This window comes from Tympanuchus pallidicinctus, unplaced genomic scaffold (genome assembly GCF_026119805.1).
Source record: "Tympanuchus pallidicinctus isolate F22 unplaced genomic scaffold, pur_lepc_1.0 scaffold8, whole genome shotgun sequence".
Lineage (NCBI taxonomy): Eukaryota > Metazoa > Chordata > Aves > Galliformes > Phasianidae > Tympanuchus > Tympanuchus pallidicinctus.
In genome coordinates this window covers 20,920,774-21,064,952 of record NW_026294802.1, presented here as the reverse complement: position 1 = coordinate 21,064,952, position 144,179 = coordinate 20,920,774, and the positions used below count along the sequence as shown (strand labels likewise).

At 38.8% G+C, this 144,179-nt stretch overlaps 3 protein-coding genes across 9 annotated transcripts in view; all 3 read right to left on the bottom strand.

The window, feature by feature from the left end:
- POC1B (POC1 centriolar protein B) overlaps positions 1-38,895 on the bottom strand; it is a 40,401-nt gene extending 1,506 nt beyond the window's left edge. Inside the window, exons 1-11 of the mRNA XM_052668544.1 lie at positions 38,769-38,895; positions 38,608-38,692; positions 26,474-26,645; positions 25,542-25,721; positions 24,336-24,443; positions 23,596-23,711; positions 23,161-23,294; positions 22,351-22,419; positions 20,329-20,481; positions 16,213-16,299; positions 787-969 (exon numbers count right to left, since the gene is read on the bottom strand). Coding sequence (XP_052524504.1) covers positions 787-969; positions 16,213-16,299; positions 20,329-20,481; positions 22,351-22,419; positions 23,161-23,294; positions 23,596-23,711; positions 24,336-24,443; positions 25,542-25,721; positions 26,474-26,645; positions 38,608-38,692; positions 38,769-38,783 — 1,302 coding nt within the window. The 5' untranslated portion in view covers positions 38,784-38,895. The remainder of the gene's footprint in view (positions 1-786; positions 970-16,212; positions 16,300-20,328; positions 20,482-22,350; positions 22,420-23,160; positions 23,295-23,595; positions 23,712-24,335; positions 24,444-25,541; positions 25,722-26,473; positions 26,646-38,607; positions 38,693-38,768) is intronic.
- GALNT4 (polypeptide N-acetylgalactosaminyltransferase 4) lies at positions 33,507-38,378 on the bottom strand. The gene has a single exon (XM_052668541.1). It carries the CDS (start codon positions 38,157-38,159, stop codon positions 36,408-36,410), a length of 1,752 nt encoding a protein of 583 aa, XP_052524501.1. The 5' UTR covers positions 38,160-38,378; the 3' UTR covers positions 33,507-36,407.
- Positions 38,896-57,348: 18,453 nt separating the features above from the next.
- ATP2B1 (ATPase plasma membrane Ca2+ transporting 1) lies at positions 57,349-117,517 on the bottom strand. Of its 7 annotated transcripts, none has more exons than XM_052668531.1 (22): positions 117,428-117,517; positions 89,489-89,899; positions 84,794-84,991; positions 83,734-83,988; positions 83,529-83,654; positions 83,059-83,196; positions 80,064-80,102; positions 79,551-79,712; positions 78,450-78,664; positions 77,631-77,873; positions 75,853-76,094; positions 73,066-73,303; positions 71,987-72,166; positions 71,819-71,906; positions 71,444-71,550; positions 69,472-69,663; positions 69,059-69,272; positions 68,695-68,906; positions 66,927-67,034; positions 64,889-65,071; positions 64,482-64,568; positions 57,349-60,294 (listed from the first exon to the last, which is right to left on the bottom strand). In XM_052668531.1, exons 2-22 carry the CDS (start codon positions 89,691-89,693, stop codon positions 59,983-59,985), a joined length of 3,744 nt encoding a protein of 1,247 aa, XP_052524491.1. In that variant the 5' UTR covers positions 89,694-89,899; positions 117,428-117,517; the 3' UTR covers positions 57,349-59,982. The 7 variants fall into 7 exon arrangements, with proteins under 7 accessions (XP_052524491.1, XP_052524488.1, XP_052524489.1 ...); XM_052668528.1 differs by lacking the exon at positions 117,428-117,517 and adding an exon at positions 116,613-116,726; XM_052668529.1 differs by lacking the exon at positions 117,428-117,517 and adding an exon at positions 116,419-116,525.
- Between the last annotated feature and the right edge of the window lie 26,662 nt (positions 117,518-144,179).

Below are 144,179 nucleotides of genomic sequence, written 5' to 3'. Positions count from 1 at the left end.
AGAGACCGTCTTCCTCAAGAAGGGTGGGTTCCTAGACACAGGCTGACAGTTTCTTCCCAATGCAACTTACCTCACAAATAATCTTCAGCTGATGCCTTGACTCCAAACTTTTCAAAACATATTTCTTCAGTTAAGATACACGTTGCAGAAGAATTAAGAAAAAATCCTAACCACTCCTATTACTGATTAATGTTAATACATTCCAGACCATAAAGTAATGTATTAAGACAAATTGTCTGAATTTGGATCAGCAAAAATAAGTATTGTGCTTTTGCAAACAAGCAACTCAGAGTTACTGACAGAGACTAACATGTGTGCTGTTTCACTGACACTTGGAATTATCCACTGCATAGATTCCTACCTAAGCCAATATCTTGAGCACTGAGTTTGAAGAAGGATTTAACGGTACATTGCCAATTTACTTTGTTCATCCCCTACTAATGCATGACTGTTCAAGCTGGAATTTGACAATGTCAACACAACAACTGGCTTCTGGCGAATCCACATTAGATCTCACTACTGAAAAATAGTGAATTTTTTTCTTCTACAGTTAAAAACACAGTAATAATCTTTACGATTTCATAGCAGGAAGCTTTGACTTTAGGAAACACAACACATGCAATCAGTGTTTGCTGAAAGGCAAGAAACAAAACAGTCATTTGACTATATAATCATTGAAGCCTACAGACTTTAACATTCTGATTTATGAGCATAGTTCCTGTTTTTTTCACCACTGATAAAATTGTTATTTTCCACTGTGAGTGCTATCTGTCCTTGCATACTTACTAGAGTCAAAACATCCAGCTGTTCCACAATGTTCTCCAGAGCATTACCCAGGGATGGGGAGATGCCCATTTTCTTGTCCACATTATGCATAACTGATTCGCTCTCATTCTCAGACTTCCTCTTTGAACTTGTTGCCAAGACCGAAGCAGAGGGATACTGCAAATCTTCATTGCTGACATCATCCTTAAATAAAGAAACACTGTTTGAATATTCAGTTGCCCTTGTCTTCGTTTAATTGGAATAATACACGAAAATCAGCAGAAAGATCTGTTTTTATATTGTTAGAAGTCTTTACACATGTACACACAATGGCCTTCAGATTTGCTTCTTGTACCACGTCCAATTCATAACACTTCAACTCCTTCTGACCTAACAGGTAATTTCAGCTGTGATAGATGAGGCAATAATCACACACGATGTACTGAGAAATCTCAGCAGTCTTTACGAATGATTTCAACACAAACAATTTTCAGGTACTTGATTGAAGAACTAAATGCATTACTACTAGAGCTTGAATTAAAGCTCAAATACTATTGCTGCCCTGAGTTTAATTCAAAAAGATAGCTCTAGCTCACAAAGGAATTCATTCAAAGCAGTCATATGGATGAAAATTCCATATGTGACTGGATGATCACAAGGGTTCCACTCCATGGTATGAAATTTCTCTTTGGTATGAGTTTTCTGCTAAAAGAACAAAAAAGTAGCTTTTAGATGTTTATTTAGTTGCATTACTTTTTTAAGAACCAATTTCTTCAGGAAACAGGAAAAGAAAACAGAAAAGATCCACACCATGTCACGAGGGAAATAACTTTGCTGTATAAATATTGCTTCAGGGTAAGTGAAAGAGCATGATCTTCCCAATCACTTCTGCTTTTATTTGTGCCTTGAAGATTTAAAGGCCCTTTTGAGTCAGGATAGGTTAAATCATCACTAATTCTTTAGAGGATCCCTCATAAAAACTTTTCCTGATTTATTAATCCTTTTGCAATTTCTCCGAACTTCTACCTTCGGATAGTTTAAAAATAAACAAAAATTGAAAGAAACAGACAATCACATTTTATTATCTCTAATTATGTTTGCAATATCTGCAACCGTTATAAAATAAGTAGTTCCAGTTTAGCAGTTTCTCTGAAATATCTTGAGTGCTGATGAAAGTATTCATGCACTGAGCAAAAAAAAAAGGAAATTTCTATCTTATCTGATGAGTTTAAAATACACAATGTCTACAACATAGTCAAAATACTTACATTGTAACGCTGAATAGATTTTTCAAGTGGAAATCTAAAAATCATTGTGAACCATTAAAAATTGCCTCTTAAGTCTCTAAAATAATTCTGTAGAATGTAAATTATTAGATGGAATTAATGGCAAACCTTTATAAGATTATCAAGGCACGTTGATGAGTTGCCAAGGGCATGGGAGACTTAGAAGCAAGTTGGGTGATTCTCTGCCAAGAATGTTTTCTCTAGAGTACGCTCAGCCTGGAGACAGTTTAGGTGGGACACACTGCCTGCTTGATCATCACGTGCCTTATGAAATGCAGACAAATGAGGAAGGAAAGTTGAAAGTGCCACTGAAAAACATCCAGTTGGTACGATGTTTTTTTTTGTAGACATCCTTTGAAAACCTCCATGCTAGTTTGAATACCATGAAGCATATTGCCAGCCTTGGCTGGACAGTCCTTTCACACCTACAGTATAGTCCAGATTTGGTGCTTTCTGACTTCCATCTGTTAAGGCCAGTGAAAGACAGATTGTATGGGCAACATTTTCAATGCAACAACGCGGTCATAGCAGCTGTGAAACAGTGGGTTGCCTCTGCTGGTGCAGATTTTTATGAACATTGCATGCAGGGTCTTATTCATTGCTGGTGAAAATGCACAGCTAATGGTTGTGACTACCTTGAAAAATAGGGTTTTGAGGCTGTCTTGCTCTATCAAACAATGCTACTGTGTTCTTGGTATCTGTTGTAGTTACTTTGGGGGCAACCTAAGTAACTATATTTAAACACCAGCCAATACTGTTTGGCTTTGGTTATGGCATACTGCTTTGCAAATTCAGTGTCCTAAGGAATAGTTAATTCTCAAGTACATAAAAATAACATAAATTGCCAGGAGTGTTGTAAAAATGCCTTCTAATTAAAAAACAAAAGAAGACAAAAACAAAACAAAAAAACCCGTGATATTCTGTAAAACTTCTGAGCTGTTCCTTATTGTAAGAGAATAAATTTGAATAAGGTAACAATTTAAAATTGTTACTTTGGAGCAAACTAAGAAGAAAATTAAAATCTATACATTGTTTCCATTCATAGCTCTTTAGTAATAAAACAGACTCACATTTGGACAAACTCATGTGAGTTATAAACAAGGAGGAGAAGGAGCAGATTTAATTAATCAATAGGAAGTTATTACCATGACATTACCAAGCGGATGTTCAGTAGAAAATTAAATTCAGCCTATAAATGATGTCATAAGCAGCAAACCATAATTGCTCATCTTTGTTTTCTGTTGAGCAAAATAAGACAAAACTCTGTGGGTGGTACTTAATCCATTTCTGAAAAATCCTTACATGTGATCTGATCAGCTCTGCATATTCCAAAATGTTTTCCCACGAAACATTCACAGATCATGTATAAGAATAGAATTTGAGCAAAATGCATCCATATATCAAGGCGCCCGAGTGGTTTTATTTATAGAGAAAAAAAAATTAAGAGAAAGAAGGTAGGAAATAATACATGTCTATGTCACTCAATTGAAAATCATTAGGCTTCAGCCTTCTAAGAGCTCTATGAATTCAGAAAATATACACAACAGCTTCCAAATGAATACCCTAATGATCTTATAATTAAGATGGGCTTATATGAAAAAGTGACATTGGTAAGCTTCCTAATGAATCACAAAAATTGGCATGGCCTGCTTTTTAAAAATAATGCTTTAAATTTTGAACACATGGCACATTTGCCAGCTAATACTAAAACATTTCTGATACTGTGATTAAAACAACTACAAACAATTAGTCATAAATAGGGCATTAGAGCTCAAAATAGACCAACAAGCAAAGACTTGACAGTGCGGTCTCCCATCTCACCATAGCTTGACTTTCTGGGTTTTCTCTTTGTTTGTTTGTTTGTTTTTAATCATGGGAAGTTTCTCAGGAGAAGTAATGATGGTATTGTCATCACTGTTTTTTCCTCCATCTTGCGAACCCACCCCTCAAACTAAAATGTTTCACTGTGGATATGCTGAAGTGAACCATACCGGGGAACGTACGCACGTATGTATGTATGTATCTTTGGCAGGCCATAACTAGAGGCAGATAGTTTCTAGTGCTTTGAAATTATTTTCTGAATGAAGAAATGATCCACAAAAAATAAAAAAAAAATAAAGTTCTCTAATCTAGTAGACTAACACCAAGCATGCTAAATCACAGTCTGTTTTATCAGTTTCTACTGCAGGAAACTTCCCCTTGGTTTCAGCTGATGACAGCACTCATGGTTTCCTCTCTTCTCTTGCACGCACATGAATCAGCATTAAGCACAGCAAAAACTTGCCATGTGTCAGACTGCAGTTCTCTGCCCGTTGTTATCTGATGTGGTTGTTCTGATATATATTTTATTTGCAAACTTTAATGGAAGTTTTGTGTTCAGGCAATAATATAAACTATGCAGCTTGTCTTGAAAAAGTTCAACCAAACATTTCTAGTTTGAGCAGAACGCTTTCAGAACAACTCACAATACAGGATTTCACATTTAATTCAAAGGCTTTCATAGTTTCTTACACACCTTAATCTTCTCTAGATCTTAAAAGAATGTCCAATCTAAATGAATCCAAACATATAAATTGAAAATACTTATTGTAAATGCAACTGATCCAATTTAGCAAGCAAATATTCACTCTTCCATGCAAATGCCATCACTACTGGTAGTACGTGGAATCCAGTCATGGCTGCTGGTGCTATCAGGATACAAATTCACGGCTGGCACACCAGGCAAGACTATCCAACTACGTTCCTTAGCAAAACGTGTATTTTCACTGATAGCATTTTCTTAACCATGAAAACAGCAAATTCCATCTGAAGCCAGCTGAGTTTATAGAGGTCAAGAGGTCAGTACAATACAATAAAAACTACCTGCTGATTTGTTTTTAAAAACATCAATGCAAAATTAGTGGAAATCCTGATGCCCTTACAGGAATGAACTGATTCATCAGATTCATTTTTACCAGGATTACAGTTATGTTAAATTTAGCATTGCTGTAACAGTATAAAAGACTAAACATTTCTGTTCACAGGCTCGACAGACTAAAGTTTTATGTAAATAAATCACATTGTGCATTACCAGTGTTTTATCAAACATATACTGAAAACTGGCTATGTTGTTTTGCTATGTCAGCTTTTCCCCAATAGCTTTATTTACCATTGCTGCTGGTCAGAAAAAAAGCTGAAAGACAGTAATTCCACATGTTCAGAATCTAGTAAACGAATCAAATAATTCGTTCCATATTCCCTTCTTGTCAAGAGAACATCGAAAAAAAAAGCTTTTTTTCCAAAGAAGTACAAAAAATTAATTTAAACTGCTCAATAACAGATCATAGCAGTCCATTAATATTTGCGTACATGCAGCTAGAAGCAAATAATATTTCCCTGAGCTTTTCCTAAATTCTTAGATTATCAGAAATACTTAAGCTGTAAAGGCAGAAAACATTATTTTTTGAAGTTTCCTTTTTTTTTTTTTTTTTAATTGAATTTTATTTCTAATGTCGACAATTCCCTGCATGGTCGGATCCACTAAAGGGATCCACAAAAACTTAATAGCTAAGCTGTGTTTCCCTGGATTTGGATAAACCTAACCCTTAACATGAAATTCTCATAGTAGCTAAGTTCTGTAGCTATGCAATTTGTAAAGGGAGAACCACTATCCTTTAAAAATGGTCTAATTAAGGAGTTGGCTGGCATTTAGAGGAAACTGAGGATTGTTGCTCTGTAAAATAAGCAATAATGCTAACAACAGAAAAATAACAACAATAAAAAGCAATGAACATCCTATGCCAACTAGAGATGCCACCTCTCCGGGCAGGTTGTGCCTGTGCCTCACTACCCTTACTGTGAAAAACTTTCAATTGCATTGAAAGAAAAATATAGAAAGATATGTAGCTGCCACTAACGAAAAACTGCACTGGGATATACAAAAACAACCATGCTAAAAGGCATGTAAACCAGACAAAGGTGTTATATTCCCTTTATTATTTTTATTTGATTCAGGCCAACTGTATGCTTTCAGCAGCACAGGAGAGCTAAACACTGAGTAATCAATTGTATAGTATCAGTTATGACAGGTAGTGGTCTAGTCAGCATGTGCGATGCCACGCACTCTGGAATATGGAAGAAGACACACAACACTGCTGTGTACCACATACTGTACATGAAAGGATGTTAAAATGAAAATAAAAATGAAAGTAGTTAGCACTATAATCCCAGATCAATAGCTAGCATTCCAATCCTAAATGCCAAGTTCCTCTTGGGGAGTTACAGTCCTCACAGACACATAAAAAGTATTGTTGGTTTTCACAACTTAGCAGAATCACACAAATGACCATAAACTATAAATGACAAAATGCAGCAGACTGGGATAACTGATGGCATCAGCAAGAACTCTATAGCCATTAGAATTAAGAGCAATAAAAAGGACATTTTAGTCCACTCATTTCTGCCTGGCTGTCCCCACACTTCATTTCTACATTTTGAACTTGTTGCAGACTTTAAAGGGTCTGACAGAGGAATATGATAGTGGTATCTTAAAGAACTGATTTCAGATAAGTTTCCTAAGAATAGATTGCGAGCTAAAGGAGAAAAATCAATAAGTACTCCCACTGGGAGAAAGGATCTGGCACAAGTTTACATATTATTGGAGACCAGAGAATGCATACATGAGAAATAGAACTTACAATTACTGCAAAACAAGGGGAAAGCATCAAATACAACATTTGCAACATAGATATGTAGGAAGTTGGCATACACTGTTTCTGTCACTCAAAGAGTATTTGTACTTTACAAATATCAGAACCAAAAGAAATCCTAGCAATAATACCCCTAATAGCTAGAGATGTTAGAGAGTGATGCAGAATTTTTTTTGAAGTGGTTAATAAGGTAATTTAACCTTCTTTTTAGTCAGAACATGAATGCAGTAATTGCACTTATGGTAAAATACTCTTGATTTCAACCATAATCAGAATAACTGTTAAACAACTTACACTGCATGCAAATATTTTTAAAGCTTGGGTTACACAGTTTGTACTCAATGGTTTTAAAATAACCTGACAGGTAGGCTAATGGTATTGCTTTTTTTTTTTTTTTTGCTTTTATCCTGGAAAAATACCAAGAGAATGGGGAGGCTAACAATCCATCAATATTTAGAAAGGATAAACAGGATAACTGTGCTGTCAGAGGTCACAATTGGCTTGAGAATAATGTCAGGGAAAACACTGAGAAGTTGATTTACAACATAACTAGCAAATACTTAAGACATAACATAATACAAATCAATATGATTTGAGAAAGAAAAAAAAAAGACGAGAAACAGGAAATTAGCAGATGATGTAAAAGAGATATACTGGAAACTGCTATCTAAAACAGTCAGGGCTGTCTGGCAAACGGATTTCACTGAACCATCCAAATGCAACATCATGTTCAAGGGTAAGATCGCAGAGATGAAGGTGCTATCAAATCATAGACTGGAAAGTAGACGTTTTGGAAAAGAATTACAGTATCATAATATGTAACTGATTGAAATGATAAAATCAAATATGATTAGGTGATTGAGTGAGATGATTGAGTGAAGAACTACAGTAGCCTCAATATAATTTTAGCTACCTGAAAGTAGCTAGAGCAAGAGGTAGTATTATACTGTTACATTACACTGGTAAAAACGTGACAGAAATTCTGTGTCTATACTTCCAAAGCAATGTGTAAGAAATGGCAAAACATCTGTAAGAACAAATCACTGCTTGGAAAAGTAATCTTTTCCATTCAGTCTCTGTCTTCATTTCTTGCTATTTAGGTAGAGCCACACAGATGGAAGAAAGCAGGCTGAACCCTCTAAAGCTGCAAAGGAGAACTGAACCCAAGTCACCTACTGCCTCAACAAAAGGAAGCCACCACCACCACCTGCTTTGCTCATATCTTCTCCCTGGCAGTATCTTAAGAAAGGTTATGCTCAGAGGTGCCATGCATATAATACATCTGTAAGTGCTACAGTACAATCACTTCAGCTGGTCTTTCTTGAGACTAAATACATGGGCTCAACAGACACTCGTTAACTTAAACTGAGTTACAGCCAGCACTAACCTATTTAATATCCACATCATTTTTCCCACTATTTCTTTTGTGCTGATATTAGTGTTTGGATAGCTAAGCAGATCAGGGAATTGACTTGGATGCAACTGAACAAACAAAAACAGTTGTTAAGATAAAATGACTGGGAGATCATCCTTTAGCATTGTTCTACCTAATTTCCGACCTCAGAACTGTTTAAATGGAAGATGAAACCAAAAGGTTTTCACACTTTTTTCTGCATCAAACATCTGCTGGATGAGACCTGTATGAAAAACATCTCTGCTCTTGTACTGAATTTTATTTTAAAAGTCTCTGCAAGTCCCATTTTAAGCAACTCAGTGTTTCCATAATCTCACATGGAGCAAGAAACTCTCACAGCAAACTAGCAGAAAGTATCCTGTTTAGATATCACTGTAATCTCAGTGATAAATAGAATTTGGTAGCACTCATTCAAGCCCCGTTATTTAGAAAAATAAGAAGAGATTTAAACACAATTAAAGCATTTCCTTTAGTAACAAACTTGCATTAATCACTTTAATAGCATATTTATTATAAATACTTAATTTTATATTCAAGATTGCACAACTAATTTGAAAGCACACTGTGCCAAACTTAGATTCCAGTAATACTTAAGAACATAGAATAAGTCAAGAGCATAGTATCACCTTTTCTGTCATGCTTCATCTGTGGCACAAATTTATTACTCAGTTTAAGATAAACAAAAATAAAACCTTGTAACCTTTTCTAAGGGAATCACACACTATGAATCAAGCCAAACATTCCTTTGTTTCTCTGTCTTAGAAAATGTGGGATCTCAGAATTATTGAAGTGCCATGAATACTAAGAAGTTCAAAACTTAACTTGTGCTAATGAATGAAAAAAAATTATAACAGATGTTTACAGTAGTAGAGCTACTGAATGCTAACTTCATTTACTTCCATTAAGCTAAATGATTCACAAATGGCACTCAGATCAGTAGTAAATCATCATCTAGGTCAGCAGGAAGCTCATTATAGACTGACAATCCAAGTGACAGAGACACTTTTCTGCAAGTGCAATAGTAGCAATTTCCTGTGTGAAAGGCTTGCTTGCTGTTCGTGCATTCCTCAGGGGATAGTTCTGCTCAGAGGATGTTACACTTCCCCAGGAAGAGGAAGGAACCAGTTGTTATTGGATGTGGGGGCTGATAGCTGTCAAGCATTTTCTACATGCCTCAGAATCAGCTGTGAGAACCGTGAATACAGCTTGGATTCCCAGCAGATATGAGGGGGAAACATGACTTTGGCAGACAAGGTCAGAACAGACAAGTACAGTATCTCAGGAAGTTGAAGCAGAAATAACACCTGGAACTTCCAGGCCCCCAGTTCCCAGAAAAGTGCTGATTTGCTGAAAGAACAATATAAAGACGTGGATCAACCTGAAGCATTCCTGAGGCATTGTGCTGTTGCCATGACTAAGACCTCAGACAAAGCAAAATACTGCCAGTTTTCAAAGTCATCTACAGCAAGCCCATAATGTCAAAAAATGGTACCAAAAGTCCAGCAACAGCACCTGTAAACAATATCACTGTGGGGCAATGGAAACATAATTTAACTGCTTTGTGAAAAAAATAAATACTGAAGCTTAATCTTTTACAGTGGAGTGGTGAGGAGGGATTTCTGTTAGGTCCATCTTCTGAACTTCCTGTCCTACTGTAGCTCCCTCCATATGTACAGTGACACTCTTACAGGACAGTTCACCTGCAGTTAGCCCATGCTTAGTCCAGCATCAGTGGGTTCAGAGCATCCCACCTGTTTTTAATTTAGTGGCAGCACTAACTTTAGTTTCTTTATTCTGCCGGCTCCTGATTTCAAAACTGGTTCATAAAAACATTTGATTCAAGAATTATTAGGGAGATGAGACACAGATAGACAAATAAGCAATATAAACTCATAAGCTACATTTCCCTGGGAAAGCAGGTTAAAAAACAGTATAAGAAATATTATATTCTTGCACTCTCTAGTGTTCAGAATTCTGTCTCCAGTGAAAACTCAACTCTCTGAAGCTCCAGTTCACTCAAAGAATATAATGAATCCTATTAGGGAACATCAAGACATATATTATTACCTAATTATGTAGCACATTAGCACATTTCCTGTTCTATCCCTGTAAACCTGCAGTTACATGCTGTGGTAAAACATCACCACTGCAAAATGCAAGGGCCACTTGAATCTTTTTCTTCTTTTATTGCGAACACTGAGTTCACTTTTATGTGTCTTGACCTTTGTTATTTTAGGTTAGTATTATTAAATCATAGTTCCTTTAGGATTAAACACACATTTTTTTCTAAACATACCTGCACATCTATGAAGACATTTAAAAGTTTAGAATTTCACTGGTCAATATACCATTTGCTTCATTCTTTTGGCATTTGTGTTGGAAGATTCTTTTAAAGTTTAGTATACTAACCTACATAACAGCTGCATCTAGCTGTAAAAATTCTTGTTTTCTCATTTCTTCTTTTTCCCTTTTCCTTAAACTTATTGAAGAGGGCTGGTGTTTATTTCCACGTAAGACTAGAGCTAGGAAAGGATGTAAATCACAATATATTTGAAGTTGTACAGTAAGTAAAACATGCAGTGTTTTTAGGTTTTAAGATAAATTTTCTTTTGTCATTCTCTTTGTTAGAATTCTAAAGTTGTGTTAAGGAAAGTACAATATTCCATGAAGATTTTTTCAAAAGAAGTTGCCACGAAAAGGATAGTTCTGTAAACCTTAATATACACAGAGATGGAAGAACTAGATGCAAATTTTGCATTTGTAATTGCTGACACACTTCACAACTTACATGGGGTTGTTTATTTTTTGGTTGTACTCAAAATACAGTCATTAAAAATTTTGTCAAAAATACCTAGCCACTGAAATACATACCAAGGAAGGCACGTGTATAGGATAAATTGAGAATATAGATACTTCTTTTTGCATCCAGAGGCCTACTACATAGGCAAGACAGCTTAGCTAATAATGTCTGATCTCAAGGAATAAAAATTACACATTCTTATTTGAATATTTTACAAGTTTTGGGGAGAATTTATTTGGTCACTTCCTATATTAAAACACAGCATGTTCCTTTTGTCTCAAACAGGAACAATCTTTCCCCTTCTAATAACTAATCTACAGTCTTAACAATCCATACTGCAATAAATAAAAAGCACATTTTTCTTTCAGTGTTAACCAGTACTGGAAAAGAAAGAACAGCAAACGTCTCACAGCCAGTGCAGACTTTCTGACTTCCACATTACAGTACATTGCTTTGCTTCCTCCAAATCCTGTTTACATGAGCAAGGTCAGGGGATGGAACATTAGAGAGCCTCTACAGTGATTTCCTGCTGCTGTCAGTAAAAACTACTGAGACATCATCAACTTTCACTTGTTCCCAACGGCTTATCAGGGACCGGAGGTTATGAGTGTATTGGCTTACATACCAAAAGAAAAAAAAAAAAAGGGAAACAAGACCTCCATTTTTTCCTTTTCAATAGCTCAAAAAACAAAGGCAATGTTAAGAAGCTTGACACACAGAAAAGAGTGGTTGGAAGAGGGGCAGTAATGTTTTCAGGGTCTTCAGTGAGATAGAGGTGAAAAAGAACCCACTCACGTAGCCCCAAAAACATTGACCCCAGTTCAGGGAAAGTTTTCACAGCGTAAAAGGCTAGCATATACCTCAGTTTCAATAACTGCAACATATAAACACTCTTAACATCAGAAAAGCCAGGGCATTATGCAAACTAGCTACGTAGAATATACAGCTTGTTTGCTTGTTTTTATATACATTTCAGTAACAGACGGGAAACAAGTAAATCAATCATCAAATTAGCTAAAAAAATAGCTTAAAAAAGCCATTTTGCTGAAAATACCAGTATATTGACTTAATTGACTATATTGAGGATTTCTTAAAATGTGATTACAGTTCAAAAGAAAGTAGCTCTGTACTGATAATTACATTTAAGTTATTACACTGACACAATGACTATGTTCCCATTTCTATGTTCACGAAGTAAGTTGCTTCAGTTTGGATCTTAGACAAAAGCATACTATTCACTATGTTTGAAAATAACTGGCCCTATACCATATAACTTTGTACAAATATTGAAAAGATGTGCTGCTTGGAGTTTAATAATTTGCGTAGTTGTAAATAATTAACAACTATAGTATGAAGCTGCACCTTAACAATCTAGAGTTGTGTCCAGTTTGGTATTTCAGTACAAGATTGTATGTTGACAGATACTGACATTCTGGGCAAATCCAGAGGGAGAAGAGCAAGACAGATAAGAGGCTGAAACACGTGAAATTCAGGGAGAGGCTGAGAACCAGGTTTGCTCAGCTTCAAAGAAGGCAGGCCACATGGAGATCTCACTGCCACCTAAAATATCTAACGGGTGAAAAGTGAAGAAGATTGAGCCAAAAATTTATGAGAAAATCACTGTGACAGAATTAGGGACAACAGATAAATTGGAACATGGGAAACTCTAGCTACATATTATGACAAATATTTTCACCAGTATAACATCATAGCAAACTGCCTGGATGGGTGGCATGACCTTCATTGTTACACATGCTCACAAAAGAACTGGACCAGGCCCTGCAGAACCTCATCCAAATTAGCCTTGCTTTAAGGCAGGGGACAGATGAAATTACTTCAGATGTCCTTTCCAATCTATCTGTACAGAAGGGAGGAAAAGGTATACTTCTCTGCTTCAACAAAACATTACACAGTTTGGTACAGATGTCCATTCTCTCTGGAGATCGTTCAGGGATCTAGGGGAAACTCATCACAGATCCTACACAAGCTTTTCATTTGTTCTAGAGAAGTCTGTCTTTAAATACTTAAGACAGTGATTTGAAAAAAGGCTGGCTACCACCAGTGGCCCAGGGAATTGCCAAAATATTGTGCAAATTCTCCTTAGGGCCCTGCCATTGAATCACAGAATTGCTCAGGTTGGAAAAGACCTTTAAGATCGAGTCCAACTACAACCCATCCATACTACCTTAACTCTAACAACCCTCCACTAAATCATGTCCCTGAGCACCACATCCAAATGGTTTTTAAACACATCCAAGGATGCTGACTCAACCACCTCCCTGGGGAGCCTATTGCAGTGCTTAACAACCCTTTCTGTAAATAAGCTTTTCCTGATATCCAACCTAAACCTCCAATTGCACTGATCAAGAATCTTTAAGGATACGTAAGTACAGAGTGTATTTTTTCCTCTCTAAATAAACCAGAATGGATGAAGAATTGCTTAAGCTAAATAAAAATGACTGAAAAAGAATAAAGTAGGTAAACGCCGGTCTTTTGTAAGATAATCTGATAACCTGATCTAAGAACTTCAATTATCAGAAGAGCAAGAGCCTAGAAAAGAGTTCTTCCAGTGAATGTAGGACCAAAAACCACAAGTGGATTTGATACGTCTTGACAAGTTTCCAAAGAAAATAGTATACAGTTATATTATCTTTGATAATCAGTAGGAAAAGAGTAATCCAGAGGTTCAGCATGATGTTGGAGGTAACACATCAGGGAAGAAAATGAGCTTCATTAGAGGCTGATGACGTCTTCCAATACACAGATACACAAACACAGTACCATTCACACGATGCCAAATAGTATCCAGGAGGGAGAGCTGGCAGTGAAGGTGGGATGGGAAGAAATCCAGTATCTCCCTTCTGCATTTGACTTTTAGAAAGAAAACATGAAGGCTCTACATACTAGGGAAATCGAGATAGCTTCAGATGAAAGCAACCAAGAGATTGGATGGTTCACCCAATTAAGAAATAGGTAATCATTCCACAAACAACAAATGTAGGTAAGGTACACAGATACTGAATGGAATGATAACTCAAAAGGTAAGATGACATACAGCAGGGAGGACCAGATAAGGTTGCCAGAGTCTTGCAAAGTATTACTTACTGTGCTGGAGGGGAAAGTTAGCTGAAGAAAAAATACGGAAGATAAAGCAGTTGTCCTTATGTCTGTAGTCTGAATTGCAAGGATGCAGAAATAACACTAGATAGACAAAATATGCAGACTGAATACTGAGATGCAGAAAGGTGGGAACCAATGCTGAATAGGAGATGAAGATAATGCAAAAACAAAAACATAGTGATTACTGCCTGTCAAAAGAGATGAATATGAATTTTGAAGCAACATTTTTGTAATAAAAAAACGTAAAGCCAACTATACTGAAATGAAGAGAATGCTGTCAGTAGCGAGTCAAGTTAATCCCAGAATGAGTTCTGGGCATAAAATTTTATAAACTGCTTTCCTATTAAATGGATTAAGGAAGGAGATTAAATGATTGGTAGATTTATAGGTACATAACAAAGAATTACAGTGCAGCTGTACATTTGGATTCTGTGATCAGTATCAAGAACAGGAAGTAGTAAACAAGGCATATTTTGAATTGACAATCAATAAATTTTATCCACTGCAATCCTTAATCTGTCAAGCCTCCTAAAGAGACATCTGTGAGTCCGCAAATTACTTTTGACTGAAATTATCTCAGAGATCCATATTGTATTGTGAAATCATAACACATCAACTACAGCAACTTAAAATATATGGAGCTACAGGGCTGTTCCAAAAGTAATGCCTCCTATTTTTTTATATTGACCCACAACATCAGAGGTGAATGTTGGTGGTATATAGCATTAGAGGTTGAATCTTCCCACCAATATTCCATTACATTTTGTTGCCATATGACAGATGGCAGAAGAAGGGCAGTCTGACAAAGTCATATCTGACACAGAAGTGAGTCTGAAGCAAAGGTGTGTCACTGAATTCCTCAACGCAGAAAAAATTGCACACATTGACACTCATCCATGCTTGCTAAATTTTTATGGAGACCAAACAGTGGATGTGAGCACAGTGAGGCAGTGGGTGGTGTGTTTCAACAGTGGCAACAGCGACATGAAAGACAAGCCTCATTCTGGATGGCCTTCCACAGCTGTCACACCATAAAATGAAGAGCGTGTCAACCAGCTCATCCATGTGAATTGCCTAATGCTGGTGACTACGTTGAAAAATAGTGTTTTGTAGCTGAGAATCTGCTTTATCAAATAGTGTTATTGTGCTCTTTGTATCTATTGTGGTTTCCACAGAAATAAATAAAAGGCATTACTTTTGGAGTGACCTGAATACCATCTCTCACATTGAATTATTACGTTTATTTGTTTTTGAAGGAAAGGTTTATTTTAGGATGTGAACCTCTATCATGATTTTCACTGAACAACCTTAAAGCATTTTATAAACTATCCTCACAACGTGCCTTTTTGTAAAGCATTCACAACAAAGGAAAACAGCAGAAACCACACCTGCTGCCCACTCATATGTATTGACCCCTCAGCTACACAAATTCTTGTTATGGTAATTAAAATTGCTCAAGATACAAATCATACCTTCCCATGAAACGATTCAGAACGAAAAGATGTTTTCATTTAAATTCTAGAATAGTACATCTTCTAGGACTTCAAACTAGAAGAGCATATTTCTACTCCCACATGCAAAACTATGGTTAAAACATTTCATCCTTCTCCTCCCACATGCTCTAACAATGTCATACAAAAAGCTAACACTAGAAGGAACTAATCCTATGTTTCTCTCCTAAAATGTTACTTTTTTTTCTCCCCTGGAAAAACTGGAATTTCTACTGGATTCTCATCAGTGAGGCAACTACTCTATGTTTCTCATTATTTGAAGCTCAGGACAGCTACAAAAATTGTCTGAGAAAAAGGCAGAGATTTTAACAACAATATCTAGATAGAATTAAGATGGGCTTCTAATTAGAATTTCTGCTTAGAACATTAATGAAATTCCTAGTATAACGTGGAAGCTTCACTATTACACCATCTTCTGGTTAGCCTTGGGAACTGTGAAAAAAAAAAGCTTACATTGAGAAGGTGGAATACTGAGCTCTGAACAGTCAACAACTTATTAAAACTGCACTTTATTCATACAAAAAAAAAAAAAAAAATCAGTAACATCTTTAGTTAAAGCTAAGCTAGCTAAGCAGTGTTATTTTTTCCTTTCTTTTTTTCTTTCATTCTGGCTCAGAAGGCAACTTACCGGAGTACCAAAAGATGGAGAGGAACTAATCTCTACAACAGGTGGGTCAACTGTTTGTGTATCAGCCACATCAAACGTAGGGTTGACCTGTTGAAAATTAATTACAGTCTTCATTATTTCCAGCAGTACAAGAAGGGAAATAAGACTGAAAGCTTCAGTGAGGAATTGCTATTCGCCACAAGCTGAAAATAAGCCTTAAGAATAAAGGAAGGATGCTGATCCACAACAATATAAAATGCAATCATATAGTACAGAAAGAGAATCCAGACATGCATTTATTAAAGATGTTATTTATATTTTATAAACATCTGTTTCCTCAAAACTAGCTCAAACATTCTTAGCTTAAGCAATAGCAGATTTAGTTTCATGATAAATCAAGAAAAAATAAATCAAAAATACCAGCTTGACATAGATTTACCATGATCAGCTACCTCAAAATCATTTAATATTAAAAAAAAAAAAAAAAAAAAAAGTGACCAATGCTGCTGTTGAAATACTGAACAATAGGAATTATTCATAAAAATTCCAAACTGCACAACTCATTTGAAATTGTTTTTGCAAGTTTTGACATGTGCTACTGCTAAGTTATACTGCTTTCTTTTTAATTGACACAGACACTTAAGAATATATACCGTATCAAAACGTGTTCCATAGAGCAATAAACCATTTTAGGCAGCTGAATCAGTGTTAGTTCTGTAGCACAGGGTAGAAATAGAGTGAAGCTAGTCTTATATGGAATACCAAGTTAACGCTGCCAGTAGGTTTTCAGTTCTGGAGCCAGTTTATGTTCTCCGTAACGACAAATAAAGAAACTATAGAAAGCTTTAGCTGTCATATGTTTGCATCACCCATGCTGTCTGCTCTAGTTTGTCCATGGTTCTCCAAATTGTTCCCACTTCACTACAGCTGAAACATACAGACTTAAAAATTATTCTGCAGATTTTTACTTCACCAAAACAGAGATTTGCAGCATGTACACTGCTGGTATACTTACAGCATTCACACTATAACTTACCTTCATGATTATCACAGTTAAAAAACCTTATAGTTCAGCACCACATAGCTAAAAACCTGCACCATATTAATACAGGATACTCTCTTTGCCCTCAGATAATCTTTTCATATATGGAAAAATTAGTATACATACGCATTATAAGAAGGCCAAATATTTTGTTGGCCAGAAGTTGTGCTGCCAGTTATGGAGATTTACAGCCCAATGCATCCAGCTTCTTGTGCTAAATATGTTAAGTGAAAAGGAAGCTTGTTTATTTTGTAAAGACTGAAATAAAGAAGGACTAGATGACTTTCAAAACACCATGAAGTCTGGTGTAGCAAAGAGAAATGCATTTTCCCTTTTTCAACTTTTTATCAGTATACCAACAGCAGCCTTAGCAGAGGTGGCATTAATTCTATCTATTTCATTCTAAAGTGCATAAAAATCAAACAAGAAAAGAAACAAAAAATGTTCATCTTTCATAAGAAGACATTGATGCTAAATAAAAAGATAGCAAATTGATAAATTAATTAAGTTAAAAGATAAAGTTCTAAATGACTCATGCAAAACATTTCCTAGAAAAGTGATACAGCTAGCTGTTAAATAGTCTCTCCAAACATACAGAAAAAATTTTGCTTTGAACTTGATTAACCCTTGTTTTTTTCATAGACTGGAATTCTCAAGGCAAACAAGCAGTAGCCATATATTCTTATTTCTACTGCCATCTAGTGTACATGTGGATTTCTAACATCTGTGAAAATATCTGCAACTGAAAGTACACTGACATTTTAATGAGAAACTAAATTAACATTAGATTATCGTGCTGAAGATGGAAACTCCACATATCTTTAAAAAAAAGATAGCACTGGGATTTTTACATGTTAATGGAAATTTCACTTTCTATAATTGCCACTTTTCCAAGTGGAACGCATCTTTCAGAATACTGCAGTAAAACTGTGCTACTGATTGAACACACTATTTTCAAATACCCTCAAAAGCTCCTTAGCTCATAAAGGAGACAGTGACTGGGGTTCACCTCATTTTAAACTTAGACATACTGTTGTATTTGAACTGGTCATCCAAGATTACCTCTATGGTCAATGGAGAAAAGTGAGTACTTCAAGTCACTTACTTTTATTTCCGAATTGTCTGAATAATTGCAATGGTCACAAGCTTTAGAAAAGTGAAGCAGATCCTAGTGCATTGTTTCCTGAATAATCAAGAATTGCATAGATGCAGTGCAACTGAACAACAGCCATAAAGATTTATAAGTCAGGAATATGAATTTCAAAGCTGTGTCTTAAAATTCAGACTACTACATTCCCTAGGAGCAGCTTACCCAGAAGCCTGTAAAATGCTACAAATGTTACAACCATGCAGAAATGCAGACAATAGGTTAAACTAAATCCATCAAAACAGGCTTGTAAATAATTTCCTGACATTCAAATATCAGATTTCCCTTATCTGCTCTTTTAGTGAAGATAACTAGGTGCTTGTGAACCTTAGTTTGTCTGTAGCCTGAATTCAACACTTTTCCAGATCTCCTTGATTGCCTGGAATCAAGGAGGAAGATTGCTTTAGTAAATACGCATTCATTTGCTAAGCATTTGAGTAGTCTGGAAAAATCAACTTGAAAAGAACTCAACCAAACCCTGAAACTATATAAATTAACCTGTGTTCTTAGCATTTAAGTGCTTTCAAGTGTATGCAATTTGAACAGATCCTGAAGCAAGCTGCTGATGCAGGAAGGGTAGTTTAAATGTGATGGTAAATGCTGTGGCTGAGTTTGTTCAAACACTGACCCTTGATACTGAAGGCTGCTACAAACAGGACTTACACTTCATTCATTGACCTTGCAATGATTCATCATTGTCCATGAGAGAAGTTTATTTATCAAATTGTCATACAAAAAATTACCCTGCTCTTACTCTGACCATGATCAGAAAGTTTCACATCTAACTTGACAACAAACCAGATAAGTGAGAATACTTAGTGATGGATTCTTTTGGGGTTCCTGACCTCCACCAAAATATTTTCAATCTTTATAATACTCAGATTGAATATCTGCGCTTTCTACAAGGGTGTAGTGGTACTGTCTTCATGCTCAGGCCCATTCAATAGGGAAAGGCAAACATGCCTGCAGAGGCACACAGTGGCACCTCTCAGTGTCAAGTTCAAATCTTTGAAAAGTCAGAGAAGGAAACAAATACCATAGCAGCATTCTATTTGAATAAAAAACAGATAATGGTGAATTTGTATAGGTCCCTATTAGTAATGACAGAAGTCAAATAATTAATGGATCTATATACTGGACTCAACTTTTGGACAGTAGAGACATCTGGAGAATATCAAAGATATAAAAATGTACGTAATCGTCACCAAGTAAAAGCTATGCAGATTTACCAAAGGCAGTCACAAACATATTCATGGTGATTTATGCACAAACAATTGTCTTGTCTATAGCACTGTAGTGTTCACCTATTTAGCTTAACTATCAGACAACCTGACAATAGGATTTTCCAAACTGGCAGTATTCAACATACCATTTTGGTTCCCCAACTCCCAGTACTTCTAAAGCTTCCTAATAGAAGACCTGACAGCAAAGCATCTGCAGAACAAGATGCAGGAAATCAGACTACATGGACCTACTATGTCATAATGACACGAAAGAACTCCACTGTCCTAGAAAAGCTTGATACTTTTTCACATCAATAACGAGATCTTCTCACAACATCTAAAGGTTTTGGAAAGAGGGGCAACTTATGACGATCTAGTTTCTGAATATCAGTAACAATGCTACTTTGTGTGCTCACTGAAGATTCAGATATCTTCTGCAACAGTTTGGTATGGTACTTCAGTAGAAATCAGACTACCTGTCTGCATTTTTTTTCTAATTAGAAGGATACAGACCTACACAAGAAACGTGAAAGGAATTCTATAGGATTATATCTAGCCTAGTAATGTTAACATGAATTTGTAAGCTATGATTGCTTCCAAAATATTGTACACAGCAACAAAAAGTCTTCCAGTACATACAGACTACATTTAACTATAAATGTTACACAGATGGTGTTTATAAGTAAGTTTCCAGTTTCCTATATTGGAGCACTTATTACACTCACCTCAACTGACTGAAGCTTTTCATCATGGAGATGAGGTGATCTTGGGTAAATATCAAGAAGATGAGGAGGGTCATCAGTCTGTATTCTTCTAATGTGGTGTTTAAGAACTTCTTTATAATCAAATGAATCAAAGTTGGTTTTCCATAATAATACCTGTAAAAAAGCCACTATGTCAGCAAATAACTATTTTGAGTCTACTCACTGATAGTTGTTAGCATCAATAGATCATAACATCAGAACAAGCCTGGTCTATTCTACAATACAGACATTTCTGCATAGCATCTCTTTTATGTAACAAAATAATTGGAAATGTAAGTCATTTAATTAAATTTAGCATAAGTTTCGTGATTTCTGTCTTTAAATACTTGTCTTTAAATAAATGTTTCTAAATACTGAGAAAAATTAATTCAAAAAAGTTCATAACACTTAGCAGAAGATGGCAATTTCCAGAAGACCAATGTTGATTTCTTCTAGTTATCCTCTGAATTAGAAAAAAAAAAAAATAAAAAAGAGATTGGAGCATGGTCTATTCTGCATGGTCTGACTTAAAAATCACTCGCTTGTAAGAGCAAGAGTATTTACAGCAAATATTAAAAATGCTTTTTAGAAAAAAAGCAAAAATATGTAAACATCAGAAAGGTCAAACGTATAAGCAGAAATTCCAGTAAGACTAAACCATACTTCTAGTATAATCTTAAGTAGATGGATTGTCACAAGCTCATTTCAAGTTCAACATCTTCCACTAATCGCTTAGAGCAGTACTGAAAGGCCACAGTGAGGTCTCCCCAGAGCCTTCCCTTCTCCAGGCTGAACAAGCCCAGCTCCCTCAACTTTTCTTTATAAATAACCCAGCCCTTTGATCATCTTCCCTGCCCTCCTATGAACCTGTTCCAACAGGTCCACACCTTTCTTGTGCCAGGGGACACTGACTTGGATGCAGTACTCCATGTGGGGCCTCAGAAAGGCAGAGAAGAAAGGAACAACCACCTCCCTCACCCTACTGGCTGCTCTTTTGATGCAGCCTGGGATGCAGTTGGCCTTCCAGGCTGCAAGAGCACATTGCTGCCTCATGTCCAGCTTTTCATCCACCAGAACCCACAAGTCCTTCACAAGACTGATCTCAAGTTCTCTTCCCAGTCTGCACCCATATCTGGGGTTGCCCAGACCCAACACCTTGTAATTGGCCTTGTTGAACCCCATTCAGTTCATGTGGGCCTAGTTTTCAAGTCTGTCCAGGTTTCTCCAGATGGCATCCCTTCCTGCTATTGCATCAACTGTACCATTCAGTTTGGTATCATCAGCAAACCTGATGAGGATGCACTCAATCCCACTGTCTAGATTGTTGATAAAGATATTTAACAGTACTGGTCCCAAGAAAGACCCCTGGGGGAAACCACACATCACCAGCCTTCACTTGGACACCGTGCAATGCTCTGGCTGTGGTCATCCATCCAATTCCTTATTGAGATTGTTAGGCTCCAAGAAAGTGCTCATGAGAATAAAGACAATTCAGGATTCCTTAAGAATCAAAATTTTCTTCGGACAGAGAAAAAAATCTCATATGAAAACTTCAATAAAGAAAATAAAAGATTATACTAGTGGCTCAAGGAATACATATTGAATGCTTTCAAGTCATTTCTAGAAAGGGTGCTGCCTGAAACATCAAGCGAAAACAAAGTAGTGACTTTAAAAGAAGAGAAAAACAAATTGAGTGTGTATGAATTAATATTATTTGCAAAAAACCTATTTATTTGACACTGAACTGCAACAATTACAAACCATTTTGTTACAGTAAATCAAATGACCTGGAGAGAAATACCTATTATCTCCTTCTCATAATATCCAATCCAACATAGTTAAGCATAAGTTTTTAAATAACATATTTACCAGTTTTCTACCCAAATTTAACTTTAGGATAACACATTCTTAGACAAAATGCCAAGAATGTCAGCATACTCTAATTAACATTAACTGTAGCAAACATTGAGAAGACATTTAATTTCAAAAGACTACACTACAAACCTGACCATCTGCTCCACCTGAGGCAAATTTTTCACCACCTTTTGAAAAGGCCACAGAAAGGACAGGTCCCTGAAGGAAAAAACAAAACAGCAGAGTAAAATGCTATGACTGTAGTCATAGTATTTTAATACACAGAAAAAGAAAAAAAAAAAATCATAGTTATTTAATACTAAAAAAAAACCAATTTCAATAATAAAGGAGCAAATTAGCTATAAAAATTTTTGCATGATTTGATGGATGCATTATTGTTGCACATCTTGGTAAGATGCTTCATTTTGATTACTACAATAGATACTGAAAAAAAAGGTGACACTTTCCATAGATTTTATGTGGAATTAAACAAACAAACAAAAAAATCAAATATATATGACATTTCTCAAGAGAAAGTGTTTGAGAGATTCATTATCAAACTTAAGATTTCTTCTGCATGAGGAGGAAAAGGATTAAAAAAAAATCTATCGTTCTTCACAAAAAATATCTTCCATAAGCTTCCCCCTATGGAGAGCACTGTTTTTCAGTAGACAAAAGCCTAAAGTTCCAAATAATTAACTCTCCAAAATTAATTCATAACACAAACCATTATTCAATGTTAAGCATGCACACAATGCTGACAGATGAATTGCAGTTGTAGCCAAAACTGATGTGCTTCCTTACACACTTGTAGAAAGGTGTACTAACACAACACTTTGCCATTCACTGAAATTTAATCTTCAATTATGACAAGACATTGCAAATGTTACTTTCACTTAAAAAAAAAAAAAAAAGAGAAACTTATTAAAATCTCCACTTTAAAAGGTTTATGGTGTATACCTTGTGTCCATGAAGTGTGTAAATAAGCCTTCCTTCTAAGAGGTCCAGAATCTTAAGGGTACCATCACTAGAAGCCGTGATGAGATAGTTACCAGAAGGATGGAACGATACACAGTTAACTTCTGCTCTGTGAACTAATATACAAAAGACAACATTCAAAGTCTATATAAGGAAATACACACAATTTCTGTGATCTTTTCTACTTCCCCACTCTAAAAGAAAAGTTTGTTTAGGATAATCAGAATGCAGTTTATGTTGAGGCTTTTTCTTTTTTTTTTTTAGGGTCACTGGGCTACAAAAAGATTATTTACAAAATGCCAGCATGATCTGTTTCTCTATTTTCTCCAATAAGGAATGAAATCACATATATCAAAGCAAATGACGTTCTGTAACAGAGTCCCACCCTTTCTAAAACACAACAAATGATGTTTTTACCTTTGTAATGCTGTAGCAGCTTGTTCATTCGAATATCCCACAGTTTCACAGTATGATTAGAACCTGCAGAAGCTATACATGTACCACTTGGGTTGAAATCTGCAAAATTTGGAAACCTAAATATAATTCATGAAAATAGACTGATTAATTGTTTTGGTAGAAATACTTGTTTTTTTAAATAAAGTATTGAGTATGTAAGAAATACCTTACTTGAGTTTCCAAACAACTTAAATAAGCATGAGTGAACAAAATGTGCCTGATAAATCATAGACTCGTTAAAGTTGATGATTCTGTACAACCTGTTTGTTGTTTTTTTTTTTTTTTGTTATTTGTTGTATTATTTTTTTTTTAAAGGACAGCTTACTGACTCAGATATCCACAACTGATACTGGTGTACAAAGTTCCTAGAAGTAAATGCTGCAAAATCTATTCCTGACCATAATGGCATTGATAAACACAAGAATCAAGACTTTTTAAGTAGGAAGTAAAATAAATGTCTCCGTACCTAGATGTGGCAGATCACTGAAGCTAACAAAATACAATCCTCTTCTACACCAAGTAGAGAATTCTTAAAGTTCCAATATTAAATAGCATTATTTAGGAAAATTAATTATTTTAGCTTATGTGGGTGACAGAAGAACTTACAACCTATCTTCAAATATAGCACACATTAACAAAACAAAACACAAATTTAATCTTATTAGAACTATACACTTACATTTTTTTATAGCAACACTTACCCTCCATAATCTATGAAACTATCAATACATGTTTTATTTATTGTATCCCAGATCTTCACAGATTTGTCCTCACTGCAAGATGCTATTAGTCTTCCATCAGGTGAAAATCTGGAACGTGTATAGCAATTGGAAATGTACAGATTGTTAGTCTGAGAAGTATCAGTCACTTTGTATTCTAGACATAAGCAGCAAAACACCAGAACCTGATACGTCTACCCAGAAGTAAAATGTATAGCATTCAAACAACATTTGAATTTCTCATGTTTTTCAGGAAGTAATACAACTGTAAACTTCCCTCTATACTTTTCTTTTCCAGACAACTACAATTAATACTAGACCCATAAGTGATGGAAAGAGAAAAAACCAACAGTAACAGCAGCCTAAGGTTGGCATTTCAGATACCAATGAGATAACATTGAGATTACATGAGATACCAATGAGATTACAGAAAACTGTGATTTCCGACAGCTTCCATTTTTCTTTTCAAGGTTAGATACTTTGGAATTTTATAGGGCCTCAGTGCTTTACAAGTATCATGTTTCTTCCCCAAGACGTTTAAAGTGGGCCTCTTAGCTGGAGATTTGCCATTAATATGGAAAGAAATTATGAAAGAACAATTTTTTTTTTGTCTTTGAAATCTGCTCTGCCTTAAATGGGATGTTAATCTTAGCTTTCAGTACAAAGACTTTATTTTACCTTCTCCAATTCTGTAAATGTAACTCACTTTGACTCATGACCTTTTTTTATGCCATTATTGTTTGAAGAATAGTTAAGAAAATCACTGCCATGAAAAATGAAACTAAACATATGTGAATGCTGCAAAGTAAGCTGTTACCAGAGCACAGACATACACAGGATAGTGGAAGGAGACAGGACACTCAGTGATATACGACCTAAATATCCTTTACTCAGTATCTAAGACCTAAATGTCCCTTAGAGTAAAAGGATTAAGAATCAGTGTCTGATATTCGTGCACATATTAACACAAAGCAAACTTCCAGATTTTAATTTGGAGATAAATGCAAACTATGTGTGTGTGAGATATTGGCTTATTATAATTGTATTATTAGCGATAGATCAGCTTACACCATTCACAGATCTTTCCTCAATTAGTTCTGTTTTAGGAAATAAAGATCCTTTTCAAGGAGTTCTGAACACAGAATCCACCATGAAAGCCTCTTTGAGGAGAGTAAAACCAAAGCTTACTTGGCACAGCGAACCCAGTGAGTGTGTTGAAACAGTGAAAACAAAAGGCGCCGACGTTGAACGCTCCATATTTTTACTGATTTATCATTGGATGCTGAAACTAGGAGGTGGCCATCATGTGAGAAGCTTACGCTACGGACAGATGCTGTATGACCTTTCAGTACTGATGATTCACCATGACTGGAAAAAAAAATAAAATAAAATAAAATAAAAATAGGGTTAAAAAATGCAAAAATAAAAAAAATAAAATAAAAAAAATATCTACTTGGCAGACTACATGTCATCCAAACAGAAGAAAGCAATACAATGGCTAAATCATTGCTGCCAATATTTTTTTTTTGCCTTATTTGCAGATAAAATATTAGAATACAGGCTTAAAAGTGATCATATTTAAGATGACCAATATTTGGAAAATATTGCAACTATCAGATCCATTCTCCATGCAGTATTTGAAAAAGGATTTATTAAATATTTTGATACACTAATCTACAAAATGTTTAAGAGTTAAAATAACACCACTCTTCCCAAGATCATCCTGGATAGCTCATAATTACAGCTGCTTGAAAATAAGTCTAAGAAGACAAATCAATTATAATATTTTCTTTAAAAACACTTCTTGTTTCTTTCATCATTTGTCTCTCCAAAATGAGGTACAGCCATGCAGTTCTTATAAAAGAAATACACCCATTAAACTACAAGTATATTACCACGTGTATTCCTGCACACTCATGAAATTATAATCTCTAAATAGCTAGACTATTTCCTAGAAGAAAAGTAAACAGTAATGAATCACACTACCTGTGCTCTTCTGTATCTGTCAACACCCAGGCTGGGACATGAGAAGCAAACAGAAACATTTACCGTGAAAGGGCCCCAGTATTCACACTGCACATTAAAGAAACATATAGCTAGCATCTCCCAATGACACTCACATGCAAGGAATCCACAGTCTGACAGTACGATCCTGGGAAGCTGAAGCAAGTAGCTGCCCCTCTGGTGAGAAATTCACACTGGTCACAGCATCCGTGTGACCTACAAATTTGTAAGCTCTGCATTGTTTCTTCAGCTTCCATATCATAAGACACCTATCCAAAGAAGAGGTAGCTGGCAAAAAATGATTAAAACATGTTAAAAGTTTGACAATTGTTATTTGAAAAATCAGACCGTATGATTACAGATTTGAAATCACCATCAACTTGCTAGTTTGGGAGGGTATTAGAGGAGGGAGAATTTACTGGGTTTCAGTTGATAGATTGGTTTGCTCGGCCTCAACGCAAGCCTGGCAGCCAGAAACATCATCAACAGTTTATGGCAAGGATATGAAAAGACTAGGGAAGTAAAGGCAAATAATGCTTAACAGCTAGCTCTCCCACATATAGAGCAAGTAAGATGAACATTACACATATCATGAGTGTGGATCCAGATACTGTGTTACCAAATACTAAGAACGTCATTAAAAACAACAGAAACTTTTCAATGATATGTTCAGGAACTTTGTTCTCTGAGATGAATTTTTTTTTTTTTTTTTTGAGCACCTACTACTTAACTCAGAAGAAACAGACAATCTTAAACTCAGGACAACATTTCTTATACTTCATATACCTAAATCGGGATGTATATCTAAAGAACGTGCACCTAAAGATGCCTGTGTATCTAAACAGATGCCTGTTTCAGGCAGCAGGATAGCACTGGAAGCAACTGAAGAAATGAAGTCAGTTAACCTTACATAAAATACTAGACTTTGCAGCTTGGCTCAGAGATAGCATTTTCCTCCCAAAATGACTTCTGCTAGAAGGTGTGGAACTGGATTTTCCCAATACCCATATCAGTAGGTGTAAATCTGACAGAAGCATAGGATATTTAGCCACACCCCAATTCCAACTTTTCTGATCTCTTTATTTCAAAGTAAGCTTTTGCTAAAGGTACTTGATTTTTATTTTTGTCTTTGATTCAGAAAAATGTGACCTGGAGTGGCATAAACAAGAAGGGAAATAAAATGAAAAATAAACCACAATAAAATTTGAAGGAGTCATGTTGAAAACGTGGAACGTAGAAGGTGGATGTTTCCTAAAATTTAAAATGTATGAACTGCCAATTACCTATGGAACATGAATAAGTACCTCACAGACTGCAGACAGACTTTCAAATACTAGCCTTCTTCGCTTCCAGTTCTAAAACTAAGGGAAATATTTTAAGAGATGACAGTATAATAAATTTAAAGCCTGGTTTCTTGCTACTTGCACTCTCACAGGATTATTTCAAGGCTAATGACACAAGCAGTGACATTCTTGTTTTCCTGGAACACCTACAAAAACCTTTCTTTCTCTTCCTTTGGATTCCCCGCTGCCTGTGCTGAAACAGCATCCTCTCTCCATCCTTAGGGAGGTTTCTCTCTTCAAATCACCTCTTCATTACCAAGAAGTTTAAAGGCTATTTATTATCTCTGTTGCTGCAGTTCAAGCCCAGTTAACACCACTCCAGGGTCAGAAGAATGGAGGAGTTCAGAACTTGCACAGGAAAGGGTCAATAACTGGCAGACCAGATGCAGAATTCTTTTCCCGAGGCAACATGAATGCCTTCCTGAGGCAATTTGAGAAGCTTAAGCCCAGGGAAAGAAAATAAATCAAACCTTTGAACTTGGGCTGCAAAGGAAGTTAGGTCCCCTTACCAGGAATATGCCTCAGACCTATCCAAGGAAGCTGAAATCAACTTCAGAGTATATGGTTAATACCTAAGCTTTTTGCTGTAAAGTCAAATATTTTATTTTAGGAAGGAGTTCACAGGGCAATATTGTTGTCAAAAGTAATTTCTATTATCAGATCTAATCTTTAAAAGTTGTAAACGCGTTAAATGTGCGTCAGAAATCACTTCCATCAAATTAACTCTTCTATTTCTCTTTATTTCACTATACAGGATTTTATCTTCTTTGTAACACTGCTTCTCCAATTTACTCAGGCACAGAACCTTAGGAATTGTTTCTTCACCTTTTGATGTACTTTTCTTGTCTCAAGTTCACACTGTGTATACATTAAGCATGCAAAAGGAGAGGAGCAAGAGCCTTCCAACCCAGCTTATGTGGGGTCTGGCAGGGGGACAAACCAGACCTTGACTTTACCTCCTGCCAGCACTTTGCTAAATAAGCCAGTATCCTAACGCTTGGCTTCCTGTTATCATACCACCTGTACTTTGCCTATACAGATCTCCATGGCCAATTCAAAGCATCAGAAATGAAACAAAACAAACACAGGAGGTCCAGAGCAGTTTTTTTGAGAGGAGCTACATCAGGGATCTGGGGCACATTCTCCTCCCAGAAATACAATGTAACCAGAAATCCATGTAGAGAAAAAAAACTAACCAATGCTGGCTGTAGCAATGATAATAACTGACCACCTGCAGCCTGTAACTAGAAAGATAAAGCTGAAAAACACTCTCGGGCTACTTCAATATGCAACTTGGTCCAGTTCATAAACTCAAGGCTTTCTGTACATACAGCAAGTCTGAAATAATGCTAGAAAATTTGTTTTTGTGGTCATGTGTTACAATAGAAGGGAATACCAAAGAACAGAGACCTGGATTAAATGCAAAGGTCAAGTTTACACACTGCTTTGTTCCTGTTCTCTAAACAAACACCTAGGCTTTCAATAAGCCAAGAAGAATGTTTAAGGTATTCTGCAATGAAATCAAGCTCTGCTTTTCCTATAGGACACACACGCTCAATTGTGATGAGGAATGTGATGTGAAAACATACAAACAGGCATGGTACAGCATACTGAAAGGAGAAATGAAAACAGGTGAACGGGCATGCTGAGGAACATGTTGGGTCCATTCGCATATGCTGAGGTGTGATGCCAACAGGTGTATTCACGTGTGTGGCATGCACATCATACATGCTGAGCTGTGTGGTGTGAACACGCACCTTTAGGCACGCTGATGGATTTGGTATGCACACACATGCTGAAATGTGTCTGCAGGGCTCAGCCACAACCCCGCATGCAGGCTCTCACATCGTCAGCGCTACTGTTATAGAGACACTCTCAGTGCCCAACAGTATTGCCATCAGCCTGAAACCACACACAGTATCATTTAGACAGTCTGAGATGCAGGCATTCACTGCCAATTTGTCCTCACTATCCTTTACAAATCCTGTGGATACCTACAAGTGCTATCTCAAGTCCTCCTCACAATCAGTAAAATATTTCCTGAGAGGATTCTGAGTATCCTCAAGGTCTTCCAGTATTGCCAAGAAGATGCTTTACCAAAATCATGTGTCCCGACTATAAGAATCAATCAGTGACAGTAAATTAATGATGGTCTTGCATTCTGATTTGCTGAAAGAACTGGGTGGTATTCACTGACATGCACCACATGGGGCTGTGTGCATGCATAGCCAGGGGAGAATACACCCGAAAGACAAAGATTCCAATTTATTCCTATACCAGTCTGATTCTTGAAAATACTTAAAAAAGTGGAGCAGTAAGACATATTTGCAGAAATATGAAAAAATACTTATTTGAAGCAGGATTGCAATTAGATTTTCTCAAGAGTTAAGCATTCTTGCAGATACAGCTCTACTTCCAGCAGTGTTGTCAATTTTCAAGATCTAGCTGGGTAAGAAATCTATTACAAGTTATATACATCTTTCATTAGCTTCATGGTTTGGTGTTTTTTTTTTGTTTTTTGTTCTTTTTGAAGGATTTGTTCTGACTGCTGTGGTTGACCTCCTATGCAATGAGACAACTATTTGTTTGAGTTACAGGATATCAAGGAAGAAAATAAATATTTTGACTGGAAACTGATTGATGCTGAATCCATTACTTAGCTTGTTAAAAACTGAAGCATACTGCTCATTTTTATTTGAGCTTGCTTCTTTTTTAGCCTCTGAACTTGTAATGTATTTCTCTAGCGAGTGCACATAGAATAAATCCCCTTATACTTCCCCCCTACCTCTTAATCTACTTTTTCTGTTCAATTAAATATTATTAAATAAAATAATATAAAATAAATAAAATAAAATAAAATAAAAAAAGGTATTTATAACCAGCACTATCAGTTACTGTTCATTTCAAATATGCTTATGACATTTAAAAATCCCCTCCAATTTTTCACATTAAAAGCATAGTGACAGGCAAAAAGGACACAAATTACCTTGATTCTCAGTCACACTTCGTCTTTGGTCACTTTCTATCTTTCAACTTGTCTTCATCTTTGTGTTTCATTATTGCCATGAACAAAAATGATTCATGACCTGTAATAATGCACTATTTCTCTAGGAACATTTTCCAGCTACTAGGAAGGGCAAGTATTGCACTGAATAATGTATTCAAGAATGGTAGTAGATACCCATCTGATAGATTTTCAGTTCATTAATTAGAACTAGAGGATTTAACCAAACGTACTTAGAAATATTTGGCAGACCTCCACCTTAACTATTAATTCCATTTTAAATGAAACCAGGGAAAACACTCAAGAAAATCCTTTCGTCCTGGATCCCTGCTAGTATGCTGCTCTATTAAATCTATTAACTTCCAACTTTCATTTTATTTACTTTCTGCCTGATCAGATTTTCATCAGAGAACAAAGAGCAGATTTCTCAGAAGTCAGCTCAAGTCCAACTAGAGGCCAACATTTCTCTACAGACATGCACGCACAATCTGGCCGTCCAACACACGCCTCATTCAGAATCACCACTTTACACAAGAGACTCTGCCTCTTCATGTGCTTTGAACTAAAAATTCTGAAAACAACGCTCACAAATCTGTTTGAATGTTATGAAGTTAAAAAATGAGTTATAAAACTTCATAAAATCGTGATTCTAAGAGGTCTTGAATAAGCCATATTTTCAACTCTACCTTGACAGCTTGGACGTTACTATTTACACTGCACGTATCGATGTCAAGCAAAGAAGAGTTCAACTGAAAAGAAAGAAAACAAAGAGAGCACTACTCTCTACTGACCATACCAGTTTATCTTCTTTGGCAGGAAGAAGGTAAGGGAAGTTCAAAAGCATCATCTTTATGGGGCTAGAGAAGGAAAACAGTATTTTAATTTTTTCCCATGGTTCTCACAGAACACGGAGCTCCCAGCTTCAAGGCAACATCAGCAGAATTCAATCACAAGCCACGGAGGGACTCCCACTGTCTATACCCAAGGTAGTATATTATAGCCCCTTCTCCAGTTCTACATAGTATACCCCTTTTCAAAATTATAGTTTGATTACTGATCAACTCAGGAGCAAAAAAATTCCACTGAAACTGTCTTGCCAGAAAGCCAGGTGGTGACCTGGGTACAGGCAGCCCATATACTGAGGCTCCCTGCTCTGTCTGGTATCCTAACACAGTGACCTGTGCCACCTTGAGATTTGCCTGAAGTACTTCCCTATCTCTATCTTCTCTTTCTTGGATCTCCCACCCAACGCTGACAACAGCCTCACACTGATCCTCTTCAGCTTGCCACGCAGCATTCCTTGGGTGCAAAGTGCCATGAATGTGTCTTGAGAACACAGAGAACTCAGCTCATCTTCACACACTTGCAGTAAATGTTCTGGAGAAATCACAAACCCTAAATTAATGATTTCCCCTGGATTCACCTGATTGACAACTTCAGCCACGTTTAATGACAAAAAGCCCCCAAAGAATTATTATTCAATTCAGCATTCAATTCAGGCTTTTTAGTTCAAACATGGAAATCCTGAATTCCTAACTTTTTCCTAAGCCCTACTGCTCACCCACCAAGACTCTATGCAGTTCCCATCTTTTTATTTTATTTTATAGTTAGTTCTGAGACACAAACATACTCAGAGCGTTCCAGCACAGTACAGATAACTGTCAGCAGGAACTATGCTCATCATACTTAACCAAGTAAGATTATCTCTAACTAAGAATGCTTTTTGAGTTGCAGACTCATACAACAGCACGTCAGAAATTGATGAACTAAATAAAGTAACAAGTAAATTAACAAAAATTCCTTTCATGGAATTGCACTACAGAAGAAAAAAGAAAAAAAATAAATAATCAAAAGGACAGTAGAGGTGATACTTCGTCCTGAGTTAATACAGTGCAGTTAATGTGCAATTTCAGACTCCACCTGTGTGCCCTGGCAGATGTGAATACAAAGCCTTACAAAGTACAGTACTTATCCAAACAAGCTGTGCTTGATTGCCATTTTCTGTCACACCACCATGACAGCACTGAATGTTTCATTCAAAACACATGATTCCACATCCTCTGATAATACAACATGGTTCCAGCATTTTGTGTACTACAATTTCAACTCCATCAGAGGTGGTACAACATACATCAGTATTACAAGAAAGTTCAAACTGCAGTGCCTGTGTTCCATCATGAAATGTATGTATGTATATATAGATACAGAAAAATAAACACAAGGTACCTCAGTATGGAATTACGTACTACGCCTCCATTTCCTGGAACACCACAGTAGTGACTACAAGATAAAGTTGTGCAAAAGATCAGAAAGGATACACATAGCAAGGCTATCCCAGCTAAATGCACCACTTGGTCACTCTTCCTTTGCCCCTACATCCCATCTGCCCCCTTCATACTGAAACATGCCCAGCACGATTAGCTCACTCGGTGCAAAGATTACACATTAAATGGAGAACAAGAACGTGTGTGTGAATATTTGAAGAACAACAATACAAACAGGAAAATCTCACACCCTACAGCAACGTTGCAAACCACACTGTGATAAGGTGCAGCGTCACAACACAAACACAGATAGCAGCGATTCCAAAAATTTCCTACTTCAAGGAAAAGAGTTAGCAGTTAAACCTCTGACCAAGTAACTAATGTGGGATTCTAACAGTGGACTCCACATGAAGAAATTTCAATAGCTCCCACAAAGATCACAATCGTGGCAATTTCACCATGTAGCATAAGCTATTTATGCAAGTGGCAGAGAAAATAAATAAATTAAAAGAAAAAACAAAACAAAACTAGCCAACAGTTAATTATCATTCTGGATTTTATTTTTCAAGAGAAACCTCAAAGTAATCTCACATTCATTCAGTGTTAAATTTACATTCAGTTGCTTAAGTCACATAAAAATCAGTAGTTTAAAATATATACAAGTGCTCCCCAAATTTTTAAAATTTAAACAGAATAGAAAATCTTCCACAGCTACAGATTTTCCAGGAATCTGCACTGGGAGACGACCAGACTGGAAGATTTCTGTACAATTGCTACAACCCAGTTCAAGACTAGCTGAACTGGGAACAGCAAGCTTTTCTTCTCTCTTTCTTCCCTTGTCTACTTCCCCCTTTCAATTTTTTTCCTCCATTTGGGAGAAAATACACACTTTATGTCTGAAATCCAGATTGTTTACCTCAGCCAGGTAGTTTGCTTTTGCCTTTTTTGGTTTTGTTTCCCCTCCCAGTTCTATTTAGGTTTTAAATAACCACAAAAACAGAAGGGGAGGTACTGGGGAGAAGGAAGAAAGGTTCAAGTATGCATAGAATAAGTTTTTAAACTTTAAGAGGCAGATTCACTTTGATTTATTGCTTAAACAGATAAGGAACACTTCAAATGGCAGATTTAACATGAAGATTGTTCATTATACAAAATATATATTTTTGTCAAATCCTAAAAAAAGTTAATTGCATAAAATTTGCATAGTCCATATTCACGCTTTTTACTTTCATCTGAGGAAACATGCATTGCATATACAGCTGATGCTTCAGTCACGTAGAAGAACCCAGGCCTTTTTACTGTTGTACCTACTGAACATAACAGCCTACAGCAAGCTTTTCACAAAAGCATGTAACTTTGTATAATTCGTTCCTCCAGTACTTAATGACTGGTTGCCTTTTACCATTTGATACATGATTCATAACTTGTAGGTCTGCAAAACAATTCCTTACTGCAGTGGAATGGATTTTTTCCGGAATGTCTCCCTTATATAGTAAAGAAGCTCCTTTTACCCCAAAATTGTATTTGGGGGGGGAGAAAGTGAGAGGAAAAAAAAAAAAAAGAGAAAAAATTAAGTTGTAAGTAACCTCCTAAAAGTAAATTAGAGGCTTAAAACAATTCATGCCACACAGTGGCAAGCATTTTGAGCATGATTCAACATTGTATCCCCCACTCCAAATTTTCTTCCTCTGCTCCCCTTCAGTCTCAGCCTGTTTGCACGCAAACCCTTCCGTTCTTCAAAATTACTAAGATACTAACGTATATCTTTCTTAACTCTTGCTTTATTATCTTTAATATAGTCACTTCAGGTTTCACTTGCTCCCCCTTAATCCTTCTACTTAGCAACGCCTTTATTAAACGAGCATCTACTGCATAGCTCAGCTGTCTTTATCCAGATTCTTACTGCTCGAAGTTCAAGTTCCCACCAGCCCAGAGTCAAGGATTACTATACTGTGGCTACTGAAAGACATTTACTACTTCAGTGTAAGGGACCAAACAAACTTCAAATGCCCAAAACATAAAAATAAGTGTTCAACTTAATTGCATATAACTAAAAACCACAGAATCAAGATTTTTTTTTTCAAATACAAAAAACCTATCAGTCATCTACTATCTATAATCACACTGAAAGCTAATCATGACATGATTCTAGAATCGGTGTTACTCAAAGCTCAGTATAACAGGATACAGAAAACATTAATGAGATTTATTATATGGTTCACAAGACATCTTGTTTTCTTCCAATCTCTCCTTTGCCTTTCCAGCCCTCTTTACCTCAGCAACTCCAGACTAGGCCTCCCAAGACACTATGGTGAATAGAAAGAACCTGTGGATGTTGCATTATTTCCAGACTACCAAGTGTGCAGAGCATGCCAGCTGGTGACAAACATATAATACAAAATAAGACAGCTCAACTTTTCCTTTGTATTTCTCCCCCCTACTCTGCTGTCAGTCTAAAATGTGTAAGATTCATTAAAATTTAAAAAAAAAAAAAAAAAAAAAAGATACATGGCAAAGTCAAATAGACTGTGCTCTACAAAGCCCAACTTAATGAAAAACTTACACAGTGATGTAAATATTAAATACATAGCAAAGAAACAGCAGCAGCTAATGCAATTCTGTGCTTTACTTACTACCTTCCAGCAGAACTCATATTTCTAACCACTCATTTCTTCCCATTTGCAGCACCTCTAGCATGTCCTTGGTTTCACTGCTACTGTGCTCTCTTTTCTAAACTTGAGACTCATCCTGGCCAGGTGAGTTTTACAGAATAGGAGCAAGACTGCAAAGCTGTGCCCAGATCCATACACTCTAAGAAGTGCTTCCTTCTCTTCAATGCGGTATTATTGTTAGAGGTCACCCTAAAACCCTTAATAGCATGTAAATTCCCTAGGAAAAATATTCCCAGAATATTCCAAGACTTCAGATTCAGCTTTCCACATCAATGTCAATGCAGTCACATGCTATTGCAGAATAACTTAGGGCAACAGATATGTCTATTTCGATGAATCTGCAAATAGGTGAACACTGCAAGAACCTCAACTTTACTTCAGTAAGTACAAAAGTTTTACTTGCACGTAACATTACTGTGCAGGCTTAATGCGCTCATTTTCTAAGAGTAAACAATGAGAAAATCCCTCTTCAGTCCACTCAAAAGGATTTGTTTTGCCATAATTAAGAGAGACCAAAATAAGAAACTAATTGGTCAAAATTTTACAAAAATAGAAGGCATTAGAAATGTAAATCACTGTTTAAGAAACTAACTCCCAGCATTTGCTTTTGCTTTCCATACAGTTCACCACAGCAGATAGTTTCTACACCACTACAGGAAAGACACATCTGAAGACATTCCAAGGTATACAGTCAAACGTTGCTATCTGCTCACATATGTAAAAACCTTGGAGACTCTGCTCAATTTGATCCTTAGTACCGCTAGTGATTATTTCTCAAATTTCCACATCTGATTTTTATCTGCAGCATTACAAGTTCTCATTTCCACATCAGCACGCCCCTCAGCAGTACGATAAGCAGTAAGGCACTTTCCAGAATGAGGATGATAAATAGTCCCATCTTCTTTGAAATGCCATATAATAATTTCTGGGACAGGAGATCCATCTTTTGGGCAGCTCCTCATACCTATGAAATCCTCTTGCTCAGGGACTTCAGCACATAGCTCCGTCACAGAGTTAAACCTAAACTCTTTATTTGATGTGTATTCAAAAAATTGATTCCCTCCCTGACCATGACATCCAAAGAGAGAAAGGTGAGCTCCAGTAGGATTATGCTCTGGTAAAACGTAGTCAAGACACTCTGACGATATGCCTATGCTGCGGACAGCACCGTGCCAACCAGGACGATCTTCTGGTACGTGCAACTCAGAAAAGACATTTTTCAAATACCAGTTAAAACTCTTGCATTTCAAACGCTCTCTTAGTAGCTTTCTCTCAGAAATATCTCCATAGTTTTCTTTTCTCGCTGGAGGATTTCTGTTGTAGAAGTGTTCTTTATACTCATCCATCCACACCTCAGCAGCACGCGCTGTGTTCTGAAGGAAATTCGGTCTAGCATACGGAGCACGCTTTGGAAACACATGGCCTACATGAGAGCACGGATGAATTTCTAGCATGCCTCCACACTGCCACACTCTAAATGATAACTCTAAGTTCTCTCCTCCCCAGACATCCATTCCTGTATCATAGGTACCCAGGTACTCAAAATACTTCTTGCTGACAGCAAACAAGCCCCCGGCCATAGTTGGGGATCTGATTGGGTCTGTTTCAGATTTGCGCCTCAGCCGTTCGTGTTTCGGCACTGAGTGCCACTGGAACGTCAGTCGCCAGTCGAAGCCCCCGATCATGGGCTCCGCTGACTGCATGTAATACTCGAATGTGTTCCAGTCGATGGTGTCAATAACAGGACAGATCACAACGGTCTCATTCTCGGCAATTCTCTCAAGCAATGGTTCTAACCAACCGGAGACACATTCGCAGTGACAGTCGAGAAAGGTGAGGACATCACCAGTAGCAAAGGTAGCTCCAATTAAGCGCGCGCGAACCAACCCTTCCCGTTTGTTGGTCCGTATCAAACGAACTCTTTTCAGGCTGCTTATGTACTTCTCAAGGTCAGTTTTCAAATACACTTTATCACTCAAATCATCCACTAATATAATTTCTTTCAGAAGCACTGAAGGAGAAGTTTCAAGAACACTGTGCACTGTCCGCAGCAACGTGGACCAGGCTTCATTGTAGAAGGCAATTACAACAGAGGTTGTGGGCAGCTTTCTGTAGTTATATGATTTAGTTTTACAGCCACTCATTCGATTGTCTTCAATGTGCCGATGGAGAGAGATTTTATCACTCAAATAAATATTAATTGCATACTTATCGATCAGCTCTGCTTCCTGTTTCTTCTCTTCGGGGCTCAGCTGCAGGCGAGTGGGTTTGCCCCATTCTCCCGGGGCATAAGAATCGGGTGGAGATTTGTCATAAACCGGGCGAGCCAAATCCACCGCCTCTTCTGCTCCGTCCGTAAAGCGCCGCTCCCATTTCCCTTTGGAGATGCTCTCCCCGGCGAGGGAGGCACCGAAGGAAGAAACAGACAGCTCCAAAGCGAAGTAGGCGACCGTCAAGAAGCCCAGCAACGCACAGCTTCTGCGGACCCAAGTCCACCTTCTCGCCAGCCGGATCCTCATGGCAGCCCCTCGCAAGCAGCCCCTCGCGGAGCGGAGCTCGGGGAGCCGCCTTCGCCACCGGCTTCCCTCACGCCCCCGGCTGCCCCCGCGCGGGGCTCGAGCCGACACCGGAGGTACGGCAGGCCGGACCGGGGAGACGAGGGGCAGCAGAAAGGCACGGCACGGCACGGCCCCCGCCCGCACGGCCCCGCCGCTGCCCTCGCTTACTTGCTCGCCTGCTTACTTACTTCCTCCTCCCCCTCCTCCTCCTCCTCCCCTCTCATCGCGGGACAAACCCCTCCCCCGCCCTGTGGTTTGCTCAAAAACTTGTCGCTTAAGGAAGAGGCAGAGACTCGCCGCCCGGCCGGCGCGGGAGGCCGCCCCGCCCCCCGGACCCGCTCCCGGAACCGCCGCCGGAGCGACTCAGTCCGGCGGGCGGGGAGAGCCGCCTCCCGCCCCGCGCACTCACCGAGCTCGGCGGCGCTCGCGCTGAAGGCGACGCCCGTCACCGCCGCCCCGTGGCCTCTGAGGGGACGGATCAAGACAGGGTCCTCCTGAGGGAAAGCGGCGCTCCGTCAGAGCCGTGGCAAAGACCCGCGCCCTTCGCCGCCCCCCGTCCCGCTCCCTTACCAGCGCGGAGGCCATGGGCGGAGCGGGCTGCTGCGGCCGCCCGAGCGACGCCTCAAACCCCGCGCGCTCCAGGCCGGCCGGTCGAGCCCCGAGCTCCTCCGCGGCGCCCGCCTCGCGTCCTGCGATCCGCCCATTGGCGGCCTCACGGGAGGAGCGGGGCGGGGCTGTGCCCTGCCAGCACCCGCTCTCTTTCCCGCCGTCGGTACTCGATCTTTTTTTTTTTTCTCCCCGACTAAAGCCTGTCGTTTTTCTTCGCTGTAGGAGCGTCACCCAAGCAGCAGACTTGGCAAGGAGTGCCTGAGGGTAATTTCAGGAGTCAGTCTGCAGTGCGTGTTTCTGTCAGTGCTTTTATCTGCCTCTTCCTTCCTTCAGGGGAGCTGGGGAAAGGACAAAACCTTCAGAGCTGGTGAAAGTTACGGCCCGCATGTCCTGGATCTTCCTTTAACGCAGAACAACTCTAAGTTGTAAGTAACACCTCAGTGAGCGATTTTGCATTAAACAAGCTAGTGTTGGCCTCTTCTCCCCCCCTCCCCTTCTTTATTAACCTGTTTGTGCTTTCCACATCTCCCAGTTAGTGTTTGTACTGCACAGAGTTGTCTTCAAATGCTCCTTTAATGATTCACAGAATGGGTTGGGCGGGAAAGAACGTTAAAGCCTATTCATTTTCAACCCTCTGATAAGGGCAGGATTGCCATCCACTAGACCAAGTTGCTCATGATCCCATCCAACCTGGCCTTGAACCAGGGATGGGACATCCACAGTTCCCCTGTGCAACCTGTTCCACTGCCTCACCACCTTTGGAGTAAAAAAATTTCAACATCTTACCTAAATCTCCTCTCCTTTAAACCATTCCCTCTTGTCCTACCTCTGCCCACACAAAAAGGCTGTCCCCCTCCTGCTTGTAAACTCCCTTTAAGTACTGAAAGGCTGCAGTATGGTCTACTAGGAGCACTCTCCCGGCTGAGCATGCTCAACACCCTCAACTTCTCTCCATAGGAGAGGTGCACCAGCTCTCTGATCATCTTAGTGGACCCGTTCCAACAACTCCATGTCCTTCCTGTGCTGTGTGTCCCCAAAGCTGTACTCTGTACTCCAGATGGGGCCTTACAAGGGCAGAGGAGAGGGGGACAATTACCTCCCTTGTCTTGATGGCCACGCCTCTTAATGCAACCCATGATACAGGTGGGCTTCCCAGCTGCAATGCTTTAAAAAAGTACAAGTAGACTTTTTGTTCTGTTTAAACTACAAAAAAGTTACTGCTACTAGTGGTGCCAATGTTTGTGCAGCCTTTCAAATCCTTAGATACGGAAACCAATCTCAAGGGGAAAATACTGCTTCAATAGTTATACTAGGAGAAATAGGTAAAAGCAGTTGGCAAATGGAAGGCTAAGGTTGCTATCAGGCTGTAGTTCAATATGCAGGCATTCATGAAGAAATAGCTTATACTGCAATTACCCTTTTTTTTTTTTTTTTTTTTTTTTAATCTAGCCTGCATTTTTGCAGCGTTTCATCTGACATTGAACTCCAACATCTATAGAATCAGGTTAGTAATTAGGCCAACATGTAAGATTGGTCAGTTACAGAACAGCTCCAAATCAATTATATTTAACCATGAAATTTAGATTTAAAATAGCAATTTAGAATTGCTAGAAGAAGCAGGATTATCACGAGTATGTGAAAAAGGTTTCCATTATTATCTTCTAGTCAGACCTTTCATTGCATACTGGTTATTTGGCTTTACAGCTTCAGAGCTTAAGAGAAGTTTTTCAAAAAATGAATGGTGGGATACATTGACTTAAACTTTGACCTAAGTAAAACTACAGCTTTATGTCATTATTCGTTCTTGGCTTGGCACTGAATTTTTCCACACAGCACTCTAATTCATCCCTTCATGTTAACTTCCATGACTTAACTATTACAAAGTAAAAATCTAGCATTAAAAAATTGGTGATAATAAGACTTGAGTGTCCTACATTCTGCCGTGTTGTAGGAACACTGAGGTATCCTCATTGAGTTCACTTGTCCTCCTTACCACTATGGAAGTCTTCCAGCCACTTCTTTACTGTTTGTCCAGCTATCCCATTTCTCCTAAGGTTTATTGACTGAGTGAAGCCTATCAGCAGGGAAACAGCCAAGCACCCATGGGCTGTATGCATCTGGGAAGCAATTTTAGTACCAGTTCAAGTTGCTGCATTATATTTTCTGAGAGAAATTATCCTCCACTTCTGTAATTCACTGTTGCAGTATCTCAGTATTTCTTGTATCTCGTGTTCTGGAAGCCAGTGGGCAGGAGTCCTTGGCATTATGTTTACAAGCTGATATAAATGGGAGTTAAGTAATAATGAATCTTTCTCCTTTTACTGCCAGCTACATCAGCTGGCATCAGGTACATACATTTCCAGCAGATCAGTATCTTTTATTCATTTTAGAGTGTTGCCAATTAACAAAAATCTGTACCTGGCCCTAAAATTCCTGACATAGTGCCAGGTGATAGGCACAAAGTGAAGAAAGAACTACAATTACTGAAAGGAGTATGGATATCGCTGTTTCTACTGGCTGAAAGTTTCTCAACTTTCAGGGTTTACAAAGTTAATCTGTTCCTTGCTGCTTTCCCTCACCTGAGGGCATTTTGAGGACTCCCAAATGATTGTAGGAGATGAAGTACTCCCTTGTTGCAGATATATAATTAGCTATAATAATTGTAGCTATAAGGCTGGCAGGTAATAGTCTTTATGTAGATTTCTTTTTCTCATTAGCATGCATAGATTTTATTTTTAGAATGATTTTCTGATTCTTGAATCTCCTAATTATTTAGTAAAATTATGAGTTGACATGAACTTTTTTATGGTTGAGAGCAACTGTTCTGTAATACACAGCTGCAATCTGCTATACAGGGTTGTTTGTATGCCATGATGGCAATGACAAATGGTGCATCAGAAGATGCCTTCCAAGCATAATGCCTCAGCAAGCTGCTGCTTTATCATCTGTGATATTGTTCTCAGATACTGAGTTAAGGTAGTGTGTGTATGTCCAACCAGAAACTGTGTATAGAGGAACGCTAAGATTGTAGCTCAAAGGTATGTGGGTTACCTGGTCACAGTAGGGAAGGACCTGATTAAATTATGTGTTGAATTCAAGGACGCATGGACAAGCTTAGTACTTTTCTTGCATACATGTTGCAATGCATACATAAATTAAATTGAGCACATATTGTTTCATAATTACATAGGTAATAATGCATGTGGCACTAGGGATGAACTGAACATCCTTTCAAATATTGGAAGGCCACAATGAGGTCGCCCCAGAGCCTTCCCTTCTCCAAGCTAAACAAGCCCAGTTCCCTCAACCTTTCTTCATAGTAGAGGTGCTCCAGCCCTCTGATCATCTTAGTGGCCCTCCTCTGGACTTGTTCCAAGAGCTCCACATCCTTCCTGTACTGGGGCTATTTTGCAGTTATAGAACTATTGCAACTTTTTCCTTTTGCATCTTTCCAATCTGCTGCGTTGTTTTCTGCTGTGTTAAAAAGAGCTGTGAAATAAGACTGTAAAACTGTGGAGTGCTGTTGGTTTGGAGAAATTTTCTTATCAAAGTCCCATTAAAATCTCTTTACCAATGACATCTAGAACATAAAAGGATTGCAAGCTTGTACATACAGATTTATAATGCAAGGATAATTCAAAAAATGTCTGATGTAACTTATAGTCTAAGATGCATATACCTGAGAGATAACTGGAAATTACCTTTTGGGGATGACAGAATAGTTTTTTTGAAGAAAGTCACTTGAAACTTTCAAAAACATTGTTTGACCTCAAAGACTTGTTGAAGGGCACTCATAGATGCTTTTAGTGGGAAAGCTTGGTAGGTGTATTTGTTGTGTATTCTTATACTCTATGCATAAATCATTGTATCAAATTATTTCCTTAGCCTGACAGATCAGATCAGCTGAATCTAAACAAAAATTGAAATTTCAGGAAAGAGCAATGAGTAGATCAGAAGGAAGTTGTAGAGTGTGTTAAGTATCAGAATGCATATGATAAACTGAGGGAAAGTTCAGAAACATTTTTCTTGTTTTTGCGAGCAATCAAAGAAGGAAGGCATAAAAATTAGTTAAACCCCATGCATTGCTTTCCTGTCTGTTAACTCTTCATAGGACTGCAGATCAGTAGACCTTGATAAGCATCTAGATAGTACAAGATCTGTTTCCAAACAGATCTTTCTAGCTTTCAGCTAGAAGGTAGCTGCAGCCCTTTCAAAGCACCGCACTGTGCTCCTGGCAGACCTTTCATCAGCTGGTCTAAAAAACTTGAGGAGACAGCAAACACTCCAGCTACTGAAACTCTAGATTTTCTTGCTGTGGAAACGGGATGTTTTTTTTGCCACTAAATGCAAGATAGAACCATAATCAGCACCTGCTTCATGTCACAGCTTTCTACTCTTCACAAAAGGTGAAAGATGTGATAGGAGTTTTATGTTAGTGAAGTGCTCATAACAGTATTACGTAGTTCAGAACGCAGATGAGGCTCTTATCAAAGCAAGGAGGCATACATGGCAAATTACCCAATATTTAAGTACTACTAGCTTAATTAAAATATTAATTTACATTTTACATCTAAATCTGCTAATGAGGTAGCTCAGGAAACCTATTAAAATACACGAAAGTTATTGAATATTGAATGGTTTGTATTCATTAAAATCAGTGGCAGCCTCATGTAGATGGCTATGGAGTATTTCGTATTTATAATGTCTGTAATCTGTATCACTGTTCTATTTCCAAATAGACTACATAATCTCCAGTGTAAATCTTCTAATGAAAATGAGTTGCAGCTTTTTGAATTGCACTGGTTATAGCTATTCTATTAGCTAAACTGAAACATTTGGATTCATTTATTTTTGGATTTTTTTTTTTTCCATCCAGACAAGTTAGATATTGCATACAAGTCACATGTATCTCTAATTAGAAATTGGAAGGCATTGTGTTTTAGATCTACATGGTTCTATAGTTCAATAACTATATAGTGGGATGGATTAAAATGTCAAGAGCTTTGATTCCTTAAATAATTAGTTTTATATTTGCATAGATTGATGAAATGGTGACAAATTTACATACGTGGTTAAATGACTTTGTAAGGTGTCCTTGATACTTGAAGGTATCCTTGAAATAGGGCAAGAGAGGAAGAATGTGTAACAGGGCATTGCTTAAGCACAGTACAGAAATATAGTAATCTAAATATAATTTTTAATGTTCACAGTAGCTTTCAGCTGATAGATTTTTAAGATTTTTTTCCTTTTTCACTGTACAATTTGTATTTTTATTGAAGGATACATAAGAGAACTTTTAAGTGCCTGAAGGGAAACACCTGTAAAGAGAAACAGCATAATTTAAGCTACAAAACAAATAACTGTCTAGATTAGAAGCTGAGTGGCAGTTACTCTGCCAAAGAATTTGTCTTTAAGTCATTAGAATTTGTGAAAAAAAAATGGGTGTGTTATCCAAAGGGTTTTTTTGTTTGTTCCTTTTAATTAGGATAATTTGTATAAAAGAAGCGTATCTTTATAATGACTTCAGGGAATTACATTTCTTAATGTTTCTCCGTAAGTGCCTTAAAAGCACAGTGAAGATACTTCACGTAATAATATGCACTTCAAGTATGCTGCAAGCTCTGTTTAAGCCTTAGTTTCACCTCCAGTGTTCGTTATAAATCATGGTCTCCTTAACCTACACATTTTGTTGGAACCTGTGAGAATACTTGCAGCCACAGATTTTTTTTCTGATAATGAGATTGGTTTGACTAGTAGAATTTTCTGGGGTAATGGATAACTTCTATCACTGGAGAAGTGGGCCCATGGGAGCGTAATGAGGTTCAACAAAGCCAAGTGCAAGGTGCTGTGCTTGGGCTGGGGTAATCCCAGGTATTTATACAAACTGGGGAAGATCTCCTTGAGAGCAGCCCTGTGGGAAGGACTTGGGGGTCCTGGTGGATGAGAAGCTGGACATGAGTCAGCGGTGTGCGCTTGCAGCCCAGAAGGCCAACTGTGTTCTGGGCTGCATTAAAAAAGGGGTGGGCAGCAGGGAGAGGGAGGTGACTGTCCACCCTCTACTCAGCTCTTGTGAGCCCCCATCTGCAGCACTGCATCCAGGCCTGGGGCCCCCAGCACAGGAAGGACGTGGAGCTCTTGGAGCGGGTCCAGAGGGGGGCACTAAGATGATCAGAGGGCTGGAGAACCTCTACTATGAGGAAGGGTTGAGGGAACTGGGCTTGTTTAGCTTGGAGAAGAGAAGGCTCTGGGGAGACCTCATTGTGGCCTTCCAGTATTTGAAAGGAGTGTATAAGCAGGAGGGGCAACAGCTGTTCACAAGTATGGATAGTTATAGGACAAGGAGGAATGGTTTTAAACTGAGTGATACAGGGGAGGTTTAGCTTAGATATTAGGAGGAAGTTTTTCACACAGAGGGTGGTGACACACTGGCACAGGTTGCCCAAGGAGGCTGTGGATGCCCCATCCCTGGAGGCATTCAAGGCCAGGCTGGATGTGGCTCTGGGCAGCCTGGTCTGCTGGTTGGCGACCCTGCACAGAGCAGGGGTTTGAAACTGGATGATCATTGTGGTCCTTTTCCCAGGCCATTCTAGGATTCTATAATCCTGTTGTGGTTTATAGCCATAGCATCACTACCTGCATGCCACATGCAATTCTAAATTTAAGGAACATCTTTTCCTTCTCTTCTCCTTTCATAATGTTTTAACAGATGACCAATGCTAGTAATGTTTGCTGTGTTGCCAGAAACACGAGTATGTTGGTAAATAGTTTTCTATTTGCATCTACTTTTTCTAGAAATAAGCAGCATTTTCTAAATAGATATGTGGTATGATGACAGTTTCCATTGCATACAGAACCTGGGAAAATTGCATAATCAACTTCAGCAAAGTTTCTGGTAAGGGATGTTTAAAACCACTGAACACTAATGTGTTTTACTAGGTTCATGAAGTTAGAACAAGTTTTGAAGAATTTATTACAATGTAGCAAAAATTAGAATAAATGTGATGCTTTGGCAGATGCCATATGTTATGGTGTTTGCAGATTATCTCCTTTTAGTACAGCTGAATAACAACTTCATCTAACATTATGTGGTTATTAACTGCAAGAGTGAGTTAATGAAAACTGATGAACTGCCGTGTGAAGATACATAGCTTGATGAAATGTCTGCTTATTGGTACACCTCAAGGCAACGTTATTCATAAAGGAGCTAATAATGAGAAGAAACTGAGAAGTGGAATAGACAGGACTAAGAGAAACTACCATAAATTTAAATAAAGATGAACTCTTGATAGATGAACTCACTCAATTTTAGTAGCTTTTCTTGAAGTCCAAACATGGTGAAAACAAATTCTGTCTGAGGTGACGAACTGATGAATAAATGGTGGCACAACATCTGTTTGTTGGATGTTGCAGAGGAACCTGATATTTGCACATAGCAGAATTCCTGTTGGCAGGAGTTCATGGGGTTTACTATAAACCAGACCTCACTGAAAGTAGATGGGTGATGTTTTCAATGTTGCAGTGAAAATGTAGAGAATATAAGGAGTGATAAAACCTTAATGCATTTTGCTTGACTAAGCTTTTAGAAAGGAAAAATACTGTATGCTTTCCATTTAAATAGAAAATGTAGAAAAATTGCCTTGTTTTACCACCTGCAATTACAACTGATAAGAACACTTCAGGAACCCAAAAAGCTGTCAGAAACTTTTTGAGAAAATACCTTTTGAATGTAGATGGACAGCTATGAAATAAACATAAGGAAGTGAATGAAGGATGTTCAGATTTGAAGGCTGTGCAATAATCCGGAGCGTATCAGTGAGGATGGGTAGCTGATAAAGTGCCAGTGAAGAACAAAGACAAGAATGTTGGGGATTTTTTCCTCATCTTGAAGGAACAAAACAGAGCAGGATGCATAGGTTTTCTCTGAGACTTTGGGGAATTATGAGATTGAATGAAAAGATAGAAGATGTGCATGTCGTTGCTAAATCAGGTATTTTGTATTGATGCGATGCTTTTTATTCAGAGATTGTGAGATACTTTTCCAGTCTGACTAGTAGTTTGTTCTACAGGTAGGATTTTACATAGTCTTGAACTTCTGCAGAGACACACACAGTGCTGAATGCTAAAGACTGCTGTTGAAAAATACATTTCAAGGAGTCAAATTTCATAGGGAATTGCAGTAGAATCAGAACCAGAATTTGTATCTGACTCTAAATTCTTATTTCAGGGCTCCAAGAAATTACTGGCAAGCCTCCAAGGACATTTAAAAAAAAAAAAGAAAAATGTGTGGAGATAAAATTCTGAGTTGTAAGAGTTGTTCTTAATTAAAGCTACTTGCTAAAGTTACCTACTGAAGGGCATAACAGAATTTCACTTAACTAATGACATTTTCTGTTCAATAATCCTGATGTGTGCATTGTGTCATGCCGTGTTCAGATGCCTTTTCTTATTGCTCTTATCTTTTACTGAATTGAAATCCACAGAATTGCAGTTGAGAATTTCTGCTGCTTTTGTTTTCTGTTAGCTACTTGGTTTTTGTTTTGTTTTATAGTATCAGAGTCAAATTGGAAGAATAAGAGAACAGTACTTCTGTATTTCTTGCACTGCTTTGGATGTTTGCTTGAAATTTAAATGGTGAGAAATAATAGAACTCTGGATTATAGGCAGTTTATAGCAAGATATATTAGGTATGTAAACAGTACCTGGATTCATAGCATACTTTAAGACTGAGTCAGAATCCAAGGTTTGTTCTGAATGCTTCTTGCTCTTGTTGATAAAATTCTACTTTTTTTTTTTTTTGAAGTATCTCCTAGCTCAGGGTGAAGCTTAATGGACTTTCCAGTGTCAGCAAGGTATGTCAAGGTTTGTGCAGTGGCAGTGTTTAAATATGCTAGTTTGACTGGCCTGTTTCAGATGGCTTTTAAATCAAATTGTTGTTCTAACTTTGAACTTTCTTGCGTCCTTGTGCCGCATTTATGCTTAGCTGTAGTGCCAAAACAGACAAACCTAGCAGCTAGCTGCTGCCTAAAGGGTCATCATCATTTCTTCTATTTCATACTGGCATTAATGTTCATCTGACCTAGGATAGAACTGATTTAGAGTGCTAAACCAACAAGAATAGTAGTGTGTTCTTCTCTTATTTGTTCCTTAATGTGCTCCAGTTCTCCTCAGGATCAGATCGATGCTAATGCTGGTGCACAGTAAGTGGTTGGAGTTTGCTGCTAAGTGTTGCACTGTGGCTTTTGGCAGTATTTATTCTGCACGTTCCCTTGGAGAAGCTGTCAAACTACATCCTTAGATGACTCATTTTCTAGGTTTCATCAGCATACAGTGCCACCACGTGATCAGCTAGGAACAACAACCTGATCTGCATCACAGCTTGTAATGTTATGCTACTGCTAAAAGTAGGTCAACTCAACTAAAAAGTTTTCTGATTGCTGTAAGGCTTATTGACAGTAAACAAGGTATTTTCAGTAATCACAGTATAGTGCAACGTGTCCCTAATGTTTCTCACACCGGTTCTCCTTCCCTCCTGTGATGTTTACAAACTGTGTGGTTGTTTACTGATTCCCACCCACTGGCTGTACAGCTCGTCTTTTGAACTTAGATGAAGATGAAAGAACTGGAGATAGAAAGATGGATTTGTAAAATAACTTTGGCAGATCATCACGAGCATTTTTCTGCATATATAAATTGCTTTTGTAGATACAGCTTATGAATTTGCTAAATAAAGACTGTATCATAACATCTTGATTTTTCTCAGTGCTTTGTTTATACTTAAACTGAAACTTGCTGTCAGCTGGTCACCAGGTAAGACCTTGAGATTAAACTGCCTTCTACCAAGTATGCACACTAGATAATGTGGGTTTTGCCCCACAACCTTGAGTTAATCTCTTTTATTACTTCTTTCTTCCTGTCACACTGAGCTGAAATATCATCTGTTCATCAAGCTTCTCCCCTGTCTCTACATTCTGATGGGCTAAGAACACCTCTGCATTAGAAAGTTCCACCTTTTCCACAAGTTTCTTCTTAGTCTGTTATTCTTACTCTGTATGAGATAGTGGAGAGAGGCTCTGCTGTCTTTTCTGAGAAGAATTTGCTTTTTTATTTGTGCCATTAATTTCACATTTGCATTTTACAGTTTGCAGTTTAAAAAAAACACAGGTTTTGTACTTTTTTTCTTATTTGGATTTTATAGAAGTCCCCATTCATATTAGGATTTTTAACTATGAAGATGATACTCAACATTGCGCCATACATAGTTTATCTACATAGATTATTTAGATTTATATTTAGATATTACATAGATTATCTGCAACCTAAGTAATCCATCACAGGAGCAGAGATAGTTGAGCTAATTCAGCACATCTCATTGCTATTTCACATGCAAATGCCATCAGGATTTTTGACAAGGTAATACTGGCAATACTCTGTTGCTTCTAGAGCCAGCTTCAACTCGAACTATAACCTTGCTTGTTTTGTGATGAGACAGACATCAAGTTGTAGAGGAAGCAGTTATCATATCGCATCCTTTTTCCTCCAGCTTATCTTCCACATGGAATGCTGGATGCAGGCCTGGTGCCTTGGAATGTCCCTGGATAGGTACATGGTAGTTCTGTTTTCTGCTGTTTTATCAGAACGTGTACTGGAATTTAGCATTTCTGGGTGTGACACAGCAGCCAGGGTGGAACAGATCTTCTCTTCTGTTGTTCTACTGTATGTGTTTGCAAGTAACAACAGTAGCCTCAAAGTTCTGTTTCTCATGTCACATCTGCCAGGGGGTGCTATGTGCCTGGACTGTTGCTCAGTTGAGTCTTACTGATGGCTTCACCTTTGACTGTCTATTCTGCCTCAGCTTATAAGAAAGTAACCACTAATAAAAGTTGATGAGGTAACAGGAAGATAAGAAGGGAAAACAAGATTTGGTATAGAACTTCAGGAAGAGGAAGGCAGTTTTAACAATTATTTGCATACAGAAGTTTGGAATTAGGAAAGACAAAGCTTAGCAGGAATTCGAAGGAGGGATGTGAAAAACAATAAGACCTTTGTTAAGTATGTGACAGCAAAAGGAAAGCTAAGGAAAGTGCATGCACAGCTCATTGGGACCCACCTACTGCCAGAGGACATGGAAAAGTTTGATGGACTCATTTCTTTTTATATCAGTTTTCAGCAATGCATTTTCTCCAGCTTCCCAAATCCTACTAATAGTTTGTGGAGTGAAACATTATTTATACTAGAGAAAGTTACAGTTATATAGCACTTAAACCAATTTATTACATATAACTCTATGAAACCAGACCCACAACACCAGGACATCATCTTTGAGGATCAAAGCTTGTTCCAATTGCTTGGAGATGTTAGAATAGCAACAGAAACAAACACTAATGCAAAAATAACACTTCCCTCTCCAACTACGTTTCTGGAAATAGCTAACCTATTTTATTTCACATCATTATTCTTCTGTCCCAGATGCAAACCTCCTGAGCTGTGTAATTTTAATGGGGTGGCCAATAGGTGAGTCTATTTCTCCATGAAGTTTCCTCAAACTTCTTGTTTTTAAGTTACACTACAGGCCTTGCAGTACTGAAGGAAGACAAGAAACACAGAAGAACACTTACCTTGTCTTGGGCAGTATTCTGGCTGTAGTCAGTAAATAATAACTTTCAGCAATTAACTGAACTTGAATGGAATGGGACCTACACAAAGGTTGAGGCCAACTGCCTAACCACTTCAGGGCTAGTCAAAAGTTAAAGTATATTAATGAGGGAATTATCCAAATGCCTTTTAGATTCCGATAGCTGTGGGACATCAACCACCTTTCTAGAACCCTGTCCCAGTGTTTAACCATCTTCATAATAAATAATTTTTTCCTTATATCCAGTCAGAACCTCCCCTGGCTCAGCTTTGTGCCATTTCCTCATGTTCAATCATTGCTTACCAGAGAGAAGAGATCAGCACCTCTCTCTCTTCATTTCCTCTCTCAGCCTCCTTTTCTCCAAACCAGATAACACAAGTGTCCTCAGCCTCCTCTCTAAGACATGTCTTCCAGCCCTTTTACCAGCTTTGTTACCTTCCTCTGGTCGCATTCAAACATCTTAAGATCTGCTATTTTTCGTGGAGCCCAGAACTGCATGTAATGTTCAATACGAGGCTGCACCAATGCTAAATACAGTGAGATAATCACCTCTTTCCATCAGATGTCTATGCTGCCTTTAATGCCTCCTAAAAAACAGATTGCCCCTTAGCTACCAGGGCACACCACTGGCTTGTGCTGATTCTGCTGTCAGCAGCACCCCCAGATCTGCTGAGCTGCTCACCTTCCAGCCTGTGCCTGTATCCAGTGTTACTGTATTCCAGATGCAATACCAATAGGTGGTCAGTTACCTTTGTTGAATTCCCTGGTGCTGATTACTGTTCAATTCTCCAGTCTATCCAAATCTTTCTTGTAGGATCTCTCATCCCTCCTCAGAGAGTCAACAGCATCTCCCCAGTTCAGTATCACCAGAGAACTTGTTAAGGATGCATTCCATTCTGCATCCAGGTGATTGATAAAAATGCTAAACAGAATTTACTATAAGCTTTAATGATTCACATGAGTTTATGACAGCATACCAGAATGTTTCAGTGTTTCGGTCTTTTTAAAACTGTTAATAAAGATCAAGCATGGCTTTGGAAAACCAACATGGAGGGTCCAGGTTGTCGTGCGGATTGCCTTTGGGGACAGTAATAAAAAATGTCATGTAAAGTGGTATCATAAAGGGATATTTTATCAGCTCCAATGATCAGAAAGTCCGTAGAACTTCACCACTGAAGTACAGAAAATGTCGATCAGAGTAATGAGTGTCAATGTGACATCCTGTAATTGATATTCAGACTTGCACTGTTTTTAGCCCTTTTTCCAAAGACTAGAATGAATGAAGTTTAAAGCTGAAATAACTGCATCAGGTACTGATACGCCTGCAGAATGCCTGGCAGTTTCTGCTTGATCTTTAAAAATAGCAATTCTGAATGTATTTCTTTATATTTTAACTCTTGCTATGGAATTTAGGTCACCATTTATTAAAATGCTAATACTTTTGAAACAAAACGTGGCAATACACTGGCCCTACAGAAGAAAATTCAACTAATTTCTGTACTATTAGAGAGCCAGAACATAATAAACTAACATTTAGTGTTGTAGGCAGTTCTCACATGTCTTGTAAACATACTCATTTAAAATCTTTTTAGTTTCAGAAACCTTTTCTTTTGTTATAAATAAGACATTGCTATAGCAACTGTCAGAAAATTGACTTCTTTTAATAGCTAGAATGTCAAATTCCTCTTTGAATAATCTCAGGTCACTTTAATGTTTGGTCAGCCAGCTAGTTTTACTATAGGTCTTAAAGTTGGAATATTTGGCAGAATATGTACCAAATAACAGGCTTCCTACATTTGCAGATTATCTGCACATTGCACTCATTTAAAATTATACACACAATTGACTGAAAATCAGTAGAGACACCCAAAGTTGATGTAACATGAAGTACTACAATTGTAACCAGGTCTGTTTTGTAGTTTGAGGCGGAAGAGGAAGCACCGAAGCTGATGCTGCATTCTCTTTTACTATTTCACTCAGTATCAAAAAAGCCTGAAAGACAGCCATTCTGTAAGTTAAACTGAAAAGTCAGCTTCTCAATTCCATTGAAATTATAGGCTTCTATTACTGAAAATATATATTTGTGCTCTGTTCTTTCTTATTTAAACAGTCATGTAGATTTCATTAGCACTGTGCAATGACAAGAGAACCATATTTTTCAGAAACCAGTGTTTGAAACCAGCAGGATAAAACAGCAGCTCCAAGAAAATGGAACAACTTCTTGCAAGCATCCCTAATGGAGGGCAAAGAAACCACACCAATCTGCAAATAAGCAGCTCTTTGTTTCCCTTAGAAGTAGGTTTCATTCTTTGTACACTGGAATGATTCAAAAGAGCCAAATAACTGAGTGACAAATTATCTTCTTCCTGGAGGAACAGCCACTTTCCACGTGAGTGCAGTACTGCTTTCCGTAGGCTTTCCCATCTATTACAGACTGCTACCTCAAAGTGGCTGAGCAAACCCTATTTGTGCAGTAAAAACCAAACATTAGAGGGCATAAACAAAGTTTAACAGATAGTCACTGAAGAGTATTTAAAAATAGGATTGGGGGGATAATACAGATTGGAAGGGGCCTCAGACAGACATCTTATACAAGTTCCTGTTCAAAGCAGTAGAACTTTGTGAAGTTTCACTTGAACTGGCTCATGAAGCATCTTTAATGTTTGTGAAGAAAAAAAGGCTGTGAATTTTCCTCCGTAAGTGTTATTTTCTGCTGAATAGTCTTCCATCTGCATAAAATAATGATGGAATAATATTTTGTTTTGAATGTTTAAGTACTGGTTTAACTCAGTACCCCTCTTTATAACTCAGAATATCTTTCCAGATGGCTGTCGGAAGAACTGCAGTGTAAGCTGAGAAAGGAGAAGAAGCAGGGATTAGACATTACACAAAATCTGCGTAGCTCATGAATAGCAACAGCTAAGCTCTGTGATAAAACAGTGTGAACATCAGCTCCCAAATTTGTGGGTCTCCATTCTTGTCTGAACATAATGCCTGTGACTTGCAGGTTACACTGTATTTTGCAAACTGATTTAACTGGATAGTTTTGCTACTGATTTTGGGGGATAAAATGAGAAAGAAACAGCAGTAAAGTCAACTGAATGTACTGAAGAAGTTAACATCTCAAATGATATCCACAGATTTTCTTTATGATTTCCATTTCAGTAATGTACATTCCTTAAAATACTTTAAAGTTTGGCTCAAAACCTAACAAGTTCAAGCATAGAGCAGCAGAGTATTAAAATGCAACTGCAAATTCTCTTCATGCTCTGTCATAAATAAAGCCAATATAAAGGTCCTACTGTCCTTAACAGATAGTAAGCAAGTCACTTCTCAAATGTTTTTACTTCATTAAAAAAAAAAAAAAAAATTATTGTTGCCTGTTTTTGAAAGAGGGTAAGAAAGGGAATTTTAAGGTGCAGCAAAACTGTTGCTCAGGAGTTTCACAATAAACTCTGTTATGAATCTTTCAAGACTACCTTTTGTTTTTCAAAAAATATAGTTGGTTTCTTTTGCTAGCTTACAGCATACACAGAAAGCCTTATTCACTTCTTGTAGCTAACCCATGAGGAACTTTTCCTTCTGTGACTCTCCAACCCCCTCCAATCCCTACCAAAGCAGTTCTTTCAAGGCTTTTCAATCCTGATGTGAAGGAATTGAAGGATTGGAATAACCTCCATCTCCTTTGTTCCTGTAGACTTTCAGTTCATCTGTAGTGATTTCTCTAGGTACGGTACACCTTTTTTGCACTCTTGTTTTCCTTTCACCACAGATAGCAAATACTAACACAACTGCTTGACAGCTCTCTCCAGATTCCCTCAGCATACCAGTTTAATGGCTTAACATGAGCCTGAAGTGATGCACTGAGACTGACAACGTGTGATTTAGCCCCAGGCGATGCAACCACAGCAGCAGCCCTGAACAAGTAGGGGATCCTTCACCAGAGAGTCTTGGGCTGTTTCAGAATAGCAGCTCATCAGCATGCTTAAAATGGCACCAGGCACTCATGCTGAGGCAGCTGAAAGTTACACAAGTGTCTGCTAGAGCCAGGACAGTGGGTCATCCAAGGTGAATGCTTAATGATCAGTCACCCAAATGACTGTGCAGGCTCTGGCAACTACAGGAGGAATTCAGACTCTTCTAACTTGGAGCTGAACTGCACATACTGCACTCAAGAGCAGTAGAGGGTCCCCTTATTTTAGACAGATCCAAAATGTTTCTTGCACACAGCAATGTTTGTATCAACTACCTGGGAAAAATGCTTGGCCTGAAATTGCCATTCACTACTGTTCCTTTTCATGTTCATTGAGTGTCCGTGCTTAGTTTAAGATATAATTCTTTAGGCCTTCACACCAATTAAAATCTGAAGCATATAATTGATAATTTGCTGGGGAAAAAATGAAGAGCCACAACACAGATATTTCCCAGCATGCTGGCAGTGGGTGAGATCTTGATGTAGAAGGCAGAGACCCAAGGCAAAGCCCAAGGATGATACAGGAGAACTCCATAATTATACCTCTTACTGCACGTGCCCTTCACTGATTCTTTAGGACAGTCTTTGACAAACTGGAAGGAGAAGCAAGGAAAAGGGAAATCATACCTGGTTTTAGGTCATATCCACATTCCTGCTATGTTTCACTAAAATGGCCCAGATAATTCAGTAAAAGGAAAAAAAGCTAGGAATTATTCCTCTTAGAAAATTAAAGTACCACGGCAAATAAATGTTCCAGGATTGGTGGATGGTTTTTCTTTTCATTTTAAACTACATAGTAGTTTAGTTCTAGTAGTTTAATAGAAGTGCTTGTTATATGGTGGTTCCCAACACTGTATTAAACTGTTGTATGATGTCAGAAACAATGTAGAGGCCCACATAATGTCTGGTGAGTAAAGATCTACCTTCTCATCTGCAGAAGTGTTGCTGCTCATAAAGCAAATCCGAGAGCCTCTTACCAAAATATCAATTCCAAAATCTCCCCATTTTAGGCAATCTACGTTCTCACCCATGTGTCTTTTGACAGGTCCTCCGGCAAGGACCTGAATGTTCTGATTTGACAGTTCAGCAGGTTCCCCCCTGCAGTACGTAGCACAACACACTACTCAGTACCTGCCAGCACAGCATCAGAAATGAGCTCATTTCCTCACAAACATCGGCCAAATCGCTGCTTACCTTCGGGAGATCTTGAGACTAGCTTAGGTTAAATCTAAAGATGCTTTTTAGCTACGGCCATCATCAGAGCAACCAACTTCTGGAAAGGGAAAGTGACAGGTTAAAGCCTTTACTTAGAAAATCGAAATTGTCAAAGAAAGTTAATATACCCTCTGGGGTTCATTGGTGGGATTTTTATTTTTATTTTTATTTTTTTTTAAGAGCAACACTTTACTCAGAAGTTTTAGGAAGGTATTCACAGGAAGTTTAGGAGCTTTTTTTTTTAATTCTACACACGTTAATCTTATTCATTAACTACCAAAAATAAAATGATAAAAAAATCAGGAACTTTATTTTCTTTTACTGTTCTGTGACAAAATTGATGCCTCCATTTCTGCTAAGTCTAGAGTACAAAAGAGTAAATAACTGAGCTAGTGGGAATGAATGCAGTCTGAAGGAAACTTCATCTTACTTACAAACTTAAGTTTGCTGTCTAGGGTAAAGGCACTCCCTTCCTAAGCTTTGGATTTTACACAGCTTTCTATTTGTTTGCAATATGTTTTCAAACAAACAAACAAACAAACAGGATGCATTCACTTTTAATATCTGAGTAGTCCACCTATTTAAAGGTGCATAACCCTGCTAAGCCCCAGGAAAAGCAGTGAAAAAAATCAGCAGAATTTGAGTTTTTTGAGATCTTTATGTCCTTTTAAAATGATACAGGCTCCTTTAAGTACCTGAAGGAGGCTTTTAGGTTAGATACCATGTAAGCCAACTCCTGGATTGGTGCTGTAATCTCCTGAAGAAATTGATTAGATATTTCTGCATAGAGATCAGGAGATAAGCTGAAGCAGCTCTCTGGTTCTTGACTCTGGCACAAAAATTGTCAGGACATGACCCTGAACAAGCAAGCCAGACCTTCTGTCTCAAGGTAAGTAAGTTTAAGTCGGAGCTGGTAAGGTTCATCCAAAAAAGTTAAGGTATTTCAGTGAGGGCTTGGAATCTCTAAGATCAGAAGATATACACTGCCTGGGGGAGGGTATGGTGGTGGGAAAAGCAAGGAGCTCTTTATAACCAAGCATTTCTATTGCAAAAGCAGAATGGATGCTAAGACATTCTACTTTAATTTTCACAAGGCTTAGTATTGTCTAGACATTACACTGCAGAAGCTGGCACTGCTAGCAGAAGCTGCACACATTATGTCTTTGGGAAAACTTCCCAATACCATCAGCTGAATATGAGTTATCCTTCTATGAATATTACATTTACTTGTTCACTTGGAAACACACTGGAAAGCTTCCTACTGTTCTAAATCCCTGGGTGTCAGTTCATCGTCCTTGGATGCTCACACTTGCTACAGACCCCTGTGTTTTCCTATTGGTTTGACATTACAGCATTGTTTCTCTTCAGACTATTCCATGCTGAAGGTTTTTCCTCCTCCTGTCAAGATCAATATAGAAAAAATGAAACCACTTATAAAACAAACAACTTTTCACCCCTCCTCCAAAACCAACATTATCTGCCCTGAGATTTGTCTTATAAGGAAATATATTAGAGATCCCATTCAAGATACTGAATTCAAATGGAAGTCAGTCTAGAACTACATTTAGATTAGTTACTATTGCTTGATCATAATACCATGCATACTCTGACTTCTTGAGCTTAAAGTCATGGCAGTAAGAGCTGTTTTATAGAATAAGCATGCGTTTCAGATTTAAATCAGTCCTGTACTGACATTCAAGAATTTCAGTCCCCATACAGACTGAGATGAACAGCACATTTATTTATTTCAGTTACAATAGACAAGTAAACCTTACAACCAGAAAGGCAATGAAGGCCTCAGTAGCTTAGTGATAACCATTTCATAATCTAGGCAACATGTTATGATTTCTTGAGATCACAAAGAAAGCATTCCCTTCCCCCAACCCCCCCAACAACTTTTCCTTATTTAGGTTTCACTTACACTTCCTATAAAGAACAGCACACTGATATTAACAGAATCAAGAGGGACCACTGATGTACAAAGCCTACATTTGCTCCCCTGTCCCCCAAAAGTCTTACGTGTAGAATTTATTCCAAAAGATACAACGCAGTCATGAGCACAACTAGAAGAGGGAAAAACTAAAGACTGTTTTCAAAATCAAGTTGAGTTATGATACAGTGAATCTTCCTCTCACGGTGGCGTACTGTTATGGGTAAAGAAACTTTCCACATTTTAAACCGATGCTTAACTGACTTCAGTAGTAGGGAGAAAAACCACGTACATAAAAAGGATTACCCCACCAAGCACTCTAGGTAAGAAATATCTGAAGTGAGAGAAGTGCTAGAAACACGTGGGAGAAGGTAGTATACAAAGTGTCAAGTGCAAACTCCCCTTGCCTAGAATTCAATGTATTTTCTTCAGTAAACTAGAAAAGACTGAATTCAGATGTGGTTGACAGTGGGATACAGTGCTACACATTCAACATCAGCCACTGAAGAACAAACGCAAGCATGAAGTTATCCCACCACAAAGGAAAAGATCTGCTCGAGCTTGTCTCCTCAACTGCTCATTTCTGCAGTTTGCTCTGCTATCATCATCTCCTCCCTCATTACCAATGTAGTTCCTCCCAAGGGACCGCTTTAAATAATAAAAAAAAAGTCTTCAATATTATGGACTACTCTGGGAAAGAAGAAAAATGATCCACGCAAACACTACGCTTATGAATACAGAGCTGTCGAAAAGAAACGCAGAATTAAACTCATGCTCTTCTGAACAGTAACGGACCTGGAAAACACAGCAACAGGAAATTCAGCGCTGCTCCACCATCCTTAGCTGTTTAAAGGATGCAGCGGAGGCAGACCGTGGCTCTTCCAGTCTATCACTAGCAGGTTAGTTTTGGTGCATATTATTCAAGTGGAAAGTGTACTTTCACCAGTGCCATCGGTCAGTTCTTCTTTTCCTCCTTTTACAAGGGGATGTACTTATAAATCTCTGTATCTCAGAATCTCAGCCAGACTATTCATTGCCAAGGAGCATCTTTTGGGCTCAGCGAAGACTTGTGAGTACCTTAATCTTACATTCATTCTGAGGCAGCCACGGCAACTCCATTTACCCACAGTCCTGCTTTTAGTGGGGCTGTTACCATCTTGAAATTGTAGCTAACAGTAGTTTTAACCAGTAATACAAGAGAGCACTTTTCAGTGTTTCCTGTGATGGAGATGAGGGCAAAAAAAAAAAAAAAAAAAAAAAAAAAAAAAATCTGTAATAAACCATTGCTGCAATTTTATTTTAACAAAAGGGCAGGTTTATTCATGTTTACAAACAAGTTTCAAAAACAAAAAGGAGAACATGTATGCTACCCACTAACAACCTTTCAAAATGCCAACAGCCCTCATGCTGCATGAAGGATTTTATAGATTAGAAAAAAATCACAGTTCCACTCACAGTTCACCAAGACAGCACTAAACTAACATGTTTAGACAAAAACAAAGGACTAAGATTCTGATGTATTCTGATTTAATCCATTTTGCCCGAGATAACAGAAATATTTCAAGCAAGTTCCATCACATATTGATGTCCTGCATTAAACAATCCTACTAAGTTCTGAACAAAAGTTATTCAGTAAGTTTCTCAAAATTTTTAAAAATTAAACAGTTGTTTCAAAACCATTAAGTAGTAAATGTATTTAAGAAACTAATCAGGACAGAGGCCATAACTTCATTAGAACACCACTGCTCATGTTTTTACAAAGCATTAGTGTTATCTATTTGGCTATTAGTATCAGCAATTTATCTACAATATTTAACAAGGTAAATTGCAGGCAAAATTTAGTACAGTTTCAATAGAAACACCCTTTTCCTGAAAATACAGCAGTATTTGAAGGACTAGTTTTTTTTTTTTTAATTATTATTATTTTTCTCTGCATCATTTATAAGGAAGCTTCCCATCTATGAACAGGAACAAAAAAGTATCTACAAACCTTGTAAACAGATCTGTATCATTTATAAACATAAATAATCCAAATTATTAACAGCCAACAGCAGAAATTAAAGTATCAATTCAACAATCCAGGGCCTCCTTGCCCTTCCCAGCCTTCCCCTCAAAAAAGGATCATGATAAACTAAAGCTCTGCTAACACACCGTTCAGGACCATTCTTAAGTACAACAGATGATCCACAGGTCACTTATGCCGAGTTACTGTTCATCTGTCAGAGTTCATTATTACTCCCACCCCCAGAAAAGCACCCTCCAGTCTGGCAGAAAGCTTTTTTTAAAAAAATAAATCTACATTCGTACAAGTGTGTCTTCTGTTGAAGTCCGAGACAAGAATCTCATCTTGTCCATCATAAAGTGTGAAGAGACCCAGTTTCGATTTCTTTACAATGCAGCTAGTGTGTTAACATTCAGCTTACAATCAGAGTGATGTTTCCAAACTATGTAGCGGGCTCCCTGGGGATGAAGAGGTAGCAGACTTGTTCATGTCTGTTGTAAGGTGAATTCCACTGTCAACCGCATTGTTATTTTTATTGGGAGAGGGTGGGGGGGTAGAGTTGCGTTTTGTCGGAGCGTCATCTTCAGCATCAGTATCATCAATAAGGGGAATATGAGGCTCGGAGTCTTCTATTCTAAACTCAGGATGCGTCATAAAATTGTGAATTGAACTTCGTGTCTCAGGTTTCTCTAGCCCCTCATACAAAGAACTACGAAATGCATTCACCACTCGTATCTGTAAACAAAGAAAAAAAGGTGTTAACGTGCTGCAGATTTACTGGTAGTGACATGGTTCTTATGAGTTTGAGTCCACAAACAGCTAGACATGAGTGATTCGAATTTGTATGTGATGCAGTGGAACTTGCAATAAACTGTAAAAAATGAAGAGCATTTCAGTAGAGCACTGCCAGTCTACAGAGTAGGAATAGAAACTGTGAAAATACTGCAAGAAGCTGAAGGGCCTAAAATTCAGACATGGCACTAGAATTGTTCAATTACTTAACGTGGGCTAAGCATTTTTTTTTTTCTAAAGGAGGCCAACAATTACTTATTCACAAATTAAATAATTTTCAGTGAGATTTATAGAATACTGAGGGGGGGGTGGAAAAGGCTGAAAATAAGTTAAAGGGTAAAAGAGTTACTAATTCTCATGCTGGGAATTTAGGATTTCAACTGACTATGAAGAAGCCAAGCATGTGTAAGCCAATGTCACAATGACCAGACAGTAACGAAGTCATGCAAAAAAAGGATATGACTAACTATAAACAGCTGTAAATGTTCGAGTATATACCCATCTAACACACTGGAGAAAGTTTCTTACCTAATGATTTGGAAGCTAAACACCAGAACTAGGAAACTGAATGCTGTATTGTATACTGAAGATGTAGCTACTACAGGTTACAATTTGGAAGAGACTGTTCAAGCAGCACTAAATACGAGAGAAGCAGGTGATCAGTTTTAGCTTATTTGAATTTTCAACTCCCACTGAATTCATGGATAAAATCCCCAGGCTGACTGTAATTTCAGGTCTCTTCATTGTTTAACTAACATGTGCAAATCAGAACACTAAGTTTAAAGAAACCATAAACAAACATTTCAGAAAGAAATTAGACATGAAATTGGATAGGGAAAAGGTGCAAGCTCATTTTACAAAATGTGCATGTCCAAGATGACTGGAATTTACACTTTTCTAATTGCGATGTGAAGGATGAAGCCACCTGCTCCTACCTCCTGCGCTCCACCTTTCCCTGACCAACTACATGAATTCAGGATTCATTCTTGACTTTATATAAAATATTTAATAGAAAACCAATGACCCCTTTGTCCAATACTTTGATCAAAACACATTCTCCAGCTTCTGTTAGCTTCTGCCTGCTCAATACTCAACATCTCTAATTAACCTGAGTAAGTCTTCAGGAAAGTACACAAAAAGTTCTGTGTAGTACAATAAGAAGCAGAGCAAAACTCTGTAGTACAGACCAACTTACTGTTACAGAACAGTAAGTCAAATTTTAAAAGATTTTCTAGGACATCTGAGATGACTTCGAGAGGTGTATCAGGATTACTGCTTCCATACAGGATGTGTTGAGTTCCTTAGTAGTAAAAAAGAAGCAACTCCAGGTGAAGGAATGAAGCTGGAAGGTCAAGCAGGACAGGAATGATGACTTCTGAAGAGTTAAGATACACCAAACATCCTTTTAGTGCAAACAGAGAAGGACTCTCCAGCAGCAGTGTATCAAGTTTGTTATCAGAGCAGCTCTACACATTTGATTCTGACCACGTTCTTTGAGATCCAGAAATAGGTGCTGTTTCCCCTATCCCCGCCCTAACTTTCACTAAGAATTTTACTAAAAAGCTATAACGTCCACATTTTCATACTGCAGGTATACAACTGGGCTCCACTGATGATGAAAATCACTTCAAGAGGACAGGAAGGATACGTAATATTCAAAATGGAGAGAACAGGAAATAGCGTTGTGCTTGAGAGAGAAATCATTACAGCAGCATCTAATGCTTTACTGTTTATCACATGAAAAACTGAGCACACTTTAAGAGTTTGCATGTTATGTGAGATTTAAACAAATCCAGAGTGCTGCATAAAATCTCTTGTCACTTTCCAAGTGAATCAGTAGGAGTGACAGAGTCAGACTGAAAGTTTACAATGCCTTTATTTGGCATGTTGCATCCCACTGTGCCACTGATTTCAGTGGCAAAATGAAATACGACTGCCTCATGGAACTTGTTTTTCATTGCTTACAGATGCTATGTTAGAACATAAGCAGTAATGAAACACAGTTTTTTAGCTTATTAGGAGAGCTGTAATTATCATAAGGATAGAAGAATATCCACAATAAAAATGTGACTCACAAAAGACAAACAATTGACCTGCATGATGATCCTACAAACCGAGGACCCTCATAAGGTCTGGCCACGAAGATTAGAATCAGACTACCAGCACTTTATCTTACACTTAAAAGAGAAACATCTATCACTTTTAAGGCTTTATTTTTAGTTACTAAAGATAATGAGATGAGATAGCTAACAATAAAATTGCATAAGCGAGGAGCAAACAGGACAATTTGTTATATCATCAGGCCTATCCTATAGTAGGTACCAGAAAGAATAGCAAGGAATGCAAATCTTCCTGGCCAGACAGCTCCTTTGGAGTAGCAACCTCAGTACATGTGAACTACCTTCCAGCTAACAGCTCCAAAAAAGACAAAATGAATAAACCTATCTGTTTGCCACTAATATACATTAACTATCAAAAGAGGATCTCCTAGCAGGAATAGCAGAAGGCTGTATTTCATAGTGAGGATCAAAAACTAGTTTTTTTACTATTGTAGGTTTGTATCTGCATTGGTCATTTGATGCAATGAGATGATGCAGTACCCATTAGGTTCTGCTCAAATGACAGCATGGCATGAAGTTGCTCTCTAGAGAGTTCTCAATGTCTAATTAATGTTCTTGAGTGTAGTTAGGGATACAGGTTACTCATTACCATTTTAAGTAGGAGATGCAATCCTGCATATCCTTACTGTGAAATCTACTTTTCATTTTGTGTGCTTCAGGCATGCAAATTTGTGAGCTAAGCTTCTCAACACTGCTCACTTGCAGGGTAGGGAAGTATCTGTGTCGCCAAGGGAGAACAAGTTAGCTTGTGCAAGCTAACACAGAAATTCTGGCCATGCCAAAAAGAAAAACATAAAAATAAAGAAATCAGAAGAAAACATTTAAGGCAGCTCCTGAAATTAAGGGTCTTCATCCACTTGGTAATCTGAAAGCTTAAAAAGCAGGGCAGGGGTGGGGAAAAGAAGCCTTCTCACAGTTATTTTAAAAAACAATTATTTAACTGGTCTATAGGAAGTTAGGGCAGTTAAACATATAATACATAACTAAGATGGAAAATGATTTCAACAACAGTTGAATACTGAGAGGCTAGTATCTATAACTGTTACACATCTTCAGACTCCATAATTTAAGCCTACGTATGAGTAATTTAATCTCTAACTTCTACAAAGAGGAAGGCTGAAACTGAAATGCCACTTAGAGTACAATATAAAGAGGGCAGAATTGAGGTGAGACAAGAACTGTACTGTTACTGATGGCTTATGAACTGCTGTCTGAAGAACCTAGAAAGGAAAAGAAACCCTTCAAACGTGAACAGAAATTTCACTACTTAGTCCTTAAGCCCTTCTTCTTTTTCATGAGCTACGTTTCTTCTGACTTGTACGCAATTAAGAAGCCTTGTTTCGCCACCTGAATCCTGATGTTGAGAAAGTTGTGTTATTCAGTAAAAAAAAAAAAAAGTCCACTGAAAGCAGAAACTCAGAAGTTCCTCACAAGCTACAAAGAAAATGCATTTAGTGTTCCATGTTCTAACTACATTCATATTTTTAAAACTGCATTGCTTTTCCATCCGTTTCTTCGCCTTTTCAAATATCATGTGCTGTGCGTAGTGCAAGACAATGAAACTAGGTCTACGATTATACACTTTGATTATACATTTAATCAATTTGCTTATTCAACAGAAGGCACCCATGTAAGGTGACTTTCAAGGCATATACTCGAAAATTTACAACGGTTTTCCTGTTTTATCCTAAACATTCTTCTGTACACGAATGGATGAAGGCACAGGATGTGCAGGCTCACAGCTTTAAAGTGAAAGTCTTTTGTTGCAATTGTTCCACCTGTTCTCAGCCCTCTAAGAAAAAAAAGTCTTGAGGACTCCACTTTGTGAAAAAGCTCTATGAAAAGCCTGAACGATGAGTTTAAGTACTAAGGAGAAAATGAGAAACGTTAGGTATGTGAATCAGGAAATGTTAACTTCATGCACTTTAGGAACACACACTCACACCCCACAGTAGTAGAAGCAGTAGTAGAGGAAAACACTACATGTGTAGGGGTAGAAATATTTGTTACATCATGGTGCTGGCTGGCGATGGAGGGTTGCCGCCTTAGAGCCCCCTGAATGGTACTTCCACTCTGGAAAGCATTCACTACATCCATCTGCAAGGAATCAGAGATTGTGACAGCTTGCTCAGCAAGAGAGAGAGAAAGAGAGAGAACAAGAGAGGACCATCCCCATCTATAGCACACAAAAAGTGAAGAAAAAAGGCACTTTTTTTTTTTTTTAAATACAGTAGATAAACAGGTAAGAGTTGAATTTAGAGCAGAAGAAAACAGAGAACCCTGAGGGATTGTACAGTCATCCATATCCCCTCGAGAGTCTCATCCACACCATTTAAAACTGCCACCTTAGTCAAAGGGATGGAAGGAGCGATTTCCCTCCTAACACGCACCGCATCCTACCTTTTCCAAGACCATACCTGAGTTTGTATTCTGTTTAGGCCCCTAAACCACAAGATCTGACCACGACGTAATTCTCGCTCGGCATGATCAATCTCCTCCACATCTTCTGCTAGCTCTTCCTCAGGAATCTCTTCCTTTTGTGTTCCATGACCAGCTTCCTTCAGGAATTTCAGGCGGCTAGTTGGAATTGTTGAAATCAACTAACAGCGAATAAGAAGTATGGATCAGAATTATTATTATTTTAAGGGAAGAAAAAAAAGAAAAGAACATAATCATAGGCGTTTAACATAATATCCTGTATATATGATTAGCAAAGTTGAATAAAAAAAAGACATGAACGGGATAAGTGTCAATGTAGAGCCATCACTCCAGCTGAATAGCTGCACAAGCCTAAGTTTTCTTACAACCTCAACAACATTTAATTAGAAGTAGCCACAGCTTATTCAGAAACATAGAAGAGGCAGGCATTCTTTTGTCTCCTGAATGGTATTGATCCACTTGCAAGCGATGTTTCCAAAACCCTTATATAAAACTACTAAATTGCTAGTTGCTCACATTAAATTGCTACTTATTTTTAATTAATTAATCTAGCTGAAGCTAAAGAGAAGCTATGTGTGTCTGTTCCAGCTTTCCTTTTCATCCCCACCTTCAGGGCTATTCTGTTGAACTATGTAGTGAAGGAGAATCATCTTTTGATACATCCCATCTAGCAGATCCACATCAGTTCCAAGCCTGCTTTCCTTGAGCATCATTAATCTAGAAGACCATTTCAGCAGCTGCAGAGGAAAAACACTGCTCCAAAAGCAAGATAAACTGCCTTTCATACTGACATTGTTACTATGACTTCAGTTTCTACTATTAGCAGAAAGTCAAAAGCCCTTTCACTATGATCAGATGCTAGAGCAGCATGAACTGCAGCAGGGAAGCTCTGCCTTTCCAGGATGCTCTGGAATCAAAGATATCTCAAGCTACATGACTCTCTTTGAGGCAACCTTTAAACCTCAGCATGACTCTATTCAATTTTTAAAAAATAATCAGTTTTCCAAAAACCTTCTTAAAAAGTTTAGACCCACATTTAGAATACGCATTTATGTATTTATTTACAACTAAAATTCATCCTGAAAAGGTATTCTTTACAAATTAGAAGGGAAAAAACTGTACTGGAAAACTCTTCATGTGGTATGAAGAATTTAGACAACCATGTCATTAACTAATGAGAAACTACACAGAGTTCTAAAGTTTCATGTAAATAAGCTTGCAAGCACTGTTACATGTGCAATAGCAAAGAAACCCCAAGAAAGAAAATAATCAAAATGCAGTAAGCTTAAAAGTATATTTCATAATTATGCAAATGAAGAATTTTAAAGAGAAAACGTTTGAGTTTTGCTGCATTTCTTGCTACTCTAGGATATCTTTAAACAAAAAAGACTAGCACGTATAGCAGTTCTCATTTTTCAAGAAAACCATTCTACACCACATTAAATGTATTGAAACATTAGTATATTAATTGCCTTATGTTCTTATAGAAATTCTTAAAGTGTTTATTATCTGGCTGAAGACAATTTCATATTCAAAGGCAACTACAGCTGCTTCTAGTTAAAAATAACTGAACACAAACATAGAACCACTGAATGGCCTGGGTTGAAAAGGACCACAATGATCATCAAGTTTCAACCCTCTGCTATGTGCAGGATTACCAACCAGCAGACCAGGCTGCCCACAGCCACATCCAGCCTGGCCTTGAATGCCTCCAGGAATGGGGCATCCACAGCCTCCTTGGGCAACCTGTCCAAAAACTTCCTCCTAACTGTCCTAAACCAGACACAGTATCTAGTTATGACTTATAACCAAATAATCAAGTCATGGTAAGGAAATGTCTAACCACAGACTTTCTAGCTATTAACCCAGATAAATTTAGGCAGCATTTACTGTTAATTTCTACAAATTTACGTAGTCCACTTCAAAGATCAGAATGTTTAAGGTAAAATGCTTTACATGAAAAATACAAATTCATTAACACAAATGGATTTGACATTTGGAAAAAACCTATTTTACCTGGCCCCAGAGTAGTGTTCCCATGCCCAGGAAAACAGACCACAGCCACTGTTCAATTGAGAGTTTTGAGCAACTAAAAGGCTTTCCACCAAACTGCACGATAATTATCTGTGAAGAGCAATACCATTAAACATGTGTCAGTGATCCATTAATAGAAAACTCCCTGAAGCTTCAAGATCGGCATAGACAATGCTGCATTAAAACACTGGATTTACTATCTCATTAAGCACACACTTCTACCGTCTCAGCAGCTTGAGTTATATTTCCAAATCTAAGCAATTTTCTCAGTATTTTAAGAACTTATTATTATTCTTCAAATGGTTCACAAAAAGAAAAAAATGTTTTTTGCTTCTTTGTCCTTACACTTTTCCCCCTTCATTTAACATTTACAGCGTGTACTTGATGCTACAAATTTAGTTCAGCTATCTCAGAACCCAGTTAACTAATGATCTTCTATTAATGCAAGTCTTAGATACCCAAAACACAAACACGATTTCTGAAATCATTCAACAGAATATTGCCATGTATCCCAGTCTTAAGCATGAGAGTTTATATGGCAAACTGTGATGAGGAGCTGAAATCTGAAAGCCAAGTTAAACACATTCCCACTGACTTAACTACTAGAACAAGCTGCATGGGCTCTAATGAGCAAGGTATCCCACTGCATAGGAACTATATGCATGGAACACTGCCCTGGAGAATAAACATTCAAGCAGTAGGGCAAGTGTCAAAAGGAGACAGTATCAGCCATTAAATAGGGCTCCTGACCTGGAAAGCCCAGGAGCATCTTATTTTATTAACAAAGAATAGGACACTATGAAAAAACACAGCACTAAGTTATATAGGAAGATAAGCCCCTTATGAATCGCTGATAAAGAGAACATAATTGCAGGCAGGAATAATTTTTACGTATTTGGATTTGTTGCAAAACAAGTCTGCTGCACTTATGGCTCTAAAAATAGAAGCAGCTTTTGAGAAAGATTCTCCTGAAGAAATTTAGAAGTAGATTAAGTGAAGCAACTTTACACAATGCATACACTTGCATTGCTTGAACTGTTATACGTTTGGTTAACTCCAAGGAATTCCAAGGTTAAGATTCATCTTACACCTTAGATTACTCACATCCAAAATAAACTGTGAGAAAATGAAAAAAAATAAATTGTAAGAATATAAAAATCAAATTGTTGGTTATTTCACTGTTATTTGTATTAATTAAACATAAAGGTTAATTAGAAGGTAAAAATATTTTGTGTCAATTATTTTCCTTTAATTGGATTTTGACTTGGTCTTTCTCAACACCAGGATGTTAGTCTGATTTATTTCAGTTAATTTAATTCATCTTGTTAGTAAACAGAGATTTAACCAGCCAGCTCTTACAAATCTGATGCACCAACTAAAGGTCCCCAGACATCAGTGTTTCATGCCAAAATAAGACCTAAAACAACAGCATCAATACAGACAACTGATTTCTGTAAGAAATACATACAGCCTCTTGAGAAACTGTCAAAAGACTGGACAACTGGGATCACAGAGAGGGAAAGAAAATTCAAAAAGTATATACAAGTAGTTCAACATTTGATTTTGACAATTTCATGAGGTTATACCTGAAGACCTTGTCAAGCAAGACTTGAAAATTATTATTATTTTAATAATGTATTTATTTTTGAATAGTGTGACATTGCAGATTCTTCACACTGCAGAAATAAAACATCTGGTTGCATAAGCATTAGTTGGTTAGCATTTCCGAGGTAAGCAATAAGTTACTCACCTGCACAACAAATGTTCCCAGAACAATAGTACAGAAGATAGCGTTGTTAAAGATTCCTTCAAAAACATTTCTTTCACCATGAATTTTCCGGGCATTAATTTCATTAAAAAGCTGCATCATTACAAACGTATTAAAGACAATAGTATAATGCTCTGAAGGAGGGGCATGCAGAGGTGCATTTCTTCCACTATCAATATCAAAAATTTTCTCACCTGCGTATAAAAGACATTGTATCAGCAGCTTAAATTGGTGGCTTTATACACACACACAGATAGATAGAGCATGTACTAGAATTAGGACAAAAATAAATGAATAGTTTTTAAGGCTTCATCTCCCTACAGCTTGGCAAAGTTTCAGTGCTTACCAGCAAACAGGAGCGTAAAGACCACTACGAGTTGGTAGAATGCATGACCCAAAATATTCTTCATCATCGTACGAGAAATCAAAGGTTTGTTTCTACCATAAGGCTTTCGCAATAGAAGAGCTTCAGTGGGTGGTTCTGTCGCCAAGGCAAGAGAAGCTAATGTGTCCATTATCAGATTTACCCACAGCATCTGCACAGCTTTAAGTGGAGAATCCTATAAAGACAGGAACGTAAGCTCTCTCCAGAGTAAGTGAACAAACTGCAGCTATTAAAGGCATTTATTATAAAACACTGTCACATTTTGAATGGAGACCATTACATTCTTCAGGCTAGCATACACCTGAAAGTTGAATTCAAGAGAGTCAGTCATGATATTTACAGCATTTATTAGCTGTATCTACCAATGTACACACCTGTGTTATGCACGCTCCTGTAAAAGCGACAATTACTGCTACTACGTTGACAGTAAGCTGGAACTGCAGAAATTTAGAAATGCTGTCGTATACGTTCCGTCCCCACATAACTGCTTTTACAATACTTGTGAAGTTGTCATCCGTAAGGATAATGTCAGAAGCTTCTTTAGCAACATCAGTTCCAGCAATTCCCTGGTAGAAAAAGAAAAACGCTAGGAAATGCAACAGGATGCACTGATGTATATAGTAGGGACAATTACATCCCTGGTCAGCATATCAGCATTCATTTTAATGCCCCACGTCTTTAGAACTACTTTAACGTAAACAACCTAAAGCTGTGCTGCAGCAAGTCTTGCTTCCACATTCTACTGCAGAATGGAAAACACAAAAAATCCTCATCTTTACTTTAAAGATTTTAATGAATAAAGAAATCTCAAGCTGACAATAAAAACCACACTGCGCAAGTTTTCCCTGTTCAAGTTAAAGGCCACCAGATGGTGCAGTACTACAATTTAATCCACATGCTATACAGATTCCAGGAGTAGGAAAATACACGTGTACCTACATGGTAAAGTGATGCACACTGCCAAAAGCTTTTTGAAGAATGTTGGCAATGAAAAGCAGAACATTAAGCATAACTGCATTTAACATTGCAATGCAATGATATTGTTAGGTTTTAAGCACCTGGAATCTCCTACATATCTAAAAAATTAAACTTAGTTTATGAGTTAAGTAATATCCACTTAAAGAAGGTGGGGTTTTTCTTTTTTTAAATGCCCTAACTACAACTTAATAGGAAATGTAAGGATCCTTATTCTTGATGTTTACTAGAAAAAGTCACCTGCCCATCTATGCATACAACTTAAAGTTATCTTTGAGTACGATTCTATCATTCCATGGGAAAGCAATATACACTAGTCTACCTACATAAATTTGAATCCAAATTTGTAACACAGCACAAGGAGCTGCAACTTAAATTATTTGTTGACAGTGATTCGGTTTTGAAGGGACTCGCATTCTTAGCTGTAATTTTCCTAATATTTAGTACCACATAGACAAACCGGTCTGCAGAACAAATACATAAATCACAATGAAAGTAAAGACAAAAACAAAGCAAAAAAAGCCACCACACAAGCCTTGCCTATGGAAGACACATTTATGTATTAAATTTTTAACATCTTTTTAATGTTCACTTATTAACTGAGAAGAGATAAGTCAGCTATTTAATTCCTTCAAGTCAGCTCAGGAAGAACAATACAATTCCCTTAGCTACTGTAGGCTGCTTAGGTCTCTGCAATAAGGCGTACTGAACACATGCAAAATTTAGGCTAAAATGTTTTATCCCCAGCAGTTAATTTTCATGGACAGTTAGACTTTGTTTGGCTACCATTTCAAAGAGTGTTTGAGAATTTTAACTGAGAAAGTGTTTCTGAGCTCATACAGACAAACGCAGATCCTAGGCTGCTATGAATATGCTGTTTTATTTAGAATGTACAAGATGTCTTGGTACCACCTCCAAAGGCATTTTAAATATCAACTTGTACTTTTTGTCCTCCAAGTCTCCCTGTTCTTCTGCATCATTTCACAGAACACAGGTGAATAAACTTAATCCATATCGTATATAAGGCTTACTGAAAGCCACTGTATGCTGTTTACCACGTCAGGTCATTTTGCCATATGCTGAACAGATCTCATTTCAGGAATATTTCAGTATCAGGAATTGCAGTGCAACAAGTTTTTGTGTAAAAGTGACTAAGGATCTGCAGTGTAAGTCTGTACATTCTACTCATTGGCAAAAGCCAGAAGGACATTTTTAATCAAATAAAAAAAAATGGGAAACTGACCAAAAAAGTAATTAGTTGAGCTGTACGTAAGGCTCATGAAACAAGTAAGGCTGTTGAGTCTTGAAAGTGATTTGATAAACTGCTTTATTAAAAAAGTGTTCAAAATACTGAAAGTAAAAAAGTCGTACCATAGCAAATCCAACATCTGCTTTCTTCAGTGCAGGACCATCATTGGTACCATCACCAGTTACTGCTACAACTTGCCTCTGATCAAAGATAGTGCTGTCAATTATACCTAAAGTAAAATGACATCTCAGTATTATAGTTCAAAACAGACAATACAACAAAGATTGAGGTTCAAAGAGAAAGTCATTTTATCATCCTCAAACAAACAAAAACACACAACTAGAACCATCTATTATTTATCTCTCGGGGAAAAAAAGAAGAAAAAAAAAAAAGAGTTGGCATATGAAGACACCCTCATTGACATTTCCCACAAATTGTAATCCTATTTTTCTCTAGAAATAGAACTTTACTTGGAAGTTCAAATAACTTTTATTTACCTTTTACAAGAGTGTGTTTGTCAGTAGGAGATGATCTTGCAAGAACACGTAGCTTTGGCCAAATTTTATCTATTCGCTCTTGCTCTATCTGTAAAAAGAACATCAGGTATATTTTGCAATTACAAGCCTTTACAAAATAGCTGATCCAACTTAAGTCAGCATGCTTACCTCTCCTTTTTCATTGCGTATTCTCCTATTAAAGTCTTTGCCCTCTAAGCACAAAAAGTCTTCACCAGGATTCAGAATACCACATTTTAATGCAATAGCACGAGCAGTATTAATGTTATCACCAGTGACCATACGTACAGTTATGCCTGCACGCTGACATTTTTTTATTGCATCAGGTACCTATATGCAAAAAGTGAAGACAACAAAAAAACAAAAAGTTAGACTATACAAACACTTCATAAATTAACAAATTCACATGACTTTCACATGACAAACTCACATAGACATGTGAGTGAAGTGTCTTCAAGTCAAACCAAAACAACTTATTTTAACATGCTGCTAAGGAACATGTAAGAAATTTAAGTAACCTGCCTCCATCATTTCCCTGAAAAACACACACACCCTGGTTATTTTTTGTTTTGTCTGTCCCATTTATTCCCCCTTTATTTTCCAAATACTGCAGTGTGCAAATCCACCACAGAAAGTCCCATGATACATGTTATGGAGTAGCAGTCAAAAGTACTAAGTACTGGCTTTACGTTTATGATTATGTTAAAATGAACCACAGCTCACACACTACTTGTCAGCCCACAACTTTGACTGTGAAGTGACACTAATGTGGGTCAGAATGAAGACCCCCTTAAATCACAAAAGCTTTTACTGTTGAGAAACACTGCCCTCCATAGACTTCAACCACAAGCAGATCTCCTTAGCTCAGTTAACAAATCCTCTTCCCCTTTAGAACCTTGCAGCAAACACAATAGCTAATATGATCCTAATCCATACTCCTAATATTCCTAGTAGTTTAAAGAAGAAAAAAGACCAGTTGTTCCATCTACTGAGACACTGCTTAGTAAGCGCCTTAAGTCATTAGTTTGTACAGAGCTTCAGTAACACAGCATAAGTGTCATTAAGGTTTTAATCTGCTTTTGTAGCTACATTAACTTTTCCCCCTAAGAAATAAGATTTTCATTTATTAACTATGCTAAAGATGCAAAACTCACTGTTTGCATGACTGAAAACAACATGAACCAGGACCTCCTGAAACAGAAACACTGCAGCTTACACAGTGACCCTACCTCAGGTCTCACAGGATCTTCAATCCCAACAACAGCAATGCATGTCAGACCAGTAACAATGTCATTTTCATTGTCCCATTCTGGCTCTGGTTCCCCTGCTGGAAAGTCTCTAAATGCCAAACAAATGGTTCTGAGCCCTTCAGAAGCCATTGGCTCAATTACAGTTTTAACAATATCATCACGGTCCCTAGGTCTGAATACCTTTGGTTCTCCATCAGCACTCAGTATTTTGAAGCACCTGAAAAGAAAAAAATTAAAGTTAACAGATCTTTATGAAAGTTCAGACTTTTGTGGGAAGTGGTTGATTAGTCAACTTGTTTAAGTTTCCACAAGCTTTACTCTTCCAGACAGACACACTAGCAGATAATCTTCTCCGTATGCACTTAATCTCTTCCTAACAGCAAAACATGCTAGCTGTTCACTGAGATGGTTGTCCTGGGATGAAAATAATGCTCTGTAAATTATGGAAACAAAATTAGTTACCTCCCAGGAGTAACCATTTCTCATTGTACTTAAATGTAGTAAATGCACTAGCTGTGTCAGTTAATCGAGTTTCAAGTTCAACAAAATAGTCCCACCTTTAACAGTTGCACATGGCTCAGAACTACAGTAAGCTTCCAAAACATGCACACAATGCCTCAGCACTAAACTTACAGAATGAAAAGCAAACTCGCATGGTATGAAGAACCAGTACTATGCTTTGTCAGTACAAAGGTTTACAAAATAATCAACACACACGTTACCAATTCTGAGAGAGTTCGGCAGTTCTTAAAAATAAAGCATTAAATAAAAAACAAATACTTCAAGCTGTTGTAAAAAAATTAAGAGACTGGGCTCAAAATAACATACTCTAGCACTTCAAGTTGTGTTATTTTAGTCTCTTTATGCCTAGACATCATTGCTTTCCTAGAGCATACATACTTTACTAATAATGTCGCAAACGTAACACTACTAAATGCTTTTAACAATAAATTTAATTTTGTTCCTTTGAGTCTTTACCAAAGACTTTAACACAAAACCATAAGAGCTTGTTTCACAAATCAGTGCTAATAACACTGAAAAAAAGCCAAGGATTTATGACATTTTGACAACACCTGAGAGATCTGATAGACAACTTCATTCCAACGGAAATTTGAAGTCTGTCATTGATTTGGGTTACCTGTTCAAATGTCAGCAACCACTGCATGTATCTCACATTATCACCAATCACAGGGTTCATGAGTAATCCCAAGTATACAGAGATGACTATATGGAAATCAGTAAGTTTTATGTCAAGAATGAAACAAGTTTTAGTTAAAATACTTGACTTGAGACATGAGTGTAAATAAAGAAGAAAAGCTGCTCTGCTTGAAAAGTTTTGCAGCATTTCTTCTACACTTACAGGTGACTCATTTATATTATTTAATTATTATAATAATAATTATAATAATTATTATTATTTATATAAATATTCATGTTTAAGTTTTCAGTGCTCAGTAGTCATTTCTGTGATAGTGAAGAATGTGCAGCACAACTGGCAAGCCATGTTATGATCAACTTCTTTCACTGCACAGACAGAAGATAAAGAAAACCGCTAAGACTTTCTCGGATGGTGCTGCTCAAATAGTTTCAGGCTTACAGCTACTTCAGTACCATCTAAATCACTCCATATTTTCTTGTTCTTTCTTAGCTATCACTATTTATTATCTCCGATGTGAAGCCAAATGAATCGCATGAGTCAAGGCTGAATGAGTTCTAGCATATTCTAAAGTTCAACTACTTAACAACAAAAGAAGAAAAAAATTCCCCAAAGCTAGAAGAAATGCACGTGTAAGCAGACTTACTGATGAAGCTTGGCTTAAAATCTAGCTAAGATTTAGATATGAATTATTAATTATTTTTGATTCTGTATCAAAAGGAACTAGAAAGTCCTTGAAAGACTGACATTTTGCTGTGAGCGCTAAGCTGGTGGAGAAGGAGAAAAATTATCCTTTCTACTTAGCATGTTAGTATGTCCCTACATGGTGATCCTGGGGCCGGGTAGCAAGCTAGAAGTTAAGATGGTACATGCTACTATTAAGACTAGAAAGAGTTTGAAGCCAGGACTGAAAACAGACTGGTTACAACTACAGCTCCTAGACAACATAACATAATGCACACATGCCTTCTCCCCTAGCCTGCTTAGGAGTTACCACAGCTTTCTATATACTAAGGTTTGTTCCAATGGCAACATATCTCTCACTAACAGTCTAGCAAATAAAACAAAAGGCCTCTGGAAATGGGCAGACAAGTAAGGAAACAACTTGCGTTGTCATACTAAAAGAACAATTAACTTTCTCTTTTACTCAAGGTTCAACCTTCTATCAAAGTAATCAGCTTTGACACCCATTCACACTGTCATTTGGAGCTGGGAGTAATCTTTTTGCAAAGGCACCAAACTCCAGACAGAATTTGAATGGATCAGCTGCCAGGACTTCCACACTTAAAATTACGATGGTTTAACTAGACAGGCTTGCCTGTACCAGAATCACACGCTGAAGCGCTCTACTTCTGCTTTATATCTTTCAGTGCATTAGATTTAAAGTTATTCAAGTGTTCCTTCCCATTTTATTGCATGAAGTCAAATAATCAAGAGACACAAGACAGGAAACTAGCAGCTATTTCAAGGGTACAGGACTGTTGCACTTGTTCATAAACACAGCTACAGAAATAATTTGCAGACTACAGCATAATGTTGTTCAGCAGTTTACAGTCTCACAAAGTTGAGCCAAATTCAAAGTGCTAAAGTACAATAGTAGCTGTTCTTACTTTTTAAGAACTATCTCAGAGGCACCTTTACTGAAAATTCGGAAACTGCCATCAGAGTTTTTTAACACAGTACTCATAGATTTTCTAACAGAGTTGAAGGTGTACACTTTGTGCAACTTCTCTTCTGGGATCTCATTTCGTACATCCTGATAATCACGTTTTAAATCCAAAAGAAAACCCAGCAAGGCACATTCAGTTTTGTTTCCAACATGACGTGGTAAACCACCTTCTTTTTCAGGAGGCTGCAAGAAAAACAATAATCTTCATTTATTAAAAGGTTAATGTAAGAACCACTGAAGTACAGCATTTAGAAAACAAGGAAGCCAAGTCTAAGTTCAGCTCTGAGTCGGGAAGTTTCACTTTTGCAATGATAAATTCCTATGAGTCATAAGCTCACACTACTGATTTTCATAAGTGACTTCTGCACCTGTTTAGTCTTTCAATACATTGCTCAAAAATCACCTATGAAATCTATATAAAATGCAGAGCTGACCTTCCCTTTTAGTTAGTTTCCACTGCTTGAAATAACTGTCTGGATCACTTGGGTGTACTGGGTCCCTGAATAATTTTGCAATTTACAAGTACTGTTAAGTTTAAGGAAACTGTCTTTAAAATACTAGATGCCATTATTTCTGCAAAGTTAATGTATTCTCACCTGTAACAGTTCTTCCTTAATAATATACTATGAACACATCACCTGGTAGCCTTCTATGGAAGAGAATTAAGTCTTTAAGCTTCTTAAGCCTCACTACAAGTTCTGTTTTCCAGACAATGTCCTGTTCAACATGTTTCTGAAATCTCTCCAGTTTTCAGCCCTTTAATACCAGAACGATTTCTTATCTCAGAAATGTGGAATATACAGACTTTTGTCACACATGAAAGAATACTTTCCTGAAGATATTTCTGAGCATGTATATACATAACATCAGTTGTAGTTTGTAGAAAAACAAAGAAAAAAAAAAGCAGGAGAACTTACTCTGCCTGACCAGGCCCAAAAATCTCAATCACAACTGTATTTGTTGTAAGACAGGGATCTATTTTCATTCTTAAGAGCTGCAACATCTTGTGTTTTAATGAAAGCTAAGTTCTAAAACGTTCAGTTCAACACACTCCCCAGACATCAGCATACTGGTGCAAATCCAGCTGCAAAAATGAAGGGTCCAGAGCACCTGCCTAAGAGACTTTTATACATAGGTACCTTTTATTTCTATAAAAAGATTTTTAGGAATTGGACTATGAAACTCCACACATGCCATAACTCATTCCACAGAGATAGATGCTTGTGGCCTTGATGCGCTCCCTCAACTGCTACCAAAAAAAATCCTGCAAAAATCTTTGTTGGCTGACAATTGACTTCTGGACTGTGGTTTTGCTTGTGTACTCAGATTTGTAATAATAGTATCTGGAATAAAAACCCAAACTTGTCTGCACCTGCATTTTCCCATCGTATTTTGGTAATCCTATGCTACCCTTAAACGTCGACTTTGAAGTAGCGCTCAAATCAAACTATGATGCCTTCCAAATAAAAAGCTCTCCTTATAAAAACAAAATTAGACAAATTTACCAGCTTACGAGGAGAAAACATACCTTTGGATCATCAATTCAAGTTCTTTAAGTTCAGCCTTAATTGAACTGTTAAGTAATTCACAGTAAGTACAAAACACTATACAGTTTTCTGCCACACACTTATCCTTAATTGCCTGCCATGCAGCAACCAGACCGTTTTCATCTTTTGAAGATGTTTAGTTGTTTCAGTTAAAATGAAGAAGTGTACTTACCAGTATTTTGGAAGTGTAAGCACAATTAACAGAAATTCCTGTGACAAGATAAGCCATGATATTCTCTGGAATAGCTTCTGGTGCTGGAATTTTTTTGTAATGTTTTTCACTGATGTAAGCTTGGACCACTGTCATCCTGTTCATAGTCAACGTTCCTGTTTTATCTGAGCAAATAGCTGTGGCATTACCCATTGTTTCACATGCATCCAGATGTCTCACCAAGTTATTGTCTCTCATCATTTTCTAAGAAAATAAAAGCAGTTAATAGTCAACCATAATCTTCACCCCCCATTTTCGAAATTCTCATTTAGAGTGTTCAGTTTCAGACAGCAGTTTCAGAACATGCTCATCTTTCAAGTTCTCTGGCTAGTTGCTGTAAGGATTACCCCACGTCTATCATGTCACAGTAAGCATCAGCATGACCAAAGAGCTCCTAAACAGAGCAACCTATTTTCTCCACATCTGCATGTCAGACCAACTACTGTTACAGCTCAGACTAATAAGGATATTTGTGTATACAGAACATGAATACAGCTTTATCAATCACAATATTAAAACATATTTCACAAGTAAGGTGGGATTGTACTGGCTCAAGTCTGTTGTTTCTGCACACTCAAAGGAGGAAGTAAGCTATGCCCCAGACTTACCATAAGATTTATATTTCAAAGATGCCAGCGTCACACTTTATATCAAATACAAACTGGAACCTAACTGGTCAGCTAAGAGAGTGAGGACTAGACAAGTAAAGGTCTAATATTGCTTACGAGTCTTTACTTAATGTGTTTGTCTTTAGAATCTGCTCCCCTTCCACCCACTTACCTTAACAGAATAAGCCAATGATATGGTGACTGCAAGCGGAAGACCTTCTGGTACTGCCACCACCAAGACTGTAACTCCAATAATGAAGAACTTCACAAAGTACTGAATATAAATTGGTGTACATTCAGCAAGCCAGGGTCGCTTCTGAACCCAGAAGGTATCAATCACAAAATACAACACAAGGATAATGACTGTGATTGCAGACATCAACAAACCTTGTTAAAAAGAGAAAAAACAGTTTTCAGAAGAAATAGTTAAAATGTTTGACAATACAGATTCTGGATAAGTCAAGGGCAAACATTTCTCCCTTTGTAGAAGATACAATTCAGAATTTCAACAGGCAATTCAGAAAACATGGAGATAGTTCTCAGAGGTATATTGACTTTCAACACAAGTATTTCCTCATGAATTTCACTTACAAGCCTATAAACTATGGGTTGTTTTGGTTTTTTTTTTCCCAATTAATTGAAAAGTGTAGATCTAATTATGAAGGAGAGACCATTATGTAAAGTAAACTGACTGTTCAGAATAACAATTAAAGGAGTTCAGGAAGCTTTCCATGACTATACTGGTGACATACTCAGCAGAGAAAGCAGGTATCTCTTCATACCTTACTTCCTGCTGAAGCTGGGAGTTAATATGGCAGGTAAGCACAATGTTCAATGACATTGGAATAACTAGGAAGACAAATTAGAGCTGAAGTTAACAAGCTGAGTGGCACACTTAAGATAGTACAAGAAAAAGAGCAAAAGAAATTGTGAAAACACCAGAAATAGCCTGTTGAACTCTACGGTCAATTTACTGTTCTCCAGATATATCACTAAATGCTATGTTTATCTCGAAATATCTTTTATAACAGTAATCCAACATTATGAAGTCTGAATTTTCTGTTCTAGAAGCTAATACACTAAAGCTCGAGTATTTAAATCAGGAAAAACATTACCAGTATTATGCAGTCAGAGAAGCCATCAGCACCCTTAAGCATGATGGCACACTTACATGCATTTGAATTTTACACTTCACTTCAGTAGCTAGCTTTGATCAGCTTATCTTCTCATGCAAACGTGAGGCATCAGCAAAAGGAGTACTGGTGAGGCATACCTGCTTTGCCAATCTGAACTGCAAGCTTTGTAAGTTTGCCTTGGAGAACAGACTTTTCTTTCTTTGGCAAATTTGATCTCTTCTTATCTTTTTCATCTCCATCCACACCATCCTCACTCTTCAGTGGCTGCATTTCCATAGCTGCACCATCTTGAGCTTTAGCTATAAGTTACAAACAAATAAGATTTAGCCATTCTAGTATCCCTGAAATCAACAGTACACAGAGTTTGATTATATTGGCTTAGCACAAGTGTTGCGTTGTACCTGATATTCAGAGAAGGCATAACATTCTTGAATATCTAGCTAAATACCACAGAAATGAAGTTCAGAAATGTCTACTATCAAGACTATCAAGTTCATTTTTCATTTGATCATTTTTTTTAGGAAGACTTACTTAGACTATGTTTAACCGAGGCATTTTGAATGTAAGGATGCAATAAGCATTTTCATACTAAAGTATGTTGTCACTGAAAATAAGTACTTAGAAGGGAGGATCACAGAAACTGCATTTACCTTTGTTGCGGTTCTCAACAGCTCCATCTTGCTTTTTGCCTGTCAGAGAAGGGAACAAGTTATGTTTCACACTGGCCATGCAGAGTCCATCTAAGTATTAAGGCTTATCTAAAAGACATATTAATATCTGCTGAGACAAGTAACTATTTCAAAAACTGTAAATCAAACTGGGAGACAGAAGGCTAACACAAATAGTTGATGTGTAAGTTAACACACAGAAACAACTCATTTTTTTCGGACAGCAGAAGTCTCGTACAGGAAAAGCATTACTCAGACACAGTTAAGTTCGAACAGACTGATACAAACATTCATATGCAACTAAACGAAAATACAGCAGAAGGCATTGCTGGGCCAGACAGCTGTCCTATCAAAGTGTCTTCAGTTGAAGAGAGTAGTGGTCTAGTTGTGAGGAAAGCACCTAAAAGGCTTTCCTGCACTTTTACTGGGAAGGGGATTTGTGACAAGCAAGAGATCCTGACAGTCTCACTCTTACTCTGTTCCAACACTGGCAAGTCTGCCTGACTACTGCTGCAATGAATTTTAAAATTCCACCTACAGAATCAGTGCTTTTGCATAGCACTGCAGAAATTACTGTAGTATATCTTTACAAATAAATATTTATAAATCCACATCAAAGCTTAATGGAGGTACAGTGCTGGATTACTGGATCTACGCTAACCCTATTTACGCAAGCATGAACATAATCTGTTGGCAACACACCAACATTAAAGAATGAAGGGAATAGTTCAAGTTCCTAACAAAATACCACTCCTACCTCTGTTCAGAAATGGGGGTCAGCAGAAGATCATGAAGACCATTAGAATAATTAAAAAGTAATGAATGAAATTTATGAATGAAACATTAAATACAGCTAAACCTAACTATGTCAACAAGCAGTTTGTTAGAAGGTCACTATCCTTTTTTGTTTGGGTTTCGGGTAAGATGGCTTACATACCCTGACAAGCGGCAAACTGGCAGCTTTTCTCTTAACTAGAGAAATCTAACTTTACAGTTACTATTAGCAGTAACTTCAAATGAAAGAATAAAGTCAAAGAACCTTAAACAAAACCCAGAATTGTTCAGTTTCATTGCTATTTCATTTTATCTTCTGCTTTAAAGTAAGTAGCCTGAAGTGAATGAGAGCTAGAAGGAAACAGAATAAAATTCAGCTAGAAGAAAATCAACTTGTCAAGCATCCTATCATGGATGACATTTAGTACCTCCAGTGTACTGTTGTATTACTACTGATATCTGTTTTTTTACATACAAGCTTTTCTTCCAGCATCCTCTGAACAGCTAATGAGAAAAAACAGCATGCTCATCTTCCCCTGAAGATCTCACTTTGGACTTGTTAAGAATTCATTACCTGCTGATTTAGTATTTGTTCTTTCTTAGGTCTATTTTCTCTCCTACAAGAACAAAGTTATTGTACACTTGAACACTTGAATTGCTTCTAACTCCCTGCACATACACATGCTTTCACTCTGAACCAAGACATATACAGCCAACTAAAGATAGCCACTTTAATCTCCTTAACATTCACAGAGAAGCTAATTTAGTTTAACCTGAATTTTACCAAGGAGAATCTTAACAGTCACATAACTTAAGGGAAAGAGGAAGTTGCCTATCTTGGGAGACAAATTAAAAACAGGTTTTCTGTTCCAACAATACATCAAAACACTATTTGTCAAAAAAACTTTTGCTTTTATAATTCATATTAGCAGACTATTAATAACAGCTATCATCTTGTCCCATAGCAGCTAGTATAGCTTACTTACTTCTCCCTCCTCTGTCAGAGAAGAGTAAAAAGTAGAAAATGCTCTAAATCAATTCCTGACAGTGCTGCAAATCAGCTTCTACTCTTCACTATTCCACTTAAGCTTGAATCTCACTCTGAACTCAAACCAAATTTCAGAAAGGGCCAGAATTTTGAAGTTACTTGTAGATACGGCTACCAAGAAAAAAAGCACAGTTCAATCTTAACCCCTGCACAGAGCACACATTTCAATCATCACCAACTCAGTTTGAAAGCCAAGATTCCTAAGCACATTCCTATATGGCTTCCCATCATCATTTCTTATTCCTTTGAATAAAGAGAATACTTTTCTGCAAAAACCCTCACAGACTCCCTCCCATTCAGTGAATCTCACAACGGTTTCTACGAAAACTTTGTGGTGGTAAAGTTCACCACCTAACACATCTTATGAAGGCTAGCATCAAAACATCACTATTTAGCATTTCTAGGCTTTGATTCTTAGGCAAGATGAAAGATTATGACTTATAACGCCAGTAGCTGATTAAAGCCTTCCAAATAAGGAAGATGTCCTGTTTCACCCTTCACAGAAGAGCTCTAATATGGTCTGGGTTACAATTTCCTTATTTTTCTGAAAGGAAAGTTTACAGAAAAGTATCACTAAATTCTTTTATTTTGTACTTCTTTGAGATTTACAACTGTGGAAAAGGGCTGAAAGAAGAAACTATCTGCTTACCTTTAACAAAATATGTTATATTTCTACTTAAATTACCCACGAGCTCAGCACATCAATGATACAAACTTCTCCTTTTCAAATGGGATTTTTTCATTAAAAAGCTTGCCTTACAAGACACAATTAAAAGCAGAACTAGATGCTCATTAGGCTGATTTATTGTTAATAACCCCTTTGTCATAAACAAGTGTTTGTTATGAAACATGAATGTACTTTAAAGTTATGTGAGATGACAGTTTAACAAGTTATACACAATAAGACTGGCTAAACTTCCCAACCCCTAATTCATCAATGTGACCAGAAGTTGTTAATTAAGCTTTTGTTATGTATTTTTTTTAATGATGCACACTTCCAGGCCCCTGGACCCCCTTTTTTTTTTTCCTTCCTGTGAACCCTCTGAAAATAAGACTTACAGATCTCTAGCTCCAGGTGACTATAATACTTTTCCATTCTACAATATTCAAGAGTTCACCCCTTCCTTCCTAACGAAACAAGATTATTATGCTTACTTTTCTTGTCCTTCTTCTCTTTTTCCTTCTCCTCTTCATCTCCTCCAGCCCCAAGCAAAGTAAAGATGATTCCTGTCTGAGAGTTCACACCTACAGCAGTAACTACCATCCTTCCAGAGCCTTCCATCACATGAGTACCTGGAACAGGGTATTGGATTTTCCATTGAAACTTGAACTATTGTATGAAGAGCACATAGGAAATCCATTCTCAAACTTCATAGTGACAGAATCAAAAGATGATGCATATAGGTACCTTAAAACACAGTAAAATAATTGCAAAAACTATCTGGAAAATAAAGCCATAATCAACCACACGAAATGCTCATCAGCTTTAAGAATCTGTTTGCTTGGACAAAGTTTTGCAGAAGATATCAGCCTAGATAAGGTCCAGTTCCCTAGATCTAAATATCACAATTTAAAATCATCAGTTCCCAAAGGAAAGCTAATCACATTCTTTCAATGCTACACACCTGAAAGCAGCATAGGATCTCTGTCCAAAGACTTCTTAACATGGTCAGACTCTCCAGTTAGTGAGCTTTCATCAATTTTGAGATCATTTCCTTGAATAAGGATGCCATCAGCCGGTAAAAGGTCACCTACAAGAGATCATTAGGTGTGTTGACTTCAGATACTTCTTCGAAAACAAAATAAAGTTGAACTCAAAAAAAAGTTTACCATATTTCACTTGTGCAATATCTCCAACAATTATGTCAGCTACTGGTATTTGGATGACCTGGCCACCTCTGATGACTGTGAATTTCTGTTCTTGTTCAATACGGCTCTGCAGTCCTCGAAATTGTTTCTCTTTACTCCAGTCATTGAAAGCTGTTACTAATACAACACAAACTACAGAAAGGAGGATTGCTGCTCCTTCAATCCAACCTGCTTCAGATTCCTCCTCCTCTTCACCAACATTTACTGATCCACATACTGTAGGAAACAAGATTTAGAGCATTTAGAGCAGAAGGCTTGCAGAGAGAATTATTTCATAAAACAAAAGTTCTCCCATACAGAAGAGTGGTTGCTAAACATTCTCCTTGCTGGCTTTTACAGCAATTTTAGATTATTTTCAATAAGGGTAGCACACAAAGAACGTCCGTGTTTATATAAACACAAGAGAAGCTGACAGAGAAAGTTACCCAGTTTGCATTATCTTGTTACATGACATGCGTTAAGAGGCAAAGATTGGACTACTAGTTAGCCACCTCCTGACGCCAACATTTCCTACTTTACCCTTCTCCCAACAAACCAGATGCAATTGTGAAAGTTTGGTTTAACTGAGGCCAGATCCCTCTACCTTCTGTTTTGAACTTTTAGCTTCATTTCTTAAATTGGACAGTTACAAGTGCCATAGTGCAAAATCATGAAAAAATTAAGACACACTGACTTCCTAAAGAAAGCCGATGAACACAAGTTACAAATTGCTTAAATATTTGAGACGAAGCTAGCAAGATACTTGTGCAGAAGCTTGGCTGATCTCAGACAGATCATAGCTCCTGCTGCTTATATTTCATCTTTTCCACTACTTTGTCTAGAATCAGCCTAGATCATGACATAGGAAGTCCTGTGTTGCCTTTTTAAGGCACAATAAGAGTCCTAGTACTGTCTCCATGAGGAATAATCAGCTACATTTCCACCGTCTTATTATCGTCTATCAGATTCACAATAGTAGCATGCTGGACAAAGCAAGTCAGTAGTATAACAGAGGTAGGTATCTACTTTTTCATTTACTTACATGCTTCATTTCCTCCAGGAGGCTGGTAAAAAGAAAGGCCCAAGGACACTACGGCTGCAATTTCTAATATAATTAGTGTAACATCCTGTAGTGCTTCCCATACTAACTGAAGAAATGTTTTTGGCTTTTTAGGAGGTATAAAGTTCTTCCCAAAAACTGCTTCTCTCCTTTCTATATCTGCTGGGTTTCCACTTAAACCTATTTAGTAAGAAGACAAAGTTAGTGATTCCCTATTCATGGAGTCATGTGTCACTCCATATTTTATAATAATACTGAAGAAAACATATCATGTACACTTACACAGGCGTCATCCTTAAACCAGACTTGCTATATTTCATAACTCACATTTCACCAATAATCAAGAAAATGAAGGTCTACCTACTTGTACTTAATGTGGTGGAACAACAAAATAACACTGACATTCCCCCCCCCCCAAAAAAAAAAAAGTAAATAAGCGTTCAAGACAAGATTATTAGAGGGCTGCTCCAAAAGTAATGCCTCCTATTTTATTACATTGCTCTGCTGCATCAGAGGCAGATGTGGTTGGTGGCACGTTGGTAAAGATTGAGCCTTCCCACCAATATTCCACTACAGATGGCAGCAGGGGGCAGTCAGACAAAATGATACCTGACATGGGAACACAAATGAAGCAAATGTGTGGAACTGAACTCCTCCATGTGGAAAAAATTGCACTTCTTAACACTCATTGATACTTGCTGACCATTTATGGTGACCAAACCGTAGATGTGAGCACAGTGAAGCAGGGAGGTGGTGAGTTTCAGCATCGATGACATTTGGTCACCTCCACTGAGCAGATTTTCAAGAACACAAACTCTTGCTTATCAGTGGCAAAAGTACACTGTAACAGTGGTGACCATGTTGTAAAACATTGTTTTGTAGCTGAGAATTAGCTCTATCAAATAGTGTCACTGTGCTCCTTGCATCTGTTGTAATTTCCATGTAAATAAATAGGTTACATTACTTTCAGAGCAGCCTACATAGTAGAACTGCTACAACAGAGACTAAGCAGCACCATCCAGTTCTAGCAAGCCTGGGACTCCAGCTCTGGTTGCCTTAGTATGGATTCTGCATTCAGAAAGAGCATCTCAGGACCCGATAGCTCATCTAATACTTTGATGATATGTTTAATTAAATTAACAATTTAAAATACTATGAATGCCAAGTTTATGCATTATTTATTATATAAAACCCTATTACAGTCACTGAAGCTCTCCAGGAATCACAAGGTGAGTAGCAGCCACAGTGCTGCTTCAATCTGGACAGCAGTTGTTGACTACTCTGAAGCTTCTATCTCTTCACATCCCCTATCAGAGAGCCTATGTGGAACTGCATATGTAGTCAGTCCTTATGGTTTATCATCTCAGCTTTATGCTCGCCTTCTTTCTTAGGTACTATATTTCTTTCTGAATCCTTTTCACTGCTTCAGTTCTCGCACCATCCTTGAGGACGCCAATAATTAAGAGTGAGGGACATCCACCAGAAATTGCTGCATCCTTCAACAGTTAGCTAAGCCCATAAAAACAAAAGAATACCAAGAACATTAAGTGCAAAGTCATGCACCCAAGGTCTTCCATATATTTAGTTCCTGTTGAAGCCTTCAACAATAGTCAGTCGCCTAGTGCCTCACTACAGTTTTTAATTTGCACCATTAGCTCCTTTTGGAAGGGAAAATGAATCAACTCTTTGCTGTATTCAGAGCAGAGCTTTGGATACCTCACAACCTTATTGTTTCAAGTTGTTGTTATGTGTGTTTCCTTTTAACAAAGACAACAAAGATGGCAATTTTCTGAGCAGTAGTTTTTCAGCAGTTAACCCAACTGCTTAGGGATTATCAAGGCATTAAAAACACACTAGGTAACCAACAAGTACGCAACTGGCTTTGATATTAAATGGATAATCTAACTACTCCAACAGTCATTTCCTAGAATCAAGTAGGAACTAGTAAACAATCAAAATGATGTAGACTTATGGAAACATTGATGGCAGTCTCTCTCCAGAAAACACAGAGGATTTTGTTATTGTAGATACATCAAACGTTCATTTATTTGATCTTATTTGAGTTTGTACACATAAAAATGACATAAGCATCAGCATTAAATAGTAAGCATTTAATTTATTTAAAGTGATACTGGTCAAAGATAGTTCTATTTCTATTTCTCATTTCATATCAAGTAGGTCTGATCTTCATTTTGTCTGAAAAGAGACAATATCTTACATTGTCAACAGCCTCAAAGCAAGCAATAACACACCGAACTTGCTCACTCCATTTCAAAACTGTCTGTACTTTTGCAGTGAAGCACTAGTAATTATGCAAGCCAGCATTTCATATCATAGAGACCTTCTGAATAAGAAGTGTCATTAGGCCTCGTAGAGACGCACGTAACTTCAGAGAACTCGAAGTAGTATAACGCACAGAACAGAACTATAAACTATTCTGAGTTGGAAAGAACTCATGACGATCAAACTTAACTCCTAAGCAGCTTTCATAGTCCTGTTCAGGTTTTCTCCTTAGAAATTTCTTTGCTTTTAACATTTACACCTTGAATAACAACACTGAGACCTAGTTCTTCTATATTAATTCTACAGTAATACCTTTCTGAGACAACCTTATTCTCGAAAAATTCACATAGGGATTTAGAACCAAAACACCATTTCTGTACAATTTGTAACTCATCTTAACCTTTACTGATGTAATTATCAAGTTCAGCTATTGAATCTTTTTGCAAATCTATTGCAAACTTTTGAGCTGCTGTCACACTTATAAACAAGCTGCATCTTTTTATCAAGTTAGCGATTGTTAAACACATCTAAAATGTTAAGCTCTTTTAAAAGGAAAGGCTCTGATTGTGCAGCTCTCAGTACAGTGGAATCAGTCTGCTATCTAGCTGTGTGACGTTACAGGACACCCATGAAGTGAACCCTGCAGTACACCATCTGCTTGGTGATTTTCATGAACATGCATCTTTATAGATTGTAATAACGGGCCTTAAGCTTCACAGACCACTGCAGAATTGGATTGCACCCTCAGCTCAGTCCCGATTTTTTGAATACTACTGAAGTTTCCCTTCTCACTGGAAAAACATCAAATGAAAAAACAAACAAACAAACAAAAACAAACAAAAAACAACAAAAACAACAACAAAAAAAACCAAAACAAATAACTTTCAATACCATTCAACAGGTTCACAAGGTGCCAGGATACCACTGCTCTTAACCTAAGAATGTTACATTGCTTGTACACATGCACTAACTTTAGAACAGCTGATGATGAGAAACAGAGTTTGCATCCCTCAGGTTGTACGTGTTTCTTTGTCAGCCTAAAACTGGTCTAGTGGTCCATCGGGTATATGAGCTAGCTACTTGCCATTTGTTAAAAGGAACCCAGCTGACATTCAGAAATCATTTCAGCAATCTGGACTTAAGGAATCTGATAGAGAAAGCCAAAATACACTACATGTAGATGCACAGAGAAGTATCCTTCAGCATTACACAATCATGGAATTGCAGGAGTTGGAAGGGACCTCAAGAGATCAATGAGATCAACCCCTCTGCTAAAGCAGGTCCCAAATGTAGGCATTACTGGGCTGTTCTTGAGACAAGACGACAAAAAATTTCCATAGCATTTCAGAAGGACAGAAAGCAATACCTCTCCAGAATTAAGACAGCAAGTACTTCACTGTTACCAACATGAAACTGCTTAAAAGCTGTGAGAGTGCTTAAATGCAGAGACAGCAGAATTTGCCAGTATCTTGATTTTGGTACTTGGTATCAATCTCTATCGACAGCAGGACATCAACTTAACATAAGCTAAACATGTTTAAAAAAAAATGATTTCAATGAGATAATATAATTTAGATAAGCAACACAACTGGAGCCTATTTCTTCCACAAATTAAAACTCACAGTTTTCACTTCAACTGGAAAAGAGGGTTAAGTGTTCAAGAAAACTTCTGGAAAGCTCTCAGCAAGGACACTCATTACATTTATAAATAGTGACATTTCCAGAATGCCACTGAGTCTGAAATGGCAAACATTTGTTTAAAAGATCCTTATTTCTAGAGACCAAGAATGCATATTACTTTGCATACCTCCTACTCGTGGTTATAGCATCTTTCAGAGCCTTGAAGCTATACCAACAGTTAATCTTGTTGATCAACTGAAAATTACAGAAGAATAGTGAATTATGAAGACTTAAGTTAGACGTGGCTTAGAAATCCCATAGTATTGTACTACAGTACAATTACATAGCAATTTTTAAAACTAGTGAAATCTGTTATATTAAGGAATGCAAAAGCTGGGTCACAACACACAAGAACTAATTAGCCCTGCATTAGACTACTAGAACCTTGTTCTATGACATCCCTTAGTTCACAAACTTACACATTCATAGCAGGTTAAACACTGTTGTTTTGCATTTCTATTTCCTATCTGGATTCCTACATCAAAGCTTCCTCCTATGTGCAATTTTGCCACTAAATCAAAATGATGCACAGTTGGACCAGTTGGAAACCCTTGCTTATTTAAACCTGCTTTAGAGAAGAAACATATATTATTATAGTAACTGAAATACCTTTATAAACTTTCTTATATTAAAACAACAATGACAAACAAACTAGTTTGACTGAAACACTTCTGAAGTGGAATTTTCTCAGTAATAATGTGAAAATCATCTTACCTTCATTTGGTGAAGTTTTCAATTTTGTACAGATGCCCTGCACATCTCCATAGCATTCCTGTATTTTATGCAGTGCATCTGTAGCTCGAAGTTCCATAAGAGAGCGGAGCTCTGCAAGAGTGACTCCAAATTCTCCATGATTTGCTTCTTTGACAGCATTTTTTACACCACTGTATGCAACCGAGTTGTTTGCCATATCACCCATCTTGTATGCAGTCTTTAGCGTCGGTAATTTCCAGTAAGGAATAAGACTTCAGCTTAAAATATTTCCAAAAGGAAAATAAATCCTCTGGGTATGAAGACAGTCAAGGCAGCAGACACATCACCCAAGTAAGAGACCCATTCTGGAGAGATATCTTTGAGGTCGTCCCATGGCGAGCTGTGTTCCCCGAGCCAAATGACAGGCACAATCTAGAGAAAGAATAAACACAGATTAATATATCACATTGCAAGACCATCCTATCTTACTGAGGCTACAGAACAAATTTCTGCTTAAAGACGAGTTCTATATATTTGTCACAATGTTTTTAGTCAGTATTCAGCTGGCATAGTGATAAGGCATAAAATAAATGCTTCCTGTCCCAAAATAACCCTGCATTATTGCAACTCCCTAACTTCTCAGAAGAGCCGTTGTCTTCACATCTTAGATTTTGCTCGGTACATCCCTATGGTTTGTCACCAACAGGAAACCTTTATAAATGCCTGGAAGTAAATCAGCTCCCAGGGAAATAAAATATGGAACATCCACTACGGGCAACACGCAGTTAACAACACACTCAGGTCACAAACATTGATACAACAAAAACACCGGAGAAGTCTCAGAGCTCAAGACGAGCAAGCTTCCGAGCACATGCTTGAAATCATTTCTGCAAATCTCAAGGATAACAGCTTCAGCAGTAAGCTAAAACCACACATGAACCACTTTTGTACTGTCACTAAGAATATATTTTCAGGCAGACATACATCTGAACACATTTTCATGTCCAAGTAGTTTTAACACCCCACTGCAGCCCATTTCATCACAACTCAAGCCTTACACAGAATCTTCATTTTATTTTTGGGGAAAAAAAAAGAAAGAAAAGAAAAGAAGAAGAAATGCACAATCCTCCTAAAAAAGCGATATGGAAGACTAAGGTCAGCTATTCCAGTTAACACCAACCCACAGGATTTGACCTGCACAGGCACTCTATTATTTGTAATTTCCTACTCAGCTGACATTTTCTGCATATACACATGTAGCCATTTAACAAAACAGTGAATCCACAAACTTTTCATGCCTATATAAAGATCTGCTTCAAGCAGAAGACAGGAGCCTCATCACATCATCACATAGGTCAGCTTTAATAACCTAACAGGTCAAGGTGAGCACAATTAACTATATATTTCCTCATGACACATTAAAGTTGCCAGCTTCAGATGGAAAATAACTTGGGCACTTCCAGGTCAACATGACTCCAAGGTGCCACATGCCCATTTGTCTACCACACCACCACCTGCTCACCCCTCACCCAACCAGGCCACAGGTAATATTCAAATTTAGTGAATCTCATTTAGAAACTCTACTGGGGTCGCAGTGAAAACTAATTGTATCATGGGCTCATTCATAAGCAAAGGCAAAGAGTCGCAAATGAAAGATTTCTGGCTACTGTCAGGTCAGAACATCTACAAATAAGCACCTAATAACCTGGAATTTAGGTGTTCTGGAAAGTCTCAGTTCTCTGCTCCAGAAACAATAAGCTACATCCATATCTGACCCACCATACTGGACATCTAGTCACAGTACTGCATTTACACTGAAGACAACCACGGATACAGACATAGGAGTGAAAATGTCATCACTAAGGCTGTTCTTCTGGTCCTACATCTAGAAAATTCTGAGAAAAAATGATTACCTATGGTCATTTTCCAATGAGAGATAAAAGGCATCAAACAATATTTATACGCGTAAAATTTCTGCATCTTATACTATCAACTTAACTGACATAGAAATTCCATTTTAAACTTCGATAGCTTTCTTCATGTCAAGTGAAGAAAAATCTCAGAAATAACAACAACAGCAACAACAACGAACCTATTGCAATAGTTTAAGAGCTCAGGTCAATGGCATTAACCTGCGTGCTAGGATTCAGTTTTCTTCAGCTGTATTCTTCAGCAGAACATGCTACAGTCAGATGTGGTAACCTATAAGTGATGGGACTCATGCAAATCATGTATGAAAGAATGCTTTTTCAAGGCGCCATTCATCTTTATTTAACCAGCAAACGTTGAATTTGTTGGCCAACTGGCACCTGTTCACAAGTTGCAACAGTGTAATAAGAAACAGATCAGGCAAATGAGTTTGTATAGATATGGAAAAGATACAGTAGCTGCTAATTACAGAAGAATAGAACAAACACAGTGTCCAACAACTAATTGTAATCAAAATTGATTCAAATATAATTAAGACTGTCCAGAAAAGCTCAATTCAAGATTCTAACCATGGCTCTCCACCTCAGGCCCAAATAACTCCTAAATTCAAATAACTCCCAAATAATTCCTAAATTCAATACCACCTCAGATATGAGGTTAGAAAAGCTACAGCTCTAGTCACTGCTAACTTTCCACTGAAAAGCTTTGCAATGGAGTTGTAAGCCATACCAATACTTGTTTTCACTTGACCTCGTGAGAAGAGCAATAACATCATTTAGTAACTCATACTGTGCTTCACACTCCAGCCCAAGCATTTTTCTGTCACCTGGATTCATTTTCACTTAGACGTAATACTCTTAGCTATTGCTAAGTTTTTATACTGAAAGGACTTCTCCTATGTCCTGGTGTCCTAACATACCAGCAGATCTTCAGGGTTCACAAACATCTTCTTGAATCTTACATTCATACAAAAGCAGTACAATTCTGCAGATCAGATGTTGTAACATTACAGACTATTCTGCACATCCCACTTCAGAAATATTTCCGGAAAACTCAGAGGAATAGTGACAAAAGCTCTTTAAACCCTGAATTCTGAGCAAGAACAGATCCGAATCATAAAAAACTTTACTAAACATCAACAATTTTTGATGAACAGACCAAAAATCAACCTACTCCAGTAGCTACATTTTTTGCCAAGCATTTCAACAGTGTAAAAGCACAAGTTCAGAATGAATGTATATCCTGACCAAATTTCTCTGCTGTTTTCTACTGTAATATATCACTACAAGTTTCTTTAAGAAATATCTTTAATGTCAAACCTTGCAACATTTAAACATTTCCTGTTACAGCAAGTTCCAACAGTCTGCTGCGGTAACAAGAAAGTGACAATGTAGAAGGAAGCTGCAAATCCTGAAATTTTAGTATCAGAAAATAAAGCATATTCCTTAAGGCAAACAGATCATCTAATATTTCTTTCTCCCAGTACTCCATTATTTTACTTGTTTGGATCAGTGCTCCACAGTTCTAAACTCTACTCTTCCAGCAGCCACTTGAAATGCACTGTTTGAGCACCACGAGCTCTGAAGCAACTCACTCTAAGCTTCCAATCCACTAATATCTCAAATTTTGAAATCAGGTAGTTGTGGTAACCATTACCAGCTGCTTGCACACCATTACATGAATTACAGCTTATCAAAAGTTTTAACTCAGCTGAAGACACACTAGCGTCCAGATTAAAGCTGCATATCATATGATTAAGAGAGAGAAGTCAGTCTGCTATTAGGCACATCCTGTTTTAACACTAGCAGCAACTTCAAAGCTCCAGTATGTAAAACCTGGGAGACAAAGAATCCTGTACTGTAAAGGCACCTGACACTACCATTATAGGTAGGCTGAAGATGCCTGTGCAAACAGTTGTGAAAAGATGCTGCTGTTCCATGACTGTGACAGCTCCACTAATTCAAAGTCATCGTGGCTGTCTGCCAGGAGAACTGCATCAAACTGACATTCAATAGCCGAGTGTGTTTTGTTATGCGGTGAAGACAATAATTTAAAATAATTGAATCAAAGATTAGCTGCTCCCAGCTGTGTAAAAAGTCAGTCGTTTCATGAGTCTCTAGTTGAGACACAAAAAGTCAAACACATACACAGAGATGTTTACCGCAGCATGACAAGACTGTAGGCTATAACTCCGTCCAGTGCCACCAGCACATACCATGTTGACCAAGCTAGAAGAAACTGCAATGTTTCCTACAAAACTGTGTTAGTTTTCTTTTCTCTGAAAAAAGAAAATACAGTTGCTCCTGTGACAGCCCTTAAAGATAATCACGCTTCAATAAGGGTCTCCAGAAATAGTCCTTCATAGACATAAGTAAGACTAAGCCCTTTATTTGGAAGCAAGCTATAATCCTCCTTCTACACTGGTTAAAATTAGGACTACCTTGAAGTAATAGTTTGAAGTGGCAACACAATCAAATGTGAACAGGAGAGGTCAAAGGTAGCACAATTACTATTGCCCAAATGCACAGGAACTAATACACCACAGAACCACCTACGCCAACGCCTATTATGCAATTTGTGTTTAATGCTGGCTTCACCAAGGAGTCACCAATCATCAGGAAACCTTTTAGTAGGAATTAAGAAAATTAAATCTTAAGATTTCCAATGAACTCATACTCCTTAAGATCCAGAATTTCAACAATTACATATCCTGTAATACTCAATTTAATTTATTCATCTGCATGAGCACTATGCATTCAGATTTTAAGTATTAGCTGGTACTAGCATTTGACCTTCAGCTACACACTAATGCTGGCTGCTGTAATATAGGAAAAGGCTTGCAAAGTGATTATCTCAGGAAAGCCTTTGTTTAATCTAATTAGTTCAACGAAGACCAGACAAATCTACATATGAAGAGGCTGCAGTGTTAAGAACTGTCCCCATATGTTTCAGTTGTCATGCCATTTTAATCTATTTTAAAGGTTGTTTTTTTTTTTTTTTAAACAGCTTTAATACACTGAAAAATCTAATATGCCTTTGCATACATTAGGTTGAAATCCATGAAACTGGGTATGTTCCGTAGCCTCATGCTATCACATGACTTTTTTCTTAGGGGGGAAAAAAAAAGTTGACCACAATATTATTATACTGGAAAGTAATAGTGACAAATCTACCTGGACAGTATGCTAAAAATGCCAAGGTATTCTGCTCTGGGGGGTGATTTTTTTATTTTTAAGAAAAAACCCTCCTACCAACTTAGAAGATTACAGTAGCTCCTCACTTATTTCACAGTAAATGCATGCAAATAAAACACAAAGCTCGTAGAGCACTGTATGTGTTTACAAGTCACGATCCCGCAAGTTAAAACACGCTCAACTGGAAGGAGTCAAAGTGTAAAGCAGTCAAATCACTTCATGGCATGCTGCTGCTGTACTGTAGACATCTGAGCCTGCCTTATAAAAGGGCAGTTGAGAGTAAATGGAAGACCTAAGTCGAGTGCACTATAGAGAAAGATGCTCAGAATGGGTAGCTCTTAAATAAATTGCCTTTCAGCCCTATATATGCTCAGCAGTGTTGTAGTGACAAGTTTAGTTTCTTACAAAAACTACATTCCAAGCAGTAAATTAATCAAGAGTCCTCAATTTTGCTGAGTTTTCAAAGCCAAATTTTATTTTGTTCTGAAGCTTTAATCCTAGGAGGCAGACATACTTTGCAGAAATAACACTAGCAGCTGTTCAGACTGCAGTGGATGCACACACTATTGTCTACCACATTTCACAGAATCACAGAATTGTAGGGGTTGGAAGGGACCTCCAGAGATCATCGAGTCCAACCCCCCTGCCAAAGCAGGTTCCCTACAGCAGGTCGCACAGGTAGGCATCCAGGCAGCTCTTGAACATCTCCAGAGAAGGAGACTCCACCACCTCCCTGGGCAGCCTGTTCCAGTGCTCCGTCACCTCACTGTAAAGAAGTTCTTGCACACATTTGTGTGGAACTTTCTATGCTGCAGCTTATGTCCGTTTCCCCTTGTCCTGTCTCCGTGTACCACTGAAAAGAGACTACCTAAGGGATGGTGGATGGCTACTGTGATCCCCATTTCTGTGACAGCAATGTCATCTAACACAATTTTCTTTGCTTTAAGACCCCACTCTATTTCTTTCTGAAATGATGCCAAACAAATCAGGACTTCATTAGTCTGATGCTGTTAATTCTGCATTGCAAACTGACAATGTTCATGTAACAGATTCCCAGACTGTTCCCTTTCTCAGAAGCAGTCAAGGAAAGTTATTACATACATAAAGGTGAGTTAATAGGCAACTAATGACAGATGTTGATTCATTTCCCGTACATATCAAGCTGCTGAAAAGCTTTCCTTTGTATTCATGCATAGCATGAAGAAAGCGGTGAAGCTTCCCTCATGAAACAGCCTACTCTGCAGTCAGCAAACGAATAGACATGGTTCTATGCCACCAGCTATCAGCCCAGACCTCACTGCCATGCCTCTTCCAAGCCCTGACGCTTCCACACTCGTGAAGCAAGTCATCTCTGACCGAAAAGACAGCTTGATTAAGAATTAAAATTGGAAAATACATTCCAGAAAAATCTTAGAGTAAAATCTTTGAGTAGAAAAGCTGTTTTATCAAAAGCCTAAGTAAATCATTAGCTCCCTGAAAGTATTTTGACTTCGATGAAAGAACTGAACAGATATAAGAAGAGAATGGTCAAACTTCAGAAAAGAACTGACTGATACATACTGGAAAGTCCTCGAGAATAAAATCCATGCCATCATTAGCCTGTCAAATCACTGAAAGCATCGAGCGCTCCAAGTATTTAAAACACTATGTTTTCATGTTTTTCTACTTCATCTTGCAGTGCTGGGTTAACCACAAGAAGTCAAATACTTCTTCCCCCACTGGCAACACTTCAGGCCACTAACACATGCTTAAATGCTTTTCTGGAAACAGAAGTTACTCATTCTAAATCTCCATCAACTGAGCAATGTCAAGGGGCCTTCTGCAGCCCATTACCCTGACCAACATTTGAAGGGCTTTTTCCCTTTTCTACCCACAGGCCATGATGCTGCCTTTCTCTGCACTGCCTTTTACACATCTCAGCTTCTTTTTGTTTAGCAGTGACATCATAAACTAAAACAAAAAGCCTACATTTGACAAGAGTACTTATAATGCCAAGTAATTCCACTGTTAAGACCATAATCCCACAGGAAAAGTTTTAACCTCTAGATATGACTGTTTCCCATTAGGCATTATTTCTAGTGCATTCAAGTACCTAGAATGCATTTACTGTGTGCGTCAGCTTCCTCAGATAACTTGAGATGAGCCTAGCTGCCAAAAGTTGGACTGAGGCAGCAGATGGCTGAAGCCAAACCTGGAATATCACAAGGTTCCTATTTACTGCTGTTTAAAATGAATTAATTTATTTATTTTGAAGTGTTTGCCTTCCTAATGCCCAACCTCTTACTTTACTTCAGATCCATTGGGTCCTGAATAGATGACTGAGGATTTAATGTTTCTTAATCGTACACAGTTCAGGATGAAAATGTTTATTCAGGATAAAAGTGTTGTCACACACACGAGCAACTTTATATATAGCCTAAAACTAGGAGGAGGTGGCTCCTAGCAAAGTCGTTCCTCGATAAATACATTAGTAAGTTCACCACACATCTCTGTGTTTATCAAAACACAATTGACAGAAGAAGTTATAGCACAAGAAACAATTTTTTTTCAATAAAGGAGAAAGTACCACATGACATCCTGCTAATTAAAATTATACATCATTAGATTACAGAGCTTGGTTGCATTCCCAAATTACAAGACGCATTCCAGTCACAAAACCTGTCAGGCATGTGTTAAATGAGGCGTATCCTGAGCCCATGACATTGCTATATGCAGCCAAGTTTCAAGTAAAAAGAAAGTGAGACAGCAACTGTGCCAAACTCCATCCAACGGAGCTGGAATTGGAATCATGGATTTTAGTTACTTATTGTATTTAAAGCTTAGCTCATGATTGGACCAGCTGGATGTGTTTCTTACATTCTGACAATAATTACAACTAGCAAAAGAAGCACTAACTTCCTCCTAAGTTATTTGTGCTGGCATATCACTTGTCTTGAGAAATTTCTTATTAAAAAACAAAACCAAAAACTTTTCTTCCAACAAATTCTTTAATTACTGCTCCCTCTAACACTTTTTCCAGTATATTCTGAACTAAACTATTCTGATCTCACTTCTATATTTACTTCATCCTTTTGACCCCCTTTACTAGCACACATGTATACAACCATAATTGCTTTATTCAGTCTAAGCAATTATTTTCCTCCCTTTCCTTATGACAGCAAGAAGTAGAGGTGAAAATTTCTTTGCTCTAAATCTTAAGTCAGCTTGTAAGACTTTCTAATACTGCAAACAATCATTGTTCGTTTCAGAGCATGATGTGTCCATTTAAGCAAAAACAGTGGCAAATCAAAATTTATGTAATATTTTAGCCAGAACAAGACAGTCATAATCTCATGGCAATATGAACACCCTCCTTTCAAAATGTATTTTTTTTTTTCCTCCATGTTAATATCCTCTTAAGCAGAGCTTTATGTTTTCAGTTGTAACCAGCTCTTCCTGATAAAGCACCAAAAGCCCTGAGCTAGGTTGCATTCAGGCAAAGGACAAAATTCCATGCCAACTTTATTCTTCCTGTATTCAGGAAATACAGAGTTAAATTTTAGATTATTCTCAGGAACACTAGGAAATATTTTTGCCTAATGAGATTAAACCTGTAGAGACTTTTGTAAAGTCATACTGTGTATCACTGATTTCTTTCAAGGAAGGTAGCACAAATAATTTGGAAAAGTCTGAAGGCTCTTTTGCTAACTTGGAGTAACTGCTATGTAGAAATAGGACTAATAAATACTCTATTAGATAACTGTAAGAACAATACATAAACAGGTTTCTGTGGCAAATCATCCATTCATAACCCTCAAATTAATCATCCTTTCCTTTCCCAGTGATGGCTTGTAACTAATAAAAAATAAAAACAAACATGTAAGAGCCGGGATATCCCCAGTGAGCACTAATGCCAGTTGTTTTGCTCTTGTGTTTAAGGAGCTTCCTTCTTGTCCCATCTCATGCCAGTTCAAAAAATTTCAAAGATGAAAGCTCTTGAATAGCCTTTTGGAAACATAAGACCATTAATTCTTATCCTCACTCTTAAAGTCTTACCTTTATACCTTTATAGCTACAGTAGCTTCTGCTGCATGCTATATTAATCCCTCTCTGCCAGAAATACACCAAGAGAACTGGCTAAAGAGTTGTGAGAGACTCACTTCCAGAAACTGCTATTGCATTTCCCATTCCTGAGGAGCTAAAGTTTGTTACTTCAAGTGTAGACCAGTTATGTACTCCTTTTTGAATTACCTACAAGTTTCCTGCTCCTTGTGGTGGCATTTTGTTTTTTTCTCCAGATTTTTTTTTTTTGGTTGTTCACTTTTTTTTTTTTTCCTGAGAATCTACTCCATTTGAATGAGACAACGTATTTTATGGCTTTGCAGAAGCAAAGCTGTGGGAGCTTTTGCAAACTTCATTATGATAATACTGAGGAACACAATTACTAGTCCACCACCAAAAACAAGGCAATAAATTTTCCTGGCAGAATTAATTTCTTCAACATGTGCAAGAAGTGTGCGAGCAGGGTTAGTAAACAAGACGCCAAAGCTATAGATCCCATCAGTGCAACTTGAGGGGGCTAACAAGCTCTCAGCCAGCCCCAGATGACCAACAGTATATCTGTGCTACAACACTGAGGCTAAACCTTACATCCACAGGCAGCTCTCTTTTGGCACTAAAAGCAAAACAGACTTTCACCTTCTGTCAATATTATTTCTACCTTTATCCTTTTGCACTTGGAAAAGCTATCTACATTAACCAGCAACACCACTAATAGTTGCAGTTGGACCTGATGAACTTTAAGGTCTTTCCCAACCTGAGCAGTTCTATGATTCTATGATAGACAATGCAAAAGGCTGCCATCTCAATGGCCACACAAACAACACTGGGCTTAAAACATTAACTTCTTCTCTGTTTTTGTTTTTTAACTCCCTCATAGCACCTCTCAGCCACTGAGAGACAATGCTTTATTTCAGGTCCTGCACCAAGTTCAACTCCCATGGGACGTCCTGCACTCCAAGCAGTTTTAGCACCTCTTTCTTTACTAAGTCTTTCTCTTGACCTGTCCCTGGGGATGTCCAAGGCCAAGCTGGATGGGGCCCTGTGCAACCTGATCAGTGGTTGGCAACCCTGTCTGTAGCAGGAGGGTGAAAATAGATGATATCTTTGAGGTCCCTTTCAACACAAACCACTCTATGATTTTATACTACTCTTCACTTCTCCACACCAATGCTGCCCATCACCTCCTTGATCAAGAGCTTTTGATCCTGTTTTGAGCCTTGATCAAGTTGAATGACAAGATTCCCCAGAAGATTTTCCACAAGATTATTTATTTGTATCAGCCCTAAAGGCCACACACATACAGCAACCTTAAGGGATCCGCATTCAGATACAGTTGGGAGCACCTTCACAGAACTATGTTGCTGCCACCTTTAAGATTATTTATCTCCATTAAACGCCTATTTTCCCTCTGTCATTTCAGGTAAGCGACATGTCACAAAACAAATCACATGATATATCTCTTTTCCACCAAGGCCGGACACTGTTTGAAGTGAACAGCTAATTTACCATGCTGTCAAACAGCAGCTCATATAGATTTAGCCAACTAAACAATGAAGAGCAAGCAAACTGGTGCCTGTTTAGTTCCAGTGCAATCCTTATTCCATCAAGCAGGGAAATGTCATATCTCAAAAACCTCAACTGGCTGGGCCTCACTCAGTACGCATGCTGTTATGGGCACTACAGTGTAAGTAAGAATTACACAAAACTAGAGGGAAGATATGAAGAGCAGCTGAGGGCTCTGGGTTTGCTCAGCCCAGAGCAGAGGAGCTGAGGGGAAGCCTCGTGGTGGCTGCAGCTGCTCACAGGGAATGGAGGAACAATGCTGAGCTCTGCTCTGTGTGACAGCAACAGGGCCCGAGGGAACGGCATGGAGCTGTGTCAGGTTGGCTGTTAGGAAAAGGTTCTTCACCAGAGTGCAGTCAGGACTGGAAGAGGCTCCCCAGGGCAGTGGTCATAGCACCAAGCTGCCAGAGTTAAAGAAGTGCCTGGACATACAGCCTGGTTTCTGGGTGGTCTTGTTTGAAGTCAGAAGTTGGAGTCAACGGCCTTTCTGTGTCCCTTCCAACTCAGAATATTCAATGATTTCATGAATCTACAATTCTACAAATATCCTGTAGTCATGGATCATTGAAAAACCAAAAGAAACCTACTGCTTGGATCTGTTCTTTCTGAGATGCCTGGCAGACCAGATGTGAATTCCCAAACCAAAATGTGAAGACTGTCAGGGTCAGTTGTTTTCCTCTTTCCTCTGTGTGAGAGTTGGACAGTCTTAAATTGCTACAGTTGGTATGTATTCAGGCTGTACATAACGTACCTTGACAATGAATAGAAATCAGATGATTTAGTTGGGTTTTTTTTTTGTTTGTTTGTTTTTGTTTTGCCTATACACACACACACACACACACACATATATATATTTTTAAGAGTTGCACCATGTAATTGTGTCCATCACCAAGACTTTCCTGCTCCCGGAATCCTGGGTTACATGTGAGAGTTGTCTGCTACTCCCCTCTTTTGAACTTGATCCTTGTGGGTCTCCTCTAACTTAAGATATGTTATGAATCTATGGGAGTGCTGAGGACTAGACAGTCATTTCCCTAACTGCCCTGAAGCACAAGGCTTTCAGGAATAACAAAGAGAAACAGCATGCTCTTAGTGCCTACTGCTTAGCTACTGTTGATGCACATGCTGAGGCTTCAGTCTCATTTAAGGCAGTACTGAACCCTCAGCAGTAACTCCACAGGGTTAGTTCAATACTGGTAACATTGTTCTTATCAAAGGAGGACATCTGAATGTGGAGACTACTGAAATTAGTTATTCCAAGGACCAAAAGCCTATCCATCTATATAAAGGCTACAGATAGTCACTGACTCAGCCGCATCAGACTGGTTTTGTTCTTTCTAACAGACAGCCAGTTCCCACAAGTGTTTATTTTACAGCAGTGCACAGTCATGTTCTTCAGCTTTTCCAGTCAGATTGTTTCCAGCAATAGCACAGAGCTTCTTTGAAGTAAGAGAATTGCAAAGGCATAGTATCAGCTTCTCAACAGACTTACTTCTACCATCCAGCAACAATTACATCTTTGACCAATTCCAACTGGCCATTGTGAAAGGCACAAATTCTTCCAAGAACCACCATTTCTATGCCCAGCTTGTGGCTTTCAATTCATTTCCTCAGAGCAACTGTAATTCCAAGTCTGACTGCAACACACTTCAGTTAAGCCTGTTTCTTTCCCCATGCAACCAGCCGGGTCTCACAGTGCAGCTCTGAAAAGCCAGAAGTTAAATTACATTTTTACCTAAACCCTGCAGCTACTAAGTTCCCCTTAGTACAGCAAGCAGGTGCTGAGAAGTCAAGCACCTCCTCCAGTACCCAGTGAGACTGAGGAAAACAGTTTCCCCCCTGGACGACAGTGACTGGAAAGTGCACTAAAGATACCACGAAGCAAGAATGATAGGGCACCTCAAAACAAAAGTTACCATGAGTTGCCATAAGCTCACACAGTTAGCAATTCTAGAAATTACTAGAATTCTAGAAATTACTTTGAAATATGCAGGTAAGTCTCCCAGCAAGCAGCCTCCTGATTTCCTCCCTGGACATGTCTGAGAACTTTTCTAATTAGGAATTATTCTAGAAGTGCTTCCAAACAAACTACCCAAGGTAGACATTAGGTCATTTAAGTTGTGTGCATATTCAGGTCCGTACACTGCATCAAGCAGGTTTGGAAGCTAAGTTTGAGAGAAATTCCTAATTTCACACCAACTTCAATATTTTAAAACACTGCTGCATTCTCCTTTTCCAAAGGGAAGGGATATTTCACATCAGATAGCAGTCTATGCCAACTTACACAAGTTTATAAGCACAACTTACAAACAGTTCCAGCTCATTTTCAGAACATAAGTATTTACACTGAATGTTTACAAGCTTCTTTTTGTATGTTGCAACATATGTAGATTCAATACTGAAACTGGCATGCAAGTCTCTATTAACCTAAGCCTACTAACCAGCAAGCTGATTCTAAGTGTGATACAGCCCTGCTAAAGCATGAAGATTTTTGCACGTCGCCATTCCTGCCATTAAAATTTCTATCTACACAAAACAGCATGAAATTGTGGGTTTTTGGGAGATAAATGAAAAACAATCAGTCTTGTTGGTATTTGAGCATGTATCCAACAGTTATGCAATGTTATCAAGCAGCATTACTGGCAGAAGTCAAGTTCAAACTAAGTGTAAAGGAACAAAATGCGAGACAGTTACACAGCTGCCTGTCAAAACCAGAAGCTAGTTTGAGGCATGTTGCCTCACGTATGTAATTAACACAGCCCAGCTTAAGACAGCTTTCTTCCTTAAAAATCAAAAAGCAGGTGATTACTAAAACATTACTTCTTTTGTTGAGAAACCATTATTAAAATAAGACATTAGATGTCAAAAGCATTTTTCACTGAGCAACTGTTTTCAAGTACTTAATTACCTTACAGTAAAACTGCTCAAAGAAAGAAAGCCTAAACAAAGCTATTTTAGGACATTTTATTATTTGAAGCTATTCTGAGAAGTTTCGGATACCTCCAAGTTAGGGAGCAAAAACTATATTAGGCCTTCCTAGAAAATGAAGCATTTCCCTGTGTACTGAGAACTCACAGCTGTTCTCGCCTGAGAAGACATGGGTTTAAAGTAAGCACTATTAAGTCAAAATTTACAGCCTCTATTAAGCAGGTCAGCAAGCTGTGGTTTACTTGTTAATGTGAACATTATTAAAATACATCTCTGTATTAGAACAAAAATTATTTAGCATGCCCATGAAACTCTAAATTCTGACCATAAGAGGACAATCTTGCGTAAGGATGAACTCTACGGCCTTAACCTACAAAAGCATGTCCAAATGGAAAAACTGGAAGAGTAGGATAAACAGCAGGGTGAGGGTTACTAACAGGAAAAAAAAAAAAAAAAAAAAAAAAAAAAAAAAAAGAGTTGTTCTAACTCCTGTGTGAAAATCTAAGCAATTGCCTGCTGTCACAGAGCCAAGCAGTCACTTTTAGGTATAACAATGCCTAAAGGTACCTGCAGATACAGCCTCAGGTATACTAAAAGAAACATCTAACAGGAAGAGACAAAGTGCTTGACTAGAATGAATTCTTAAGTAAGGTTTGCATGGTAATCTCACAGCTCTGAATTATTTGACAAGTCATGAATTTTACTACTAGATGTCTGGACAAAAGACTCTGTGCTTTCCAGGAAATGCACCTTGCAGGCACAAAAAGCCAGAACACACCCTCAGACTTAGCAATAAGAACTCAGGCTCTCTGCATTGTATGGCTCAGGGGTTTCTTGTTCGGAGAAATCCTGAAATAACAAATGTTAGAAGGCAATACAACTCATTTATCCAGAGTTCCCAGGCCTCTTTCTGACCAGCATGGCACAGAAGGTTATTCCCTCGGTTCTCTGAAACAGTTACATCATCTCCAAATTTCAGAAAGCAAAAGCAACCAGATGGGTTGTATGATACAGTAACAATACCAAAAAGAGATGACAAAAAAAGCCAGAATGGAATGGACTGGCATGTAGAGATGTCTGCTCAATTTCAAGAGCAATTGCTTTGCCTATGGACACAATACATACATCAAGACCTCTGTTCAAGGCCTGAAATCTTTCACCTCGGCTAAGAACTTTTTATTTCCGTTTAAATATCTCACCTTTCTTCACATAGGAACAAACGGCCTGAGAATAAACAAACAGATACACAAAGCGCTGGTACTTTATTGAAAGCTGTAAGTCGTCTCTTCCCCCATGAAAGGCTTGCAGATATTGTTTCCCCATGCACATGCAGTGTAAAATAACTATAAAACAACTCCAAAAATAGGGCTCGCATGTATGCATACTTGCACATATGTTTAATATTTTGGCTTGGATAGCCCCATCCAATCAATGACAAACAAAAACAGACCATACTTCATTACAAAGGTATACAGAACACCAGCGTTTAACATTATAGCAGGAGATAGCATCTGAGACACCTGATTAGCTTTCAGTAACTATTTGTTGACCCATTTTTCAGGAAAACCCCTCTTGCATTCTGCAACCAGTTTTTAAATCAGCATTTCACTTACATCCCTTTGAGAGGTACTACTTGGCTATTTCGTCTCAAGAAAGTTATTTTTGCAGAGCCAGCAGAGGGAGTACAGACATCATTTTACTTACCAGCTGTGGAAGAAATACCTCCTGTGAAAGCAATAAAAGAACTGCACCTGCAAACGTTACACAACTGGCTTTAAAAACAAGAAAAAAAGCTAAGAACTTCTTCTGACTTTCACATCAGCAGTCAGAAGAGCAAGTAATTTGTTTTCAGTCCCCATCTAGTAGTCACATCTCAAAGATTTGTATCTGACAATAACGTCAGGAGAAATTCTAACAGTGGTAACAATTACCTTAAGCCTGATGGCTTAACAAGTCAGAAGAAAAACAAAAAAAACCCAAAAACACAGCTACAATTTAAGCTGGTAAACGATATGGATTCTGCCATTTCTCATTTACAGGAAGGCTGAACGCTGCTGGTGGCTCACACCTTAAAAAGCAGCTGGCATGAACTTCAGAGAGTGAGATACTTGAAGCTCAAGAACTAACAAGCAGAGAAGTCAAGAAGGTAGGGCATGCACTATATCAGGTTAGAAACATAACAAGAGGTTCAGCCTTCCTGCTGGTTCCCAAAGGCACACACACGGTTGTGAATCTGGTTTTCCACATCCTCTGAAGCAAAAGCTCTGCTTCTCTATTTAGCATTTTGATTGACCAGCCTGCTGCGGAGTTGGCAATTACAACTGAATGGAATTGACACAGCATTGGCTATGAAAATGGCTTGAAAGAGTTACAGGCTTTAAGATAGATTGATAGTTTTTTGCCATCTTGTGTGCTCCAGGCTACTCTACTCTTCAGCGCAGTAAGGTACCCACCCAAAGAAAAGGCAAATTTCAATCTTTTTGAATTTCACATCAAGTTTAAAAGCCTTTGACAGCTTCAATCATTAGATCTTTAATCACTAGCACTACCTTGCCAAGAAGAATGTCCCTAGAGCAACAGAATTTAGCACTCACTTCAGGTTTAAAAAATAGGAGAAACATACTTTGATAATTCAGATGGCTGCTCCCGTTCCCCACTTACAACAAGTAGTTTCATTTTTTCATTTTAGATTTGTTAAATGAGTAAGTCAGTGTGGACCAAACAGGTTCCTGTCTTGCAGCTCTTATGGTTAAAGGTCATGGAGCTACAGTTTCTCCCTTGCATGGAGGAAGACCACATTGTAGTTTTACTTTCAAAACACAGGACTCAAGCACCACTTCCTTTTTGTTCACATTGTCCTGTTCCCAGGATAATGGTCAGGATGCACAGTACACTTTATGCAGAATAATCACAGCATGAAAAACCCTGCTTCTTCTGACACAAGTAAGATGATATATATAAGGATCAAGATAAACCATACACTTGGGAAATACATGTTTTTCAAAAGACATTGCTGAATTCAACATCTGAGAAGCCAAACAGGTGCTATAAGCAAGATTAGCACCAGGAATTTACATTCACGTAGCAATTTATTGAATATAATGCCAGAAATGTAGTTCATCCTGCAACTCCTGTCTTAGTAAGCTTCTAAGTAATTTCTTAAAGAAAAAAGAAAAAAAAAATAGAAAAGGCATAGCTTGAAAAAACAAAGAACTATTTCACTGACAACAATATGTACTTCACCTCAAGCTTCTGTATTGCTCCTAAAATAACCCACAGGTAAGAACATCTTTGCATTTAAAATGCTTTTCCATTATAGCAACTGCGACTTCTAATCAGTAATATATAGCACGATTGATTTATGAACTAGGTGGGGTAGGAAAAAAAAAAGCACCAAAACTCTCCTTAAAACATTGGAATGTATGGAGTAGTTTTTTCTTGTACAGTTCTGTGGAATTTACTGTAGAAAGATACCCAACAACTATATAGGTAAGTATATGTTGAGTATCAATGAAGGCCTGCTGTTATCTTAATTTTAATTTGAAAAGCTTACCACCTTTAGTATGTTCCTGTACAACTACTGATTTCAGTATTAATGACTCACTAAAATTTTGTACTTAAATAATCAGCAAAAGCATGTAGCAGTTGAAAGAACTTTACTTTTTACAAAACAGTTGTAGTTTTATTCTTCTCCATCCCCACTTTCCTTTTATCAAATGGCGAGCTGCATTGACTTTTGTTATTTGAATTACAGGGGTTAAAAGTTCACATTCTTACCACTGTGTGTAAAATCTACCTGACCAAACGGTAATGCTAAGGTGGGCACTGTAGGCTTTTTTCCTCCCCATATTAAATAGGGAAAAGATTTAGAACTCCTGCCAAAAGATCAAATTCAGCTGTCTAGGACACAAGCTAAAACAGTCACATGAATCTCATCTCAGCAGTACTTATGCCTCTTCAGCAGCAGAAGAGGCCTGGAGTGACTAGTTTCAGTTTTTGAAGTGGTTATGCAAGAGGCAAGGATTGCACTACCAATGCTAACAGCATGAATTAGCATATCGAGCAGATACATTACCATGTAAAAGCAGGCACATGCAAGAGTGAGGATGTGGTTTCACGGTTAGTTTAGGAATATCCGAACTCAGCCTGCTGCCAGAAGGTATAGCCCTGTGCCCTGGCTTGTGCAGGCACTAATGCTCACCTGACTACAAGGTCAGGGAAAGACCTAGATGAGAATTAGTGACAAGAAGACAGAAGCAATGCATGTGGCTCCTTCTGAAGGTCAATGGGCTGGCAGAGGTTGCCCCGTCCCAGAGCAGCACAAGTTTCAGTAGCACAAGCCACCATAGAAGCTTTTCCTCACTTCTATGCTCATCCCTGGCCAAAAAGAAAAAAAAAAACTTCACAATATTACAGAGAAGACTACAATGCTAAGATGGATTTCATCCTCCTCCTTTCAAGCAGCACAGTCAGCTTGCTCATCTTCATATACACAAGGTCCCTAACTGTCTTAAGTGACCCTCTGCTAGCTTCTTCTGTTTGTCACGGGCATGTAAAACAGAACATCATCTCAGATGCTGCCTTGAGAACACAGGTTTTCTCTTGAACCACACAGACCATGGTTCAGTTAATGCTGCTCTGGGTGGGTTAGACCTCACCAGCACTCAGCCAACTCCACACCCTCTTGTTTATGACAAGATCACATAATGCTTTTGGTTGGACTGGACCTTAAATCTCATCTAGTTCCAGTCCCTGGGGGCAGGGGTGCCACCCACTAGATCAGGCTGCTGAGGGCCCCATTCAACCTGTCCTCCAACATTTCAGTGATGGGGCATCCACAACTTCACTGCGCAGTCTGTTCCAATGCCTCACCAATCACAAAGAGAAGAGTTTCTTCTTAATATCTAATCTAAATCTACTCTCTTTCAGTGCAAAGCCATCAGCTCTTTCCTGCCAGTAAGATTTTCTGATACCAAATCCTTCTCCAGTGTTTTTGTAGGCCTACTTAGAAGGTAATTATACCCGAGATGCCTGAGGCTTTCCTTAAAGATCTCCCCAGTCAGAGGCCCCTGGCCCAAAAGTGCCACACGAAACAGTTACATCCAAGGCATAGGACAGCAGGCATGGTTCTGCTCACCTTCCAAAGGCTGAAATGTATTATACCATCATGACAGTCTGCTTTTTTACCCGCAGCAAAGAAACAACTTGGCAAGGCTAAGTCCCAGGACAGCCACTACTTTGTCTGCCTTCACCCAAAGGGATATGGGCTACATAGCAGCCTCACTACCAAAACCCAATACTGGACACATCACCATTTCCAGCTACTATGAAACACAGCAGTCCTGAAAGTTTTTCCATAGTCTTTCTAATTTGTCACCTCAACCACATTCAGGAGGAGCCTCTGGCAACACCTCTCAGAAGCTTGCAATGAACTCATCAGGTTTTGTAACCAAATGGTATCTACTTTGTGAACTTCAAACCACACTGCACAAGATTAATAACATAGTTTTGTTCTCCATATTCATTTCTTTAACTTTAAATATGGCAATAGAATGAGAACAAAAAAATTCAGTCTATGTGAATTCAGTATCTTAGCTTAGGATCAACAAGTCCAATTAAAACAGTGCAATACCTTCCCAGAAAACACACAATAATATTTCAAGCATACACGTATTGTATTTTCCCATCTGATAAACTGATTTCCTGTGTTTTGGGGTAGCCTAAGTTCATACTGTAACTTTAGGATGTCAAACTTCACATAATTGAAACAACCTAAACAACATTTTCTGAGGGATTTTCTAGAAGCTGGTGTCCAGTGTTGGTAGCAGCACTGCTGGTAAGACAAAGCCACATGCAAAGTGCTCACTCACAAGCAAATTATATCCTTACCACTGCTTGATACACTTTTGTATCATTTTCAGATACACATGGTCATACTAAAGCTACTTCAAAAATCTCCTATAAACTGGTATTTGCTGAGCGGCAGTCTCGGTTGTATGGGCAGCACCACTCAGAGTGCCTCCACTAACAGAAACCAACTAACAAACAAAAAGTAACAAAAAAAGGCAAGAGACCATGCTTTTTCTCAAATTCCAAGTAGGTACAGCTCAAGTTCAGAAACAAGCCTCTAGATCTGCTGTCACCACAGTCAGATCCACCACCTATCAAAACACATTGCTGAAACAGGACTTCAGGAAGACCTGAAGGCATTTCTCTATGTAAAGTAAGCTCACTGTCAGATGTGAAGATAGCTGTCACTTAACTACATGGATTTCAGAGCCGAAGCAGGAGAAAACAAGCTGAAGTGATCCACGTTGTTACAAAAGCTTAAGTAAGACAGTTGGAATCAGTGAGTTACCAGCAGTGTAATACCTTCCCCACCCTCTCAGCTGTCAGTCTCCAGCTTCTCAGATACATATATTTGAAAGCTATCTGGTACAGACACTGCTAGCCAGTTTAAATCATTTAATGTTTTACACTAACTCACAGGGGTGAGGTTGCTAGACAGTGTTCTAATTTAAGTATTGATTTGCATTATGTTCCATAGGCTTCAAAGTTTTGTACTACCAACTTCATTCCCAAGAGAAGAATAAAAAATTGGCAGATCTAAGCAACATGAGAAAAAAAAAAAAAAAACAATGATGCACAAAGTGACTCCACAGTAATAGCAATACCATCTATATTGAAGTGAAAAAGAAAAACATTAAATATGCATGTTAACCTGTAGGTATTTAGTACCTAAATAGCCAGGGGAGATACAAAAATACTATCCTTTCTAAGATAACTTAAGGGCTGACCAGACCTGCCATATTTTCTATCCATTTACTTTTTCTATCTCCTCAGTCCTATCTAAGCAAAACCTCAGAAAGCAAGTCTGGATGCACAGTATGAATAGTGGTTCTTTATTTCCTCCACTGCAGCATTAGAAATCACTAAAGCGTGCAGCAAACAGATCTCAGTTATTCTTTAAAATCCTAGTTAGTGCAAAGATTTTTATGGATAAATTCAAACCTTTTTCTGGAAAGTCATTAGTTGACAGCTGGCTCTCCAGTGATTTTCCAATCTGCTGTCAGAGCAGCCACTTTGGCCTCTTCTATGTGAAAAGGTTACTGCTTTCCAGCAAGCAGTGCCACCTGACAGATACACAAGAACATGCATTTCCACACCAGCTACCTGAACACTCACACTATGCTGCTTACCTCTTGCGAGTCTCGCCTCTCACCTCCTGTCATGGGGAACATATTCTCTGCACAAGATATAAGGATAAGTAGTGCAGCAAGTCAAAGGGACAAAAAGAACAACTAGCAAAAAGGAAGGGAAAATTACAGAGCAGCTCAGAACAGAGTGGAAGTGAAAACAGCTATCTGGCCGCCTCAGCCACGTCAACCAACTTTCTATACATGGTGACAAGCCAAAGAGGGAAGCAGAGACGAGGTCGTCTTACTGTCCTCACAGTGTCTTGGATAGTGCTGATCAGCATAGCTGCTGGAGAAGGCCACAATACAATCTCCAGAATAAGAAGAAATGAAAAAGAAAAAAACAACAAACACCTTAATGTTAATAAAAGTGATTAGCAATTATTTTGTTTAAGATCTGAAAGATTCATTTATTGGAACATCCACCATGTAAGATATAAGTTTGTGAAGAATAACAACAACCATCTTCTTCACATTTTATTATATTTTACAGGCTTTCCTAAAGAAAATTTGCAGTAGCCACAAGATTTACTGCTAGTTGCTAAGCTCTTTGTATCAACTAAGCAAAGAGTACTATAGCTATTTCTTTCTATGGTAATAAAATTCCGTTCTGCACAGCTGATGCATCTCCTCTTCCACTTTTCCCCAGAAGGAGCTATCAGTTGTTCTCAATTTGTTTCAAAACCAGGGAGGCATTCCAACTTGACTTACAGATGTAGTTTATTCCATCATGCACAGCTGATTTTTTTTTTTTTTTTTTTTTTTTGAGAACTCTTACCACATAAAACCCAAGAAATCTTGGTTTTTGTTAGAAATGCAGTTGCTCAGGGAGCCAAAGAAGATACCACAAGCAGCATATTTCCATATTTGCACATGCATTGAAGCAATCCTGAAAGAACCATACAAACAAGACAGACACTTGTCAAATGGTGTTAAAAAGGCTGTGTGACTTCTGTGTAATGGCACATCTATAATTCCAGGGTGAGGAACACCCTGGAACATTCAATCTTTTTTCACTGCTACACGTACATTAGAGGTGGCCAAGATCATCAGATCCAGAGCATCAAAATGAATACTAAAAGTTGAGTTTAAATGAGGACATTCAGGAAAAGAATATGCTGCTGTGAATTCTAGGTTAAGTCCCAGGAAGTTAGATTGCCACTTAAAGTATTGGCTTTGTGTGTTTATATGTATAAGATGGTTATCAAGATATATTTATAAACATTCTTTGGAACCAGTGATGGCAAGAGCAACAGCAAGAGTTGGCATGTTGGTACCTCAGTACCTCTGTTTCCAAACTATAAAAAAAAATGTATGAGTGGCTGAATCACCCCGTCTGCCTTGTAGTCACTATCAGCTGCTCTGAGCATGGTACATCTCAAGCCTCTTCTTCATAGACCGGACACTGTACACCAAGTGGTCAGAACCTAATAGTGTTGTATTCCCTACTGCCACCTTATCTTTCTGTGAATATAAGGGCACAAGTAAGGGTAGCAGATTACAAGCGATAGGCTCCCAGAAGCGCGTTTCAAGAACATGATGTTTCCTGCGCTCAATGGGAGCGAAGGTGGCATCCAGCCTGTAAGCAATATTGAAAGACTGTGACACGTAGAACACTGAAGTTAACCATAAGTTGAAGGTCATGTCATGCAGGAACTTCCTTGGGTTTCTCCTTCAAAACTGTATTAAAACAGATCCAGCAATAAACCAACATCACCCTTGCGCTGAGACACACCAATCATGCTTCAAATGGCAGAACTGGCCAGCAATCAACCCTGTCATCCTCAGAGGTTATTTACACCATCCTCAACTGCACATTTAGGTTGGCAATAGTGCTAATAGGAGGGTACATCTTCTTTCTTCATCCATTTACCCCTTAAAGACAGGGCAGATGTAATTTGCCTTGTAAAATGCTTTTGCATCTTATCTATTACTAGAGAAAAATAATTTGGCGTTACTTTTAAAAGCTATTTCTGGCTTTTTTTTTTTTCTTTTTTTTTTTTTTTTAAACACCTCCTACATTTTCTTTACATTTCTTCTCCCACCAGACCTTCGAAATACCAACCGAGAAAGCTTCATGCCTACTTTGCAATTCACCAGAATTAAACTAATAACACCTCCTGCTGTCATCTGTCATTTAGAATAAGATTTATAAGTGGCAGCAGAAACCACTTTCATAATGTTTACTGGAATATGAATAGCTTGAACAGGCGGATCTCTCAAATTTACTGTACATATCAAATGAAATCTGTCATGAAAACTAGAAACTCATTTTTTAAACTGTATTTGAAAGCTGGATGGTTTAGAAATAAAATACAGGCTGGACAATACCACGTACTTGTGTTGAGACTACATTCAGCATGAAAAGGTGCAACTGTACCACAGTAAGACTGCCTCATTTTCTGCCAATTGATTTCTTTGTACATGGCAGTTCCCAGAAATTCCTCCTATCTGTACTAATGGTTCTTGCTTCCATCTCCTGTAAGTATCTCTGAAACAGGGCACGCGCAGAGCATGTTTTTACTCTTTACAAATGGATATAAATCTTGGGTGGGGGTATTGTGAACTCAGATCCTTATTATTTATCACATCACCATGCAGTCAGTGAGCATAACTTTATTTGCTATTTGAAGCCAAAACTGGGGGGGAAAAAATAGTAAATTAGTTATGCATAAGTTGAAGAAATCCAAATGTAAAGACAAGCCATTTTCAATTAGATTACTAATTATTAATTAGCACAAGTTAGAAATAACCTTCCTGTATGTAAGCCATCACAGGTCCACTAAGCATTCCTTATGCCTGCAGCCCTCCTTGCTCTTCAAACAGTTGACATTGTAAGGAGAAACAAAAAATGATACCCTCAATAATAATTGCAACAGGTTGAGTATCAGAAAATAAACTCATCTGAGACTGTTGTATGCACCGTAGCAAGATGGTAGGAACAGCTCATGTTGGATTTTTGGGCACAATACTGCAGTTCCTAGATTTTATCTAGTTTTTAATTAAAATACTCCACAAAAAGATCTGTATCTCACGAACAGCAGCTTTTAACATGTTTGTGTTTTTTATTTTTTCCCTTACTATTCATTTTAGGAAACATTGGTAATATTTCGGAATATATGAATATAATTGTACCGATCCTTTTGGAAGAAGATAAGCAGGTACTTTTGTACAAAAATAATCTGCTACAGTTTCAGGCTGTGTTCCTTCTTTCTCAAAAATAAAACCTACATTGATATGCTCCAGGCTAATCACTGCCATTCATTAATCTGCATTAGATAAAATTTTGCAGACTGAAAGGTGACTTTGAGGAAGAAACGCATCCTTCTTGCACTAACATTATTTTTCCTTCAAAAACTGAGCAGAAAGTATATTAAAATGAACAGTTCAAACAGCAAAAGACATCCTTGAGGTCACATTTCAGTGGTAAAGAATGCTCGGTGCCATTAATATTTAGTCTACCTTAATGGAAGAAATTTGAGTTAGAAGATACTTTAGGTTATCTTGTCCACCCTTCTGTCAAGGCAGACTTGCTTGCTCCAGCACGTCATTGATTGCTGTGCCAAGTCCATTTTGAACTTGTCAGTTAATAGTGAGTTCCCAACTCCAAGATCTTAAACATTGGCAAAATCAAGTCTTCCAAGCACAAGTACATTTATCTCGCCTCAACATCTTCATCTTATGACCATTTCTTCCAGTTTGCCATACTCTTCTTTTCTGAATAAACTCAGTTAAAAGAAAAATAATAATAACAGACCGTTATGATGGTGAGCTGCAAGGTATTTACCAGCCCCTCAGCTTCCTGGTTCAGCTCCTACAGCTTGGTTGAGAGGGTATCAACATCAACAGCTGACAGAAGTCCTCTGTACTGCGGTGCAGGAAAGGGCCACTCTCTAGATGAGATTCCAGCATTAGACAGTGGAGTGTTTGAACTGGCAGAATCTACTGGGGGTTATGAGCTGTGTGTGGTGCAAGTGGGGGCAATTTGGCTATGCCATTATCTCTATGCAACACATCATAAGAAACCAAGACCCGCATCTGAACCCATGCTAAAGCGACACTGTCTGCTGTGTGCTTGAAATTCCCAGGCACAATGTCTGCTTAATATGCAGTACTGAGTCACTGCATGCATGCATACAGAGTGCAGCCACACCGCCAACACAATTACCTTCCCCTTGTGCCGTTCTAATGCCCGCATCATAGGCAGCACTCTTTTTTGAATGAATCGAAGTAGTAGCCCTGCATTCAGCACCAAGACAGCAGTACCGATTGAGAAAACCTGCACGTGCCTGTAGGAACACAGGATCCTTGTTTTCTTCAAACCACCCCACCTGGGTGGGCGATCGTAATAAACAGAACAGTGACAAACGGAACAACCCAACAACGCTCTTCCAGACCAGAAATTTTACATTTAAGTGCATGAATTTTTCCCTGACTGAATTCAGTGACCACTTTTTCCACTGACACTAGGAGAGTTTCCATTCATTATGCCATAAGTATTGCAGTTCTAGTACATTGGAAGCCATTCCTGCCAACAAAGTCCACAGTTTAAAGACAGACGAATTTACTTCTGTTAAGAATTCCTTATTTGTGGTGTTCGGAACAAATCCTTGATAAGGTCCAACGTAAGGAAAGGGAAATAAATCACACCGGCCATAGGCAGAGCTCCCACCCCATGACATACTGTGCCACGACTCGAGGGCTGCTGGGTTTACCGAATCAACATCTTATCCATCTAAAAACACCATTCGGACCTCAACTCCTCAGGACTCTCGGGCATTAAGGATGCAGCACTTTTGGACGTGGTGGGGCTTTCTACAGACACACCGCAGCCTCCTCCGCAGGCTGTCAGTGGCGAACGATGCCAGGAGAGCTCGGCCGGGACCCGCTGCCGGCAGGGACGTGCCCTGCATGTCCCCAGGCTCGTCCCCCCCCACCGGAGCTACGATGCACACCCGTGCCGGGAACGCACCCTGAGGGAGCTGGGTAGCGAGGCACAGCGCACCGCCAGCAGTCTGCCAGACCGCGAGATGGAAAGCCCATCGCGTGCATTTACACAGCTACACGGAACAGATATTACCAATGCCACACGGAACAGATATTTCCTGTGTTAAGAAAAACGCAAGGGAAGAAAAAGGAAAAAAAAAAAAGCCTCCGAAGACTTGCTGCTGCTCATCATCCTTCCCTTCTCTTTCCATTCATTTATAAAAATGAAAGGGGAAAATGCCCGTCCAACGACTGCGGATCGCGGCGGCCCCGCTCGGTACCACCCGCCACCCGGGGGCTGAGCGCCGCGGCCCGCTCCCGCCCGCCGCTGCCCAGCGCCCCAACGCGGCACTCGGAGGAGCGCTCCTCCCGGACCCGCGGCCGCTCCGCCACCGCCGCTCCGGGCCTCACGTGGTGCCCATCCAAAGGTTACTCGCACGGCGCGGGGCGCTCCGGCCGCGGCGCGCTCTCACCGTCCGCGATGCTCCGCGCCGCGTTCCATCTCCGCCTCCCTCCAGGGGTGCGGCAGCGCGGGGCTCGCACGGCCGCTCCCCCCGGCCGCCACCTTAATCCGCGCGAGGCCGTACGGGGCAGCTCCCGCTCGGCCCCGCATCCGCTGCCCTCAAGGTCACGCCGCACCGCGCGCTCCGGTTACCTCCCACCGGAGAGCAGCGGGAGGCACGCGGCGCCCCGGCTTCGCGGCCCCCGCCCCGCCGAGCCCCTGCACCTGCCGGCGCGCCACTGCGGAGAGAGCGGCGGAGCAGATCCGTGCCGAACGGAGCCGATCCGAGGCGCCTCAGCAACCACCGCCCGCCGCGCTTACCTCGGGGCCGCCCCCGCCGCCGGTCGGGACGAGGCGCCCGCGAAGCTGCCCCTGCCCCTGCCGCCGCCCGCCGAGCGCGAGGTCCCCGCGCCGCGCCGCCCCCGCCCTGCGGCCGCGGGAGGGAGGGAGCGGGGAGGGAAAGGGGCGGGGGCGCGGGACCGAATTGGGGAGGGCGGGAGGGGCGGGAAGGGGGCACCGGCGCGGAGGGAGGAGGAGGGGGGGGGGGGGAAGTGAGAAGGAGGCGGAGGAAGGGGAGGCTCGGGCAGCTCCGCCGGCCACGACCAAACTCACCCTCCGGCGGCGCTCCGGGGCCGCCGCCCGCTTCGTGCCGCACGCACCGGGCAGCGCCGAGCGCGCCGCGGAGCCCGAGCCCCGCACGGCGACCGCTACAGGAGCCGGGCGGGGCGGAGCGGAGCCGGGCGGGGCGGGGCCGGGCCGAGCGCGCCTCCCGCCCACTCGCCTCCCGCCCGCCCGCGGCTGCTCACCCTCCGCTGCCGGTGCCCGCCTCGCCCCTCGCCGCCCGGCCGTCAGTCACGTGGCGGTGCCCCTCGCGCGGTCGCCCGAGGGGGGTCTCGATGTGCGGCGCCCTCGGGGGGCGGGAAGGGACGCGCCGCGATAGGCACGGAGCCGGAGGGGGCGGAGTCCCGCGCCTCGGCCCGCCCTCACGCCGCCCTGACTGGCGGATGGCAGGTGACGCGCTTGTTTCCATGACGTTGCAGGGCGGGGCCTCGGCGTTTGATGGAGCCCGGCGGGTTCCGGGGGACGGTGACTTTGCCACGAGCGGCTCCTGCGGGGCGGGTCTGGGCCCGGGGACTGCCCGGGGGGCGGGGATTCCGCGGCGGCCCGCAGGGGCGGGGTGGGCCGGTCCGCCCGACCGCGGTGCGGCGGGTGACCCGGTGAGCGGGCGACCTGACCGCGCGGGGCCGCTCAGCCGGCCCGCCTCTGCCGCAGGGGGCGCGGGAAGCGCGGGAAGCCCGGCTCCCTGGGCGGCGGGGGGCACCGCGGCGCGGCTTTGTCCAGAGTGGAGCGCGGCCGCGCGCGATGCAGGTGGGGCTCCCGGCCGCCCCGCTGCTCGGCTTTCGCTGCTGTCGGAGCCGGGGCTATGGCAGCCGAGGAGCAGAGCAGCCCACCGAATCGCTGCTGCTGCTGCTGCTGCAGCCCGAGGTATTGCGGAGACCACAGAGGGTTAAACCACAGAATGAAGTCAGCACGAAACGGCCCACAAGGGCCGGCAGATAAATAACTCATCCTCGCTAGGCTGTGATCGTGGCTTGCGGAGCGTCATTGTCTCCTCTCTTACCTGCATCCTCGTTACATTTTCCTCCTGTTCCAGTGAGGCAATCGAGAGGCAGAGAGCGGCAATTCGCTCCTGCCCGTCGTGGATGTTTCTAAAAATACTGCCTTACCTCTACGTAGCTAGAGGTCAATTGAAAAATCACAATACTGAGGTAAACAATCCTGCAGACTGCTCTGTTGAGATTCTTTCTTGCGTTTCTTCCCGGAAGGAGAACACAACGATCCGAACGCAGAGACCCGCGCTCCACGACGCGCTGCCGCAGCGCAGCACCGTCCTCAGCAAGGAGCGATCCGCGGGACTCCCGCGGGCAGCCGGGCGGCGCTTCTCGGCGCAGCTCTGACAGACGCAGATGCGCTCCGCACAGCTCTGTCGCTACGTTCGGGCACAGAATTAGCCTTGGTACCGCCAAGGAGGAGGTGATGTGTTTAACGCATTGCAGTTTGGGTACGTGTCTGTACCTGCTTCCTTTTGTCTGTGGGGAAGGTAGGCAGCCTGCGCTTCATTCCTCGTCTATCGAATGGGAAAAACTCCCATCTGCTGTCTTTAGGGAAGGAAGGGATAAGTATATGCATTAATCTTTGAGATGCTATTACAGTAGAATTCTCTGCATACATTTTTCATGGCACAAAATAATTATTTAATGTTCCTCTTGCGCTGATTTATGAGGACAGCATAAAAATATGCAACACATTGATTGAAAGTTAAAAGAGATTCTTTCCCACCCTGTAGAACCTTTTCCGTGGGAATTTCAATTTTTAATTTATTTATTTATTTATTTTTCAAATGAATGCACAAGCTACAACTTTATGGTTTTTGGGAGCAAATGGGCACTCCTCCTTTCTTCTAAAGGTCAGGGCCTGTAACCAAGTAGCAGAAAACATTCTGTGTAATTTAGGTCACCCATCTTATAAAAGAAGCAAAAAACCCGAGGTACACAAAGGAATATTTCTGGAAATATTTCATGTAACTTTTGAGGAAACATTGCCATTTCAGGAAAATTCAGTTTGGTTTGCAGACGGTTTGGAAAGGCCAGCTTGACACATCAATGACAATAGCTCCGCTTGTTCTGTGACCAGCCCTCCAATGATATCACACACTTTTTTACAGAGGCAGAAAATGTGTCATGGAGAATTTAAGTGGGTTGCCTGAATCCGATCTACTTAGCATGAAGCTTTTACCAAAAAGAGCATGCTTGGATCATTATGGCCCTTGGTAAAAATTGAGTGAGGCAACCAGAGTCTAAATGCATGCACCTTGCTGATAGCTGCCTCGTAACCGTGGTTTTGGGCAAAGAGGCAGGACAGGCTTGACCCAAAAGAGGAGATGGTTGCAAAACACACAGACCTCTCCTACTCTGTGTAGGAGTGCTTCAGCGCTTCTATACTGAATTGGGTTTTGAAACGTATCTCCTCACTGCTCTGCTACAGCTGATCCTCTTCAAACTGAGCCAATGCAAGAATGAGTGAAATCGGTGATTAAAAAAAAAAAAAAAAAATTAACTTTTTTCATCTTTTACTTGTTTGATGAAAAAAACACAGAGCTTGGAGAAGTTAGGAGATGTTTCATGTGCAAGCATGAAGAAACCAATGTTTAAAGAATTCTCCAGGTCTACAGAGCCCAAGCACCAGCAGGGTTTATCGCAGTCAGCCTTCGCAGACCACCCCAGACCGGGGCTGCCTCGGGGCCCTCGGGGCCATGGAGGCCGCTTCTCATCATCCTCCCGGCACTCCGCATCCCAATCCTGTTGCTGCGAGGTTAAGCAACAATTTGATTACAAGCGATTCTCCTTTCTTTCATCTTGTGAGTGTCACCATGGCCAAATTGCTCTATTGTCAGCTCATACAGCCTAGCAATCACCGTGTGAAACAAAACGAAATCACCCCATTCATCCCCACGTAGCAATTGCCCCTCCCTTAAGAATGAGGCCAATCTATGAGGCCTATCTATGTGCTCCCGGTAGCATTCTTATCAGCTCCGAATTCTTCCTCTTGACTATTCAGGAACTCGGTATCCTGCATCACGCTTTTCCTGTTGTTTCCTGCCGTGAATGCATCTGTTAAGTAGAAGTACTTAAAGCTTTGTGCTCTTCTCCATTTCTGTCACAGCGTTCTGGATTTATTTATTTTTCTTTTACGTTCTTCTACTGCCTTATTTAAAGGGCGAAAGATTACACTGAAGTAAACAAAGGAGTGTGAAAAAGAAGAGCTATTGCACGAATGTCTTCTTCATGTATGCTCTGAAATATATCAGACTTTGTGCTTTGTACAGTTACATGTTCTTTCCAGGTGCTGCCACAACAGCCCCAGACCAGAGAAAACACTTCACAGACAAAGGTGAAACAGCTACATGCAAAGAAAAAAAAGCCATGAAGTATAAAATCCTACAATTGACAGGAAATCTGACCCACTGAAGGACCTGGGTAAGGCATGGAAGAGAAGAAAAGAATAGAGCAGGGTGAAAAACCATATAACTGCTATGAAGACAATAAAATAAGATGTTTGAGAAGCTTTTCACAATATAGAATTAAAAAAAAAAAAAAAAGAAAAGAAAAGGTATGGATGTGATGAGACAATATGATCATGGTTGCCTCTTAGAAAGTGAGAAATGTCCAATGAATCTGCACTATTACTCTGCAAATTATCTGCTAGCAGAGCTCAAAAACGCATACAGTGAGCACCCAGCTACTCTACTGAAAGGGCATTTCCTATGTAGCACTTCCCCAGTTTGAAGCAATCCTCTTTACTTTCTCCCCCATGGCAAAATCCCTTGAATTCCTAAAAGATGGAAAAAGACCCAGGCAAGCTGGCCCTGGAAACATTTTGGTCCAGTTGAAGAGAAGTACTGGAACAGGCTGCCCAGGGAGGTTGTGGAGTCTCCTTCTCTGAAGACCTGCCTGGATGCCTACCTGTGCGACCTGCTGTAGGGAACCTGCTTTGGCAGGGGGGTTGGACTCGATGATCTTTGGAAGTCCCTTCCAACCCCTACAATTCTGTGATTCTGTGATTGTGATTCTGTGATTTGTTAAAAAAATCACACTGCTGTAGCTCATCTGGGCCTGCTATTGGTCTGTCCCAATATGGATGCAGATTTGTCAGGCATCTCACATGGCAGGCACCAAAGACTCAAAATGTGGAAGTATCCATTATAGCTAGGAAGGTGCATGAGACCTTTTGAAGGGCTTATAGTATATATAATACCACAACAAAATGATCTTTTTTCGTCTTTTTTCTTTTTTTTTCTTTTCTTTTTTTTTTTCTTGTTGCAGATGTTTTACGGTGTGTTGCTTTGTAAGCTGTGTTCTTATCTTTAAGAGCACATGGTCAGCCGATGTTTGTGAGGCTCCATTGAGTTCACTCATTTTGTGGGTCTGTTCCAATTCATGCTGACTGAATATCTGGTTCATAAATCGCAATGTTGTTATACGCTGCTCTGTGATCAAATGACAAGTATTTTGTTTATTTTTCTTTCCCTCTACCCCCAAAGATAAGAAGCAACACGGTTAACCAAGCTGTCTCTCTCTGAGGCTAACAACAACATCTCTGACCAGCCTGAGTCACACTCCTGACTCACAGAAATTAGTTTTAGGAAGAGTAAATATAGCCCCTCCTCTCTCTCATCAGTGCTGGGTAACTGTCTCTAGTAGAACAAAAAATTGTCCTTTTGTAATGCTACTTCAAAGTCCTTTGGATAAGACAACAGATAATTCGGTTAAGCCTTGTGTTCCTTCAGCAAACATTCTTATTTCTGCCTCTTGGCAATTGTTCAAGATGGTTTTGAAACATTTAAGAGTCATTAGAGCTAATAGCTACCACTCTGAATTTCCTTCAAGGAGGAGTATCAGAAAAATGCACCACCTTATTACCACTACTTTAATCAAGAATTAATCACTCTAGTGAGAAACGATGACCGGAACATACTTGAATCAATTATTTGCTTTCTTTGTTGACATTTTCAGCTCTGAATCATCTTACCTGTTCTTAAGATACTAATAAAAATCTCCAACCAACCTAAAACTGCATTTTTAAAATATTAATAAGGACTTATCCTACATTCATAGTTTAAAAGTGGATTTAGCCTTATAAGACTTGTTCAAGAATAATTGTGTTTTCAGATTATGTAGTATTATAAATTATATTAAAAGTGTTACATAAAATGTTTGCATGAGTGTATATGTAAGTCTAAGTATCCTCAGAAAATTAGATTATAGGTAATAAAAATAGTAAAGTCTTAACTAGGGCATCGTCTTTAATTATCAGATAATACTGCAGCTATGAATGCAAAGTGGAGTGGGAACAAAATTTCGCAAATGAATTAGTGTTGCTTATTAGCTTATAAACCAGAAGAAAATTAAATGAGTGCTTGTGACAACAGTTATATTTCTGTTTTGTATTAGCAGAAACAAATCGATAGGATTTTCCTCTGCCCAAGTTTCCTTTTGTCAATTAGATAACATGGCAGCCCTGTAGTGAACCACCAGAGTTTAAATGTATTGTGTTATGGACACATGTACTAATAGGTTTACTGTAGGCTGCTTTCAGGCTGCAGCATGATATACAGCAGTAAAAGTAATTTGGTTTAAGACAAAGATGAATTAAAAGATACAAAAAAATCTTTTATACACGTTGGCAGTCCAAAATTTTTGTTCAGTTCAGACTAGATTCTGTTAAAGTTGTACATGCTTAGTGCTTACTAAAACTGACACACTTAGGATACTAAAAATACCTTGGATAACCAAAAGGGATTTCAAAATTAATCTCCAGAAAAATCTTGTTTATCTTTTGTGTTTAACCCAAAACAACTCAGCTCAGTGTTAACCACAACCAAGCCCTTTGACTGTGGTCATGGAACCTTTCACAATTGAGACCCCAAGCCCTAGCACTGGCTATTGGACTGCGAGTCATGCAGAGGGTAGACCACCAGAATACCACAAAGGGCCCCATGGCTCATCTCTCAGACTCTGCTTAGCAGTAAATGTATGAGGTGTCTTTTATGGCATACGTAATGGTCTTCAAAATTTTTAAGGGTTAGTGATTTTCCATTGGTCCAAACCATCTGGGAAACACTATCCTAGTACATTTGTGCACGTTTCAGCTATGTAAGTATTTATAATACAACAATATTATGAATGAACTCTTAATTAATGAGTATCTGCAGAGTACTTGCTCCACAGGTAACTGCAAAAGCACTTCTTATGGAACCAGAGCTCATGCACAGAGCCATCTCTCTCCAGCATCTTCTCTGGTCTAAGAATAGAGGGGACGAGGATGATTGAAGTGTTCATGCTTGTTTACTGTATGTAGGGGAAAATGCAGAGGTGAACCAATCAAGGACTCAATCACGCAGTACAGTTTCCAAAACAGATGAGGTAATTTGGGATCATCTGGAGATCTTTCATTAGGACATTCCTGACCTCATGTTAAAGTGCTGAACCATACCCTACCCTGCCCCCCTCCTCCTCCCTTTGGTACTTTGCAAAACTCCCTTTGTCTCTTTTTCCTTCACTTTTTCTTCAGTTTAGCTGATATTTGGCAAGTTAACAGCTTTCTCACACTCCTGCCAAACCAATCCAAAACCAAGAATATCCGGTGGACCTCACACCTCAGGTGGTGAATACTGCTGTTTTGTAGTATTTATATAGTATAGTTTTATACTTATAGTATGTTTTGTAGTATATACTTTGTTTTGTAGTATTCCCTTAACATTTGGGTTGGAATTGTTCATCTTCACACAGACATCTTAAAGAGATACATCCAGATTTGTAATATCAACCCCAGGGTTCCTTTTATAGCTGATGGTGAGAAGCAGTAACCTCCAGAAGGCAGTATTTGTCATTATAAGATTTATGTTTAGGATATTTCTGCAGTTGCCTATACTTTCCTTTTAATTCTGGAGATGAACAAGAGTCAGTAGCTAGAGTTTTAATGTCTAACTCTCAAATGGTTAGCAATAAGTAAAAGAGATGGACTGCTCTTTCAGGCTGCATGGTTTTATGAACCTTCACAATCTACCGGCCATTACTTTTAAGTGGCCTCTGATCTGGACAGCATGTGCTGAGACAAAAGTAAAAAGATACAGCATTAGGTGGGGCAGCTTGTAAAACAATCATTTGTCAGTGATTTTTAATTCATTAAACTTTTGCTAGCAGCTTTTAGTAATTAAAGCACTGAGACTTGAATTGAGGTGAATGGTCCTTACAGGGTAAAGGCCACAATCCTGAGTAATGACATAAACAAAGTGTCTGATTCTTGTAGAGCTGTCTATAGCGAAAGAGATGTTCACAGGCTTTCACAACACGGCTGCTGGCTTCAGTTCCACGGAGATGTGAGGAGGTACTTCTGAGTGACCAGTTTATCCTGAACTCCCATGAGATTGTAAGCTTTGCTGCAAGACCAGTGAGACATAGGAGGAAACTGTGTGGGTCCCATAATGAGCATAGTGCATGGAGTTTCTCAAGATTAGAGTTACAGTGTGGAAATTCCAGCACCATTACAGCCTGTGTTTTGAATGATACTGGGATGTCAGTGACATTGTAATGTAAGCTCTGATGCCTCTAATCACTGAATGCTTGTCTGCCTCCCAACTTTATGCGGTTTTATTGAAGAATGCGATGCCCTGCAGTGAATTGTTAGCACTCAAAAAAGGCGTCAAGGATCCCCTTCAAAGATAGGGTGTGTTTGTATAAATAAATCCAAAAAAAAAAAAAGAGAGAGAGAAATTGCTTTAAAAGGAATCTCTAGTATAAAAGTATGTCTAGCTAATACTCCAAACCAGTGTTATACTTAGGTCAAATAAGAATACTTTAAAAATGATAGGCCAAGAGTAAAATACCTGTAAAATCTGTTGATGTTAGAAAATCCAGTTTGTTACTTAACATTTAATTGTTGCTTTCTTTATTACCGCTCCTTACCTCAGACATGTCCCCATCCATTTTAACTTGTTCTAGGAAGACAAACAAAAATACATTTTATAAAACTGCTAACAATGGAAAACAAAGGATGTAAAAGCATGAGAAATTTAATCAGATTTAATTAAGAGGTCTAATGTCAAAATACAGATAGTGTCAGCGTAGGTGCTTTATTTTATTTTTTGACCCCCTCTCTTTTCCCTTTTTCTAAATTAGTTTAAAAAACCTACGTGAAAAGAAAAGCTAAGATGAAGATCTTTTAAGTTTCTATTGCCAGAAAATTCAGAAAATGAGCTACAATGTTACTACGGCACTTTTGGTGTGTGTGGGTGGGGGGTTCATTCTTGGTATAGCACAAGATAGGTAGGTACACAAATCATTTTTATGTTTCCCTGACATTTGTTTTTGCTAGTAGTTGAAGGGTAGGTGTCTTTAGTACTGTACTACAACAGTTCTATTTTCTCCTTCAGCGTGTTCCGCTTTATTTTACATTTTTTTTTGTATTATCATTGAAGCTATACAAAAGCAAGTAAAATAATACGAGAGGAATGAGTGAGTATATATTTCATAGCTGTGACAGATGAAGGTTTTTTATTAGTTTGCAAGCTGTAAGTAGAAACGTGTATGTAGATTAAGTTAAACTTCTGCATGCCTTTGCAGGTTTAGGACACAAATTGCCTAAAGGAACTCATGAAAATGAAATATATTGCTTGAATTGTATGAGGGAGTTTCTGTATCTCTCTCAGTGTAGTCATTGTTTTCCATTTGCAATATTAAAAAGCATTTGCCAGAACTCCAGCCTGTTCCCTTGAAAATTTAAACATGTGCACTTATTTTCTGCTGTTAGGAGACTAAGAATGTTCTTTTTTCCTTAATATATTTCAACATTATTGCATTCCTGAAATAAATCAAGGAATATCTGATCTGAAGCCTCAAAGTGTGTGTCATTTTCAGCAGGGTTACAAGAATCAGCAAGTATTCCTACAATAGAAATCACTGGGTAGGTCCCATTTATTTTGTTGTTCAGCCTTTTACCTGTGGCAACCATGGGGAAAGGATCAACTACTGTGCTTGTTCACCTCTTTCAGGAAGAGAAAGAGGAAGAGAGGAAGAAAGAAAAGTCAGAGTCTTAGTTCTACACATCCCTACCACTCTGTATATGTTGGCTTGTTACAGTAGAAAAATATTTATAAACTCCTAAGAGTAAGGAGAAATCAGAGAGGAATTGGTCTCAAGCATGAGCTTCTATGTGAATGGATTGTAGGTGTTCATCACAGGCTGATGCACCCATCCTCTGTTTTCAGGGCTGTCTTCAAACATAATCAACCTACAGGAATAAAAAACTAATTGAGCACAAACCTAGAAATAATGAATCATATAAACCACATTCAGCTACATTCCAATTACTTTTATCTGTATTTTGAGCCATCAGTTACATAAGGTATAATAAACCAAAATTTATTTAATTTGTGATTCATATATTTTTATTAGTATTTGGGACAAATCTTGCACTTTTATTCCTGAATTTGCATAAATATCTATGGCATGGTCAATTTCAACTTGGCTTTAGTCAAGGAGTTATTTTATTGTTTTTGTTTTTAAACACGATTCATGAGGTTTCTCTACACTTCTTATACAATACTTTTTCCTTCCTGAGAGTGCCTATTTGTTCTCTATTTTTGGCTTGCTTCTCCATTGTTATCTTTAGATTATATATGTGCATACCATATGTAGGTACATATAGCTGAGGACTGCATACAACTGTTTTAGAATAGTTAAGATATTTTGCTATTTATTTAATGTCATTTGTTTTTAACACAGAAGAAATAAAATGTAATTGGTGCTTTCATTATATTATTCTACAGTGTTCCTATGGTGTGGTACATGTAAGGTATTAAGTATTATTTATCTGATTGTAAAGCCAAAAATAAGCTTAAAATGTAATTATGTTTGCCTGTAATGGCAGAATTTTCATGTTATAAAAGTCAGGTGCAAGTGGTTGGAGGAAATACTTGCGTAATCTGTGAAGGACGTTGAAGGTTCATGTTAATACAGATCAGCTAGAGTTATGTTCATGGACATTTATAAGACAGTATGATAAAATTTTGTTCTGGCTAAAAAGGGGACAGCCATCCAATAGGTTGTCAGTACAATAACTTTTAGAATAACTGATTCACCAAGTATTAGACTATACTGGCTTAGTAGATGTATGGATAAAAGGCTATTCTCACAGAGTGAGAATGGTGAGTCAAGCTTTTAACAGTCTGAAGGAAACAGCTGGGAGAAAGGTGTCCTCCTTTTATTCTTGTCTTCTCTGGTATTTGCTTTCCTTCATAGTTTATATATATATCCCAACAATAGGTTTCACACTGCTTTGAGAAGTAGATGATATAGTGAAAGAATACATATATCAACAATGTGTAAGAGCAATTTGTTGTCTATATTTTAAAGTGTCTGATTTCCTTAATAAAATTTGCCATCTTTATTTTTAAAGATAAGATCTAATCTATGATGATATATTTTTCATATTTCATTGCATTACAAGTTTCCTATATTGTTCGTTCATTAAATCTCATTTTACAAGATAATAACAGGGATATGTTTTTATGAATATACTTTGATATAATTGCTACTTCCCATTTAATGATAGTAATACCTTGCAATTAAAACATTTGCTTTAGCCATACAAAAGGTTTGTATGATGTATTATATGCCTTTGCATTTGTCCACTGAATTGCTGCCAATTCTTAGGTAGAACTGCTTGCCTTTTCATCACACACCTTTTTTATGCTTATTTAATGGACTTCATGTGTTCTTCTTGAACTTGGGTATTTGTTGTTAGGCTTGCAGTGTTCAAGACAACTGATTTCTTGGGTGATGTCCCTTGGAAAAGGAGAACACAGAAGAAAAGATTGTTGCCTCTGAAGACCTGAATGGGAAATTGCCTTTCATAGCCATTATAAACCTCTGCAGGATAACTTTCAGTGAGTGCTAGATTGTTTGTGCTATTGGGAAATTGGTAGTAAGGGAAAATAAGTTTTAAAAAAGCACAAAGTTTAAGATCTCAGAAGTGTAGATCCCATATCTATCTGGAGCGTATGAGAGAAATAGCCTACACTGTGCTTCATCTTATCTCCCCTGAAAAATTCCTCTGTTACAGGTCAGAAGTAAAACCAGCCTCTATTTGACCATACCAATTCGCTTACAAGCACATATTGATAAATTATTCTTTTACTTGCACCTATTCATACTCATTGTTTTTAGAAGCTGACATGCAGTAACCAACAGCACAGCTTGAAATCCTAATACCTAATCCAGCTTCTTAACTAAGTTTTTCTGCCTTTTGTTCATTTTTTACATCAAAATGCTGTATATTACATCCAAACTTTGGATGTAATATAAACTTTGGTAATGTAAGGCAGGACTTCAGCCAAATGTCCTGTGAGTAAGGCAGAAACATTTTTTATTTTCTAGGGCAATTAATTAGACAACCACACTGTCACTCCCACACTTAAATTAATCTCCATATGTTCAGTTAACATAGGAAAAAATAAATGGAAGAAGAAGCTGAAAGAAAAACTCACAGACACATCTCTGCAATATTTTTTCAAACACTTAAATTTCTGTCAGCATATTGGAAATTTATAACCTCATTATTACATGATTAACTAATCAGCACACATCATGATCTCCACACAAACAATATCTCTGTCATTTTTCATCATATACTTAAAATAGAGGGGGGGGGGGGGGGGGGGGGGAAGCCTTGTTCAAGAGATGCCTGTATTTATTTTACATGCAGTTCAGGACAGTAACTACTTACTGCTGAAATACTATTTTTACCTTAATACCCCTTCTCAAGGTATCTGTTTTGTGATATACCCTCGGATTAATTTTGTTTCTCGTCTCATTGGCTTTCTAATTTTGGGAAAAAAAAAAAAAAAAAGGCAAACGCAGACTAACACCTTCTCAGACATTTTACTGAATTGCCTGAGTTCTAATGCGACTTGATGGGAGCCTTTTTAGATCACCTTTTTTTTTTTTTTTTTTTTTTTTTTTTTTTTTTTTTTTAAAGTTTAGTATTGTTTCTGGTGGCTACATTTTCCCAGGTTAAAAAAAAAAGAAGAAAAACAGGTATGAACCACTGAGGTACTTTTAACATTTGAAGAGTTAACATCTTGCAGCTAGTGAAACATGGGAATGTATCCCTAACAGCTGATGTATCTCTGGCCTGAGAAGAGTCTTCTATTTAGCATTCCTGTGTTTTAAAAGACATTACAAATGTTCCCAGGCCAAAGCTTCAGCTCTTACTCCAGCATTTTGACTACACAAGGCACAGGTTGTTGATTTGATACAGGGGGTTTGCACCCCACTGAACAGGCACAAGCCATTGGTGCTGGGGTACACAGCCAACAAGTGACAGACTCGTCCCTCTTTCAGTGCATTGCATGCCAGCTTTTTGGATGCTTACTGCATAGCTCAGGATGTGATAAGGAGCTTTCTTGGCTTAAGAAAGAATGAAGAAATCCTTGACTTCAGCTCCTTCTGACCCTACTCTGAAGCTGTTGAACCTCACCAGTACCATCATTCACAGCTCTACAGCACTTCAAGGTGCAGCAGGTACTCAAAGCCCATAATCTTAGAAAGTTGTTAACCCGTGTAATTTTACAGGCTCAATAAGCACAACCAAATAGAGGAGGAAAGGATTCAACCCTTTACATAAAGATCTGCATGAAATGCCTTATCTACACGCTTCCCATCTGTAAGGCTTCACTTTCTGTGCCCTTCTTGTCTTTAAGACTTCTCTTTTAAATTTTGCATTTTCTTGATTCTCAGAATCACATTGCTTAGTTTGTTCAGAGTTGTCTCTCAGCCACTGCCTACATGCTCACTTTTTTGATTCCAGTTGGATTATTTTCCATGCACTGCTTGAGAAATATCTGTTTAGTTATAGTCACACCCACACTTTTTTAAATCATGTTTTTACTTTCTTTTTTTTTTTTTCTGAGGGAATTAGAGAAGGAAGTTGGATTTTAATCAGTTATATACATAAGCTGAAGGCCTTTATTTTTCTTATTTACCTGCTTTTCTTCCTTTCATCCATCCTCTCCTCTTCCCATATTTTGCTCATTCTGTCATTATCTGTCCATAGAACCAGTAGGGACTTCTGAGAGAAAGCCATGGTGAGATTCATAGAATCATAGAATGGTTTGGGTTGGAAGCGACCTTTAAGATCATTTAGTTCCAAACCCCCTGCTATAGGCAGGGATGCTTCCCACTAGACCAGGTTGTTAAAAGCCTGGCCTTGAACACCTCCAGTTTGGAAGAATCTCCAGGAAATCTGTTCCAGTGTCTCACGACACAAATCACTGACACACTCACAGTGAAGAATTTCTTCCTAATATCTAGTCTAAATCTATCCTGTGATCATCCAGCCAATTCTTCATCCAGCGAGTGATCCATCTATCAAATCTGTTTTTCTCCACTTTGGAGACCAGGATGTCATGCCAGACAGTGTCAAATGCTTTGTATGAGTCCAGGTAGGTGACATCAACTGCTCTTCCTTTATCCATTGCTACTGTAACTCCATCATAAAAGGCCACCAAATTTGTCAGGCATGACTTTCCTTTGGTGAAGCCATGTTGGTTACCACAAATCACCTCATCTTTTTTTTCCAAGTGCCTTATTTGGGCTTTCAGAAGGATCTACTCCATGATCTTGCAACACACAGAGGTGAAATTGAGTGGTTGTAGTTCCCTGGATCTTCACAGAATCACAGAATCACCCAGGTTGGAAGGGACCTCAAGGATCATGTAGTTCCAACCCCCCTGCCTAGCAGGGCCACCAAACGTACACATTCAGATCAGATTGCCCAGGACCCCGTCCAACCTGGCCTTGAGCATGTCCAAGGACCCAGCATCCACAACCTCCCTGGGCAGCCCGTTCCAGGGCCTAACCACTCTCCTTGTAAAGAAATCTTCTTCTTCTTCTTTTTTTTTTTTTTTTGTATTCTTGAAAGCTGGAGCTATGTTTTCCCTTTTCCAGACAGTGGGAACCTCATCAGACTGCCATGATCTTTCAAATATGATGGATAGTGGCTTGGTAACTTCATCCACTCGTTCCCTCAGAACCTGTGGATGGATCTCACTGAGTTCTTCACTGCTGCTCCCAGTTCCTTGTAGTCCCTCTTGATATTCTTCAGGTTGCTCACAGCTGTGTCAGCGGTGCCTATGTGAAACAGCAGCAGTGGATAGTAGTCTGGGATGTACAAAGTCTGGCAGCCTCTCATCACATCCTTGGTGCAGACCCCTGTAAGAAGAAGAGCTCTGTAAATAGTGGATCAGGGTGATGAATGGTTGCCTCCGTAACCCTCAGAAGACAATCACACACCACTATCACCAATTGCTTTTTCTTAGTTGTGGTAGTTGTTTTGCAATTGCGAGCTAGTCTGGCTTCCTTACTTGGTTCTGATGACTTATGTGTTACCATTTCATTTTCCTCCTCAGTCTGCAGAACAACTTCATGTTTCTGCAGAAGAACCTCGGGCTTTGAGGCAGGCTTCTTCCTCCTGTTAGTCTTTCTCATGGCAAATTTTCATTTCTGTTTGCTCCCCCTCTAACTGTATGTGCTGGTGGGGGAGCTTGGGGCTGTTCCAGATTCCTGAATTCATTGTAACTATATAACTAGACATTACAAGAATTGTCCTTCTGTATAAGAGCAAATAGGAGTTTAGTGAGAAAATTTCCATGGAAACAATAGTTTAGTGACAGTGAAAAATATTTCTCAACACAATGTGCTAAAAATAACTTCACAAATAACTTTATAAAATTGGACAATTTTTTATTGATAGCACAGGAGCCAAAGCCATTGTATTTTTTGTCTAGAGGATTATACATCTCGTTCTGAGTTCTGCATCCCTAGTTCTTGAATAGGATATCTATGTGTTTGCAATCCTGCTTTTTTAGGCCTATTCTGAAGTGATATACTCTTATTCATCCGGGTACGGGGATTACAAAGCAAAATGAGCTACACTGGGTGCTCAGTTGTTTGCCACTTCCCAAGTCCTTCTGTTTTTGCTACTTCACAGCCATGCTGAGATTAATTATCGGGGAAAAAAACAGGGAACATCTTGGATGTGCACATTCTTTGTCACTGCAGAAGAGTGATGTCTTCTACCCTTCCTACAATTTTGCAAGAAAATGAGGTTGATAGGCAGTTTCTCTGCAAGGTGCAATAGAACAGCTAAATTTCTCCTTTGTGAGCCCTGCCACTGCACAGCATATGATGCTTGCTATATCAGCAGACTTATGAAATTCCCCTTGGGATCCCAGTTTTATGTTAGCATCTCCAGCATGTCTTTGTTGAGTGTGGTGTATCTGTGCATACTTCTAGCTTTCTTTTTTTCCTGCTTATGTTTTTCAAACACAAATATGTCAACAAATCTTTATGATGATTCTGATATCTAGTTTTTTGTAGTTGATTGATACTTGTTGATGTTATAAGGTGTATAATAAATACAAGTCAACTGTAGAATGCAACCCTGTTTTATCTGTAATGGCTGTGTAAGCATATTTTTTTTTCCCCATCGTATTCCACTTTTTTTCATGAACTATAATTTTGGTGGAATTATCTAGATAAGTTTATTTAGCTAACTGCAATGTCATAGTCATAGAAGGAGGAGTTCTTTTGTATGAAATGAAGTACAACTGTGCAGATCACTTGGTCAACAGATTTGTCCAGCAAGGTTTTGTGGTCCTCTGATGGAGCTTGTCTGAAGGACAGATAGAAAGGCTTGGAAAGAAGCTAAAAAAATATGTATGTTTTCTTTTTTTGACAGCTTAGTTAAGGGGAAATTGTCTGCATGAGTGGTTTGAAGAAGAGGAAATATTCCTATCTTCTTGCTGACTGCTGGACCCTCAGGGCTTTCAAGATGAATAAGCTTAGAAGTCCTGAATTTAGATCTGCTGCTTATATAGCAACCCCTGGCTATCTTTGTCTCCTTTGAGTGAATGAAACTATGTTTGAAAAGGTCTTGCAGAACTTCAGTTGTTCATTCTTATTTCATATTTCTTTCTAAGAAAGGCTATATTGATATTATGGAGGTGGCTGGAGCCAGATCCTACTTTGACATTGCTGTCTTGTAGGTTTGATTCTCAGGAGAAACGCTGGTAGTTGGTGTATATATTATAGTCAGCAATTTGAGTAACATTCAAACTGAAAAACGGCGCTTGGATTCTGTCCAGATGATGGAGGTCTCAACATGGGAGTGAACACCTACGCATGTTGTATGGCAGCACCCAGGGCAAGGGACTTTGTTAGACATTATGATGAGGTACAACACAGCCTATGTTTTGTGCTGTCTTCTCTGGCAACAATCTGTTCCTATATGTCTGTAAATGATTCCCAAATATGTCAGCGGGTTAAGTGCCTTCAGAAATGACTCTACAGAAAGTTAAAGACACTATTACAATTGAAATGAGTAAACACTTGAATGAAACTGCTAGGACTTTGGGACTAATACACCCATACTGCATAGCCTCCTCCAGCCGTAGGACAATAAAGCAAATCTAATGCTCCTTGAATGTGAAATTCAGTAAACAATGTTTTGAGATGTAAAATGGGACATAAAATAACAAAACAATAGCAGCTTTGTCACATTTATGAAAAAAAAAAGAATGCTAAAGATCAGTGTATGTTTCTTCAATGTTTTGTCCAGCTGCAGAGTAAGACTCTTATGTTTAGATCAATGTTACTCAGAGCTGAATATCTGCAACTTATTTATTTGATGATGGGAAAGAAAAAGCAAGCTGAACACTCAGATTCTAAAGAACAAAGTTGAGGAAAAGCACTCAAATGAAGGTTTGCCTGAGAGAACAGATTGGAGGGGGAGGATATACTCCTTATTTACAACTTTGAAGCAGAATGAACACAATAGCTGAGATCACTGAGTAGAACCAGCATAGAAGTGAAAAGAAAATGAAATCTGACAAAGAGAATTTCTAGGTTAGGTAAGGACAGCATGAAGTCTTGTTTGCCATTCTCCACAAGGTTTTGTGGCTGACAGAATGTATAGGGCCACATCTACCTTGACTGTGGGAAATGCCTTTAGTCTGCTACAGGCTTTAAAACTGGACGTATGTCAAACATTTTAATTAGGTACCTATGTCTTGATTAGGTGACTACATTACTGTTTTATTTGTTGTGCTTTGAAACTTTGTTACCTACCCCAAATCTCATGCTCCTGGAATAACCTCTTCATTAAACTGATGGTGAGATCTCACCTGGTAGATGGGACATAAAATCTAGTTTCCCTCTACAGGGAGTTAAAACCTGCAGCTTCCTGGTGGAATTCTGAAGATAACCAGTAGAGTATTATGAGTTGGGTTTTTGCATCTCTTCTGATGAAAACTGAGTATAACAAGTAATTGTGTAGAAACACCACATTTATCTAGGTGAGGAAACATCCAAGATGCCAACAGCCTCAGTGGATACTTGAGCATCCATTGCGACCCATTCATTTTCTTCTCTGCTTGGACTGTTTCAGCTCTTCAGCTCAACAGTTCTCACAAAGCACACGAGGCTTTGCTCATCCCAAACTTCCCTGAGGTGGAACTAACTTTCTTCTTTTATTGTAAAGAGAGGAAAAATTAATCTGGGTTTTTTGTTAGTTAGTTAGTTTTTTTTTTTTTAAATAGTATTCTACTATATTTTACTAGTTGGGATAGATTAGTTGTTTCTCTGCTGTTAATCAAATTGTTTGTTGTTAGCTGTTTAATTCAGAAGCAGAATGATGCTGAGAGAAATGTGAGCTAATATAAAGGACTGTAAGCTCCATTTAATCTTTTCTGACTTGCTAGATGTTGCTTGAGGAAGATGGGTCAGACATTTCCAGAGATCTAAGCCTCACAGCACAAAAAAATACTGCAACCCTGCTCCAGAGCTGCTAACAGTTGGTTTGCATCAGGTGCTGGCAGGATTTAGTGCCTTGAGGTAAACAAAGCTGACAGCATTTCAAACATTGTTATCTTTGCAGGCCTAATCAATGCTGCTGCCGTCTCTGCTCTGCTTATGTTTTGGCATAAGGATAGAGGAGATGAATCAGTAAAGATTTTAAGCATTGCCATGACTTACAGGCTTCTAATCCATTACTTTTACTGAGATCTACTCCCAGAACACCCACTCCATTTCCCCTGGACTGTCTGTGCACTGTGGGCTGCCTGTGTGGCCTGGAGATGTAGCAGCACCTTCTGGATCCCCGTAGGAGCTGGGGCACTGTGAGAAGTGCAGGTCATGAGCCTTGCAGGAAGTCCCTGCACCATCTCAGTTCAGTCAGGAGACGCTGCCACTTGTCATCGGTTACCATCAATGATAAACACGTAACAAAAATCTGTCATACCAGCAACTGAATCTATGACTGCTGCTCCAAAAGTTATGCCTCCCATTTTATTAGGTTGGCCCACGACATCAGAGTTGGATGGTGGTGGAAGGGCAATTGAGGTTGAACCTTCCTGTCAGTATTCTGTTACATGTGGTTGCCATGTGGCAGATGGCAGCAGAGGAGCAGTCTGACAAAATGGTGTCTGACATGAAAGTGCTTATGAGGCAAACTGGATTTCTCCATGTGGAAAAAGATTGCATCTTTTGATATTTATTGATGCCTGTTGAACATTTATGGAGACCAAACAGGGAATGCAAGCACAGTGAAGCAGAGGGTGCTGCATTTCAGCAGTGAGGACAGTGATATGAAAGACAGGCCATGTTCCAGATGACCATACACAGCTGTCACATAGTGAAATGAACAGCACCTCTATTAGCTCATCCATACAAATCATTGGACAACGACCAAAAAATTGCGTACAGAGCTGAATATTGACTTCAATGTGTTGGAAAAATAGTGGCAATATTGGAATATTGTAGTGTTTGCACCATGTGGATCCCACAAATGCTCACACACGAATAGAAAGAATACCTTATGCAAGTTTGTTGGCACTATTGAACTAATACGGGGCTGAAGGTGACAGTATCCTTGATCACATCATTATTGGTGACAACATGTGGTGTCAAGCTAGAGTCAAAACACGAGAACGTGCAGTACACTGAAGGAAAAGTTCAAGACACAGCCCTCAAGTAGATAAAGTGATGTGCACTATATTTTGGAATAGGAGAGAGATGATCCTTCCGGATTTCCTGAAACCCCAACAACCCCTCAACTCTGATCACTGCGTCATGATGGTGACTATGCTGAATGCTCAAAGTTCCCAAGTCAAGCCAGAGAATAAAGCAACCTTTCAACATGATAATGCCAGGCCCCATACCAGTGTGAAGACCGTGGAGCACACTGCCAATTTTGTCTAGACTGTCCTAACACACCCAATTTGTAATCCAGGTCTTCTGTTTGGGCCAATGAAATGTAGCTGTTGTGGGTCACCTCATGTGGGTCACAACAGTGGGGTCACCTCCAATGGTGCACATTTTTATAAATGCACCATGCAGGCTCTTGTTTGTTGCTGATGAAAATGCACAGCTAATGGTGGTGACTGTGTTGAAAGATGGTGTTTCGTAGCTGAGAATTTACTCTATGAATTAGTGCTATTGTGCTCTGTATCTGTTGTTGTTTCCATGGAAATTGGAAATTGGAGTCATTACTTTCAGAGCAACCTACATATATAATTTTAACCTTCAGTTAAAAGTCAGTAAATGAAATTTTCTTCCTAACCTTAAGCTAGATACTGAACTGGACTGTATCACCATAATCTTTTGGATCAGAACACACTTTCACAATATTGAATTGTAGATGACTCTATATGCATTCAGTGTCTCACATTCTTATTTTCTGTGACTTAAATCAGACTCTGGTCTTATGAATGCTGGTACTTTGCACCATAAATCACAAATACTTGATAGACCTACTGTAAAATGAAACCATATTTTTGAGAGTCAGGAATTGGGAAAAAAATATTTGATACAAAGCACAAATAGAAAAAATTACAGTTTCTTTTATTGTACCTTACATGACATAAAAATATATTTGAATATGAGATAATAAATTCAGAAAACTTCATGAAGGCTCTTGGCTATTTTGGTGACATGTATTTTGCTGTATTTTTTGCTATGCTTTCTTGCTTTTGATTGCCTTTACTGAATATTGCGTATTTTTAAATTCTTTCATATTTTTCAACATTATTTTAAGTTTTAGTTTCCCATAAATTATTTCTATGTATTTTCAAATATTTTTCTGACAAAGAGTTTTCACAGTGAAAACTGTAATGACTTGAGCCGGCCTCATTTTTGCTTGTCAAGTGATGTTCCTGGGGAAACTCCCAGTTCACTTCAACTGGCATTTCTCTTCAAGTTTTATTGTAACATTCCTAAAAATGGAGATTCATTCTACATGGAAATTGTCTCTGACCTTTTGTATTACTACTCTGCCAAGCTCAAAGACTGTAGATTTGTCTTTTTTCTCCCTTCATTTGTTTAATTTATTCAAGCTTTATTTGTTGCTAACTTCCCACCACCATATATGGTGTCATTGTTCACTTATTCTATGTATTTTTGTCTTCTGACTAGATTTAATGGAATGATTGAAAACAGAAAAGTTCTAAGCATGCTTTGTGGGATCCTAAAGCAGTATTTCATTTCTGGCAACATATTGTAGGTATTATCTCCCCGTGCTGTAAAAATACTTAATATGGATAGGAGGAAAGGAGAAGAGAAAGAAGCAAATCTTGCTTTCCCTTACATGGTAGAAAACAGACCAAGGACATGGAGAGAGCAAAAAAACATGTCTTTTACAGCTCCTGAAAAGGTTTTGGTAAGACCACAGGGTAGCTGTCAGCTTGCCCATTCCGGAACAGAGTTGTTGGAAAACAGTGGAAAAGAAGTAGGAAAAAAGGTCACTGTTAGGTCTGGATGAACGGATATTGTACCTGGCAAAAAATGGCCCAGTAAACTTCTCTTCTCCCCTTACTGCTGTAGCAGTGTATCTCAGTTACCTGAGCAGCAGAATGCCTCCATGAGAAAAACTCAAAATGCCACAGAAGGTTGGAGCTAGAGTTACTGGTTTGCTCTTCCATGCTTTGGAAAATAAAAATAAAAATAAAGGAAGAGTGGTTCCAAGCATGAAGATCTTCCAAAGGTCAGCTATGGACAACACAAAACATAAGAAGTGTTTACAAAGAGGAAAGCATGAACAAAACCTGGTTAGGTTAGAGATGGCGCAGGGAGGTTGTGGGTCTTAAATTAAGGCTTGAAAGCAAAAAGGGTTGCTTGGCTGACAATGCACGGGAGGCTTCCTAACATAGGAAATGATAAAGATTGTTAAAGTTGAAAGAAGCAGAAAGAAAAAAGAAATGAAGAAAGAGGCCAAAAATGGTGAGTGTAAATACACAATCACTTCAAGGTTTCCAGTTCTATTAGATCTTTATTTTTTCAGAATCCATCTCTTCAGTTATTTAAATTAGTAGTGGCTTTCTTTCTTTCTGAAATATGCTACGTGCTAAACATTAATTAAATTATATTTACATTTAAAGTCACTTAGGCAGTGCCAATTTGACTCCCTTTTCCCCTATTCTAATAGAGGAAAAGAACTCAAAACTGCTTTTTCCCATCTGCTCATAAAGCCAAAATGAACAAGATTGAGATCTGAGACTTGCTACTTAGCACCTGAATAGCAACTCCCTTTTAGCTGGAAAAAAATACATTGATCTTAGGCTTGGCTTGGCAGGTTTTACATTTTCATTAAATATTGATAGTCAAACATCATCTTTGTTTACACTGCATGCTGCTCCCTCTAGGTCTTAAATGAGGTGGGGTTTTTTTTGCACACAGTGTTGGAGCTAGGAGTTCATAACAGCTTTATTTATTGCTGTGTGATGAAAGTTTATCAGTGTGTATTTGAACGATACAGATATATTCAGATTCTGTGAATGATGCTTAAAATCCATATTTTATCAGATTTCTGACCTTAGTAAATGCTTCCAATTAAATTGAAATTAAATCAGATATAGTGTGATGCGATGTGGTGTAGTTGATGCACGTGGGTATGGGATGCCATGCAGAGAGCTAGACAGGCTTGAGCAGTGGGTCCAGAACCTCATGAGGTACATCAAATCCAAGTGCAAAGTCTTGCACCTGGATCGTGGCAACCCTTGATATCCGTTTTTTTACAAGCTGGTGAACGTAAGGATGGAGCACAGTCCTGCTGAAAATGACTTTGGGTACTGGTGGATGGCTAGCTGGACAAGAGCCAGCAATATACATTCACAGCCCAGAAAGCCAGCTGTACTCGGGACTGGATCAGAAGAAGTGAGGTCAGCAGGGCGAGGGTGGGATATATATAATAAGGGAGGTGAAGCGCTGGCACAGGTTGCCCAGAGAGGTGGTGAGTACTCTCTCCTTGCAGACATTCAAGGTCAGGCTGGACAGGGCTCTGAGTGATCTGGCTTAGTTGTAGGTGTCCCTGTTCACTGAGGGGAGTTGGACCAGATGACCTTTAAGTATCCCTTCCAACTCAAATGATTCTATGAATTTATGATTCTGATAAACAATCTGCATAATCGTTATGTTAGTTCTGGTCAAGGGTGTGCATAGTAAACACTGGAGGTATTAACATTTGAAACTGATTTAATCTGCCATCTTGTTCTGGTTTTACTGAATTTGTTTTCTGATGAAACATTTTCTCGTGATTTAAATGTAAAATAACTGCCTGTGTGTATACTCCTTTATATTGATTTTCCTATTTTCAGTAAATCAGTGCCTTTTGTTTTGTCTCGAGGTTCAGGAGAGGCAGAATGATTGCTGAGATGAAACAGAGCTGTGTAGAAAGAAAATATTGAAATATAGTGAAGATCAGCAAGACTCTGCTTGTGCATTTGCATTCCCAAATCAGACCTAAATCCTTTCTTGTAGTCATTACAACAGGCTGAGCAACCCACTACTGCTGCTGGCTATTGCACAAGGCATGGCAGCTGTTCCTGTAACACCTGGGTCAGATCTTGCTGGGTACAGTGGAAAGTGAGGACCTGCCTCTTACTTTCCCACACTTCTTCCAATGAAAATGCAAGAGAGAGAATTAAATCAGCACTTCTTCTATTGTCAGTGATTTCAGAGCTTGTGGGAATGGAAACCATGAAATCTGCCAAATCAGCAGTTCAACAAGTGGAGGTTGTGTGCAGCAATGAAGTCTGTGTGTTGCTACATCAGCCAACTGCACGCAGAGTGGGTGGGAGTGTGCAACCGCACTGCAGATATCTGCTATGACTTAAGATGGCACCCAAAAAGTGTGACAGACAGTGCATGGTGACTCTGCCCTGCTCTTTCCAGGAGCCACCTGCTCAGAGCCCTTCCTGCTTCCACTCTTGCCTATGGTAATTCTGGCTCTACAAGTGCCACCTGCAGTACCAACCGCTTCTATCCTACATCACTGCTATACTGCACATACTCACCTCTTACCTATGAAAAGCAGATATCATCTGTGTGCTGAAAGGAAACTAGTTGAATCAGATGTAGTCTGAAGTTAAAGAGAAACATTCAGATGCTATAGCCATAGTATCTTGATCAATCTGCTTTTTGGATGGCACGTAGACTGTGGCGGCTGTCTACTCCCTGCATGTTGCTGGACTGGATTCACAGCAGAGTCCTTGTGCTGGTGTTGGTGGCCCCCTGAACCAACTCAAGACATTTGAGGTGCATCAAGCATGGCATTACTAACTGGTCAGGGAAGGTGACTGTTCCACTATACTGCTATACTATAAGTCCAGCCTCACCGTGAGTACTGTATGCAGTTTTCATTACCAAGTACAAATAGGACACAAAACTGTTAGGGAATATCCACAGGGGAGTAACAAAGATGGTGACAGGTCTAGAGAAGCAGCTGAGATCCTTTGGTTTGCTTAGCCCAGAGCAGAGGAGCTGAGGGAAAGCCTCATGGCAACTGCAGCTCCTCTCACAGGACGGAGGGGCAGAGCTGAGCTCTACCCTGTGACAGCAGCAGGGCCTGAGGGAATGGCATGGAGCTGTGTCAGGGGATGATTAGGTTTGGGGTTAGGGGTAGGTTCTTCACTGGAGGGTGGTGGGCATGGAGCAGGCTCCGCAGGGCAGTGGGCACAACCCTGAGCTACCAGAATTCAAGAAGCACTTGGACAACACTCTTAGACATATGGCCTGGTTTTTGGGTATTCCTGTTTGGAGCCAGGAGTTGGGCCCATTGATCATTCTGAGCCCCTTCCAACTTGGGATATTCTGTAATTCTGTGATTCTAAGAGGGCAGAAACACAACTGTGCCCAAGACAGAGACATCTGAGCTGGAGTTCAGCAAGCCTGATGGGGTATTAAAATTTATCCAAGGAGACTGATTTTCTCCTTCATAGAGATACTGGAGTTCAGCTAGAAGTTATGGGCTCCAGGCAGAAATTGGTCAGATTAAAATGGATGGTCTAGATTACAGTTGGGAATGTATTTGTTTTGCGGGCAGAGTCCGTGTAATAATCTTCTTATAACAAGCTGTAAAGAATAAATAGACATCAGCATAATTTAAAGAAAATAAAACTAAGAACAGGCACAAACTGGAAAGACAGCCCTGAAGTCTAAAGCTATTCTGATGTTAATTGGCTTAGGTTAGCAGTGAATCAGAAGCAATTTGTAAATACCATCTCCAAAGAAAAGAATGCATATGGAATATTATTATCTCAAACAAAGTGTAAAGGTGAGTTACTATCTCCAGCTCATTTTGTTTATCATGGTAATGACTGCTTGTGGAGTGAGGCAATTTCATAATTTTCCATGAGTGAGTTTTTCCATTGTGCCTTTTATGCCCATACATAAAAATCCAGGGTGTAACGAGGTGCTGTAAGAGCCCAACTGCACAGCCTCCCAGCCTCCCACCAGGCCAGGCTGAGCCTCACCCATGCCGCCCTCACTGCTGGGAGCACGTGGGGACAGAGCCTGCCTCCTGCCTCCTGCCTCCGGTCGGTCGGAGGGTGTGATCAGATGGTGGCGGGGCCCTGCCCACTGAGCAGTGCTGAGAAACGGACCTGAGAAGTGAAGGGAAAGGAGGAGATCAGCGTGAGTGGAGCCTAAGTTTGCTGTGCCAGGAAAAATGGGCAATAAGTGAATTAACCTTCAGCAGAGGCACAGAAACCCAGGCATCCAGACAAAGAGGGAATTGATTGTCGGGTCAGTCTTTCCACTGGACTAAATAACTGACACAGTTAATGCCCTGCAGAGCACTAGCATTATTTCCACTTGGTGCTTGGTGAGGGAGGAGGTGGAAGGGCAGGATCAGATCTGGGGTAGCACACACTAAGCACAGACCTATTTTGTCCATCGTTCATTTGTGACTGCTTTGTTTGCCCATTCATCTTCAGCACTGGGTTCACTAATTAAGACTTATTGTTTTGTTTTGTTTTTGTTTAACGCTTCTAGGAGATCTCTTGTGCCTGTTTCCTAAGCTCACAGTTTCGTGGTGAGACAGCCCTCCCTGACTGCTTCTCACTTGCAGACTCAGCTTTCCTGAAATGTCAGACAGCAGCACTCATATCTCTGCAATGACAGAATAGGAATCCTCCTGAAAATGGTGTTTCAGTATTGATGCAGTTCTAGTTTCTTTTCAGCTGAGTGAAAAAAAAACAAAAGACTGCTTTTTGGTGCCAATTTTAATAATGAATTAAATCACTTTTCTGTGTGTGAAGGTGAATTGTGGCACCCTGACTGCAGTGAGATATGCAAATTAACATAGACGTCTGGCTTGACCGTTACTTTTCAACAACACAAAACTGGTTGATTGAGCTGGATTTACAGTACTTCATATGCCAAATTAAACAAAGATAGGTTTGGTGAAAGCAAATAGATCAGGGTCTTTCCGAACTTGTAGCCAGAACATGTCCTTCCGTGTTTATCTAGGGATCAGAATCTTATGATCGCTTGCATATTTCCCTTCTCTCAGAGTTACATCCTAAGCCATGTATTGTGATGGCAAGGGGAATTTTGGTTACTGTGTGCATTGCTGAAGAGATCATATCATGTTGTTTAGATTTCAGAGAAAAGAATAGTCAGAAAGAAGTGATGGAGTCAAGAGAATATGAAAACTGTAGTTATAGCAGTTACATTTCATTGGCATAAGCTATTTCTAATTCATCTATACTGGAGGAGCATCTCTCAGCTGACACGATTTACATGTCGTTATAAAAGCCATGAGGAAAGAAATGAGACTAATCTAATACAAAATAGTGGGCTTGAGCAGCCTATTAATGTCCAATATGCCTTTATCCACAACAGTATACAATAAGTCATGTATAACCAAGGACAGTTTCTTGATTTTAATGAGATATGTGATCTCCAACAACAGCCATAAATTCCACGGGTTATGGGCCTTCCAGAACAGAATGGAGGAGGGAGGAGGGAACTGAGTTTGTGTGTGTGAGGAACACTATGAAAACAAGACCACACTGCATGTTGATAAGCAAAATATGTAATATAGAGAATGAAGAAGCTTTAATAGGTTTTTGCTTATTTATTTATTTATTTATTTATTTATTTAGTGCTTAACACTGTTTTTGGAGAAAATAGGGAAAAAACACATTGACTGAGAATACATTTTGCAGATGTGTGAACTCTTTTCTGCAAACTGCTGTTTGATTGGTTTTGACCACACCTTTCCTGTCTTCTAAAAAAAGCTAAAAATATAAATGAGGACTTGTGGTTAGAAATTGACAGCACTTACTTTGTTGCATGGTTACGGGCTATAAGTGTATAATATCTGTTAGGGTATATGGATTTATGTTCTTATTGACTCCAAATGTTTTGTGAGCTTGTTTCTATGTATAGATCCAGTAACGGTTGTGTAGATCGACAGAGACATAAACAAAAGCCAGTGTTTTAATGAATAACTACTGACTTTGGACAAAAAGAAAATTAAACTACTGGAGTAATAACAAATACAGTTTTATATGCTTTATATGAGAATAATGTTTGCATCTTACTGTCCTTTAATTGGAGAATTAGTAGAATTTGGCCTAGCGTTTTTTAGTGGAAAAGGGGATGAAAGATATCTTACAATTGCAACACAAACTGTGTAGAACTTTCAATGAATACTTTTAGTATCCCGAAGCTTATTTTTCTGGGAAGTGTTACTTTTAGGCAGTAAGCGTGATACAGCTGCTTCCATCATTTCACTACCTGAAAATAAAGAAAGCACAACAATGGATTCAAATAGTAACACTGGAAATAGAAATTTGGCTGTTGATAAGCAATGTAGGCTTAGTTCTCTATACTGAAGTTTGCATTCTTTTAAGCAGAAGGAAATAAATAATACAGAAATAGACCTGAATAACCTAGATGAGGTGCTCAAGTTGTTGAGGAACCTAAATTGTCCCACATGGTGCTCTGCAGTCAGGTTACTTGTTAAGATAATATCTTGTGAGGGAGTTTCAGCCCCTGCTTACTGTATTATAAGAGTGAAAATAATATAATATTCAGAAAGTTTCCTGGAAACAGATGATCTTTCAAATAATGTGCAGTTGATTTAGAAAGAAATTGGGCAGGAGCTGGAATAGAAGTGAGGCAACAGGACAAAATGTCACAGACTTTTGTGGAAATCCTTTGTATTCACAAATTGTCCTTACACTCACTGAAGCCACTAACAATTGTGTTGGTTGTTCTCAGAAGGCTGAACTAACGTGGTGATTATGCAGATTATTTATCAGAATCATAAATTCATAGAATCGTTTGAGTTGGAAGGGACACTTAAAGGTCATCTGATCCAACTCCCCTCAGTGAACAGGGACACCTACAGCTAAGCCAGATCACTCAGAGCCCTGTCCAGCCTGACCTTGAATGTCTGCAAGGAGAGAGTAC

Coding starts and splice junctions, on each gene's coding strand:
- GALNT4 (XM_052668541.1), bottom strand. CDS start 38,159: ATGAGGATCCGGCTGGCGAGAAGGTGGACTTGGGTCCGCAGAAGCTGT.
- ATP2B1 (XM_052668531.1), bottom strand. CDS start 89,693: ATGGGTGATATGGCAAACAACTCGGTTGCATACAGTGGTGTAAAAAAT. Junction 83,197..83,528: donor AGATCCTATGCTGCTTTCAG/GTGTGTAGCATT, acceptor ACCCTGTTCCAG/GTACTCATGTGATGGAAGGC. Junction 73,304..75,852: donor TCTGAGATAGTTCTTAAAAA/GTAAGAACAGCT, acceptor TTTTCTTTTCAG/GTGCTTCAAAATACTGAGTG.